Source organism: Hordeum vulgare, chromosome 5H (genome assembly GCF_904849725.1).
Source record: "Hordeum vulgare subsp. vulgare chromosome 5H, MorexV3_pseudomolecules_assembly, whole genome shotgun sequence".
NCBI classification, from domain to species: Eukaryota; Viridiplantae; Streptophyta; class Magnoliopsida; order Poales; family Poaceae; genus Hordeum; species Hordeum vulgare.
Genome location: NC_058522.1, coordinates 189,694,258 through 189,838,436, shown reverse-complemented (window position 1 = coordinate 189,838,436; position 144,179 = coordinate 189,694,258).

Below are 144,179 nucleotides of genomic sequence, written 5' to 3'. Positions count from 1 at the left end.
TATATTTCTTAGTTCATGATAATCGTTTATTATCCATGCTATAATTGTATTGATTGGAAACACAATACTTGTGTGGATACATAGACAAAACACTGTCTCTAGTAAGCCTCTAGTTGACTAGCTCGTTGATCAAAGATGGTCAAGGTTTCCTGGCCATAGGCAAGTGTTGTCACTTGATAACGGGATCACATCATTAGGAGAATCATGTGATGGACTAGACCCAAACTAATAGACGTAGCATGTTGATCGTGTCATTTTGTTGCTACTGTTTTCTGCGTGTCAAGTATTTGTTCCTATGACCATGAGATCATATAACTCACGGACACCGGAGGAATGCTTTGTGTGTATCAAACGTCGCAACGTAACTGGGTGACTATAAAGATGCTCTACAGGTATCTCCGAAGGTGTTCGTTGAGTTAGTATAGATCGAGACTGGGATTTGTCACTCCGTGTGACGGAGAGGTATCTCGGGGCCCACTCGGTAATACAACATCACACACAAGCCTTGCAAGCAATGTAACTTAATGTAAGTTGCGGGATCTTGTATTACGGAACGAGTAAAGAGACTTGCCGGTAAACGAGATTGAAATAGGTATGCGGATACTAACGATCGAATCTCGGGCAAGTAACATACCGAAGGACAAAGGGAATGACATACGGGATTATATGAATCCTTGGCACTGAGGTTCAAACGATAAGATCTTCGTAGAATATGTAGGATCCAATATGGGCATCCAGGTCCCGCTATTGGATATTGACCGAGGAGTCTCTCGGGTCATGTCTACATAGTTCTCGAACCCGCAGGGTCTGCACACTTAAGGTTCGACGTTGTTTTATGCGTATTTGAGTTATATGGTTGGTTACCGAATGTTGTTCGGAGTCCCGGATGAGATCACGGACGTCACGAGGGTTTCCGGAATGGTCCGGAAACGAAGATTGATATATAGGATGACCTCATTTGGTTACCGGAAGGTTTTCGTGCATTACCGGAAAAGTTTCGGGCTCATCGGTAGTGTACCGGGAGTGCTGGAAGGGGTGCCGGGGACCATCGGGAGGGGTGTCACGCCCCAAGGGGTCTCATGGGCTATGGGAAGAGATAAACCAGCCCCTAGTGGGCTGGAATAAGTTCCCACTAAGGCCCATAAGGTTTGAGAAGGAAAAAACACAAGGTGGAAAGAGTTTCCAAGTGGGAAGGTGGAATCCTACTCCAAGTAGGATTGGAGTAGGACTCCTCCACCTCCAATTTCGGCCAAACCTTTAGGTTTTGAGGCTGCCTCCTCCCCTCCCTCCCACCTATATATACGGAGGTTTTAGGGCTGATTTGAGACGACTTTCTCACGGCTTCCCGACCACATACCTCCATAGTTTTTCCTCTAGATCGTGTTTCTGCGGAGCTCGGGCGGAGCCCTGCTGAGACAAGATCATCACCAACCTCCGGAGCGCCGTCACGCTGCCGGAGAACTCTTCTACCTCTCCGTCTCTCTTGCTGGATCAAGAAGGCCGAGATCATCGTCGAGCTGTACGTGTGCTGAACGCGGAGGTGCCGTCCGTTCGGTACTAGATCGTGGGACTGATCGCGGGATTGTTCGCGGGGCGGATCGAGGGACGTGAGGACGTTCCACTACATCAACCGCGTTCACTAACGCTTCTGCTGTACGATCTACAAGGGTACGTAGATCACTCATCCCCTCTCGTAGATGGACATCACCATGATAGGTCTTCGTGCGCGTAGGAAAATTTTTGTTTCCCTTGCGACGTTCCCCAACAGTGGCATCATGAGCTAGGTTCATGCGTAGATGTCTTCTCGAGTAGAACACAAAAGTTTTTGTGGGCGGTGATGTGCATTTTGCTGCCCTCCTTAGTCTTTTCTTGATTCCGCGGTATTGTTGGATTGAAGCGGCTTGGACCGACATTACTCGTACGCTTACGAGAGACTGGTTTCATCGCTACGAGTAACCCCGTTGCTCAAAGATGACTGGCAAGTGTCGGTTTCTCCAACTTTAGTTGAATCGGATTTGACCGAGGAGGTCCTTGGATGAGGTTAAATAGCAACTCATATATCTCCGTTGTGGTGTTTGCGTAAGTAAGATGCGATCCTACTAGATACCCATGGTCACCACGTAATACATGCAACAACAAAATTAGAGGACGTCTAACTTGTTTTTGCAGGGTATGCTTGTGATGTGATATGGCCAACAATGTGATGTGATATATTGGATGTATGAGATGATCATGTTGTAATAGATAATATCGACTTGCACGTCGATGGTACGGCAACCGGCAGGAGCCATAGGGTTGTCTTTATAACTAACGTTTGTGCTTGCAGATGCGTTTACTATTTTTCTAGGACGTAGCTTTAGTAGTAATAGCATGAGTAGCACGACAACCCCAATGGCGACACGTTGATGGAGATCATGATGATGGAGATCATGGTGTGACGCCGGTGACAAGAAGATCGTGCCGGTGCTTTGGTGATGGAGATCAAGAAGCACGTGATGATGGCCATATCATGTCACTTATAAATTGCATGTGATGTTAATCCTTTTATGCACCTTATTTTGCTTAGAACGACGGTAGCATTATGAGGTGATCTCTCACTAAAATTTCAAGACGAAATTGTGTTCTCCCCGACTGTGCACCGTTGCTACAGTTCGTCGTTTCGAGACACCACGTGATGATCGGGTGTGATAGACTCAACGTTCACATACAACGGGTGCAAAACAGTTGCGCACGCGGAACACTCGGGTTAAGCTTGACGAGCCTAGCATGTGCAGACATGGCCTCGGAACACATGAGACCGAAAGGTCGAGCATGAATCGTATAGTTGATATGATTAGCATAGAGATGCTTACCACTGAAACTATTCTCGACTCACGTGATGATCGGACTTGAGATAGTGGATTTGGATCATGTACCACTCAAATGACTAGAGAGATGTACTTTTTGAGTGGGAGTTCTTAAGTAATATGATTAATTGAACTAATTGTCATGAACATAGTATAATGGTCTTTCCGAATTACGATGTAGCTTGCGCTATAGCTCTACTGTTTTATATGTTCCTAGAGAAAATTTAGTTGAAAGTTGATAGTAGAAAACTTTGCAGACTGAGTCTGTAAAACCGAGGATTGTCCTCGTTGCTGCATAGAAGGCTTATGTCCTTAATGCACCACTCGGTGTGCTGCACCTCGAGCGTCGTCTGTGGATGCTGTGAACATCCGACATACACGTTTCTGATGACTACACGATAGTTCAGTACAAAAATACTTAATGGCTTAGAAGCAAGGCGCCTAAAACGTTGTAAAACGTCACGGAACATAAGTGATGTTCTAAAGAGATGAAATTGTGATTTCATTCTTGTGCCCTTGTTAAGAGGTACGAGACCTCCGACAAGATTCTTTGTCCACAAAGCACAGGAGAAAAGGCTCAATCGTTGAGCATGTGCTCAGATTGTCTGAGTACGACAATCGCTTGAATCAAGTGGGAGTTAATCTTCCAGATGAGATAGTGATAGTTCTCCAAAGTCACTGCCACCAAGCTGTGAGAGCTCCGTGATGAACTATAACATATCAAGGATACATACAATGATCCTTGAGCGATTCGCGATGTTTGACACTGCGAAAGTAGAAATCAAGAAGGAGCATCAATAGTTGATGGTTTGTAAAACCACTAAGTTTCAAGAAAGGCAAGGGCTAGAAGGGATACTTCGTGAAACGGCAAAACAGTTGCTGCACTAATGAAGAGACCCAAGATTAAACCCAAACCCGAGACTAAGTGCTTCTGTAATGAGGGGAACAATCACTGAGGCGGAGCAACTCAAGATACTTGGTAGATAAGAAGGCTGGCAAAAGTCGAAAGAAGTGTATTTGATATACATGATGTTGATGTGTACTTTACTAGTACTCCTAGTAGCACGAGGGTATTGGATACCGGTTCGGTTGCTAAGTGATTAGTGACGCGAAATGAAAGCTACGACATAAACGGAGACTAGCTAAAGGCGAGGTGACGATACGTGTTGGAAGTGTTTCCAAGATTGATATGATCAAACGTCGCACGCTCCCTCTACCATCGGGATTGGTGTTAAACCTAAATAATTGTTATTTCGTGCTTGCGTTAAGCATGAACATGATTGGATCGTGTTTATTGCAATACGATTATTCATTTAAAGAGAATAATGGTTACTCTATTTTCTTGAATAATCACCTTCAATGGTTTATTGAATCTCGATCGTAGTGTTACACATGTTCATGATATTGGTGCCAAAAGATACGAGTTGATGATGATAGTACCACTTACTTGTGGCACTGCCGCTTGAGTCATGTTAGTATAAATTGCATGAAGAGGCTCCATGCTGATGGATCTTTGTACTCACCTGATTTCGAATCACTAGTGACATGCGAATCATACCACATGAGCAAGGCCTTGTTTTCATTGAGATGAAATAAGATAGTAACTTGTTGGAAGTGATACATTTTGATGTATGCAGTCCAATGGGTGCTGAGGCACGTAGTGGATATCATTATGTTCTTACTTCACTCATGATTTGAGTAGATACAGGAGTATTTACTTAATGAATCACAAGTCTAAAATGTTGAAAAGTTCAATTCCGTTTCAGAGTGAAGTTCGTCGTAACAAGAGGATAAACTGTCTACGATATGATCATGCAAATGAATATCTGAGTTACGAGTTTTGGTACACAGTTAAGACAATGTGGAAATTGTTTCGCAGTTCATGCCACCTGGAACATCATAGTGTGATGATGTGTCTGAACGTCATAGCCACGCACTATTTGGTATGGTGCATACTATGATGTCTCTTATCGAATTACCACTATCGTTTATGGGTTATGCATTAGAGACAACCACACTCACTTTAAATAGGGCACCGCGTATTTCCGTTGAGATGACACAATATAGACTGAGGTTTAGAGAAATTTAAACTGTCGTTTCTTGAAAGTTTGGGGTTTCGACACTTATGTGAAAAAGTTTCAGTCTGATAAGCTCGAACCCAAAGCGGATAAATGCATCTTCATAGGATATCCAAAACAGTTGGGTACATCTCCTATCTCAGATCCGAAAGCAAAGTGTTTGTTTCTAGAAACGGATCCTTTCTCGAGGAAAGGTTTCTCTCAAAAGAATTGAGTGGGAGGGTAGTAGAACTTCATGAGGTTATTGAACCATCACTTCAACCAGTGTGTAGCAGGGCGCAGGAAGTTGTTCATGTGGCGCCTACACCAATTGAAGTGGAAGCTGATGATGATGATCATTGAGCTTCGAATCAAGTTACTACAAACCTCGTAGGTCGACAAGGTCGCGTACTGCTGCAGAGTAGTATGGTAACCCTGTGTTGGAGGTCATGTTGTTGAGCAACAGTGAACCTACGAGTTATGGAGAAAGCGATGGTGGGCCCAGATTCCGACAAATGGCTGGAAGCCATGAAATCCGAGAGAGGATCCATGTGTGAAAACAAAGTGTAGACTTTGGTAGAACTACTTGATGGTCATAGGACTATTGAGTAAAAATGGATCTTTAAAAGAAGACAGACGATGATGGTGATAAGTCACTATTAAGAAAAGCTCGACTTGTCGCAAAGATGTTTTCGACAAGATCAAACAGTTGACTATGATGAGACTTTCTCACTCGTAGCGATGCTAAAAGTCTGTTAGAATTATGTTAGTTGTTGATGCATTATTTATGAAATATTGCACGTAGGATGTCAAAACATTGTTTTCTCGACGGTTTCCTTGAGAAAACATTGTATGTGATACAACCAGAAGGTTTTGTCGATCCTAAAGATACTAGCAAGTATGCAAGCTCCAGTGATCCTTCAATGGACTGGTGCAAGCATCTCGAAGTTGGAATATACACTTTGATGAGATGATCAAAGATTTTGGGTTTGTACAAGGTTTATGAGAAACTTGTATTTCCAAAGAAGTGAGTGGGAGCACTATAAAATTTCTGATAGGTATATGTGGTTGACATATTGTGGATCAGAAGTAATGTAGAATTTCTGTAAAGCATACAAGGTTGTTTGAAAGAAGTTTTCAAAGGAGTACCTGGATTACGCTACTTGAACGTTGAGCATCAAAGATCTATGGAGATAGATCGAAAGCGCTTAATAGAAGTTTCAACAAGATGCATGCCTTGACAAGTTTTTGAAAGAGTTCAAAATAGACCAGCAAAGACGGAGTTCTTGGTTGCGTTGTGAGGTGTGAATTTGAGTAAGACTCAAAACCCGACCACGGCAGAATAAAGAGAATAGACGAAGGTCGTCTTCTATGCCTTAGCCGTAGAATCTAAAGTATGCCATGCTGTGTACCGCACCTGAAGTGTGCCTTGACTCAAAGTATGTTGAGAGGTACAGAGAGTGATCCATGATTGAATCACTAGCAGTGGTCGAAATTTATCCTTAGTAACTAATGGACTAAGGATTTTTTTCTCTCGATTATGGAGGTGGTTAAAGAGTTTGTCGTAAAGGGTTACGTCAATGCAAGCTTTGACACTAATCCGGATAACTATGAGTAGTGAAACGGATTCGTATAGTAGAGTAGATATTTGGAGCATTTCCGAATAGCACGTAGTAGCAGCATCTATAAGATAACATAAAGATTTGTAAAGAACGCACGAATCTGAAAATTTCAGAACCGTTGACTAAAACCTCTCTCACGAGCAAGACGTGATCAGACCCCATAACTATATGGGTGTTGGATTCGTTGGAATCACATGGTGATGTGAACTAGATTATTGACTCTAGTGCAAGTGGGAGACTGTTGGAAATATGCCCTAGAGGCAATAATAAATTAGTTATTATTATATTTCTTAGTTCATGATAATCGTTTGTTATCCATGCTATAATTGTATTGATTGGAAACACAATACTTGTGTGGATACATAGACAAAACACTGTCCCTAGTAAGCCTCTAGTTGACTAGCTCGTTGATCAAAGATGGTCAAGGTTTCCTGGCCATAGGCAAGTGTTTTCACTTGATAACGGGATCACATCATTAGGAGAATCATGTGATGGACTAGACCCAAACTAATAGACGTAGCATGTTGATCGTGTCATTTTGTTGCTACTGTTTTCTGCGTGTCAAGTATTTGTTCCTATGACCATGAGATCATATAACTCACGGACACCGGAGGAATGCTTTGTGTGTATCAAACGTCGCAACGTAACTGGGTGACTATAAAGATGCTCTACAGGTATCTCCGAAGGTGTTCGTTGAGTTAGTATAGATCGAGACTGGGATTTGTCACTCCGTGTGACGGAGAGGTATCTCGGGGCCCACTCGGTAATACAACATCACACACAAGCCTTGCAAGCAATGTAACTTAATGTAAGTTGCGGGATCTTGTATTACGGAACGAGTAAAGAGACTTGCCGGTAAACGAGATTGAAATAGGTATGCGGATACTAACGATCGAATCTCGGGCAAGTAACATACCGAAGGACAAAGGGAATGACATACGGGATTATATGAATCCTTGGCACTGAGGTTCAAACGATAAGATCTTCGTAGAATATGTAGGATCCAATATGGGCATCTAGGTCCCGCTATTGGATATTGACCGAGGAGTCTCTCGGGTCATGTCTACATAGTTCTCGAACCCGCAGGGTCTGCACACTTAAGGTTCGACGTTGTTTTATGCGTATTTGAGTTATATGGTTGGTTACCGAATGTTGTTCGGAGTCCCGGATGAGATCACGGACGTCACGAGGGTTTCCGGAATGGTCCGGAAACGAAGATTGATATATAGGATGACCTCATTTGGTTACCGGAAGGTTTTCGTGCATTACCGGAAAAGTTTCGGGCTCATCGGTAGTGTACCGGGAGTGCCGGAAGGGGTGCCGGGGACCATCGGGAGGGGTGTCACGCCCCAAGGGGTCTCATGGGCTATGGGAAGAGATAAACCAGCCCCTAGTGGGCTGGAATAAGTTCCCACTAAGGCCCATAAGGTTTGAGAAGGAAAAAACACAAGGTGGAAAGAGTTTCCAAGTGGGAAGGTGGAATCCTACTCCAAGTAGGATTGGAGTAGGACTCCTCCACCTCCAATTTCGGCCAAACCTTTAGGTTTTGAGGCTGCCTCCTCCCCTCCCTCCCACCTATATATACGGAGGTTTTAGGGCTGATTTGAGACGACTTTCTCACGGCTGCCCGACCACATACCTCCATAGTTTTTCCTCTAGATCGTGTTTCTGCGGAGCTCGGGCGGAGCCCTGCTGAGACAAGATCATCACCAACCTCCGGAGCGCCGTCATGCTGCCGGAGAACTCTTCTACCTCTCCGTCTCTCTTGCTGGATCAAGAAGGCCGAGATCATCGTCGAGCTGTACGTGTGCTGAACGCGGAGGTGCCGTCCGTTCGGTACTAGATCGTGGGACTGATCGCGGGATTGTTCGCGGGGCGGATCGAGGGACGTGAGGACGTTCCACTACATCAACCGCGTTCACTAACGCTTCTGCTGTACGATCTACAAGGGTACGTAGATCACTCATCCCCTCTCGTAGATGGAGATCACCATGATAGGTCTTCGTGCGCGTAGGAAAATTTTTGTTTCCCTTGCGACGTTCCCCAACAAAGGGTCCCTTAGTGGAATCACGGCATCTTGCATTCTGCGAGGGCGTGAGGAGATTACGGTGGCCTTAGTGGCATCTTGGGGAGCATTGTGCCTCCACACCGCTCCAACGGAGATTAGCATCCGCAAGGGTGTGAACTTCGGGATACATCATCGTCTCCGCGTGCCTCGGTTATCTCTTACCTGAACCCTTTACTTGTGCACTTTACTTTGTGATAGGCATATTGTCTCTTGTCATATATCTTGCTATCACTTAGTTGTTTATCTTGATTAGCATAAGTTGTTCGTGCACATAGGTGAGCCGAGTTGTTTGAGGTTTTGTGCTTGACATATTAAACGTTAGTTTTATTCCGCATTTGTTCAAGCCTAAACCTTAATTATTATAAAGCTCCTATTCACCCCCCCCCCTCTAGGCGACATCCACGTCCTTTCAGATGGCAAAGAGTGTCTTTGCCATCAGCGGCCACAAAGAAGACGGCAAAGAACTGGCTGATGGCATAGAATGTCTTTGCCATCAGTCACTTGTTTGCCGTTAGCAGCGGACGGCAAAGATTACGACCAGCACACGACAAAGCTACAGGTGGGCCCACCTAGCCGAGGGGATGTTATGTCAAACTACAGTCCCTTCTTTGTCGTCTGCTAGCGGACGGCAAACGGTCCAGAGGCAGACGGCAAAGAGTCTAGACCCTTCGTCGTCCGCCAGCAGACGGCAAAGCTTTGGACTTCTGTAACGACCGTCCCGCCCCCACCCCGGCCCTCCCTCTCTCTCACTACTATGTAACGGCCACTCTCTTCCAATCCTCTCCTCGACGCCCACCGCCGCCACCACCATCGCGCTGCCGCCCCCGGCGCCCTCGGCGCCTCCCCGGTGCCCCATAGCCCCGCCGCCGCCGCCCCACCGCCCCCGGCGCCGCCCTGGTACCCCACGGCCCCCCGGTGCCGCCGCCCCACCGCCCCCGGCGCCGCCCCGCAGCCCCAACACCCCCAGCGCCGCCCCGCCGCCCCAACACCCCCGGCCCCGGCGCACACGACGCCACAGCTGCCCCTGTCGGTGAGCCCCCACACCCCCACCCCCCATGCGAAAATTAACTTGTTGTTATTTAGTTTTTTGGAATTAGATTATAACTACAAAGTTGATTTTTTATTGTTGTTGTGGTAGTTGTTGTTGTTATTGTAGTTGATGTAGTAGTTGTTCTTATTGGAGTTGTTGTAGTAGTTGCTGTAGTAGTGGTTGATGTTATTGTAGTTGTTATATAGTTCTTCTCTTTTCATATAAAGACCATCTTCCACTAGTTAGTTAGCTTAATAGAAAGAAGAGGAAGAAGAAGAGGAGGAGGAGGAGGACGAGGAGGAGGAGGAGAAGAAGAAGAAGAGGAGGAGAAGAAAAAATAAGAAGGGGAAGAAGAAGAAGAAGAAGAAGAAGAACAAGGGGAGAAGAAAAAATAAGAAGGAGAATAAGAAAATAAGAAGAGAAGAAGAAGAGAAGAAGAAGAAATAAGAAGGAGAAGAAGAGAAAAAAGATGAAAAGAAGAATAAGTAGAAGAAGAGGATAAAGAAAAATAGAAATAGAAATAAGAGGAAGAAGAAGAAGATCACGAGGAAGAAGAGGAGAGGAGGAGGAGGAGGAGGAGGAGGAGGAGAAGAAGAAGAACAAGAAGAGTAGAAGAGGAGAAGAAAGAGGAAAAGTGAAAAGAAGAAGAGAAGAAGAAGAGAAGAAGAAGAGAAGAAGAAGAGAAGGAGAAGGAGGAGGAGAAGGAGCCCTCCTTCTTCTCCTTCTTCTCTCCTCCTTCTTCTTGTCCTTCTTCTTCTCTTCTTCTTCTTCGCCTCCTCATTCTCATTCTCCTCCTCCTCCTTCTCCTTCTCCTCCTTCTCCTTCTTCTTCTCTTCTTGCTTCTTCTCTTTCTTCTTCTACATAGCTTATTTTTCCCAACAAAGACATACTTAGCTAACTATCCTCCAAAATGACATAATTAGCTTAGTTAGGGTAAAAACATCATAAGAACCTTGGTTTGCACCGGAGTTGTTGTGCAAGTTAGAGAAGATCTTTCCGCCGGGCTTCTTTAATCCAATGGAACATTTGATTTTACATCTATGGACCGAGGCAAGATTGGGTGGGCCGGTGCAAAATCGTTGGTGTTATGCAACTGACAGGATGCGGAAGACACTTCGAGCTAGATGTAAAAATTAGCGTAGAATTGAAGCATCGGTGGCTGAGGCATTCATTACTGAGGAGGTGGAAAACTTTGTGACAGCACACTACGAAGCCAAAAATCATCATTTGCATAATCCGAAGACTCGGCACAATGATGCAGACCCTAAAAAAGGTGGGTCCAACCTCAGCCTATTCAAAGGGAAGCTCGCACCAGCTGGTGCTTCGAAACCAATAATGCTAGATGTCAAAGAATGGCGGAACATTTCGTTGTATATCTTCAACAACCTAACTGAAGTGCGGCCTTACATCGAGTAAGTTCTCGGCACATTTTCCCGTAACTTCTAACTCCTTTGAACTGCTCTTATTCCCGGATATTTCATACAACCGTTACGTTGCCAAATTCTCGGATGGAGCGGTGATCGAAAATGATTCAGTCGAAGAGTATGAGATTCTGGCAAAGACAGGAGGCGACTATCCCGGTTTCATCTCTTGGTTCAAACAAACGGTCATTATCAATAATGGACTATTTCAATTCTTGGTCTAACTTGCGGCTAATGCAACGATCGTTTCGTATTAAACTTGTAGGCTAATTCAGAGTCTATGGACACCGAATTGATACAAGCCACTAATGGTTTTGACTATAAGGTCCGTTCACTTGTGAAATACAACATCGACGGGTATCTCTTTCGTACCTTTCGCAAAGATCTATCTATGCCTGATCAGAAATCTACAAATTGTGGTGTCTCTGCTATCGACGAAGGTGTTATCGAGTATTATGGAAGAGTTGAAGCATATTATGAACTTCAACTCTATGGTGAAAACCCACCGAACGTCATAGTCTTCAAATGTCATTGGTTCCAGTCGAAGGAGACTAGAAGGACTCATGAACATATAGGACTAGTCGAAATCAATCCAAACACCCATTTAGATGTTCCCGATGTCTATATTACGGCTCAACACACGACCCAAGTTTTCTATCTACAGTGGGCATGCCAAACTGATAAGAATCTGGAAGGTTGGTATGTTGTACTAATTTCTTATAATCTTTATCATGGCAGGTAAGTAGGTGTTAAAAGATGGTTGGCGCGGGTCCAGATCGCTTGACGGGTTCTTCTTCAGCGGCCCGCACGAGGGGTGGTACTTCCATTCCACCCCTATCTCTTCGTAGAACCTTGGAAGACAGTGTGACGACACCATCTGCGTGTGCTTCTTCATCGGCGACATTGCCCACTAGGAGAGGTGCTGGTCGGGTAGGGAAGAAGGGGAAGGTTACAGGGAGAGGTGGTGGTCGTGGAAGAGGTAGGCGGACTCTTGCACCGTCCACCCACCACCAGCAGCTCATTCACCCGAGCACAGGACTACTATGGTGAACCCGTTTGAGGAGGAGGCTACGGGGACTCCGGTCCAGGAGCCTCGGGTGGACGGGCCTTCGACCCATGTGACTCTGGTCCATGATTAGCCTCGGGTCGAGGTGCCTTCGACCCACAAGACTTCGGTTCCTAAGGCTACATCCTAGGAGACTCCTGCCACACACGCTTCAGCCGACGTGGAGAAGTCTGGATGGGGTGCCTGGCCGGATCGCACCGAAGTGCCGGATTGGACCGAGGGTCCGGGTGGTTGTTCTGTTGATGGAGGGTATGAGTTTACAAATAGTGAGGGCAACGTGCAGGTGGACGGGGCCACCGTGTACAAGCGTGGTAGTACACGTCTCCCGGTCGTGCTGGCTACCCGTGAGCAGAGGCCGGTGATTAAGCCTGAAGGGGATAGGTAAGTACATTTACTCTTTTTTAGCTTTTTCCTTCAAGTTTCTTCAAATATCTAATGTGTTGACCTTATCATATTGCAGGGATGGGCACAACCTCGTGGAGTCCGCAAGCCGAACAGCGCCCTTGGTGCTCTTTGCCGCACAAATTTTTGAGGGTTTGTCACGTAGCCTGGTGAGGGTCAGGTTCCTACACTAGGATTTTCCTTGGAGCACTACCAGGCTGCGTAGGCCCCGCTGGAGGAAATTATAGATGGTGTCTTGTGCCACACGAGGGCCGAGATAGTGATAAAGAGCTTTTGGGTAAATTATCCTTTTACACAATCTAAAATTAACAATATAGCTAATTATTGTACTAATCGGTGTTGTCTCGTTTGATTGTAGACCTTCTATAGGTGTGAGGAGGGATATGAGGAGGAGGCGGCCAAGGTTCTCGAGGCCGAGTGTAGGCGGTTATTATAGAACTTACGCCACGAGGCTCAGCCATAGGCTATTCGAGACTACTACGCCACACGTGGTATTAAGAAGCAGAAGAAGGAGTGTCGTGGAAAGTATATGAAGAAGGAGAAGTACATGAAGGTAATTACCTATTATTAAGGCCTTCTACGTAGTTTTCTTGATTTGATTCATAGGCTTAGTGCTCAAAATTCTTTCTAATAACTTATAGGTGCCCCCGAGACACTGTGCGGATAAGATGGATTGTTGGGAGGCGTTGGTGGATGAGTGGTGCACAGGGAACTAGCGAGCCATCCACGACAATGCGATGGATCGGCGTAGCCAAATGGTTGGTGTGCCACACCATCAAGGCAGCGCCAACTTACTTCAGTTCGGAGAAACTGGGTATGTGGTTTGCTTCATGATTCATGCAATTCATTATTCATGCTAGCTTGAGCCCCTTACTAATACTTTGTTCCTCTCTTTTAGGCGCATAACAATAAGACGGAGATGCCACACTTGTACGACCTTTATGGCAAGGCCCATAGTGCCTCCTACAAGAAGGCTAAGGCATTCTCTGAGTCTAACCTGGATGATCCAAATAACTTCACCAACATATCATCCCACAACAAGCTCGTGACATACATGGACACGGGGAAGGCTAGGAAAGGGGAGGACTTTAACCCGAGCCAAAAACCGTTGGATCCAAAGCTGGTGATGATATCTTGTGGCGGGAGGCCCCATGCCTTGATAGCCATTGGAGATGGAATAATATGTTGTCCACTCACTCTCCCGGAGATCAAAGCACGCTAGTCGAGCTCCTGTCCTGAGATAACGCCTCATCCACAGCCAGTCGATCTTGCCATCGAGGTTAGTTGTACGGACTCAGAAAACTTTCATCCATTTCATTATGTGTGTGACCATCGATCATTACTATGGTAACGAGGAATCGTGTTGAAGGCTGCTCTTCAGAAAGAGAGAGCGGCAAACCAGGCTGCTCTTGAGAAAGAGAGATTGGCAAGCCAGGCTGATCTTCAGGCTGCTCTTGAGGAGAGGGAACGGACCACGACACGATTGATTTAGGAGGAGAGGGCCCAGAATGATGCGGGTCAACGGACCCTGTACGAGCTTTTTTTGGTAATTTTTTTCACACTAGCCAAATCATGTGTGTAATGTCTGTTTCATTACTAACTAAACGACCAACTCTTCATAGTATGTGCGAGAAGAACGGCCGAGTCCCTTCGCCGATGCCCATCTTCTCTGCGAGTGGCACAGTGAGTTTCATTTAAATGGTCATTATAAACTAGCATTAACAATTGAGTGTCATCATGCTAATTGAGACATTGCAAAATAGCTTTTCGGCAGAATAACTCCCGAGCGGCATCGCACGACCCTTCTCTAGGGAAACCGTCTCCAAACGAAGCCGCCGCGAGCAACCCTGGTGTTTCTCCTCCTTGATGACCATGACGGTAAGTTTTCTCTAGTTCATTTTTGACATAACTAGATAATTTAGCTCCAAAAAGAGGAGAAGAGGATAAGAAATAGGAAAAATGAAAAGAAGGAAGAGGAAGAAGATAAGAAGAAGGATAAGGAGGAGGAGGAGATGAAGGAGAAGGAGGAGGAGGAGGAGAAGCAGAAGGAGGAGAAGGTGACCTTCTCCTCCTTCTCTTCCTTCTTCTTCTCCTTCTTCTTGATTTATTCATATTCTTATCCTCCTCCTCTTTATTCTCATCTTTCTTATTATCCTTACCTTATTTTCCCCAATAATGAGATAATTAGCCCATTTAGCTCCAAAAACACATAATTAGATAATTTAGCTCCAACAAGAGGAGAAGAGGAGAAGAAATAGGAAAAATGAAAAGAAGGAAGAAGAAGAAGAGAATAAGAAGGAGAAGGAGGAGGAGGAGAAGAAGGAGAAGAAGGAGAAGGAGGAGAAGGAAAACCTTCTCCTCCTTCTCCTCCTTCTCCTCGTTCTCCTTCTTCTTCTCCTTCTTCTTGATTTCTTCTTCTTCTTCTTGTTCTCCTATTTTTTCTCCTCTTCCATATTCTCCTTAACTTATTTTCCCCCAACAATGACATAATTAGCCCATTTAGCTCCAAAATGACATAATGAGCTCAACATGGCATAAGAACCTTGGTTAGCTCATGAATATTATATACTTAGCTTGTTTTCCTCTAAAATGACATAATTATCCCATATAGATCCAAAAAGACATAATTAGATAATTTAGCTCTAACAAGAGGAGAAGAAATAGGAAAAATGAAAAGAAGGAAGAATAAGAAGAACAATAGAATAAGAAGGAGAAAGAGGAGGAGGAGGAGTACAAGGAGAAGAAGGAGAAGGAGGAGAAGACCTTCTCCTCCTTCTCCTCCTTCTAATTCTCCTTCTTCTTCTCCTTCTACTTGATTTCTTCTTGTTCTCCCCTCCTCCTATTTATTCTCCTCTTTCATATTCTCCTTACCTTATTTTCCCTAACAATGACATAATTAGCGCATTTAGCTCCAAAATGACATAATAAGCTCAAAGTGGCATAAGAACCCTGGTTAGCTCATGAATATTATATACTTAGCTTGTTTTCCTCTAAAATGACATAATTAGCCCATATAGCTCCAAAAAGACATAATTAGATAATTTAGCTCCAACAAGAGGATAAGAAATAGGAAAAATGAAAAGAAGGAAGAAGAATAAGAAGAAGAGAAGAAGAAGGAGAAGGAGGAGGAGGAGAAGAAGGAGAAGAAGGAGAAGGAGGAGAAGACCTTCTCCTCCTTCTCCTCCTTCTAATTCTCCTTCTTCTTCTCCTTCATCTTGATTTCTTCTTCTTCTTATCCTCCTCCTCTTTCTTCTCGTCTTTCATATTCTCCTTACTTTATTCTCCCCAACATTGACATAATTAGCCCATTTATCTCCAAAATGACTTAATAAGCTCAAAATGGCGTAAGAACCTTCGTTAGCTCATGAATATTATATACTTAGCTTGTTTTCCTCTAAAATGACATAATTAGCCCATATAGTTCCAAAAATACATAATTAGATAATTTAGCTCCAACAAGACGAGAAGAAATAGGAAAAATGAAAAGAAGGAAGAAGAAGAAGAAGAAGAGAAGAAGAAGGAGAAGGAGGAGGAGGAGAAGAAGGAGAAGAAGGAGAAGGAGGAGAAGATCTTATCCTCCTTCTAATTCTCCTTCTTCTTCTCCTTCTTCTTGTTTTCTTCTTCTTCTTATCCTCCTCCTCTTTCTTCTCCTCTTTCATATTCTCCTTACCTTATTTTACCGAACAATGAAATAATTAGCCCATTTAGCTCCAAAATGACATAATAAGCTCGAAATGGCATAAGAACCTTGGTTAGCTCATGAATATTACATACTTAGCTTGTTTTCCTCTAAAATAACATAATTAGTCCATATAGCTCCAAAAATACATAATTAGATAATTTAGCTCCAACAAGAGGAGAAGAAACAGGAAAAATGAAAAGAAGGAAGAAGAAGAACAAGAAGAAGAAGAAGAAGAAGAGAAGAAGAAGGAGAAGGAGGCGGAGGAGAAGAAGGAGAAGAAGGAGAATGAGGAGAAGACCTTATCCTCCTTCTCCTCCTTCTGATTCTCCTTCTTCTTCTCCTTCTTCTTGATTTCTTCTTCTTATCCTCCTCCTCCTCTTTCTTCTCCTCTTCCATATTTTCCTTACCTTATTTTACCCAACAATGACATAATTAGACCCTTTAGCTCCAAAATGAAATAATAAGCTCAAAATGGCATAAGAACCTTGGTTAGCTCATGAATATTATATACTTAGCTAGTTTTCCTCTAAAATGACATAATTATGTCAAAAACATCATATGTTGTTCTTCTTCTGACTTTGTTATTCGCATTTTCACAGATTGGATGTACTACATGCATGGAAGCTGGCATTCATAGAGTGCCTTATTAGTTCTAGTTTTCATTTGAGTTGATGAACAATGTCGAACTATATGTGTATATGTATCTATGGATGAACTGTGTAAAACTTTGTATCTCGGGTCTTTCGACATATGGCATGTACATTGATGAATTATATATATATATCATATATGTGTGGTGAACTATATATATATGTATTGTGAAATTTATATCATACATGTGCTGTGAAATATATATATATATATATATATATATGTGTTGTGAAATAATAAAAAACAAACAAAAAAGAACTATATGGACTCTTTGTCGTGTGCTAGCTGATGGCAACGGGTTTTGCCATCAGTTGGCAGACGGCAAAGGTGCCACATGTCACCGAGTTGTGCACATTGGGGGGCAGCAGCAGCTGGCCATATAGCTTCTTTGTCGTCTGCTGCCCGGGGAAGCAGACGACAAAGGGGATGAGGGAGGCAGACGGCAAAGGGGATGAGGGAGGCTGATGACAAAGGGGATGAGGGAGGAAGACGGCAAAGGGGGTGATGGAGACAGACGACAAAGCCTCCGTTAGCCCTAACGGAGGCGTCGCCTGCAGTCTCATGTTATTTGTCGACTGCTCGGTGTCAGATACTGATGGCAAAGAGCTTTGTCGTCCGCTTAGGGTAGGCGGACGTCAAAGAAGCTACAATGCGGTCGTAAGCTGACGCAGAATGTTTGCCGACAGGTGTTCTCTTTGCCGTATGTGGATTAATTAATGCCGTCGATGGAGTCCTCTTTGTCGTCCGTTATGGAGGACAACAAAGAAGCTGATTCCTGTAGTGCAAGTATCTAGGGTAGTTCCTCTTCAATGACCGTTCCCCTCATTATAGAAGCACTTAGTTTTGGGTTTGGGTTCAACCTTGGGTCTCTTCACTAGAGCAGCAATTGGTTTACCATTTCATGAAGTATCCCTTCTTGCCCTTGCCCTTCTTGAAACTAGTGGTTTTACTAACCATTGACAATTGATGCTCCTTTTCGATTTGTACTTTCGCGGTGTCAAACATTGCGAATGGATCAAGGATCATCATATCCATCCCAGATATGTTATAGTTCATCACGTAGCTCCAGTCTCTTGGTGGTAGTGACTTTGGCGAGCCATCACTATCTTATGTGGAAGACTAACTCCCACTTGATTCAATTGACTGTAGTACTTAGACAATTTGAGCACATGCTCAACGATTGAGCTTTTCTCCCTTACTTTGTAGACAAAGAATCTTGTCGGGGGTATCATACCCCTCAACAAGAGAATGAGTATGAAATCCTAAATTCATCCCTTGGAACATCTCGTATGTCCCGCGACGTTCGAAACATCTTTAGCGCCTCAATTCTAAGCTGTTTAAGCATTATGCACTAAACTATTATGTAGTTATGAAAAACGTGTATGTCAGATGTTCACAACATCCAGAAACGATGCTTGGGGTTCAGCACACCGAGCGGTGCATTAAGGACATAAGCCTTCTGGGCAGCAATGAGGACAATCCTTAGTTTAACGAACCTAGTCCGCATAATTGCTACTATCATCTTTCAACTAAGCTTTCTCTAGGAACATATCAAAAACCACAGAGCTATGAGCGCAAGCTACAACATAATTTGCAAAGACCTTTTTGAATATGTTTATGATAATTAAGTTCATCTAATGAACTCCCACTTAGATAGACATCCCTCTCGTCATCCAAGTGATACATGATCCACGTCGACTAGCCCGTGTCCAATCATCACGTGAGACGGACTAATCATTAGTGGTGACCATCTCCATGCTGATCGTATCAACCATACGAATCATGTTCGACCTTTCGGTCTCCCCGTATTCGAGGCCACGCGTGTACATGCTAGGCTCGTCGAGTCAAACTCCATGTTGTGCATGTAAACTGGCTTACACCCGTTGTATGCGAACGTTAGAATCTATGACACCCGATCACCATGTGCTGCTTCGAGACAACGATCCTTTGCAATGGTGCATACATATCTCGAAATTTTAATGAGGGATCATCTTATCATTGTTACCGTCATTCTAAGCAATAAGATGAAAAACCATGATAAACATCACATGCAATCATATAGTGACATGATATGGCCAATATCATATTGCTCCTTTGATCTCCATCTTCGTGGCACCATGATCATCATTGTCACCGGCATGACACCATGATCTCCATCATTTTGTGTCCGTGAAGTCGTCACGCCAACTATTACTTCTACTACTATAGCTAACGTTTAGCAATAATGTAAATTAATCACATGGCGTTGCATCTCATACAAACAATTAAGACAACTCCTATGGCTCCGGACCATTCCGGAACTCCTCGTGAAATCCGGGATCTCATCCGGGACTCCGAACAACCTTCGGTAACCATGTACACTATTCCCCTATAACCCTAGCGTCATCGAACCTTAAGTGTGTAGACCCTACGGGTTAGGGAGACATTCAGACATAACCGAGACACCTCTCCGGTCAATAACCAATAGCGGGGTCTAGATATCCATGTTGGTTCCAACATGTTCCACGAGATCTCATCGGATGAACCACAATGTCAGGAATTCAATCAATCTCGTATGCAATTCCCTTTGTCTACCAGTATGATACTTGCCCGATATTTGATCACCGGTATCCCTATACCTTGTTCAATCTCGTTACCAGCAAGTCTCTTTACTCGTTCCATAACACATCATCTCGTGACTAACTCCTTAGTCACACTGAGCTCATTATGATGATGGATTACCAAGTGGGCCAGAGATACCTCTCCGTCACACGGAGTGACAAATCCCAGTCTTGATTCGTACAACCCAACATATACTTTCGGAGATACCTATAGTGCACATTTATAATCACTCAGTTATGTTGTGACGTTTGATACACCCAAAGCACTCCTACGGTATTTGGGAGTTGCACAATCTCATAGTCTAAGGAAATGATAATTGACATTAGAAAAGCTTTAGGAGACGAACAACACGATCTAGTGCTATGCTTAGGATCGTGTTTTGTCCATCACATCATTCCCGAACGATGTGATCCTGTTATCAATGACATCCAATGTCCATGATCAGGAAACCATGATCATCTGTTGATCAACGAGCTAGCCAACTAGAGGCTCACTAGGGACACATTGTGATATATATATATATTCACACATGTATTACGGTTTTCGGTTAATACAATTATAGCATGAATAATAGACAATTATCATGAACAAAGAAATATAAAAATAAACAATTTATTATTGCCTCTAGGGCATATTTCCAACTGCCCGCCCTCTGCCGTGGAGGGGGCTCCTCCGCCCTCAACTGGAGGGTGTGGGGGCCGCCGTCGGACAGAGCTAGCACACCAGGCTTGGTGTTGTCCCCATAGGGGCCAGGGTGCTTCCACCGCCGCCTTGCCCCCCGCTGACGCAAACAGGGGGTACGGGCCATGGATCACGGGGCTTCGGCCCAGACATGCATCGCGCGGCACGAACTCGGTCTGCAATGACGCCACGGCGCATCGGGGGCGGTGGGAGCTCGCGTGTATCCCGGGCGGAGCCCAAACACCAGTTGATGGCTGGCACACCAAGACGTCCTTCCATAGGGAAGGCACAGTTCTCAAGGGGCGACGGGGTGTGGGGCTCCTAGATGCCATTCTCGGGCACGCGGGCCCGTAGCATGAGATCACGTTCGACGCAGAGGATCGCCTTGGATCTTTCGTGGCCTCGGGCACCCTCCACATGGTGCGCACCCCCACCATCGGTGCAGTGGCTGTCACCAAGACCCTCATCGATGGGGGTGCCGGGCTCAACATCATCTCCATCGTAGTCTTTGAGGCGCGTCAGGTCCCTTATAGTCGGTTGCAGCCCTGTAACAGCCTGGATCCGACGCTCTAGAAGATTCCCTTTTTATTTCGTTGCCTCCTTGTGATTATTTGTATGTCGCATTCATCATCGTATCATTCGCATCATCCGCATTGCATCGGCACTCTGTTGCCGCCAGTTTTCAAAACTTGCATTCGTTAGTAGTTGTTGGTTCTCTCCGTTTTCGTCATTGACCGTTTCGATACCAACCACACACGCACGCGCCCGCAGCATCCTTTAAATCTTGTTTTTAAAAGTGTGTATCAAACTTTCTTGGATTCGGTTAAAACTTGGTGTGCAGTCTTATTTTAATGTAGGTAGGTCGCGTGCCAAATGTCGTCGCAATCAGAGTTCGTTTGATACCCGAACCATTAAACCTATAGCGACACTATAGCCCATCAATTGTCAAAAGTTATGGTATTTTAAACTCTATCGCCGGGTTGCCTATTTTCCCTCTTTTCTATGCCTATCCCCTCTTCACAGTGCATAGACCCTATGCGCAACCTAGCCCGGAATTCCCCCGGGCCCGAACCAGGAGGTTGTGACCGTTAGATCCGGATCAACCCTGTTTTACCGCAAACCTTCATCGGTTTGTCCATTGGACTCCCTAGCCTATTCATTATCGACCGTCCGAATTATATTGGAGGGTCCAGATGACCCTAGATATAACCTACATACTCTCTATACATAGATGAATCCCTATCCTAAACCTAAATTCTAGGCATCCTACCCTAGCGCCGCGAGCCACATCCTCTCGCAGCGTCGCCCCAACCAATAGTTCTCCTCCTCGGGTCGCGTGAGCCAGCCTCCACCCACTAAATCCCATGACCCAATCCATAGCCACCCCTATCCCCTTCCCTAGACGGTTGTATGTAAGATTAAATGGCCGGGAAAGCTCCCCTGCAGCCTCCCAGATCCACTGCTTCATTTAGAGAGGTGCTCGATCCCGAGCTTAACCCCGAGATCCTTCTGGAAGCCTCCGTCGCCAGCCACCTCTAGTGCCAGGGCCGACGCCAAAGAGCTCCATCCACGCCACTGACTGAGTCCATTTCCCGAGCTCCCGAGACCGAGACGCCCCGTGCCTGCTACACCCCCGCGCCAGCTGGAGGGATCTTCTACCCGATGGCCGGCGGCCACCCAAGCAGCAGCAGCCCGGTGCCGCCGGCGTCGACCACCCGGGTCGACCACATGCCCACTGCCTCCTCTTTCTCCTTCCCTCTTCTCTCCTCCCATCTCTCTTCTGTAATCCCCTTTATCTATGTCTCTTGGACCACGAGTAGGAACCCCGAGCTGAGCCGCTGCAATGGACCTCGTAGCAGCTCTGTTCCTGACGTTCGTCCGCGCCATTGTTGCCTGAATCCGACGCTGACTGAGCGGATCTGCCCGTTCGGAGCCCTGCTAGAGCCACGTGTCCCGTGGCCACCCGACCGGTCACCCCCAGCTCGCAACTGCCATGGATAGGAAGTCCGTGACAATAGATCCATGGAGCCACCGAGCGGAACTGTGACCGACGTTGTGCCGCACCGTGGGATACTTTGTCGTATTGACTCTCCTACCTCACGTCTCCTTCAACGTCCTGATGCCGCACCATGGACGGCTACAGCCCGAGCACCAAGTCCTCCAACGCGGCCTCCAGTTGCTCGCCCCGTCGGCCTAGATATGAGGGTCCCTTCAATCCCCAGCCTTGTCAAAGACCACCTCCCTGCCTGCAACTCCTGTCGCTCTGGTGTCTGCGTGCACCAGTGCCGGTGAGATCCCGTGCCTTTGTTTTGAATCAAGGATTTGCCTTTGATTCGGTTCAAAGAAACTAACACTCTTAGTTGTGCCACAAGTACCGCAACAGCGCAGTGGTTAGCGCCCTTAGCCTGCAGTCGAGGGTTTGGTATTTGAATCTTAGACGCCCCTGTTTTATTTTTGCCTGGTTGTTATGATTCTAGTTCGAGTGGACTCCTTACACAGATTCATATCATGCAAACCACCCTTGTCATAGTTGCTTCGTAACCCAGTTGGCTAGTGAGCAGCGCAAGTACCAGGGAGATCCTGGGTTTGAAACCCATGCACCCCAATGTTACCATGTTTATTTTTTTTTGCCCAGCGAGATCAACATTTTTGCATTCATGGCATATGTTCTCGTGTTGCTCGTATCTTTTCGACCGTAACTCCGTTGGAGATGAACTATATATGTAAATCGACTAGAATGACGTGTAGTTTCACGTGCACCACTTTGTTTTCCTGTTTAACAAACATAAAATATGCTTAGGTCAGATCTGGACAAATTTTTATTTAACATGTGGGGTCAGTTCGGAGATGCTATATGATGTTTCGGGCCTCATTTAAAATGCCTAGATAGATAGTTTATTTGTACTTCACATCTTGCCATGTTGAAACAACATTTAATATTGTTGTGTACCTAAACGGGAGTAAACTAAATGATTCGTATGTGGAGTTTTCTCAATATGCAACTCGTTGCATATTGAGCTTCACTTAATGTGTAGTGTTTGATGTTGTGAATTGCCATGCCATGCCTTGAGTAATTGAAATGGACACACATCATATTAGGCCGTGCATCATATTGTTTATGTGCCGTGGTGAATATCATGTGTTTATTCTTGTTTCCGGTTTGCTTCATCTCGATAGAGTTCTACAAGCATTTTGGAATATAAGGATCCGTTCGACTACGTATTTTTGTCTGCTTCCCGGATTCATTCTTCTTCCAAGCGGGATCTGAGGCAAGATGACCATTTCCCTAAATACCATTACTATCATTTCCATGCTAGTCGTTTTTTTTTCTATCGCTATGTCTTGATGCCTACCACTTGTTTAATAAGCGTCCCAACATTGCCATGAAAACTTTCAACCTTTCTACAACCTAGCAAACCACTGATTGTCTATGTTACCGCTTGCTTAACCATTGGATAGAGTTGCTAGTTGCAGGCGCAGTTGCTTCCATGTGATAACATGGGTTCCTTGTTATATCACCATATTAATGATATTTAAATTAATGCACCTATATACTTGGTAAAAGGTGGAAGGCTCGGCCTTTCTAGCCTGGTGTTTTATTCCACCTTTGCCGCCTTAGTTTCGGCTATCGGTGTTATATTCCATAATTTAGCACTCCTAACACTACCGGGGTTGTTATGGGGACCCCCTTGATAATTCGTCTTAGCTAAACCTTGTTTGGCAAGGCCCAACTTTGGTACTACATTTGCCTAATAACCTAAAAAAATTGCATAGGGACTTTCGGGACCGTGTGGATAATTAATCAACAACCCAGGCCAGTGCTCCTCATGAGTGTTGGTCCAACCTGAGCGATGTCCAGCGCCCCCTGTTCACCCGGGGTTTCAGCCAACCTGACATCTAGCTCATCCAGTCGTTCCCTGAGAACGAGATACGCGGGTCCTCTCCGGTCTGTCGGCATGGCGGGCGACCATGCTAGATTAGTTTTACCTTTTATGAAATACCTTGTGCATTGGGATTCCGGTGAGGCTTTGAGACTTTCTCAGAGTTGAGTTTTTCCACTAAGAAGTCCAACGAGATCAAGAGTTTCGTGATCGAGGATCTCTATGCGGCTTGTGGTAATTTGTAATGGACTAGTTGGAGCACCCCTGCAAGGTTAAATCCTTCGTAAAGCCGTGCCCCCAGTTTAACATCCGGTTCTAGGCGACCTGAAGTAAACTTAACTAAAACTTTCCAACTGTGTCCATAACTGTGACAGCCTCTTCTTGTGAGTTCTGTATCCAGAAGAGGACACGGTGGGGTTATGTTTGACTAAAGTAGGTGTTCAGGACCATTCATTTGATCATTATTAGTTCACGTCCGATTATGCGTAGATCACCCCCCTCTGATTCTTGTACTCGTAAGTTAGCCACTCAAATGAATGCTTAGTCGCTTAATGCAGCCTCACCACTTAACCATGCCTCACACATTAAGCTTTGCTAGTCTTGATACCTTTGGAAATGAGATTGTTGAGTCCTTGCGGTTTAGAGATTACTACAACACCAGTTGCAGGTACAGGTAAATAGATACTCTGACATGAGTGTGATGATTGTTCTATTTGGAGTTTCTTCTTGTTCTTTTTCATTGATCTAGGAAGTGTTCCAGGCCGGCAGCCTGGGATAGCACGGCTGGACGTCATTCTTTTATCATTTGATTTCATCCGTAGTCGGACCCTGCTCTTCTTCATGATGATTGATTATATTGTTGTACTGATGTGAACTTGATGTAGCGTGTGGCGAGTGTAAGCCAATTCCATATACTCATCTCTTTAGTACATGTACTTGTAACGATATCCATTCTTGCAAAACGATGAGATGCGCTTCTATCCCTCTCGAGGTCCTCGCGCCAAAATAAGGATAGGATCGCATCTTGGGTGTTATAAGTTGGTACCAGGGCAGTACCAACCTAGGAGCCCCCTTGATTGATCGAACTTGGCCGAGTTGAGTCTAGTGAAAAACTTCTTTGAGTCTAGTTATATATCGGAGAGTAGGATTCTTTTTTTCTCCTCTTTTATTCTCTCATGAGGAATCTTTATGTAATAATTTTAATGCTACCCCTCTTCTCACTCAAATGTTTATAGGATCACACGAATATTTTTGGAATCTATATGATGTCGATGTGACGGAGTTCTGACTTGGTGCCTCCTGTCTGACTTGATTTCTTCTAGGGAGTTGAGCGCCACGAGATTCTTGAGCACATCATTATCATTCAAATTACTTAGTATCTCAGGATGGAGGATGTTCAAAATTGATTGATTCAATACTAGTAGTGGTGAGAGGAGTCCAGCATCCCCAGTACTGGTGGAGAGAGTTCGGATGTACTCCCATACTTAGTATCGTTGTGTTTTCAAGGGTCTAAGATAGATGAGTTTCTGAGATCTCTGGTTATGTGCTGACCGATGTGATACACTGGACGGTTTAGTGTTATTGTTAGGAGTTGAATGATGGATTTTACTCCTTGTATCCGTGGACCCGATTGCATGACCAGATATTTCCGAAGTTCTTTGCTGGGAATTCAGGTAGTTACCTATAGGACAATCTTCCAACAAATGCATGATGTTAGGTTGGGGTTCGACATCTAGTGGATTCTTTTGTTCACGGTTGTTTTTACACAGGACAGTCTCGATACATGTCAATAGTATGCTTCAACAAGCCTTGTAGTTCGCTATGCCTTGGGAGCATATTCGAGCATCATTTCAATATGACAATCCAATGTACGATCGAGCCCGTGCGATCCTATCCATGAAAATATCGAGCGAAATCTCTGTCATATGTTTGTTCTGGCTAATTCGCAAGCCTCATCCTTTGTTTTGTTGAAATATGGTAATTCGAGTTGCTTCAAGGTCAAATGGTGATTTCATATCTTTCTAAGTGGTGTTCTCATATTTCTATTGGAATGCTAATTATGTTGCTCAATCAAGTTGTCTTATCAATTATTTTCAACCGGAGTTGTCATGTCAATTCTTTTCCAACCGGAGTCCTTCTCTTCAAGTCAATTCAATCTTCCCCAACATTTGTAAGACCAATCTTTCATTTATTTTCGGAGTTTGTCTCATCTGTCCCAAGTTGTCTTTCTTTTTCCCGCCCTCTCGCCCTTTTCTTCAATGATTCAGTTATCAACCAAGTGCGGTTCAATTCATGGATGATTCCTCTATCTTCTCTTCTGTGTTGTATTCGGTCATTCATTTTGAAGATTCTCGGGGGTTTTGAGTTCATCCTTTCTTCATTTTTTTACCCGGTGGATTCAATTAAAGCTTTTCGTGTTCATCATATCATTTTCATCCTTAAAATTCTTTCCCATGTTGAAAATTCTTATTCAAGCCTCTCTTGTTATTCATCCATCTCAATTCTAGCCGGAGTGTTGAAGATGTCTCAGAAGTTCTTGTTTTCAATCCTTTAAGGTCTTTCAAGGCTCTCATCTCATCAAGTTTTCATTTTACTGGTGCAATCTCTCTTGTCTAATCAATTGTGTCAATGGTGGTTTCTTTTGAGTGGACCCCAAACCCATAGGTTCTTCCCAGGATCTTTCCTGGGTCTTCTAATCTTTCTAGAGATCTCTAATTCTTTTGAAGTGTGAGTAAGTATGATTTTCATAGGTCATATTTTTTTCTCCAAGATCGTCTTCGAATTAATTTTCTTCGTTCGTTCAACTTTTCATTCTTCATTATTCCGGAGAGTTTCAGTGATTTTGGCGGGGTCCCTTCTCATCATTCTCAGCTTGGAAGCTGAAGGAGTATTTCTATCAAAATCTTGATCCATTCTTTTGAAGATTGTCATCTCAGCTTAGTGGTATTCTCTCATTTGTTTCCAATAATGAGAAATTCCTTCCATATCTATCTGGTGCTTTTAAGAATTGTTTTCTTTTATGATCCTTCGAAGGACATCACTTCAGAAGATTTCTTCATTCTTAGCTTTCAGCTTTCATTCTCAAATTCTTCTCAATTGTTGTCTCTTCATTCGTCTCTCAATTACTCTCGCGCCTCATCCAACTTTTCTGTTAGTCGGCTCAAGATCTCTTCGTTCTCATGTATAACATTCGTTTCTTCTCATGTATTCCATCCATTTCTAATATCCCCATATTTCTCAATTTTTAGGGTTATCATGATCTCTTCATTCTTATGTATACTCTTGGTGAAAGAAGTTTTGCATATCTTGTTGATCCCAATCAATTCTTGTTTTTGTAAGTGTCGGGTTGTGAACTCATTATTTGAGATGATTTCCATTAGCCCACAACAAACTTGTTCTTTTCGGTGTTGGTTTTTCCAACAACTCCATTCAAGTCTTCTTGTAGATGCTTCTCAATTCATTTGTGGTAGTAGTTGTCATTTTCTTCTTTATTATTTCTTCCCTATGATCTAGTTCCTATTCTCTTGTTCTGGAGTTGCTGTGATGTCGCTCTCTTTGAATGAATCACCTCGTTGTGTCAAGATTGTGTTATGTCCTTTGTTATTCATTTAACCGGAGGTTCTATCTTCTTTCATGTTCTTTCCTTGCTTATCAATTTAGTTGGCTTGTTGTGAATCTTGTCAAGATCTTTCCATCTTATCAAATTTTGTCCTCAATTTCCTACCGAAGTGTTGCCGAAATTTTGTGTGAATTCTTGCTTGTTTCTCATATCATTCTTCACCTCGTTGCAACTTTCAAGGATCGTTGGTTTCACTGGTTTGTCAAGAAGCAACATAGTTTACCTATTACCCTTCCTCTTCCTCTTCCCCTTTTCATTCTTAGATCTTGGGGCGAGATCTCTTGTTACTGTAGGAGAGTTGTAACAGCCCTTATCCGATACTCCAAAAGATTCCCCTTTTATTCTGTTGCCGCCCTATGTTTATTTGCTCGTCGCTCGTCATCGCATTATTCACATCATCTACATTGCATCAGCACTCTGTTGCCGCCAGTTTTCAAAACTTGCATCCGTTAGTAGTTGTCGGTTCTCTCCATTTTCATCCTTGACCGTTTCAAGACCAACCACACACGCACGCGCCCACGGCATCGTTGAAATATTGTTTTTAAAAGTGTGTATAAAACTTTCTCGGATTTGGTTGAAACTTACCGTGCGGTCTTATTTTAATGTAGGTAGGCTGCCAGCGAAATTTCGTCGCAATCAGAGTTTTTTTGATAGCCGAACCGTTAAACCTATAGCGACACTATAGTCGGTCAATTGTCGGAACTTTCGGTATTTGAAAATCTATTATCGGGTTGCCTGTTTTTCCTCTCTTCTATGCCAAGCCCCTCTACACAGTGCACAGACGCTACGCGCAACCTAGCCCAGAACTCACCTGGACCAGAACCCGACGGTCGTGACTGTTGGATCCGGATCAACCCCGTTTTACCGCAAACCATCATCGGTTTGTCCATTGGAATCCCTAGCTTATTCATTCTCGACCGTACAATATATATTGGAGGGTCCAGATGACCCTATCTCTAACCTACCTAATATATATATATATGTATAGATGACTCCCTAGCCTAAACCTAAATTCTAGGCATCCTACCCTAGCACCGCCAGCCACATCCCCTCGCAGCGCCGCCCCAACCAACAGTTCTCCTCCTCGGATCCTGAGCACGAGTCTCCACCCACTAAATCTGATGTACCAATCCACAGCCACCCCCATCCCCTTACCTGGAGCGTTGGATGTAAGATCCAATGGCCGGGAAGGCTCCCCACCAGCCTCCCAGATCCACCGCTCCAGTTAGAGAGGAGCTTGATCTCGAGTTTGACCCCGACTCCTCCTGGAAGCCTCGGTCGCCAGCCACCTCTAGCGCCATGGTCGACGCATAGGAGCTCCATCCGCACCACCTTCTGAGTCCATCTCCTAAGCTTCCGAGACCGAGCCGCCCTGTGCGTGCTACACCCATGTACGAGCCGGCGAGATCTTTTGCCTGATGGCCGGCGGCCACCGAAGCACCAGCAGCCCGTACCCGCTGCCGTTGACCACCCAGGTCGACCCCATGCCCAACACCTCCTCTTTATCCTTTCCTGTGCTCTCCTCCTCTCTCTCTCCCGTAATCCCCTTTCTCGATGTCTCTTGGTCCTCGAGCAGGAACCCCGAGTCAAGCCGCTGCCATGGACCTCATAGCAGCTCCGTTCCTGAGGTTTGTCCGCTCCATGGTTGCCCGGATCCGGCATTGACTGATCGGATCTTCCCGTTTCGGAGCCCTGTCGGAGCCGCGTCACCCCGTGGCCACTAGATCGCTCACCCCCAACTCGCCAGTGCCATGGACAGGAGGTCCGTGACACAGGAGCCATGGAGCCGCTGAGAGGAACTATGACCGTCGTTGCGCCGCGCAACGGGATGCTTTGTCGTGCTGAGATGCTTGTTGATCCTCCATTTTTCCTCTTCTTCTCGTGAGCCCCCTACGTCACGTTTCCCTCAACCTCCTGATGCAACACCATGGACGGATGCAGCCCGAGCACCAAATCCTCCAATGGGCCTCCACTTGCTCGCCCCGTCGGCGTGGATTCGAGGGTCCCTTCGATCCCCAGCCTCGTTGGAGACTGCCTCCCTGCCTGCACCTCCTTCCGCTCGCGTGTGTTCCTGCACCAACGCCGGTGAGATCCCGTGTGTTTGTTTTGAATCAAGGCTTTGTCTGTGATTCAGTTCAAAGAAACTAACGCTCGTAGTTGTGCCACAAGTACCACAAATACGCAGTGGTTAGCGCCCATAGCCTCCAGCCTATGGGTCGGGGTTCAAATCCTAGACGCCCCTAATTTTTTTTGCATGTTTTTTATGATTTTGGTTCAGGTTGACTCCATAGACCAGCTGGCTAGTGAGCAGCACTAGCACATAGATTCATATCGTGCAAACCACCCTTGTCATAGTTGCTCCATAGCCCATCTCGCTAGTGAGCAACACTAGCACCAGGGAGATGGTGTGTTCGAAACCCATGCACCCCAATTTTACCATGTTTATTTTTTTCTACCCAGCCACATCAACATTTTTGCATTCATGGCATATGATCTCGTGTTGCTCGTATCTTTTAGACTGTAACTCCGTTGGAGATGAGTTATATATGTAAATCGACTAGAACAACATGTAGTTTCACATGCATCACTTTATTTTTCCATTTAAAAAACATAAAACATGTTTAGGTTAGATCTGGATATATTTTTATTTAACACATGGGGTCAGTTCGAAGAGGCTATATGATGTTTCCGGCCTTATTTAAAATGCCTACATAGGTAGTTTATTTGTGCTTCACCTCTTGCCATTTTTAAACAACCTTTCATATTGCCATGTACCTAAACGGGAGTGAACTAAATAATTCATATGTGGAGTTTCATTGATATGCAACTCGTTGCATTTTGAGCTTCACTTAATGTGTAGTGTTTGATGTTGTGAATTGACATGCCATGCCTTGCATAATTTAAATGGACATACATCATAGTTGTGCATCATATGATGCATGTGCCATGGTGAATATCGTGTGTTGATTCTTATTTCCGGTTTGCTTCGTATCGATAGAGTTCTGCAAGCGTGTCGAAATGTAAGGATCCATTCGACTACGTCGGTTCGTGTGCTTCCTCGATTCATTCTTCTTCCAAGTGGGATCTCTAGCAAGATTACCATTACCCTAGATGCCATTACTATCATTGCAATGCTAGTTGTTTTCGTTTGTATCGCTTTGTCTTGATGCCTACCACCTGTTTAATAAGCCTCCCAACATTGCCATGAAAACCTTCAAACTTTCTACAACCTAGCAAACCATTGATTGTTTATATTACCGCTTTCTTAAACATTGGATAGAGTTGCTAGTTGTAGGTGTAGTTGCTTCCATGTGATAACCTGGGTGCCTTGCTATATCACCATATTAATGCTATTTAAATTAATGCACCTATATACTTGGTAAAAGGTGGAACGCTCGGCCTTTCTAGCCTGGTGTTTTGTTCCAACTTTGCCGCCTTAGTTTCGGCTACAAGTGTTATATTCCATTATTGATCGCTCCTAACATGATCGGGGTTGTTATGGGGACCCACTTGATAATTCGTCTTAGATAAAGAATGTCTGGAAAGGCCCAACTTTGGTACTACATTTGCCTAATAACCTAATAAAATTGCATAGGGACTTTCCGGACCCCGTGGATAATCAATCAACAACCTTAGCCAGTGCTCCTTATGAGTGTTGGTCCAACCTGAGCGATGTTCGGCGCCCCATGGTAACCCTTGGTATCAGACAACCCGACGTCTAGCTCATCCCGTTATGTCCTGAGAACGAGATACGTGTCTCCTATCGGATCTGTCAGCACGCTGGGCGACCTTACTAGATTAGTTTTACCATTTACGAAATATCTTGTGCATTGGGATTCCGGTGAGGCTTTGAGACTTTCTCAGAGTTGAGTTTTTCCACTAAGGACTCCGACGAGATCACGTGTTTCGTGATCGAGGATTTCTATGCGGCTTGTGGTAATTTGTGATGGATTAGTTGTAACACCCTTACAGGGTTAAATATTTCAGAAAGCCATGACCGCGGTTATGTGGCAATGTAATATCTTTGTTTAACATCTGGTTCTAGACGACCTGAAGTAAACTTTATTAAAACTTGCCAACTGTGTGCACAACCGTGACTGCCTCTTCTCGTGAATTCTGTATCCGGAAGAGGACAAAATGGGGTTATGTTTGACGTAAGTAGGTGTCCAGGATCATTAATTTCATCATTATTAGTTCACGTCCTATTATGGGTAGAGCACCCCCCTCTTATTCTTGTACTCGTAACTTAGCCACTCAAATAAATGCTTAGTCGCTTGTCGTAGCCTCACCAATTAACAAATCCTCACCCGTTAAGCTTTGCTAGTCTTGATACCTTTGGAAATGAGATTGTTGAGTCCCTGTGGCTCATAGATTATTACAACACGAGTTGCAGGTAGAGGTAAAATGATACTCTGACGTGAGCACGATGATTGTTCTATTTTGGAGTTTCTTCATCTTCTTCTTCTTCTTCGATCTAGCAAGGTTTCCACGATGTCGGGGAAACCGACACCTATGGGAATCTCGAGGAGTCTCTTGATCGTCTGGCTGGGAGAAAGAGGTACGGCATCGAGAGCGGAGCTAGCGATCAATTCCGGCAAGGTCCTTTTTACCCAGGTTCGGGCCGCTTGGCGCATAAAACCCTACTCCTGCTTAGTTTGTATTGTGTGCTTACTGTAGGGTGGTTTTGCTACAGTAACTTAGTAGGTGATTAGGGAGTCTCTGATCCCCAAAAAGTCCAACCCCTAAGAATGACCTTTGGGACTCCTTTTATAAGAAAAGGGGTCACCAACAGTGTGCTCATGGGATGTACAGTGAACAATGTTCACCGCTCTACTTCTTCGGTGGTCTCAGGGGCTGTAAATAGCTTGTTTGACCCCTTACCTGCCACAAGATGGCTGCGACACGTACCCAGGTAAATCGACATCTGGGCCTTGTGCTGGCACACAAGGGATATGCTGGAAAGGTCGGATTGTGGCAGAAACCGGGGGGACACCTAGCGAGCGAACAGGGGCTTGCTGGCCTGGAGTCCCTGTCGGGTGACTTGGTCACCTTCCCGGCAAGGAAGGCTTGCCGGGGGGGATCGAATACTTTCCCGTCAAGGAGGGCTTCCGGGGGCCTTGTCAGTCTGTGCGAGTCTTCCCTGCAAGCGAAACTTACCTGGGTCTTGCTATTCTTCGGGTAGTCTTCCCGGCGAAGCTGACTTGCCAAGGCCTTGGGAATCTTCCTGGCAAGGAGGGCTTGCTCGGGCATTGCGTCTAGAGCCTTTGTACTCCACTCCCCTGGAGAGGGGGAAGGGCGTGGTCTTGTCGGGTCCTCGACTGCCTTTCTGCTACTCTTCCTGGTACACTGCTGCGGGGGCGTTCCTGATGCTCGTGCACAAGTCTGGGGCACAAGGGACCCCACGCTCTAGTGCACTGACAGGAGCCCCCGAGCCTGGGCCACGCACGCGCGCGGGGCGTTGTTGGGCCAGGGCCAAAGTAGCGCACGGGATCCCTTGGTAGGGCACTCTGTAGCTTTGGGGTCATTGGAGGCGGCCCTTCCCCACGAAGCGCATCCGGTGCGCTGGGTGGAAAAGTGCGTGCATAGTAGCCTACCCACCTCCTGACGCGTTACTGCCATGCGTGAAGCATGCACAGTAATAGTCAGGCAAGTGGCGTTTGTGTCCATAAAGGTTGCAGTCGTGGCAGGACCCGCCCCCGCATGCATTGGTGCAGTAGGGCGGTTCCCTGTTCGCCCGTGATCATGGGTGATTGGGCGAGAGGGGCGGTGGTTTCTGGAGCAAGGGGAGCTAGCCCCCGAGCTTCACCCTATAAATTAGGAAGTTTGCGAGGGGGTTTTGCTCATTCATCAACTCCTGAACATCCACCATCCCTAGCTTGCATCTGCAGAATCTTTTCTAGCTCCATGTGACGCTCACCCCTAACCATGGCTAGGGGACCCGGGGCGGGAAGGGGATCCCACTCGAATCATGCCATAGCTTCAGGGGGTGCAGCTGAGGAGGGCGGCACGTGCGTCCGTGGTAGCGGAGGGGCGAGGAGCCGCGGTCATCGCGGAGGCCGTGGCCAGGGGAGGCGGAGTGCTACTCCAACACCCATCCTCTCCTCCGCTTGGAGGGCACTCGGAAGGGATGGCGCTGGAGTTCGTCGAGGAGCTGCACGGCGTCCCTCGGGGGGGGGGGACACCTGGCGAGTGAACAGGGGCTTCTGGACTGGAGTCCCAGTCGGATGACTTGGTCACCTTCCCGGCGAGGAAGGCTTGCCGGGGGGATCGAATACTTTGACGGAAAGGAGGGCTTGCTAGGGGCCTTGTCAGTCTGTGCGAGTCTTTTCGGCAAGGGAAACTTGCCAGGGTCTTGCTATTCTTCGGGTAGTCTTCCCAGCGAAGCTGGCTTGCCAGGGCCTTGGGAATTTTCCCGATAAGGAGGGCTTGCCAGGGCCTTGCGTCTGGAGCCTTTGTACTCCATTCCCCTAGAGAGGGGGAAAGGCGTGCTCTTGGCGGGTCCTGGACTGCCTTTCTACTACTCTTCCCGGTACACTGCTGTCAGGGGCATTGCTGATGCCCATGCAAAAGTCAGGGGCACAAGGGACCCCAGTCTCTGGTGCACCGACACAGGCCGACAGCCTGGGATAGCAAGGATGGACGTTGTTCTTTTATCGTTTGTTTTTGTTCGTAGTCGGACCCTGCTCTTCATCATAGTGATTGATTATGTTGTTGTACTTATGTGAACTTGATGTACCTTGTGGCGAGTGTAAGCCAATTCCATATAATCATCTCTTGAGTACATGTACTTGTAACGGTATCCATTCTTGCAAAATGACCAGATGCACTTCTATCAATGTCGAGGTCCTCGCGCCAAATTAAGGATAGGATCACATCTTGGGCGTTACAAGCCTACGGGGCCCCTCAATGGGGTGAACAACGAAGCATTGGCCTCTCTCAGCCAGATCCGCCTTCCCGTAACCTTCGGCAGCCGTCGCAACTACCGCACCAAACTCATCGACTTCTATGTAGCGTGCATCAACCTCCCGTACAATGTTTTCTTAGGGTACCCCGCGCTCGCCAAGTTCATGGCAGTGAATCATCAGGGGTATAACATCGTCAAGAATCCCGACAGTGACGCAGTCCTGACCATCATGTATGATGAGAGGGACACGATGAGTTGCCTCAAGGAAGCGGGCGAAGCCACGACCCCGGTGGTTGTGTGTGCGGCAAGCGGGGGCGAGACGGCGCCTCCCAAGAGCTTACTCAAGGCGGCCTCGACGAGGAAAAATCTGCAGTTTGCACAAGATCGTACCAAGATGAAGAAGGTGTCGTTGAATGACAGTGGCTCGGGCCCCACCGTCACCATTGGAGCTGGTCTCCCTCCCGAGCAAGAAAGCGCACTCAATACATTCCTTAGGTCCAACGCGGATGTGTTCGCATGGAAGGTGACCGACCTAAATGGGGTACCGAGGTACACGATTGAGCATCACTTGGAGGTGTGCCCCAATGCACGCCATGTTAAGCAGAAGGTACGGCGCCAAGCGCCGAAAAAACATCACTTCATGGTGCACTAAGTGCACAAGCTGCAAGAGGTTGGGGTCATTCACGAGGTGCGCCACCCAGTGTGGCTTGCTAACCCCATCGTCGTCCCCAAGAAGGGTGGCAAGGAATGGAGGTGCGTTGAATTCACCAACCTCAACAAATCATGCCCGCTAGACACTTTCCCGCTCCCGCGCATCAACCAGATCATGGACTCCAACGCCTGCTGCGATATGTTATGCTTCCTGGATGCCTTCTCAGGCTACCATCAGATCAAGATGGAGGATAAATATGTGGAGAAAATGACATTCGTCTCCCCTTGCGTGGTATACTCCTACGTGAGCAAGCCCTACGGCCTGAAGAGTGCGGGCGCCACCTTCCAATGACTGATGCAGATCGCATTGGGACCTCAGCTCACGAGGAACACCGAGGCTTATGTTGATGACATCATGGTCAAGACCCGTTAGGCCAGAACGCCTATCATGGAGTTAGAAGCGACCTTCGCCAACTTGTGAAGGGTCAACCTAAAGCTGAAACCCGACAAATGTGTCTTCACAGTCCCCTCCGACAAGCTCCTAAGCTTCCTTATGTCCCACTTGGGCATCGAGGCAAACCTAGAGAAGGTCAAATCGATCGAGCAAATGAGCCCTCCCCGAACCTTTAAGGAAATCCAGAAGCTAACTTGTCTCCCCTTTAAGGACGCCTCACATCGGTTGGTTGTTTCGCCGCTGGGGGGCTCCCTAGACCCAGGATTCCGCACCTTCGATGGTCCCTGTGACTTGACCCCAAGAGCCCTTCAATGAGTGTGACGATGACTCCACAATTGCTAGGCACGTGGAGCACCCCGTGTAATAGGTCAGAACAGTACTGAGGGATGCTCCTGAGCCTCCACAGCTACGGAGTGGATGGACCTGAGTGACGGGGATCCTGGAGAGGGTATGTCCGCCTTGCCTGGGGACGAAGCGCCTCATAGCTGGGTCATTTACGTCGACGGAGCCTTCTCCGTACAGGGCGCGTGGGCTGGCGTGGTGCTCACTTTACCAAAAGGCGACAAACTCTATTACGTGGTCCAGTTTTGCTTCAAGCACAACTTGAAGGTCTCCAACAACATTGCTAAGTACGAGGGCCTGATTGCCGGCCTGAAGGCCGCCTCGGACCTTGGCATCAAGCACCTCATGGTAAAGGGTGACTAGCAGCTCATGGACAACTTTTCCAACAAGAAGTACACGTCCAAGGACGAGCACATGGCGTTTTACCTGGAGAAGGTTGGTAAACTTGAGAAATTATTTCTCTGTTTAGAATTGCAACACATCCCTCGTGATTGCAAACAGGAGGCCAACAACATCGCCAAGCGAGCATCGCTCTGGGAGTCATGGCATCGGGTGTCTTCAAGGAGCGGCTCGGCAAGGCGTCGGCTTTGCTACACATTGATAGCACTGCGATGTTGCCTGAAGGGATGCTGCCAGCGCGAACGACGGGCATACCAGACTATGGGCCACCCTCAGGAGATCGGCTGCTATTGGCACTAGAGCCTCAAGAAGGTGATTGGACTGTTGAACTCAGGGCGTACCTGACCCGTGCTGACCTCCCCGCGGAGGATGAGGGTGCGGAGCGTGTCGTTCTACATGCCACCTCTTACTTCCTACAGGACAGGGAGCTATTCCGCGGGCGACCCAACGGCATCTTGTTGTGGTGCATCTGAGAGTAGCAGGGGCATGAGCTCCTTGCCGACATCCCCGGACGAGACTGCGGGTATCATTCGTCCTTGCTCATCCTTTTCGGCAAGGCATTCCCCAGCGTTTTCTGCAGGCCCACTGTGCTTCGCGACGCCGCTGAGCTGGTCCAGTTCTGCCTGGCATGCTAGTTCCACACCAAACAGATCCACCAACCTGTGCACGGGGTGCAAACCATTCCGCTCTCCTGGCCCTTCGCGGTGTGGGGGCTAGACATCCTAGGCCCCTTCCCCCGCGGTCGACAGATACCGCTACCTCTACATCGCCGTCGAAAAGTTCACCAAGTGGACCTCAAAGCTCTTCACACCATCCTGGATGGCTCGGCCGTCAAGTTTATCTAGTGTCTCGTGCACTGCTTCGGTGTCCCCAACCACATCATCGCCGACAACAGGTGCTAGCTCACAAGCGGTCTAAATCATATTGTGCTTACCTTGGCACGCAAATATGCTATGCCTCCGTGGCGCACCCGCGCAGCAATGGCCAAGCTGAGCGTGCTAACGAAGAAGTCCTCAAGGGCCTCAAGACCAAGAGTTTCAAGACGAAACTCGAAGCATCCGGGAAGGGATGGCTTGACGAGCTATAGTCTGTGTCGTGGTCTATCTGCACCACCATGACTAAGCCCATCGACGAGACCCCTTTCTTCCTCGTCTACAGGGAGGACGATGACCTCCCCGCGGATGTCAATTACGGTTCCCTCAGAGTGTTGGCGTTTGATGAGGCGTATCAAGCCGGCTCATGGAAAGCCAACATCCCGCTCCTCGAGGAGACCCCCCATCGGGTCGCCCTTCGTGCCACAAGATACCAGCAAGCCCTACGACGCTACCACAACCATCACGTCTTCCCCCGCACCCTTGAAGTTGGAGATCTTATCATGAGGCGGGTCCTCTCCAGGGAGGGCCTTCACAAGCTCTCCCCCATGTGGGAGGGCCCCTTCAGAATCTCTCATGTCTCCAGGCCTGGCACCACGTGCTTGGAAACTCAGTGTGGGAGCATGGTGGCCAACGCGTGCAACATTCAGCATCTCTAGAGGTTCTACCCGTGACCCTCTCATGGAATAACGACGGGGTTGTAAACGCACGGGTTTCCTATGCCTAACCCCACGACGAGCCACGTCATGGACATGGTGGAGGGCCCTCCCACGTCCAATTTTGGAAGTCCCTATGCTCCGTGCTCGAGGAATGACTGTCGAACCGTGACTATGCCCACAACATAGTGGAAGCCCTTCCATCGTGCGTGGGATCGATCGAAGTAGACGTCTCGCGAGCCGCAACTAACACTTCTTTTAGGTTGACCCATACTAAATACGTAAGCCACCCTTTCTTTCTATGTTGACCCATACTGAGTACGGTAACCGATTTTTCTGTTCTCCTTTATACTTGCAAGCAAGCTCACAAGGTTGGCTCGTGTAGGACATGACAACCATATCTCCCCTTTTTGGGCTTGCAAATGAGTTCGCCTCTATTTTTAATAGGGATCTGGATCTTCTCGTTTTCACGAAGTTTCATTGGTTTTCCCTTTTCTCTCCACATGCGCTCGCTACCTCTCCTTTGCAGGCCACGCGAGTGAGGGCTGGAGCACGGTGCCTACGCCCGGCACACGGGCTACTCTCACGGGCCTGTCAGGCTCCGTATACGAGCCCATTCCCGCGCGCCTCACCAAGGCCCTATCACCTAGCTTCCTTGCACGATGCACAAAAGCGAGCCGACAAGCTTATGTCGTGCGGCACCCGGTGAAGGATGACCTATCCGGCATACACTTCCTGAAGGCCCCAGTCTTCCTCGGGTACTCCCACTACTTGACCCCATGCCGGTGATCACAGCTCGACCGCCAGGTGGCACCAAGTCGCGCATACAATACACACGTCGAGCGACACAAGGTATGAAATGACAACAAAGGCACTAGAATTCATGCAAAACAAACATTCATGATAGGAACAGGAGGTTCAAGCAAAAGCTGCGGGCTTCACCCACGACAGAATTATAGGTTGGCAGAGCCATGAGGCTAGAGCGGCCTACAGAGACACAAAACTCTCGTCTCCATCGCCGTCGACCTCGTGCACTTCGGCCTCATCGTCGTCTTCATAAATCGCAACCTCGGCACCCCACTGGCCATCGAAGCCGTCGAGAGTGAGCTGCGCTCTCAACACCTCGACGTGATCTCCAACCGCCTGCCCTACGATGTCACGGCTCACCTTAGAAATATGATCCATCACGGCCTCAAAATTGAAGTGGGGATCAGTGTGGAAGAGATTGCTTAAGATGCGCATTAGCGCCTGGGACAAAAGGTCATGGTTGTCCTCCACGATCAAGGCCCCCACTTCCTCAGCGTGTGCTTCAAGCCGTTCCATGACCTAGGTAAAAAATCAAGGTACCCGGCTTTGTCAGGTACGAGGGGGATCGAGATGCTTCCCCTGGAGATGAAACCCAGGGCTCGACGCGCCCGTCGCTCGAGACATCAGAACATCTTCAAGCACTTAAGTTGAAGCCCTCGGGCCTCTTTTGCCTCATCGGTCTCCCGCTCCACGAGGGAAGAAGGAACGTTCACTTGCCCTTGGATGACGCCACCTCGGCCACGACGGTGTCCTGAACCTGAAGCGTGGTTTCCTCCCAGTCTCCTGCAAGGGTAAGGTCCTCCTCGAGGCCATCTATCTTGCACTGTAGCTCTATGCACCGAGTCGCGAAGCTATCCTCCTCCAGTTGGAGCTTGCTTCAGTAATCCTTGCGGGCATACTCGACCTGCGCGTCAGCATCCCCATGGATCTTTTTCACTTTTCGGTTGCAGCTTGCCTCAGTGCTGGCGTCGTCCTGATCCAGTGCCTCTAATCGCTCACGCTCCAAGGCCACATCCGATGATACCAAGGCGCGTTGTTGCTCGATGCCCCGGACGTCAGCCTCGCCAAAGGCGATCTCCTCTGCCTCGGACCTCCGACCGTGAAGCTGCCGTTCTAAGGCGGCATTCGAAGCCTGAACTTCTCGCTCATGCTCCTCGGCGGCCTCGCGGCGCTTGCCCACTTCATCACCGTCATAGAGGGTGCATTCACAGGCCTCCCTCACCACGTCGGCGGACGCGTCGAACTTCGCACGGGCCTCTTCGTGCTGATGGAAGCTTAGCTTGATAGACACGTCTAGTTGATGCTACCCAGTAGCCAAGTGCGGGCGTTCCTTGGCGTAGTGAAGGTCAACATCCTGAAACTCTGCCCCAAGCTTCTTCACCATGCTCAAAGTGCCGCTTAGGAGGTCACGGTGGACCGAGGTTCTGGAGGCCATGAGCTCCAGGACCCAGTCCGGCTCGGTCCTAACACTTTCGGTTCCTAGCAAGGCCGCCCCACTTCTTTAGGTTCGGACACCGTGGGCTGCGGGCTCGAGGCCCCACCTAGGGCGGCTAGCCATATCAAATCCTCCATGGCGTGTGGAGGGACATTGGGGCGACTTGGGGCTCCGGCTCCCTCGGCACATCCTCTCTCACGGGCCTCCCTGTGAGGGACGCTGGAAGCCTTGTCCCCCTTCGACTCGCGGCATCGGCAGGCGAGGACGGGGCCGCATCGCGACCAGATGTGTCACTCCGCACAGAGATCCGGCGTGCCAACTTTGTTTCCCCAGCCCTGGCCGACAACGAGAAACCGTGCATCGGGCCCGGGGGCTGGCAAGCCCTATTGCCCACTGGAAGCCTATGCGGAGAGAGCAAAGGAAATGGAGGGGTAGTGCTTACTCATCTTTTGTGGTCCACCTCCTCCTCTTCTTCAGCACCCTCGACAAAGCCCTAGTGCTCTCCTCGGGCTAGGCCTGAGGCACAGGCCCGCCACCTCCCGCTGCCGCGGCTGCGTGATCTACACCGACCAAGACCCCCGGCTCAGAGGCCACCAAGACAAACACGTCCTGAGGCCCCTCATAGCTTCCGGGAAGCGCCCCCATTGGTCGAAGCGGGCATCACCTGGGCAAAGTTTGTCACATTCTTGTACCTGTAGAGGGGCGACTATAACAGCCCGAGACTAACGCTCCAGAAGATTTCCCTTTTAGTCTATCACTGTTGTGGGATTATTTGTTTTTCGCATTCATCATCGCATCATCCGGGTCATCTGCATTGCATCGGCACTCCGTTTCCACTAGTTTTCAAAACTGCATCCGTTATTAGTTGTCGGTTCTCTCCATTTTTGTCGTTGACCGTTTTGAGACCAACTACACACGCACACACCAGCGACATCATTAAATATTGTTTTAAAAGGTGCGTATAAAACTTTCTCAGATTGGGTTCAAACTTGGTGTGCAGTCTTAATATAGTGTAGGTAGACCGCGTGTCAATTTTCGTCGCAATCGGAGTCCGTTTGATTGCCGAATGATCGACCATAGCGGCACCATCATAGGTTTATTTATCGGATGTTTTTCGGTTCTAAAACTCGTGTCACGGGCTGTTCATTTCCCTCTCATCTTATCCCCAAACGCCTCTACACAGCATAGCATAGCCCACCTAGTGCCTAGGCATCATGGGAGCCATCCGATCTCGATTGGAGGGTCGAAAATCAGACTAAAATCCCCTCAAACCCTAGCCCCTGTTATAAATAGAAAGCCCTTCCAAATTAGTCTCTCTCCCTCTACTCGTCCCCAGAATCTGTGCCTCGCCGCTCCTTCCACGCCACTTGGAGCTAGCCCCGCCGCCACCTGAGCCGTTGAAGCAGCTACCCTCGCCAACCCCACGACGCCACCTGTCCCTCCAACGCCAGCCACCCTTGTGGCCCGCGCGACCCAGATCAAGCCAACCAGGGCCCGAACTGCCCTGCACCCCTTGCTTGCTCGGGGAGAGGACCTCCAGAGTCGTAGCACCCTCGCTCGGGTAGAGGAGCTCCTCGACCTGCTCCATTCGGCAAGCCACCCACGCTGTCCGACGAGCCCCAACGCCGGAGACGCCGCTCCAGGACAGGTCACATCGCCTCTGTTCCTTCCTTCCTCTCCCTTCCCTCCCTCTCCTCGTTCATCTCCGCGTCTCTCTCTTCCCCACAGGACCCGAGCAGCCATGGATGCGTAGCTCATCGCCGGAACTCCATCGCGGGTGCCTGCATCCAGCCACGCGGGGCCAGATCCGTCCATCTTCGGCCCTGGCGCCCGTCCCCAAGCCCAACCTTGTGGCTCCCATCGCCGTGCTGCAGTCCCGAGCGATGTCCTCTGTTTCCCGCTGTGATCAGTTAATCCAGAGCTAAAAACTTTGTTCTTTTTCATAGATTCGTTCTGGCATGTTGAAGCTATCTAAAATCGCTGTTGTAGTTCACCATGAGCACGTGAGTAGCCGAGTTGGCTAGCGTAGTTATTTGCATGCAAGGGGTCTAGGGTTTGAATCCCAGATGACCCTATTTTCCATTTGTTTTGTTATTAGTTTAGGTTGGCTCCTTATATAGTTTCATAGTGAGCAAGACCCTATTTTTTGTTACGGTCTCCTTGGAGCCCAGCTGGTTAGAGCGTTTGGCCCCCATCTAAAAGGTCGCGAATTCGAGTCCCAAACAATCCAAGATTTTGCCTTCTTTTCATTTTATTGCACCCTGCCGTAGGGCTGTTCATCAATAGGAATACCCTCCTTGTTTGACCGCAAGTGATACAACAACACATTGGCAAGCGCCTTGCAAGTCCACCGCGAGGTCCTCGGTTCGAATTCAGTGCACGCTGCATTTTTTTGTTTCGCTTGTCTCGGTTGTCTCGGATAGTAATGGTTTATATAGGACATCCTGGAGGTCGAGGGATCAAATCCCCACGACCTCTTTTTTATTTTCACCTTGCGTATTTATTTTTCTTTTGCATGCATGTTGCATCCAAGTATTATAATCTTGTGTTGCTCATATCTCTTAAGCTGTAACTCCGTTGGAGATGAGCTATATATGTAAACCGACTAGAATGACGTGTGGAATCACATGCTTCACCTCTTTCCATTCTAAACAACTTTTAATATTGATGAGTACCTAAACAAGAGTGAACTAAATATGTTAACATGGAGTTTCATTAATATGCAACTCGTGGCATATTGAACTTCATTTAATATATAGTAATAAATTATTTTGCTTTGTCGTGTCGTGCATCATTAAATGGACATGCATCATATGTGTTGTACAACATGTCGTGCATGTGCGGTGGTGAATATCGTGTGTTGATTTTTGTTTCCGGTTTGCTTCTTCTCGATAGAGTTCCGCAAGCGTGTCGTAATTTGAGGATCGATTCGATTACGTTGGTTCGTCTGCTTCATGGAGTCGTTCTTCTTGCAAGCGGGATCACATGCAAGATTATCATTTCCCTTGATACCATTACTATCAATGCCAAGCTAGTTGTCTCATTTCTTTCGTTATGTCTTGTTGCCTACCACCTGTTCAATGCCAGCCTCTCATTATTGCCATAAAACCTTCAACCTTTCTAAAACCTGGCAAACCACTGATTGGCTATGTTACCGGTTGTTTAACCATGTGTTAGCGTTGCTAGTTTCAGGTGATGTTGCTTCCATGTGATAACTTGGGTTTCTTGTTATATCACCATATAATTGCCAAGTAATTTAATGGACCTATATACTTGGTAAAAGGTGGAAGGCTCGGCTTTCTAACCTGGTGTTTTGTTCCATCTTTGTCGCCCTAGTTTAGGCTACCGGTGTTATATTGCATAATTGAGCGCACCTAACACGATCGGGGTTGTTATGGGGACCCCCTTGATAATTCCTTTTAGATTAAGACTCGTCTTGCCAGGCCCAACTTTGGTACTACATTTGCCTAATAACCTAATAAAAATACATATGGACTTTCCGGACCCCGTGGATAATTAATCAATCCCTGAACTGGTGCTTCTCATGAGTGTTTGTCGAAACTAGAGCACCGTGCGGGGGCAACCCGGGGCAACTCGAGAGATGTCTATCAGGACACCTTTACGCTTTGCTTATCCGGCATGTCCCAAGAACGAGATACGCGGCTCCTATCGGGTTCATCAACATGTGGGGCAGCCTTGGTGGACTTGTTTTACCTTCTATGAAATATCTTCTACATCGGGATTCCAATGATGCTTTGGGTTATCTCGGAGTTGAGGTTTTCCACTAAGGAATCCGACGAGATCACGAGTTTTGTGATCTAGGCTTCCTATGCGGCTTGTGGTAATTTGTGATGGACTAGTTGGACCACCCTTGCAGGGTTAAATCTTTCAGAAAGCCATGCCCGCGGTTATGTGGAAAACTTGTAAACTTTGTTTAACATCTGGTTCTAGATAAGTTAAAGTCAACTTAACTGAAACTTGCCAACTGTGTGTGTAACCGTGACTGTCTCTTCTCGTGAGTTCTGTATACGGAAGAGAACACGTAGGAGTTATGTCTGACGCAAGTAGGTGTTCAGGATCATTCATTTGATCATCACTAGTTCATGTCCAATATGCGTAGTACATACCCATTTAATCTTATACTCGTAAGTTAGCCGCCTCATATAAATGCTTAGTCGCTTGCTGCAGCCTCACCACTTAACCATACCTCACCCTTTAAGCTTTGCTAGTCTTGATACCTTTGGGAACGAGACTACTGAGTTCCTGTGGCTCACATATTACTACAACAATAGTTGCAGGTACACGTAAAGCAATACATTGACATGAGTGCCATGATTGTTCTATTTGGAGTTTTTCTACTTCTTCTTATTCATTGATCTAGGATGGATTCCAGGCTGGCATCCTGGGATAGCAAGGATGGACGTCGTTCTTTTATCTTTTTTTCGTCTGTAACCGGACTCTGGTCTTCTACATGATGATTGATTATATTTTTGTACTGATGTGATCTTGATGTAGCTTGTGGCGAGTGTAAGCCAATTCCATATACTCATCTCTTCAGTACATGTACTTGTAACGATATCCACTCTTGAGAAACGACGAAATGCTCTTCTATCCTTGTCGAGGCCCTCGTGCGAAAATAAGGATAGGATCGCATCTTGGGTGTTACAAGTTGGTATCAAAGCAGTACCGACCAAGGAGCCTCCTTGATTGATCGAACTTGGCCAAGTCGAGTCTATTGAAAAACTAGTTTGAGTCTAGTTATATATCATAGAGTAGGATTCTTTTTTTCTCCTCTTCTATGGTCTGGTGAGGAATCTTGACGTAAGAATGTTAATTCTACTCCTCTTTTTACTCAAAAAAAATTAGGCTCACGTGGATATTTTTTGAATCTATATGATGTTGATGTGACGGTGTTCTGAGTTGGTGCCTCCTCTCTGACTTGATTTCTTCCGGGGAGTTGAGCTCTAGGGGATTCTCAAGCACATCGCTATCATTCAGGTTTCTTAGTATCTCAGGACGAAAGATATTCGAAATTGGTTCAATACAACTAGTGGCGAGAGGAGTCCGGCATCCCCAGTACTGGTGGAGAGCGTCCAGATGTACTGCCATACTTAGTATCGTTGTGTTTTTTAGGGTCTAAGATAGATGAGTTTCTGAGATTTCTGGTTATGTCTTGACGGATGTGATACACTGGACGGATAGTGTTATTGCTAGGAGTTGAGTGATGGATTTTACTCCTTGTATCCGTTGACCCGATTGCATGACCAGAAAATTTCAGGAGTTCTTGGGTGGGAATTCTTGTAGTTTCCTATATGATAATCTTTCAACAGATGCATGATGTGAGGTTGAGGTTCGACATCTAGTGGATTTGTTTGTTCATGCTCGTTTTTACAGAGGATAGTCTCGATATATGTCATCAGTACACTTCGACAACCCATGTAGTACGCTACGCCTAGGCAGCATATTCGAGCATCATTTCAATATGACAATCCAATGTACGATCGAGCCCGTGCGATCCTATCCACGAAAATATCAGACGGAATCTTTGTCATGAATTTGTCCTGGCTGTTTTGTAAGTAGCAACCTTTGTTTTGTTGGAGTATGGTAATTTGAGTTGCTTCGATGTCAAGTGGAGAATTCATATCTTTCCTAGCGGTGTTCTGATAGTTCTATGGGAATGCTAATTAATTCTTTTGCTCAATCAAATTGCCTTATCAATTCTTTTCACACCAGAGTTGTCATGTCAATTATTTTTCAATCAGTGTGCTTCTCTTCAAGGATAATTCAATCTTTTTTCAATATTTGCTAGATCAATATCTCATTTCTTTGCGGAGTTCGTCTCATATGTCCCAAGTTGTCTTTGTTTTTCCCTCCCTCCCACCCTTTTTCATCAATGATTTAATTATCATCCAAGTGCCTTTGTTTTCATTGTTGCTTCCACTATCTTCTCTTGTGTGTGGTATTCGGTGTTTCATGGTGAAGATTCTCAGGAGTTTTCTGTTCTTCACTGTTCTTTTTTTGTGTTCTTCTCTGGCAGATTCTATTCAAGCTTTCGGTGTTCATCATATCCTTTTCTTCTTCTAATGATTTCGGTGTTCCTCTCTTGTTATTCATCCATCTGTGTTCTATCCGTAGTGCTGAAGATATCTCAGAAGTTCATTGTTTTCAATCCTTTCAATTATTTCTAGGGTCTCAATCATGAAGTATTCATTTGTACCGGTGCAATCTCTCTTTTCTAATTAATTGTTTCAACGGTGTTTTCTTTTAGTGGACCCATAACCCATGGGGTTTTCCAGGATCTTTCCTGGCACTTGTAATCTTTTCCGGATATCTCTAAATCTTTTCAAAGGTGATGTAAGAATGATTTCCATCAATCATATTCCTTCTTCAAGATCGCTTCAATTCATTTTCATCGTTGGCTCAACCTTTTCCTTATTCTTAGTCGGAGTGTCTTACTTATTCTTGATGGTGTTCCTCCTCATCATTCTAAGCTTGAAGTTCGAAGGAGTGCGTCTCTCAATTCTTGTCCTTTAGTTTGAAGAATTGTCATCTGAGGTTGTGTGTCTCTCATATTGGTTTCGATCATGAGAATCACCAGAAAGCAAGATTAATTAATTTGCTTAATCTTGTCAAAACAATTGGCTATATTATTAGAGAAAGTTGATCCACAAACATAGTAGGTAATTGTCAAGCTTATGGTGGAATTTTTAGAAGAGTTTAGCAGGTACTTGCAGTTCAAAACTGGACCAAAAAACCAGTTTTGAATAATTGAGTTAGGAGGTAATATTAACAAAAGTTCTTTTCTGAAATAATCAATGAAGAGAAAGTATTTGAGTAAACCCACAAGTCACATAAGAATCCTCAAAAGCTTTACCTCATAGAGGAATTATCCCCAAAACCAAGAATAAGAGAAGTTTTGAAGTCAACAGAAAACCCAGAAATAATTTTTTTTGACCGGCTAGTGTAGGGAAAACCACCCACAACCTTTTTACTTTTATTCCCATATGCAAGAGCTATATGTACAAGAAGAGGTTAGAATGTACAAAGGGGTTGGGTAGCTATGGATACAAACCTCAAGGAGGCAAAAAGGAAATCCATTTAAGGAGGTCATCCCTGAAACTAGCCTTAATCCTATGAGCTAACAGGGAAATGTCATGGATGAAGCTGGATCTCCATTTTCTGAACCTTGGCTGCTCCTGGTGAAACACCTTGGCATTTCTCACAGTCCATATGTTCCAACATGCAGTGAAGACCACCTCGGCAAAAAAGGGGTTGTGGAAGTCTCTCTTAGCAGCTAAAGCACAGCTCCACATGGATTGACCCTGCCATGTGATCTGCAGGTAGGTCCAAACCCTGGTGCTGAAAAGACAGTTGAAAAATAAGTGATCTCTGTCTTCTTTAAATCTGGCATGGCATAGAACACAGAGATTAGAGTCTGAAACATTCCAGTGACGCCGTTCAAGCATGTCTTGGGTGTTAAGCCTATCCATGATGAGCATCGAGGCAAACATCTTGATCTTCATTGTACAACAGCTCTTCCAGATCCAGTTCAGCAAGGGGTTTGGGGTAATAGTGCTGTGAATATGAGTATAGTATCTCTTGGCTGTGTAGGCCTTAGCATCCTTACCCCATACCCATCTATCAGAGGCCCGGGGATTGATTTCCAGGTCTTGAAGCAGGGAGTTGACCGAAAGTAGCCCCTGGTAAGCTTGATCAGAGAGGGGCAAGTGGAACATGGAGAGCATACCTTCATCATGAAAAGCTTTAAAAACCTCCTCAGATGTGCAGAAAGGATCAGCAACAAAGGAGAATAGCCTTTGGAATCTAGCAGCCAGAGGCCTAGTAGAGTTTCCAACCAACCAGGAGTCAGACCAAAACAAGAAAGTGTCACCCTTGTTAGGCTGAACATATGTAACTGATCCGTACTTCTCAAGCCTTTTGCAGATATCCTTCCACCAAAATGAACCACAAAGAGCAGTTCCCTGAGGGACTGTGTTATGGTAGTAAGTGTTCCAGATTAAGTGAACCCATGGGATATCAGCTTGATTCAGGAATTTATCAACATTCTTGAGTAGCAGGGCTTCATTCTGGATTGCCAGATTCATAATGCCTAAACCCCCTTTATGTTTGGGTCTGCACAGCAGATTCCAGGCAGCAAGAGAAGGTGCATGATCTTGCCCATTTTTCCTCTAGAGGCATTGCCTCTAAATTCTTTCAAGTTGTTTCAGTATGCCTGGTGGGATATCCAAACTGCATAGAAAGAAAATAGGAACAGATGAGAGTGTTGAGTTTAAATATTGTAACCTTCCCCCTGGGCCAGGAAAGATGAACTAGCACTTAGTCTTCTTTCCATGTTGTCTACCAGTGGCATGAGATCAATGATTCTTGGTTTAGTTGTCCCAACTGGAAGTCCAAGGTATGTGAAGGGCAAAGATCATACTTTACAGCCAATGGAGTCAGCTAGGTCTTGGAGATGCTGTGGAGAAATGTTGACATGCAGAAGGGCAGATTTATGATAATTCACTTGTAGTCCAGTGGATTGGGAGAAGAGCAAGAGCATTTTCTTGAACTGCAACTGTTGAGTTTCATCAGCAGGGAGGATGATAAGGGTATTATCAGCATATTGGACTATAGGGAAATCCTTATCATGGCAAGGGATGGGCAGCTGAATCAGTCCCTCCACCAGAAGCTTGTTAACCAAGGTCTATAAAAAATCAGCAGCAATTGCAAAAAGCAGTGGGGGCATGGGATCTCCCTGCCTGACCCCTTTCTTGCACATAAATTTCTTTCCAGGCACACCATTGACCAGGACAGAAGAAGATCCAGAAGTTAGGAGCTGCTGTACCCAAAGTATCCATTTATCATTGAATCCTTTGTGTTTGAGAATCTGAAAGATGAACTCATGTTCCACAAAATCAAATGCCTTTTCAAAATCTAGCTTGAGAATAACTATAGGTTTCTTGGATTGTTGACATTGATGCAGGTATTCCAGAGTCCAGCCAACAAAATCTTCAATGGTTCTAGACTTGATAAAGCCATACTGATTCTTGTGAATACACTTCATGATCTGCAACTGCAACCTGTTGGCTATCATTTTAGACAGAACCTTGAGGCCCATCCCAGTGAGGGAGATGGGTCTGTAGTCTCCCACTTGCTCAGGTGATCTCTTTTTGGGAATCAGAGTAATATAAGATGAATTTATGTTCTCCAGTTTAGCAGTACCAGCATGATAGGCAGCAGCAAGTTGATAAAACTCAGGACAAATAATAGACCAGCATTTCTTAAAGAAAAGGCCATTGAAACCATCAGGTCCAGGAGCTTTGTCAATGGGCATTTCCTGAACAGTTTTGTCCATTTCAAACTTAGAAAAATGTTGTGTGAGAACATCAAGACCATCCACCTTCTGAATCAGAAATTGTAAATCAAAGGCCATGTTAATTCCAAGGGAATTTCCCATTCTATCCTTAAAGGATGCCCAAAAGCATGCAACAATTTGATCATGGTCAGATATGATGGATCCATCATTTAACTTGAGAGAGGCAATGGAGTTCCTCATATATCTCTCGGTTGCCATAGCATGGAAAAATTTGGTGTTTTCCTCACCAACTTTGACAAATCTGATAGTGGCTCTCTTTTTCCAGTACAGGAACTGAAGATGCAATAGGTGCTCTAGGTGCAACTTAATAATGCTCCTGAAGTTAGCTTCAGGTCTGAAAAGGGGCCTTAATTCCTCAAGTTCATCCAAACATAACACAGCTTGATTGCATCTAGAGATGAAAATCTTTAGCTGGGATAAGTTTGTGTGCCATCTCTTTAGAGCCTGCTCGAGATGTTTCATCTTATCCATAATGACAGCAGTAATATGGGCCTTCTTAGAAGGAATGACCCAGGACTGTTGGACACAGTCCATGAAGCCCTCCATGTCAACCCAATAGTTTTCAAAACGAAAGAGGTTGCACTTAGGGATGGAAGTGTTGACAATGACCACACATGGAACATGATCAGAAGCTGTATTTGCAAGGGGAGCACTTGTGTAAGAGAATATGAAGAGATCCAGTTGGCAGATGTGAAGAACCAGTCAAGTTGCTCAAGAAGAGGGGAATCTTGCATATTGGACCAAGTGAAAGATCTGCCCTTAATGGGTAGTTCCAGTAAGCCCAGATGACCAATAATTTCATTGAAGATGAACATATCATTTACATCAGCCCCAGGGAGGTTTCTGTTATCAGGTGATCTAATGAAATTAAAGTCTCCAAGAAGCAACCAGTTAGCCTCAGCAGGTATATGGAGATTATATAGCCAGCTAACAAAGAGATCTCTAGCTTCACCCTGACAAGGACCATAGACATTCATCAAAGTCCAGGATTTTCCAGTATGATTTGAGGTGAATGAGATGATTAATCCAAAAGGTGTGCATTCCAATAACAAACCAATAAGAATGGATGAGTTCCAGAGTGTGATAAGCCCCCAGATGCTCCCCTGGAGGGGGAGTAAGCAAATTGATCAAAACGTTTAGGACAGAAACACTTGACTATCCAGAAATCAATGGACTGCATTTTGGTTTCTTGCAAGCACACGACAATAGTCAGGCTCTCATCAATCTTGTTACAAACCGTACGTTGTCTATGGTCAAAATTTAGGCCACGCCCATTCCAACACAGCACACGCCAACTTCTCATAGAACGACTATCCATTGGACGATATATATAAAGCAAAAGCAGGGATATGTAATAGCCCTTGCAACCATGCTTCAGTTAACCAAAAAACAGAGCAAACAGTAGTCTGACGGTACATGGAGCTAGTACAGCAACAATTTAACATAAGAAGACTAAACATCTACAGATGATAGCTTGGAATCAGCTGGATCTTCCATAAGACGATCCACAGTCAGCTTCTCAGGGGCGATGCCAAGCGTCTGATCGACAACCTGAATCACTGGGATAGGAGTGGCAGGAGGAATTTGCTCTTGTGGATCAGCAGACTCCTGCACCGGAGAAGGCATTGGCTTGGCCTTGGGCTTCCGCTTCTTAGGGACATGCGCCGGCAGCTCCTGCAAAACCGGTTTAAAACCATCCCGCTTGATGGAGCCTCGAGTGCATCGTCGAACAGAGGAGTCGACGACAGGCGTGGCCTTCTTACGGGTCCCTTTCTTCGTCACAGCAGGAGATTGAAAGGAGAAAGAGTCCTCAGTAGATGAAGAGGGGCTGACTGGGATTACCTCGTCCAAAGAAAGTGGGGTGCATGCTCGCTCTGGTGGCGGCAGCTCTGGGGCAGCGCTGTCGAAAGCCACCGCCCAGGATCGCTTGGGGATCACAATGGGCGTCACAATTGGCATCTGCAGCTGGCGAGGGATGTGCATGGTGGTGGCAACTCCCATGAGAGCATCAAAAGATCGGGACCAGGAGAGTACCGGCGGCAGAGGAGGCCCATTAAAAACCCTGGCAGCCCCAACAAAAAGATTGTCAGACTGAATCTGCGGGGGCTTGTACGGGACGATCGCCAGAGGATTGTCGTCGTGCGCCTCATCCTCCCCCTGCACTTCTTCTTCCAACTCAACAGCGTGAGCCTGGACAACAGGTGCCACTTCAGCATCAGGGGCGGCAGGGTCAGCGACCACCATCGCATCTAAATTGGGAGCAGGAGGAGCAAGATCAGCTACGTCCTCCTCAATGTCACCCTGGGTCTGTGGGTCTAAATCCACAAGCTCATGAACCGAGTCTGAAGAAGAAGGACTCGGCTCATCAATCACCATGGACTCCTGGTCTTGAGCAGGAGCAGCAGGTGGTGCTTCTGGGGCCGCCTCAGGCTCCCATCCTCCTCCATCAGCAGCCGCCGCCGGTGGCCCCCAACCACCTTCATCAGCAGCAGCAGGTACCACTGGTTCAGGTTCAGGGGGTGGTCGCACTGCATTCCAGACCAAAGCAGGGTACGGGGGAAGAGCAAACATAAGATTGTCATTGACAAGGTGGCCAGGAAGCGGGTGAGGGTTGCCAATGAGGGGCATAGGATCCTCGTCGTTGGGCAGCAGCTCAGCAGGCGCCGCCCCCAGGATGTAGACCGGTGCAGACCAGGACACCTTCGCCCCACCCCAAGTAGCATATTCTGAGAAGTTGATGCTGGAGGTACTAGTCGATCATCCGGAAAAGATGCAAACACAATGGAGCGAAACAAGTAGGGATCATCGCTGACCCAATGATGGAACTCTCCGAAAGTGTTGACTGCAGCCCGCAGGTCTTCGGTATTGCGGAAATCCAGAGGGAATCCCAGGAGCATCAGACACCCCTGCCGAAAACCCTGTTGCCCTCGGAAGCCAACACCTTGATCGTGCCGCATGAAGCGAACCACAGTGTTGTGAGCTAGTTCCTGCGGAACCATCTGTACCGTAGCGATGCTTTCTGTCGCATCCCGAAGTTCAAACAGCCCCACGCCCTTGATCCATGGCTGGGCTAAACGAACATGAAGTCCTCTATGATGAAGAAGAGCGACCACTTCTTGCCGTACCTGGACCATGTTACTTGCCGGGGGTGTAGGGAGCACCTCAACGATGACGTAGCGCTCATGACGCCTGGTGATGGGGACGGAAGGCATGGTGTAAGTCCGAGGCAGCCGGTCGGGACCGGCGTCGATGATGTTGTGGCCCGGCGGGACGAAGAGTTCCGGATCAAGCTCAAAGTTCGCCATTGTGGGAGGAGGCGGCGGCGTGGTAGGCGGTGTCTCGGAGGGAGTTCGAAGATGCAACGGCGATGAGACAGGGAGGAACTGTGCTGCAGGCGTTGCGGTTTCTCCAAGAGTATCGACCGTTCCCGAGATATCAGCGACAGGGAGGTGGTGGGTCTCTTACAGTTCCAAGTAAGACAATTATTACGCATAAAAGAGACGCCTCTAGATCGTGCGTTGCCCACATCTCTGTCAGCGTATCCAGGCGAATCCGTGGAGTTGGCAGCTAGATGTCCCTGAGAGTAGCAAATAGAGCAAGAAAAGATTTCTTCAACCATGCCATTAATAAGTTCATCAAAGGCCAGATGGGCTTCCTGTGAGGACGGAATATCCATCCTAGTATTGGGTTCGGGCCGAGGTGAGGAAGTAACCTTAGAAGGCTCATTAATGAGCATTGAAATCGGCCCAGAATCTAAACTCTCCACCAAAATTTGATTCTCATAATTCAAAACCCCATGAATCTCGGCGAGATCAGCTGCTGCTCCGTGATGGACGAAAGAATTTTCGTTACACTTGGGAATTCGAAAATCAGGCCCGGGAGATCCGCAGGATGACTCTTGGGGAGAAACAGTACCGAACGTAATATGTGGTGTGGCCGTCGTCCACCGGAGTTCAGCCGGCGATGGCGTAGAAATGATGACACGTTCAGGAGAAGGCACTGTATAACCAACCTGTTCAAGCGTGAGAAGCTCCTCATGGGAAACAGGACATCTATAACCCTTGCAAACCTCATATTGCTGGAGGGATGCGAATGTGAGCTTCTTACGAAAGGATGATCCAGTTTTAAGAGAGGATTTTAGAGGTCTGGAATGCATCGCCATCTGACCTAGTGAGGCTCTCCTCTTGGATGGACTCACAATAATCCATTCAGCATCACATTGTTTCTTCCATAGAGATAATTCCCGACGCCAATTCGGACCACCATGACCCCATAGATGGAAGAAGCACTTAAAATTTGAGCATTTGTATGAACGTAAGTCCAGAATATGAAAGCCAACTTGCTTGCAGGACACTTTGAAGGAGAAAACCGAATCTGTAACTTGAGAGACGCGAAACTCAATGGCAGAGCCCCCAATCACAGATTCCAGAGTTGCAACGACCGTGTCCTCAGAGAGACGGAACACATGATGACCAAAGGAAACCACCATGATGAAAGGGCGGCGGTGCTTCATAGGATGCATCGTAACACTAGAATGACGATAAACCTCATCGGCGAAGGAAAAACCATGAGAAAAATCCAGATCCAACGTAGAACCACCCATGCAAGCCATGCACGATCACGTGAGGAGGGGTCGGGAGGGTTCACCTGAGCACATGAGCGGCGAGGAAGGAGTAAACATCGGCTAGAGCACCAGATCGCCTTGGAATCTCCGAGGTGGGAGGTGGGAGTCGCCATCCCTAGAAATAAAATTTAACAATATTCAAGCCAAGTTTATTAAATAGAAATCTTGGAAAAAATTTGGGATGTTACATAGTGTCGTGAGGGGAAAGGCATTGATCGGGTACTTACCTCTGGTATGTTATATACCACAGTCGTGGATGACACGAAAGTTTCCCGGATCTCGTGGGTACAGCGCGCAACCTCTACACAGTGTAAAACTATTCGAACAGTCATGTCCACGGTCAAGGACAGTTGGGTAATCCCGCTTATACTACGTCCAGTCGTTTTTGCATAAACCAAGTGTGAGTGTGTGTGTGGTTGAGAAAGATGATATGGTCAAGTTGGATGACTTGTCATAAAGGGTGAACTTGAGGTGTTCATCCCTCAGCAGATATGTTCATATCTGTAACCTATTCTTATGGTTACCATTTACCTGTGATGCATGACCATATAAACACTTGACCATGTTAGTGAATTTTATGAAAAATCCTCTTTCTGCAAAGGTTGCATACTAGTGATATCTCATGTTTCATTGTTGCCTTGTTCCACATCATGGGTTGCTTGCGAGTACACTCAAAGTACTCATTGGCTTCCCACTGGTTATTTCATTGACTAGGTAAGAGAGGACAGGAGATGGTTAAGAGTAGCTTGGTGATGTTCCTGCGATCTAGGACGCTTCCTAGTGAGAATGCCTATAGGTTAAGGCTGATGGCATGGGTTCACGCTTTTGACGAGTAATTCCGCTAATGGTCAAGTTTGGTGTGTTAGCCTTCAAGGACCTATCTATGTAAGACCTAACCTTCGAGGTCATTACTTGTATCAGACGGTATGTATGGATGTAAGACTCTTGTTATTCAGTTTATGTGTGTTCTGTGAGCATTGATCTTTGGATCGCTGAGCATGTACATTCGACGATCTCGACTTGTAAGTTAGCTTCCCCATAGAGTTGGTATCATAGCCATCCTGACTATAGGAAGCCCTTAGTTAGCATGGACATTAGTTAGTACAAAACTGTTTTCTACACCCTTCAAAAGCACTTACAAGACCTCTATATTTCCCACCTCTCCTAGAAATTCCAAAGGAAGCGATGGTTTTTGCTTTAGCACTTCCACTCTTGTTCTCTTGACTCTCCTCATCTGCTTCCCTTCAAACTTGCAAATGGTTGCTAGCACCCTTATGCCTCTGATCACCTGATTACTTAAAATCCTCGTGAGTAACTTGGAAGGAGGCAACCTTTCCGAGCGATCACCCACATACTTGGAAGACAAGAATGGCAACGCTACGACCAGACCACACCGATAGAAGCACCTCCATGGGGAATGAGGACATCGAGACCCAAAATATGGAGACACCTGATACGTCTCAAACATATCTATAATTTTTGATGGTTTAACGTTGTTATCTTGTCTTCTTTGGTTGTTTTATGAACCTTTTATATCTTTTTTGGGACTAACTTATTAATTTAGTGCCAAGTGCCAGTTCCTGTTTTTTTTCATGTTTTTGACTCTTTTCAGATCTGATTTTGGACCGGAGTCCAAACGCAAGAAAAACCCCGAAATGATTTTTTTCCCGAACGGAAGAAGATCAGGGGGCTTTTGGGCCAAGCCAGGTGGGCTCCAGGGAGCCCACAAGCCCCCACTCCGCCACCAGGGGGAGGCGGTGGTGGGCAGGCTTGTGGCCTCCTTGGCCACCCCCTCACCTAGGTCTTTGGCCTATAAATTCCCAAATATTCCGCAAAAAATCAGGGGAGCCTCAAAAATACTTTTCCGCCGCCGCAAGCTTCCGTTTCCGCGAGATCTCATCTGGAGACCCTTCCAGGCGCCCTACCGGAGGGGACTTTGGAGTTGGAGGGCTTGTTCAGCATCATCATCGGCCCTCCAATGACTCGTGAGTAGTTCACTTCAGACCTACGGGGTCCGTAGTTAGTAGCTAGATGGCTTCTTCTCTCTCTTGAATCTTCAATACAAAGTTCTCCATGATCTTCATGCAGATCTATCCGATGTAATCTTCTTTGGCGGTGTGTTTGTCGAGATCCGATGAATTGTGGATTTGTGATCAGATTATCTATGATATATATTTGAGTCTTTGCTGATTTCTTATATGCATGATTTGATATCCTTGTAAGTCTCTCCGAGTGTTAGGTTTTGTTTTGACAACTAGATCTATGATTCTTGCAATGGGAGAAGTGCTTGGTTTTGGGTTCTGCCATGTGGTGACCTTTCCCAGTGACAGTAGGGGCAGCAAGGCACACATCAAGTAGTTGCCATCAAGGGTAACAAGATGGGGTTTTTATCATTGGTTTGAGATTATCCCTCTACATCATGTCATCTTGCTTAAGGCGTTACTTTGTTCTTATGGACTTAATACACTAGATGCATGCTGGATAGCGGTCGACGTGTGGAGTAATAGTAGTAGATGCAGACAGTATCGGTCTACTTGTTTTGGACGTGATGCCTATAGAAATATTCATTGCATAGATATCGTCACGACTTTGCGCGGTTCTATGAATTGCTCGAAAGTAATGTGTTCACCCACCGTCTACTTGCTTTCATGAGAGAAGCCACAAGTAAACACTACGGCCCCCGGGTCTATTCACATCCATCGTTTACATCTCCGCTTTTACTTTGCTTTGTTACTTTGTTGCTTTCAGTTCTCACTTGGCAAACAATCTATAAGGGATTGACAACCCCTTCATAGCGTTGGGAGCAAGTTTTGTGTTTGTGCAGGATCTTGAGATACCCCTCCACTGGATTGATACCTTGGTTCTCAAACTGAGGGAAATACTTCCCACCGCTATGCTACATCACGCTTTCCGCTTCGAGGGAACACCAACGCAAGGCTCCAAGGCCACGGGGGAAATCTTTTGCATACTTGCCTAGGAAGTCCCTTAAGGCGTAGCCGCAGCAGAAAGATCAAGCCAAGTATTCTCCCGTCGACATGCCTATTTCTCGCGCCATTGGAAGGACTTTTGTTGCAGTAGCAGAAGTATTTCTGGCGCATTTGCCAGGGATACACAGCAAACATCAGAAGTATTTCTAGCGCCATTGTCGGGGAGGAGAAATCAAGATCTATCCAAGTAGGTCTCACAAAATCTTCTCTTGCATTTACTTTTGTTGCTAGTTGCCTCTTGTTTCCTTCTCCCACACTTCACATTTGCCGTTTTCATTCGCCTTTTGCCTTCGCCGTTTTCTTTTGCCTTTGCCGGTTTTCTTGCTTGCTTGTGTGCTTGTTTGGTTGTTGAAGCCATCATGTCTGAAAACACCAAACTTTGCGACTTCTCGAGCACTAATAATAATGATTTTATTAGTACTCTGATTGCTCCCGCCACTAGTGCGGAATCGTATGAAATCAACGCAGCTTTGCTGAATCTTGTTATGAAAGAGCAATTCTCTGGCCTTCCTAGTGGAGATGTCGCATCCCATCTCAATACCTTCATTGAGCTTTGTGATATGCAAAATAAAAGAGATGTGGATAATGACGTGATTAAGTTGAAACTTTTTCCTTTTCAGTTGCGAGATCGCGCAAAAACTTGGTTTTCTTCTTTGCCTAAAAATAGTATTGATTCTTGGGATAAGTGCAAAGATGCTTACATATCCAAGTATTTTCCGTCGGCTAAGATCATCTCCTTACGTAACGATATCATGAATTTCAAGCAACTTGATCATGAACACGTTGCACAATATTGGGAGAGGATGAAGCTTATGATTAGAAATTGTCCCGCTCATGGCTTGAGTTTGTGGATGATTATACAAATATTTTACACTGACTTGAATTTCGCTTCTCGCAATATCTTGGACTCCGCCTCAGGTGGAACGTTCATGGAAATCACGTTAGGAGACGCTACAAAACTCCTAGACAATATCATGACCAACTACTCTCAGTGGCACACTGAAAGGTCACCTACTAGCAAAAAGATGCACGCTATAGAAGAGATTAACTCGCTTAGTGCCAAGATGGACGAGTTGATGAATTTGGTTGCTAGTAGAAACGCTACCGTAGATCCTACTGACATGCCTCTATCCTCTTTGATTGAGATAGCAACGCTAGTTTGGACATGAATTTTGTTGGTAGGAACAATTTTGGCAACAACAATGCTTTTAGAGGAAACTATGTTCCTAGGCCTTTTCCTAGTAACTCCTCTAACAATTATGGCAATTCCTACGGCAACACTTATGGAAATCATAACAAATTACCCTCTAATTTAGAGAGTAATATCAAACAGTTCATCAACTCTCAAAAGATTTTCAATGCGTCCATAGAGGAAAAACTACTCAAAATAGACGATTTGGCTAACAGCGTTGATAGGATGTCTTGTGATATTGATGCTTTGAAAGTTAGATGCGCTCCTCCCAAGGTCAACTTGGATGAAACTTTGAAAGCTATGTGTATCCCCATGAATGAGAGCAAAGAAAGAACCGCCCAAAATCGCGCTAGACATGAATGGTTTAAAAGGGTGCGTTCTAGTGATGCAAATCACGAAGATCTTAAAGTGCTTGGTGTGTCTCCTCTTGCATCTTTGTTTTCGCGTGTCAAACCTACTTATGGAGGGGCTGGATATGAATCCACTTTGGTTGAAAAATGCCCCAATGATTCGCAGTCCACCTATCTTGATGATAAAGGTGTGGAGAGTGGAGTAGAAGAAGTCAAAATTTTGGGTAGTAATGAAACTCCCACTTTGGATTTCAAGGAATTCAATTATGATAATTTCTCCTTGTTTGAATGCATTTCTTTGATGCAATCCATTGCAAACTCTCCACATGCTTATAACCAATGCAAAGCCTTTACCGCGCATATCGTAGATGCTGTGATGAAATCTCTTGAAGAGAAGCTCGAACTAGAAGTCTCTATACCTAGAAAACTTCATGATGAGTGGGAACCTACTATCAAAATCAAGATCAAAAACTATGAGTGCAATGCTTTGTGTGATTTGGGTGCTAGTGTTTCAGCGATTCCAAAGTCTTTATGTGATATTCTTGGTTTTCATGAGATTGAAGAGTGTTCTCTTAATTTGCATCTTGCATATTCTACTGTCAAGAAAACCATGGGGAGGATCGATGATGTTAATATTGTTGCAAATAAGAACTATCTACCCGTGGTTCTCATTGTACTTGACATAGATTGCATTCCTTCATGTCCCATTATTCTTGGTAGACCTTTCCTAAGGACTATTGGTGCTATCATCGATATGAAGGAAGGGAATATTAGATTTCAATTTCCTTTGAAGAAGGGCATGGAGCACTTTCCTAGAAAGAAAATAAGATTGCCTTATGAATCTATGATGAGGGCTACCTATGGTTTGAGCACCAAAGATGACTATACGTGATTCCATCACTTTCGCCTAGCTAAGGGCGTTAAACAAAAGCGCTTCTTGGGAGGCAACCCAACGAAACTATCATTTTTCTTTCTTTTTTGTGTTTTCCACACTTTCATAATTCTGTTATGATTGTGTTTTTTGTGTTTTTTTTTGCGTTTGTGCCAAGCAAAACTGTTATGATTAGTCTTGGGGATGATCGTTTGGTCATGCTGGAAAAGACAGAAACTTTCTGCTCACGAAAAGAATTTTCATGTTTTTTCTGTATGAGATTTTGAGTTTATTCTTTTTGCTTCGGATTTCTATACAAATTATTCAGACTGTTGTAAGTTTTCAGAATTTATGAAGTCCTAGAGGTATACGAAATATACAGATTCCTACAGACTGGTCTGCTATTAACAGATTCTGTTTTTGTTGTGTTGGTTGCTTATTTTGATGAAACTATGGATAGTATCGGGGGGTATTATCCATGGAAGATTGAAAGTACAGTAACCCAACATCAGCACAAGTAGAATTTAAGTTTGCTACAGTACCTAAGGAAGTGGTGGTTTGCTTTCTTGTACTAATGTTATCATGAGTTTCTGTTTAAGTTTCGTGTTGTGAAGTTTTCAAGTTTTGGGTGAAGTTCTTATGGACAAAGAGATAAAGAGTGGCAAGAGGTCAAGCTTGGGGATTCCCAAGGCACCCCAAGAGATTCAAGGATGCCATAAAAGCCTAAGCTTGGGGATGCCCCGGGAAGGCATCCCCTCTCTCGTCTTCAATCCATCGGTAACGTTACTTGGGGCCATATTTTTATTCACCACATGTTATGTGTTTTTTTCTTGGAGCGTCTTGTATCGTCGGAGTCTTTTATTTTTGTTGTGTCACAATCATCCTTGCTGCACACCTGGAGAGAGAGACATGCACAAACCGTGATTTTGTCGAGCTTCACTTATATCTTTTGGTAGACAATTCAGCTCACATGTGCTTCACTTATATCTTTTGAGCTAGATACTTTTGCTCTATGTGCTTCACTTATATCTTTTAGAGCACAGCGGTGCGTGGCTTGGTAGTTGATCTATTCTTTGGAAGTAGTCTCAGAAGGGGTAGTTATCGAAAGGGATACGAAAACTTCCACCTTCATGTGCAGTGAATAGTTAGAGAAGTTTGATTCATCTCAATTAGTTTTGAGTTGTGGTTATGGTAATATCGAAGTCATGCTAGTAAGGTGTTGTGGATCTAGGAATACTAGTGTTGAAGTTAGTGATTCCCGTAGCATGCACGTATGGTGAACAACTATGTGATGCAATCTGAGCATGATTAGTATATTGATTGTCATCCTTTGCGTGGCGGTCGGGATCACGCGATGGTTTATACCTACCAACCCTTCCCCTAGGAGTATGCGTTGAATGCTTTGTTTCAATTACTAATAAAGATTTTGCAACAAGTATATGAGTTCTTCATGACTAATGTTGAGTCCATGGTTTATATGCACTTTCACCTTCCACCATCATTATCTTCTTCGTGCCGTGCAACTTTCGCCGGTGCACAGAACCCACCATTAGCCTCCCTCAAAACAGCCACCATACCTACCTACTATGGATTTTTCAAAGTCATTCCAAGATATATTGCCATGCAACTACCACCATGACATGTGCCACCACGTCTACTTTGCCTTTGCACGATCGTAGGATAGCTAGCATGATGTTTCCAATGATGTCTATGCCATGCTAGATCATTGCCACGGTACACTACCGAAGGCATTCCATATAGAGTCATCGTTACTCTAAGTTTTGAGTTGAAAGTGTGATGATCATCATTAATGGAGCATTGTCCCATGTGAGGAAATAAAAGAGGCCAAAGAAGCCCACAAAAAAAGAGGCCAAAGAGCCCACAAAAAAATGAGAGAAAAAGAGAGAAGGGACAATGCTACCACTTTTTCCACACTTGTGCATATTAAGCACCATGATCTTCATGATTGAGAGTCTCTCGTTTTGTCACCACCATATAGCTAGTGGGATATTTTCATTATATAACTTGGCTTGTATATTCCAATGATAGGCTTCCTCAAAATTGCCTTAGGTCTTCGTGAGCAAGCAAGTTGGATGCACACCCACTAGTTTTGTTTAAGAGCTTTCACATACTCATAGCTCTAGTGCATCAATTGTATGGCAATCCCTACTCATTCACATTGATATGTATTGATGAGCATCTCCACAGCTCATTGATATGCCTAGTTAATGTGACTATCTTCTCTTTTTTTGGCTTGCAACCTCCACTACATTCCACACCATCTATAGTGCTATAACCATGGCTCACGCTCATGTATTGCGTGAGAGTTGAAAAGGTTTGAGAAAGTAAAAGTGTGAAACAATTACTTGGCCAATACCGGGGTTGTGCATGATTTAAATTCATTATGCAATGATGATAGAGCATAGCCAGACTATATCCTTTTGTAGGGATAACTTTCTTTTGGCCTTGTTATTTTGAAAGTTCATGATTACTTTCCTAGTTTGCTTGAATTATTATTGTTTCCACGTCAATAGCAAACTATTGTTTTGAATCTAATGGATCTGAACAATCACGTCACATAAGAGGAATTACAAAGGACACCTATGCTAGGTAGCATGAAAGCATCAAAAATTCATTCTTTATCACTTCCCTACTCGAGGACGAGCAGGAGTTAAGCTTGGGGTTGCTTGATACGTCTCAAACGTATCTATAATTTTTGATGGTTTCACACTGTTATCTTGTATTCTTTGGTTGTTTTATGTACCTTTTATATCTTTTTTGGGACTAACTTATTAATTCAGTGCCAAGTGCCAGTTCCTGTTATAACCATCACGCGATCCCGACCGCCACACAAAGGATGACAATCAATAAATCAATTATGCTCTGACTTCCTAACATAGCGGTTCACCATACGTGCATGCTACGGGAATCACTAACTTCAACACAAGTATTTCTAGATTCACGACACCCTACTAACATAACTCTAATATCACCAAATCCATGTCTCAAAACTAATTGACAGGAATCAAACTTCGTTTACTAACCAATGCACATGAATATGGAAGTTTTTATTGTATCCTCTTTGGATTCCTATCAACTTTAGGACTACTTTCATAGCACAAGCCAACTACCAAGTTACTCAGAGAGAGCACTCACAAAAAGATATAAGTGAAGATCGAGAGTTCTTATTTCTCCAAAATATGACACCGCCGTGCTCTAAAAAGATCTAAGTGAAGCACTAGAGCAAAATTATCTAGCTCAAAAAATATAAGTGAAGCACATGCGAGCTAAATTGCCTAACTCAAAAGATATAAGTGAAGCTCAAAGAGTATTCTAGCAATTTCACGATGAGTGCGTGTCTCTCTCAAAAAGTTGTGTAGCAAGGATTATTGTGACACAACAAAAAGAAAAGACTCCTATAATAAACGACGCTCTAAGCAAAACACATATCATGTGGTGAATAAAAATATAGCTCCAAGTAATGTTACCGATGGATTGAAGACGAAAGAGGGGATGCCTTCCCCGGGCATCCCCAAGCTTAGGCTTTTGGTGTCCTTGAATTGGCTTGGGATGCCTTGGGCATACCCAAGCTTGAGCTATTTCCACTCTTTATCCCATTGTCCATGAGAATATCACCCAAAACTTGAAAACTTCACAACACAAAACTTAAACAGAAACTCGTGATATCATTAGAATAAGAAAACAAACCACCACCTCTTTAGGTATTGTAGAAAACTTGATTTCTATTTATATTGGTGTTATATTACTGTATTCTCACTTCTCCATGGCTAGTACCCCCCCCCCATACTATCCATAGTTTCATCAAAATAAGCAATCAACACAACAAAAACAGAATCTGTCAAAAATAGACCAGTTTGTAGCAATCTGTATACTTTGTATACTTCTGGTATCTCAAAACTTCTGAACAATTATGACAATTAGGGAAATTGTCATATAAACCATCAGCAAAAATAATCAACTCAAAATCTATTTCTGGATAGGAATTAAAAATAATTTCGTGAGCGCAAAGTTTCTGTCTTTTTCACCAAGATCAAACAACCATCACCAAAACTGGTCATAAAGGTTTACTTGGCACAAACACAAAAAGAAACACAAAAAACACAATCATAACAGAATTATGATGGTGTGGACACTACAAAACATAAAGAAATAGGAAAAGATAAATTCATTGGGTTGCCTCCCAACAAGCGCTATTGTTTAATGCCCTTAGCTAGGCATAAGGCGATAGCATCAAGTATCGTCGTCTTTGGTGCTCAAACCATAAGTAGCCCTCATCATGGATTCATAAGGCAATCTTATTTTCTTTCTAGGAAAATGTTCCATGCCCTTCTTTAATGGAAACTGAAATCTAATATTCCCTTCCTTAATATCGAGGACAACACCAATAGTCCTTAGGAAAGGTCTACCAAGAATGATAGGACATGTTGGATTGCAATCAATATCAAGCACAATGAAATCTACGGGTACATAGTTCCTATTTGCAATAATAAGAACATCATTGATCCTTACCATAGGTTTCTTAACAGTAGAATCCAGAAGATGCAAATTAAGAGAGCACTCATCAATCTCATTGAAGCCTAGAACATCACATAAAGACTTTGGAATAGCGGAAACACTAGCACCCAAATCACACAAAGCATTGCATTCATAGTTTTTGATCTTGATTTTTATAGTAGGTTCCCACTCATCATGAAGTTTTCTAGGAATAGAAACTTCCAACTCAAGTTTCTCTTCAAGAGATTTCATCATAGAATCGACGATATGATCGGTAAAGGCCTTGTTTTGGCTATAAGCGTGTGGAGAGTTTAGCATGGATTGCATCCAGGAAATACATTCAATCAAAGAGCAACTATCATAATTTAATTCCTTGAAATCCAAAGTAGTAATTTCATTACTACTCAAAGTTTTGATATACTCTACTCCACTTTCAATGCTTTTAGCATCAAGATGGATAGACTATGAATCATTGGGGCGTTTTTCAACCAAAGTGGATTCATATCCAGCCCCATCATCATTAGGTTTGACATTAGAAAACAAGGATTCAATGGGAGTCACACCAAGCACTTCAAGATCTTCCTGATTCTCATCACGAGAACACGCCTTTTTAAGCCATTCATGTCTAGCACGAATTTGGGCGGTTCTTTCCTTACTCTCATTCATGGAAACACACATAGCTTCCAAAGTTTCATCCATATTTATCTTGGGAGGAGCACATCTCAATTTCAAAGCATCAATATCAAGAGACATTCTATCAACGCTCCTAGCCAAGTCATCAATTTTGAGCAGTTTATCTTCTACGGACGCATTGAAAATCTTTTGCGAGTTGATAAACTCTTTCATATTACTCTCTAGATCAGAGAGTATTTTATTGTAATTTCCATGAGCATTGTTGTAGGAATTCCCAAAGTTATTAGAGGGACTACTAGGAAAAGGCCTAGGAATATTGTTTCCCCTAAAAGCATTGTTGTTGCCAAAATTATTCCCACCAACAAAATTAACATCCAAGCTCTCATTGCTACTCTCAATCAAGGAAGACAAGGTCATATCATTTGGATCTAAAGGAGAACCTTTACTAGCAAAAAATTTCATTAACTCATCCATCTTAGCACTCAGCGAGTTAATTTCTTCTATAGCATGCACTTTTTTGCTACTAGGTGACCTTTCTGTGTGCCATTGAGAATAGTTTGTCATGATATTGTCTAGGATTTTAGTAGCTTCTCCTAATGTGATTTCCATGAAAGTTCCACCGGCGGCGGAATCCAAGATATTTCTAGAAGCAAAATTCAAACCAGCATAGAAGATTTGCATGATCATCCAAAGACTTAAGCCATGAGCGGGACAATTTCTAATCATCAATTTCATTCTCTCCCAAGATTGTGCAACATGTTCATGATCTAGTTGCTTAAAATTCATGATATCATTACGTAGAGAGATAATCTTAGCCGGTGGAAAATACTTGGCTTTATAAGCATCTTTGCACTTGTTCTAAGAATCAATACTATTTTTGGGCAAAGATGAGAACCAAGTTTTTGATCGATCTCGAAGTGAGAACGGAAATAGCTTCAATTTAATCACATCATTATCCAAATATTTCTTCTCTTGCATATCGCATAACTCAATGAAGGTATTAAGATGGGATGTGGCATCTTCACTAGGAAGGCCGGAAAATTGCTCTTTCATAACAAGATTCAGCAAAGCAGCATTGATTTCATATGATTCCACACTAGTGGCGGGAGCAATCGGAGTACTAATAAAATCATTATTATTAGTATTCGAGAAGTCACAAAGTCTGGTGTTTTCATTCATGGTGACTTCAGCAAGCAGACAAGCACACAAGCGAAGAGAAAGCAAGCGAAAGAAAAGGGTGAACGAGAAAAGGCAAATATTTTTTGTATTTTTTGTTTTTCAGAAGTGGGGGAGAGGAAAACGGGAGGCAAAAAAGTCCCTCGTGCCGGAAATTGACACGTTGGAGGAAGACTATTCTTGACTTGATACTCCCCGGCAACGGCGCCAGAAATTGGCACGTTGATGGGAGACTATTTTTGACTTGATACTCCCCGGCAACGGCGCCGGAAATTCTTCTTGCTACCTCTTGAGCTCGCGTTGGTTTTTCCCTTGAAGAGGAAAGGGTGATGCAGCACAGTAGCAGTAAGTATTTCCCTCAGTTTGAGAACCAAGGTATCAATCCAGTAGGAGTATCAAGGCAAGTCTCCAAAGTACCTGCGCAAAAACAACAAACTTGCACCCAACTCTATAAAGGGGTTGTCAATCCCTTCACGATTGATTGCAAAGTGAGATCTGAAGGCGGAAAGTGCAAAAAGTGAAAGTGTAGAGCTGAAAATATGAAGTGAACTAGACCCGGGGGCCATAGTGTTCACTAGAGGCTTCTCTCAAGATAGCAAGTATTATGGTGGATGAACAAATTATTGTCGATCAATTGATAGAAACACGATGCGTGCCTCTCTACCCCTTCTGTCACTGGGTGAGGACACCGCATGATATGAACCCAAAACCAAGCACTTCTCCCATTGCAAGAATTATAGATCAAGTTGGCCAAACGAAACCCACAACTCGAAGAGAATTACAAGGATACTAAATCATGCATATAAGAGATCAGGGTAGACTCAAATAATAATCATAGATAATCTGATCATAAATCGACAATTCATCGGATCTCGACAAACACACCGCAAAAGAAGATTACATCAGATAGATCTTCATGAAGATCATGGAGAACTTTGTATTGAAGATCTAAGAGAGAGAAGAAGTCATCTAGCTACTAGCTATGGACCCGAAGGTCTGTGGTGAACTACTCACGCATCATCGGAGAGGCAATGGTGTTGATGAAGAAGCCCTCCGTGTCCGAATCCCCCTACGGTTGGGCACCAGAACGTGCCCCAGATGGGATCTTGCGGAGATAGAAGCTTGCGGCGGCAGAAAAGTATTTTCGTGGCTCTCTTCCGTGGTTGCAGATTTTTAGGGAATTTATAGGCAGAAGAGGTAGGTCAAAGGAGCCACGGGGGGCCCACAAGCCTACTAGGCGCGACCTTTCCCCAGACCACGGCTAGGGGGCTTGTTGCCTCCCTCGGGACCCTTTGCCTTGGTTCTCGAGCTCCCTGCGTATCTTCTGTTCCGGAAAATATTATTCCGAAGATATTTTTCCGTTTGGACTCTGATTAAAATTCATCTCTGAAAAGGGTCAAAAACACGGAAAAAACAGGAACTGGCACTTGGCACTGAGTTAATAGGTTAGTCCCAAAAAGATATAAAATGCATACAAAACATCCAAAGTTGACAAGATAATAGCATGGAACCATCAAAAATTATAAATACGTTGGAGACGTATCACAGGCCAGCAGGGCGGCGGTCGGGTCTGCCGGCAGCCGGCTGGCCAGCGCGGGAGGAGATAGCGGCGGGCTCCTCGGGCTGGAGAAGGGCTCGGGAGGAGCTGGCTCTCGCTCGGGCACGAGCACAGCCTACCGATCCGGCTAAGCTGGGCTAGTGGGCTGTGTAGAGTGGTGGTGAACGAGGATGAGAGGGAAATGAGCAGAGCGTGACACGAATTTAAAACAACGATAACCGTCCGACGATAAACCGAAGACGGTGCCGCTACGGTCGATCGTTCGGGTATCAAACGGACGCCGATTGCTATTAAGACCGCACACCAAGTTTCAACCAATCCGAGAAAGTTTTATACACACTTTTAAAAATAATATTATAATGATGTCGTGGGCACGTGCGAGTGTGGTTGGTCTCTAAACGGTCAACGACAAACAGGGAGAGAACCGGCAACTAATAACGGATGCAAGTTTTGAAAACTGTCGGCAACGGCGTGCCAATGCAATGTGGATGATGCGAATGATGCGATGATGAATGGGACACACAATTTAATTGCGTGTCGACAGCGGAATAGAAGGGTAATCTTCTGGAGCGTCGGTCTCGGGCTGTCACAACTCTCCTACACTACTAGAGGATCTCGACCCGAGATCCAAGAATGAAAGGGGAAGAGGAAGAGAAAGAGCAAGAGGTAAAATTTAGTCGCTTCTTTGACAAACGTGTGAAACCAACGATCCTTGAAGGTTCCAAAGAGATGAAGAATGATATGAGAAACAAGCAGGAATTCATACAAAATTTCAGCAGCACGTCGGTAGGAAAACGAGGACAATAATTTAATAAAATAGAAAGATCTTGAGAAGATTTACAAGAGACTAACTAAATTGATAAGCAAGGAAAGAGCATGATCTTGATAGAACAGGATGATAGATTGCACAGAGTAACATCACCACAACTCCGGAACAAGAAAATAGAAAGTAGATCTTGATAAGAATAGAATGAAGAAGAAAATGACAATTTCCATCACAATTAAGTTTGGTAAGAATCCTTGCAAAAATAATAGAACGGATTTGTTGGCAAACCAACAACAGAACGAACAACTTGTAGCGGACTTATGAAAATCATCTCAACAATTATGAGGTGACAACCATCCACTAACAGAACAAGGATTGATTGCTCGGGAGCAACAAGAAAGGCAAACTTCTTACACCAAGAGGATATATTGGGAACTTGGATCAATGGAAACACCATAATAGCAACAATCCTTAGACAAAGCTTTAGGTGAACTCTACACCAAGATGGCTCAATGAAGAAATCATGGGTTGAAAATATCTCACGATAAAAAAATCAATGAGTTTAAATATCTCATTCTTGAAACAAACTCTCTTCAAGACTCCTCCACTAACAAGAACAAATAACACCACCTCAAAGGATAAAGGAAAAGAAAAGATGGATAAGTTGGGAAAAGAATTGATATCATGAGCCACTCCGGAAGAAGAATTGAAATCACTTTGATGAAATAAGAATAAGAATTATGTTATGCTTAGCCTTCACCAAGTTCAATGATGATAAACAAGGGATTAGCATATCACTTATTCTCCATGAAAAGAATGAAGAGAGATATAGAGCACAAACTAGAAGAAATCCTGAAAGAAACACCAGTAAGAATTGGAATGTATGGGGATAACAAGAACGAATGGAGATACATGAGAATGAAAAGATCATGACCCACTTGAGAGAAAAACTTGAACAAGGCACCGGAACAATTGAGAGACGAACGAAGAGACAACAATTGAGAAGAATTTGAGGATTAAAGCTGAAAGCCGAGAACGAAGAAATCTTCTGAAATGATGGCCTTCGGAGATTCAAGAATGAAGCAAATCGAAATGCATCGGATATCAATAAAGGGATTACTCATTATCTAAAAGAACTGAGAGGATAACACGAAGCATAGATGACATTGTCAAGAGAATGGACCAAGATTTGAGAGAAACACTCCTTCGGTCTTCCAAGCTAAAAATGATTTGGAGAACACCATCAAGAATAACTGAGACACTTCGTAAGAATGAAGAATGAAAGGTTGAGCCAAAGATGAGAATTAATTTTGAGCAATCTTTGAGAAGGAATATGACCGATGGAAATCATACTTACGCCATAATTGAAAAGAATTAGAGATCTCTGGAAAATATTAGAAGATCCAGATAAGATCTAGGAAGAAAAATCTGTGGGTTATGGGCCCACTAAAAGAAAACACCATCGAAACTAATGATTAGAAAAGAAAGATTGCACCGGTATACTGAAAATTTGATGAGGTTGGGAACCTCGAATTATGTCACATCCCTAACCCTTAAGCAAGATAGCATTGCGCACATGTCTTCTTTGCATTTGCATCTAAGAAGTTTCAACAAAAACAATAAAGTGGCAAAGCAAATACTCAAAACCCTAGCCACCATTTCAATTAAAGGAAATCTCAAACTAGTTCAAAATCAATGAACCCAAAATGGCCTCAACAAATGTTCAAACTTTCTGATAAATCATGAAAGTAAATGAGCATTGGAGAAAACTATTTCCTTGACACCTTAAGCTTTTTAAATTAATATAAAAGCCACTGGTTTCAAATTTAAAATTGAAATCAGAAACTATAATTTTCCAAAAATGTTGAAAACCTTGGAAATGGTTGGGGATATTATAACAAATATTTCAGGAGGTCTAAAATAGTTTTTACTTTTTGTTTTGGAGCTGAAATAATTAGCAAAACAGAAAAACAAAAACAGAAAAAAATTGGAAAAACCTTACCTGTCGCCTAAGCCTGGCCCGGCCCATCTCCCCGCTCGTCCCTTCCCTCGCGCCAGTAGGCAGCAGGAGGTGGCCGCCGCCTCCTCCGGTGCGGCCACGCACCTGCGTGCCTGCCTGGCCGCCGCCTCGCGCTGGCGACGACGGGGATAAGCTCCCCAGAGCCTCCCCTATCCATTCCCCACCTCGGTTCTCCTCCTCCTCCCGGATCTCCTCCTCCTCCTTGCTGCCGCCATTAGAGCCAAGCTCAAGCTCGAGCTGCCCGTGCCCCTGGCCATAGGATCCCCTCCCAGAGCACGCCATTAGCTCTGCCCCGTCGCCCTAGTCATCTCTGCAGAAGCCGAAGCTTCCTCGAGCCCTGCAACGCCCGCAACGCCGTCGTCTTCCACCTCCGGCCACCGGACCTCTCCCGTCGATTCGGTTCCTCCGGCGCATCCCCGAGCCCCTCTTCAGCACCATCGGAACCGCCGTGAGCTCGTCGTCGTTTCCCCTCTCGCCCCACGCTCTCCCGTGCATCGTATCCTAGTTCCCCACCAAGGCCGAGAGCTTCTCGCCTCCGGCCATGTCGTTGCCGACGCTGTGATGGCTGATCCACCGCCCGAGCTAGGATTCGAGCTCCTGGAGCCTCCAGGAGCGTGTCGAGCCCTCCAGCTGCCTCCCCGTGCCCTAGAACCACCCCGTATAGAAGGCCGAGCTTCGGCCTCCGCTCCGGCTCGTCGCCGATGCCTCTTCCGGCGACCCTAGCCTCCCCAGATGGTCGTGCCATATCGGCCACTTCGCGAGCATGCTGTAGCTGCCAACCGCGTGCGTTTTGGTGCTGTGCAGCGCCGTCTAGGTCGCCTCCGACGAGCCCTCCGCCGCGGGTCTGGTCGCCGGCGACCACCCTCCGGTGGGCGTCGACGTGGCCGACCATTAGGGCGTAATCGCCCTCCCCTCAGTCGCTGCGAGAGGGCCCCACGCCTGGTCAAACCCCAATTAGGGGCTGGTCAGCGCGGGATTAGTCCCAGAGAGGCTGACCAGTGGGGCCCCCCTGTCAGGTTTGACCTGATCAGGTCGGCTGACCTGCTGACGTCAGCCTGAGGCAATAAATAGAATTTCCAGTTTAAAACTAATTCAGGAAATTGCTAAAAATTTTAAAAATCATAGAAATTAATCTGTAACTCCAATGAAAATAATTTATATATGAAAAAGCATCAGAAAAATTCAAGGATTCTGATTATGCTATTTTCAACCATGTTTGAAAAAGTTACAGAACCCTAAATTGTGAAATAAGGAATAATTCAATTCTTTTAATCACTTTATAAATGGAATTTGCAAAAATATTCAAATTTCATTATATATGCAATGATCACACACTGCCCTAAATACAAATCAGTATCATAACATGACATTTCATGCATGTTAACATCAAGTTGATCTGAGCATCAGGTCGAATCAATTAAACCGGTATCCGAGAATACCCCGTTTGAATTGCTATTCGAATGTGATTCAAATCAACTCTAAACCTAATACATGTTGAAAATAATAACTTATCAATTTGCATTCTCATGCTATGCTCATGCATCATTTTGAGTGCATATGATTGTTATTGAATGTTGCCATTCTTTTCGGTAGGCTCCGCACCCCAGGATTCCACCGAATATCCGTCTGACGGATATTGTTCCTCCTCTGAGCAACAAGGCAAGCAACCCTTTTGATCATCCCGATAAATCCCATGTTCTTGCTCCAGCACCTATTTATTGCATTTAAGATCAGATGCTTCAACTGCTTTTGCCACGATAGTTGAACCCACTTCCTTTGCATGACTTAACCTTGTCACAGTAAATAGCCAAACCTTGCAACCTAGCATACCTGGTAGTAGCTTGAGCTATGATGTGCCTTATCCTGCTATGCATGCTATGCTTAGAGTTGTGTATGGTCTGTCATCTGGGAGATGAACAGAATTGTGAAATGTGTTTGATGAGCAAAGGTTATGTGTTGAACTTGATTTGGTAAAGGTACCGGTGAAAGGTTGTGTAGGAGTACATGGCGGGTTGTTTCATTGGAACCGTCCTTAGGAACTGAGTTCCGTGTATGTAATCCAAGACTATATACTACCACATGCTGGGCCTTGAAATATGACCCCGCTCGGCCTATTAATCGCGTAGTACTCGGTCCAGGAGTTGCAAGTAGTTTCTGGTGTTTATAGTAATGCTGGAGGCCGTGCATGGTGCTGACCTGAGAGGTGGGCCGTGATGCGGTAGGCAGTGGCACGGTGTACCAAGTGGCACCCGGATGGTGGGCTTGGGAACCCTGCGCACATCGTTTGAGGCCGTGGCGGAAACCCCGGCCGGACTTCCATACGGGTTACTCTCAGATAGGCGATAAACCTGGACTAGGTACTAGTGTGGTTAACGGTCGTGGCCGACTCCCTCGCTGGGCTTCCGCTTGAAGGTTGCCGAGGTGCATGACGTGCACATGGCGATAAGTGGCGAGAGCGTGTGTGACGAAGTACACCCCTGCAGGGTTATGATCTATTCGAATAGCCGCGTCCGCGGATATGGACTACTTGGAGACATATGTTGTTCATAGATAACGTCAATGGTTACTCATAAAATTGTCAAGATAAGCGTGAGTGTCGTGGACGGCATTTCCGTATGGAGACGGAATGATTCCACGGTAGTGTATTGTTGTGGTGTTAGTAGACTCGTCTGCGAGAAATCAAGTTGTCAAAACTAATTTCAAAGTGCAAGTTGTCTAGCCACAAGTCAAATGCTGGCTTCCCGCATGAAACCCCACAATACCTTTTGATACCTTGCATGAGTAGTTAGTTCTCCTAAAGTCTTGCTGAGTACCTTCGTACTCATGTTTGCTTAATAAATGTTGCAGAGGTTGCTAATGACCCTAATGGAGGGTTCTTCGTAGACATTGACGACGACGAGTAGCTGGTGTCCCAGCTACAATCTGGCCCTACGTCGGCTCTGTAGTATAGTCAGGCCATGTGCCTTCTAGTTGCCCTGTCTGTACCCAGACAGTTTATAACTCTTCCGCTGGCTTGTATAGTATGACTACTACTATGGGTCGTGAGACCCTTAATGTGTAATATTATGTGTGTGGCTCTTCCGAGCCTCTTAAATAAAGCTTGTATGTTTATGGTTATGTTGTGATGCCATCGATGTATCTATACATATCGGTATGCCATGCGTACGTGTGTCTTACTTGGTATGTATGGGGTTTGAATACCTAGTCGTGAACTTTTGTAGCACTCCTTACAAGGAAATGCCCCTTTGTGATCCAACGAGCCTTGATAGTTCGCTACTCCTCCGGACACATTGGTTGACCGGCATGTGTCCTTCTTAGCTGCTGTGTCTGTCCCCTTTGGGGAAATGTCAGGCGATGTAATGGAGTCCTTGTAGCTTGCTACGACTCGTCTACATTCGCCGATGACCGACACCTGCTTTGTTGGGTCATGTATGCTTTTCCTTGTGCGGTACTGCCACTTTGGTTCATGACTAGACATGTCGATCCGGGTTCTTTGACATTGGATTGCTAGCGACACTATCGCATACGTGAGTCAAAAGACGCAAACGGTCCCGGCTAAGGTAAGGCTGCAGCCGTGGAGTTAACCGTGCGTGAGACCACAAAGGGATGCGATGTGTTACAAGCTAGATTCCTATGGCTTAGGATCGGGGTCCCGACAGCGTTGGTATCAGAGCCTGACTGACTGTAGGATTACTAAGCCAAACTGGTCGAAGTTGAGTCTAGAATTTCTTAGTTATATAGAAGGGAATTGTTTGTGGAAGGGAACGTAACACTCTTGTTCTCTTCTCAAGATATTCTATCCTGGTCATCCTCGTCTTTTCTGCGGGAATTAAGGACTAGATTTCTCATCTTCTCCTAGGCTCGTGTTTCTGATCGGTAGCTTATAGGACTACGGGTCGAGAGATATTGGGTTTCTTTTATCCCTAGGAAGCAGGAAGTAAGTTTGATGATCAGAGAGTTGAACTTGATAGTTGAGTGGTGACGCTATTTCATTTTGGGTTGTCTCAAAAAAATTTTTTTGAGCATTTACAGCCGTTATGCTGCCCAATTTTGCATTCGGAGCTCTAATGCTTTTGCATTACTCTCTATTTATAGATGCCTCACCGGCCTTCTCGTCAGGTGGTACGTCTGACCAGGTGCATTGATGTGCAGGTTCATACGGCCATGCTGGTCAGGGTGATGTCGGTGTGCGGTTACCGCGGGTACCCCGAGTACACGGTAGAGGAACAGTACCGAGACTTCAACCAGAGCCAGTACATCTGCACTGTTAGGGTATTCCCAGACTACCCTGGAGCGGAGAAGCCAATCCATTGGTCCTATGGGTTGGGGGTCACCGTTGACATGGCAGTACAGGATGCTGCCTATTCAATGCTGACTATTATGAGAGCGAGACATGCACTGCTGCAGAATTCAGAGTTCTGCTATGTTCCGGCCTCTCAGTCTGGTGAAGAGGGATACCTCAGTGGAGTCTATTTTGATTCTTCTATGGAGGATTCACTTCTGCAGTCCACTGTTGAGATGCTAGAGAACAGAGACAGGGATGCTCGTGCTCTCCGCATGGAGCTTTATGCTACCTGTGCCCGTCTGTGGACAGTTTTGACGCAGCTGGCACCGGTAGTCCAGACAGGGTATGGAGAGATGGAGATGTTGAACCCTGTTAGGACCCATCTTCCGGCTCACGTTGACTGGCCAGCTATAGGAGGAGTCACACCTCTTCGGGGACCCCTCTTACCACCAGTCAGGGGACCAAGGCCACATCCGTGTCCTTATGGATCCCAGGGATCTCAGGCTAGAGTGTTTCCTGATCCGCAGGTTGAGCTTCCAGGTCATGGAGGTAATCTCTATGAGATGTTCTATGCGGATGCCTGAGCTGTGAGCGGAAGGATAGTATGGTAGTAGCCGTACATTCACAGTCCTGCGTGACTTGTGAAGTATGGTAGTAATGTGAAACGAATTCCGGAGGCCTAGGTAAATAATGTATAGGAAGCTTGTAAGCCTCTCATGAGTAGTTCCACCATTTCAGTAGTTTGCTCTTCGAGTAAGTTTGTACTGAACTATGTAAGGGTGTGTATGAACCATGGTGTATATATAGCAGTTGCTTGTTACCATGTTGTTCGGTTATTCATTTCCGGATTCCGTGTGTTCAGTACATTCTTAATCCATAGCTAGTATTGATATGATATTGGTCTAAGCTATGAGTTTGTTTGTCAGGATGGTGTTCACCAGGTTGAACCGTGCCCCTGCTCATGAGCAAGGCGAGGGTAGTCAAGCGTCGCAGGAAGACCTGCCTCACCCACCTTCTCTGGTGGAAGTGATGCTTGAGGCAGAAAGAAACAAAAGGGAGACCAATCGACTACTAGAGCGTATTGAGCAGAATACGGCTCGACAGCCTAGGAACGCTGCAGTGTCCCTCAATGACTTTGTGAAGCTGAATCCTCCAAAGTTTCATCATTCCGTCGATCCCCTCGACGTTGATGACTGGCTGTGCAGCATCTCACGCAAGATTCGCTCGGCGAATGTGTCTGAGGCCGACAAGGTGACCTTCGCGACGTATTTCCTGGAGGGACCCGCCAATCTGTGGTGGGAGAATTTTGAAGCTATGCGTCCCGCTGAACCAGTGGCCACATGGGCAGACTTCAGCGCAACTTTTCGTCTGCACCATATTCCAGAGGGCCTGATGGACAGAAAGAGAGAGGAGTTATGTGCCTTCACTCAGGGCAAGTTGTCTGTGGATGCCTATAGCCGCGAGTTTGGTAACCTCGCCCGCTATGCAACAGAGGAGGTGTCTACTGACGCCAAGAAGCAAGCAAGATTCCGTAAGGGTCTGAGCCCTGAGCTCCGTCGAGACCTGCGCCTCCATGAGTGTGCAAGTTTTCAAGCCCTGGTCAACAAAGCGATCAGTGCGGAGACTGGTCATACTGACTTCGAAGCCACAAGGAAGCACTCCCGTGACTTTGGCTCATCTTCTGGTTCCGCGTTTCCAAAACGCAGACTGTGGGTTCCAAACAGTTCTCTGCCGCCAAGATACACTCTGAGGCCATCCTACGTGGCGCCTCAGACGAATCAGGCCAACCCTCCAGCAAAACTTATGGTGGTCCAGCTAGCAATGCTGCACCACGTGCCAACCAGGTGATATGCTATAAGTGTGGAGAACCAGGGCATTATTCCAGTGAGTGTCCTCAGAATGTGGGTGCCAAGCAACCCGGAAAGTCCGTCGGGCAGGCCAAGTCGGGCAAAGCTTATTATGTAAAGCCAACTCCTGCACGTGGCCGTGTGAACTATGTGTCAGCAGAAGAAGCCGCAAAGGATCCCGACGTCATGTTGGGTACGCTTCTTGTTAATCATCACCCAGCGTCCGTTCTCTTTGACACTGGGTCTTCTCATTCCTTCATTTCAGAAAGTTATGCACACTTGCATAACATGTCATTTTGTGATATGCCAATCCCATTGGTTGTCCAAACGCCTGGTAGTAAATGGCAAACCTCTAGGATAACCTATGACAATGAAATTCTAGTAGACAGGCTAGTTTTTCTAGCCTCATTGATAGCATTGAAATCTTCGTATATTAATATCATCTTGGGCATGGACTGGATGTCAGCTCACTATGCCAAGATTGATACTCATTCTAGAAATGTCCAGCTTACCCATCCCTCGGGTGAGATAGTAAATGTCTCTACTCGAGCTACCAAATGCCAACTCTATTCCCTAAATGCCAACCCCCTTCTAGAACTTGAAGACATTCCGGTAGTCCGTGACTTCCCGGATGTTTTTCCATAGGAACTGCCAGGAATTCCACCTGACAGAGATGTAGAGTTTGTGATAGATCTTGTTCCGGGAACTGTTCCAATAGCCAGAAGACCTTATAAGATGGCACCCCTGGAGCTAGCCGAACTTAAGAAGCAATTAGATGAGGCCTTGAACAAGGGTTTCATTCGTCCTAGCTCTTCTCCTTGGGCTTGCCCCGTCCTCTTCGTCAAGAAGAAAGACGGAACGGATCGGATGGTTGTAGACTACCGACCAGTTAATCTGGTCACCATTAAGAACAAGTATCCGCTCCCCAGGATCAACGACCTGTACGATCAGCTCGCTGGATCCTCAGTCTTCTCCAAAATGGATTTGAGGTTGGGATACCATCAAATCAAGATCAAGAACGGGGACATTCCAAAAACGGCTTTTGTTACTCGTTATGGCCAATATGAGTACACCGTTATGTCCTTCAGTTTAACCAATGCCCCAGCCACCTTCTCTCGGCTGATGAATTCAATCTTTATGGAGTATTTGGATAAATTCGTCGTAGTATACCTCGATGATATTCTCATCTACTCAAAGAATGAACAAGAACATGCCGAGCATCTAAGGCTGGTATTGATGAAACTTCGAGAGCATCGCCTTTATGCCAAATTTTCAAAGTGTGAATTCTGGTTACCAGAAGTGACCTATCTAGGCCACGTAATCTCTGGTAAGGGTATTGCTGTCAATCCCGAGAGAGTTCAAGCTGTCCTTGATTGGACTCAACCTGAATCGGTTAAGCAAGTTAGGAGTTTTCTTGGTCTAGCGAGCTATTGTCGCCGCTTCATCGAGAATTTCTCCAAGGTTGCAAAGCCTCTAACTGAACTCCTCAAGAAGGATAAAAAGTTCGAGTGGACACCACAGTGTGACCATAGTTTTGAGGAACTGAAAAGACGCCTGACTTCCGCACCTGTGTTGCTACCACCAGATTTTTCTAAGGACTTTGTTATCTATTGCGACGCCTCGCGACAAGGATTAGGTTGCATTCTCATGCAAGATCGTCATGTGATTGCATACGCATCTCGACAGTTGCGTCCACATGAGGATAATTATCCCACACATGACCTTGAGCTTGCAGCTGTGGTCCATGCACTAAAAACCTGGCGACATTACCTTTTGGGTAATCGTTGTGAAATATTCACTGATCACCAAAGTCTGAAATATATCTTCACCCAGCCGGATTTGAATCTCAGGCAAAGACGGTGGGTTGGGTTGATCTCGGATTACGACTTAGGGATAACTTACACCCCGGGGAAGGCCAATGTTATGGCCGATGCACTAAGTCGTAAATCTTATTGTAACAATTTGATGCTACAACAAGGTCAACCACATCTCCATGAGGACTTTCGGAAGTTGAATCTTCATATTGTTCCTCAAGGATTCCTTTCTACCCTGGTGGCGAAGCCTACTCTTAAGGATCAAATTATAACTGGCCAAAAGCGTGACAAGGGTATATCACGGATCAAGGAGAATATTTTTTGCGGAAACGCTAAAGAATTTTCCATGAATGATCAAGGTGTTGTGTTCTTCCAGAATCGTTTAGTGGTTCCTAAGAACCCACATCTAAGGCAGTTAATCCTTAAGGAGGCTCATGATTCTCCTCTCACCATTCATCCCGGTAGTACTAAGATGTATCAGGACCTACGCCAGAGGTTCTGGTGGACTAGGATGAAGAGAGAAATTGCTGAGTTCGTTGCTAACTGCGACGTTTGTCGCCGAGTTAAGGCAGAACATCAAAGGCCTGCTGTCACCCTTCAACCTTTAGCTATTCCTGAATGGAAATGGGATAAAGTTAGCATGGATTTCATTACCGGATTACCCAAGACCAAGAAAGGGAATAATGCTATCTTTGTGGTCATTGACCGTCTTTCCAAAGTGGCTCATTTTCTTCCTGTTCGTGAGAGTATAATAGCTAGCCAGCTAGCAGAGTTATATATCTCTCGAATAGTGTCTCTTCATGGTGTTCCCCTGGAAATTAACTCGGACCGTGGAAGTATCTTTACTTCTCGCTTCTGGGAAAGTTTTCAGAATGCCATGGGGACTCACTTATCTTTTAGCACTGCTTTCCATCCTCAGTCAAGTGGTCAAGTAGAAAGAGTGAATCAAATCTTAGAAGATATGCTCCGAGCCTGTGTTATTTCGTTCGGTATGAATTGGGAGAAGTGCCTTCCATTCGCCGAATTCGCTTATAACAATAGTTATCAATCAAGCTTGGGCAAAGCCCCTTTTGAAGTTCTCTATGGACGAAGATGTCGAACCCCTCTTAATTGGTCAGAAACCGGAGAGAGGCAACTCTTTGGCCCGGACATGATCCAGGATGCAGAAGAGCAGGTTCGCATTATTCGTGAAAAGTTGAAACCAGCCCAGTCTCGTCAAAAGAGCCAATATGATCGTCATCATAAGGCTGTGACCTTTGAAGTTGACGAGAAGGCTTACCTTCGGGTTACACCTTTGAAGGGTACCCATCGATTCGGTATCAAGCGCAAATTGGCTCCTCGTTACATTGGTCCTTTTCGCATTCTTGCCAAACGAGGAGAAGTTGCCTAACAGTTGGAACTTCCTCCGCATCTTTCCAAGGTTCATGATGTTTTCCACGTCTCGCAACTCAGGCGTTGATTTTCGGATCCTATCCGTGAAGTGGACCACGAAACGCTTGATCTACAAGATAACCTTTCTTACCGAGAATACCCCGTGCGTATTCTTGATCAAGCTGAGCGTACCACTCGACGTCGAAACCTTAAGTTTCTTAAAGTTCAATGGTCAAATCATTCTAAAAAGGAGGCAACTTGGGAAAGAGAGGATCGTCTCCGACTTGAGTATCCTGCGTTATTCCCGACGACTTCTAAATCTCGGGACGAGATTCTTTTGAGTGGGGGTGAGTTGTGTGACTTCCCGAATACTAATAACAATGATTTTATTAGTACTCCTATACCACTAACCACTAGTGTGGAGTTTTATGATATTAATGCTGCATCATCAAATCTTGTGATGAAAGAACAAATTTCCGGAAGTTCTAATGAGGATCCGGCTACACATCTCAATACTTATGTTAAATTATGTGATATGCATTTAAATAAATATAAGGATAATGATGTGGTCATATTAAAATAATTTAGTTTTTCACTATGAGATAAAGCTGAAGCTTGGTTTTCATATTTGCCACATAACACTATTGGAACCAGGGATAAATGTAAAGTAGCTTTCTTTACCAAGTATTTTCCTCCTCAAAAGATGATGTCCCATAGAAATAAAATTGTGAATTTTAAGAAATATGATCAATAACATGTTGCAAAATCATGGGAGAGGATGAAATGGATGATTAAAAGTTGCCCTACTCATGGTTTGAACTTATGGATGCTTATACAAAAAATTTATGTCGCACTAAAATTCTTGGCACCTTCATGGAGGTGTGATACGTCCATTTTGCGTCATGCTTTCATGTTGATATTTATTGCTTTTGGGGCTGTTATATTACTTGTGATACCATATTTATGCCTTTTCTCTCTTATTTTGCAAGGTCTATTTGAAGAGGGAGAATTCAGGCAGCTGGAATTCTGGACTGGAAAAGGAGCAATTCCTAGTCCACTATTCTGCACATCTCCAAATGCCCTGAAAAGTTACGTGGATTTTGTCTGGATTATATAAAAAATACTGGGCGAAGAACTACCAGAGGGGGCCACCAGGGCTCTACAAGCCCCCACTCCGCCACCACCCCTCTGCTGGCGCAGGGCAAGCTTGTGGGCTGCCTGACGGCCCACTAGCCCCCCTCTTTTGCTATATGAAGCGTCCTGGTCCAGAAAAAATCAATAGGGAGCTTTTTCATGGTTTCGCTGCCGCCACAAGGCGGAACTTGAGCAGATCCAATCTAGAGCTATGGCAGGATGATCCTGCCGGGGAAACTTCCCTCCCGGAGGGGGGAATCATCGCCATCGTCATCACCAACACTCCTCTCGTCGGAGGGGAGGCATCTACATCAACATCTTCATCAGCACCATCTCCTCTCCAATCCCTAGTTCATCTCTTGTAACCAATCTTCGTCTCGTGACTCCGATTGGTACTTGTAAGGTTGCTAGTACTATTGATTACTCTTTGTAGTTGATGCTAGTTGGATTACTTGGTGGAAGAGTTTCTGTTCAGATACTTGATGCTATTCATTACACCTCTGATCATGATTATGATTATGCTTTGTGAGTAGTTACTTTTGTTCCTGAGGACATGGGATAAGTCATGCTGATAATAGTCATGTGAATTTGATATTCGTTCGGTATTTTGATATGATGTATGTTGTGTCTCCTCTAGTGGTGTTATGTGAAGGTCGACTACATAACACTTCACCATATTTGGGCCTGTAGGAAGGCGTTGGGAAGTAGTAAGTAGATGATGGGTTGCTGGAGTGACAAAATCTTAAAACCCGGTCTATGCGTTGCTTAGTGAGGGGCTGATTTGGATCCACTAGTTTAATGCTATGGTTAGACTTTGTATTAATTCCTCTTTTGTAGTTGCGGATGCTTGCGAGAGAGATTAATCATAAGTGGGATGCTTGTCCAAGTAAGGGAAGTACCCAAGCACCGGTCCAGCCACATAGCAAACGATCAATGTAACGAACGCGAATCATATGAACATGATGAAACTAGCATGACAGAAATTCCTGTGTGTCCTCGGGAGCGTTTTTCCTCCTATAAGACTTTGTTCAGGCTTGTCCCTTGCTACAAAAGGGATTGGGCCACTTGCTGCACCGTTTCTACTACTTGTTACTTGTTCTCTTTGCTTGCTACGTTTCACCTCGCTACACAATCACTTCTTACCGCTACTTTCAGTGCTTGCAGTTTTTACCTTGCTGAAATCCGTTTATCAGAGCCTTCTGCTCCTCGTTGGGTTCGACACTCTTACTTATCGAAAGGACTATGATTGATCCCTTATACTTGTGGGTCATCAAGACTCTTTTCTGGCGCCGTTGCCGGGGAGTGAAGCGCCTTTCGTAAGTGGAAATTGGTAAGGAAACATTTATATACTGTGCTGAAAATTATTTGTCAGTTGTCACTATGGAAACTGTTCCTTTGAGGAGTTTGTTCGAGGTATCTTCACCACGAACGGAAGCATGAGGAGTTGCTCCTCAACCTGTACCTATTGAAAATATCTTTTATGAAATTCCTTCGGGTATGCTTGAGAAACTGCTGGCTAATCCTTTCACAGCAGATGGATCTTCACATCCAGACTTGCATCTAATCTATGTAGATGAAGTTTGTGGTTTATTTAAGCTTGTAGGTTTGCCCGAGGATGAGGTAAAGAAGAAAGTCTTTCCTTTATCTTTGAAGGATAAGGAGTTGACATGGTATAGGCTATGTGATGATACTGGATCATGGGGCTACAATCGGTTGAAATTGGAATTTCATCAAAAGTTCTATCCTATGCATTTAGTACATCGTGATCGGAACTTTATTTATAACTTTTGGCCTCGTGACAGGGAAAGCATAGCTCAAGCTTGGGGGAGGCTTAAATAAATGCTATATTCATGCTCCAATCATGAGCTCTCGAGAGAAATCATCACTCAAAACTTTTATGCTCGGCTTTCTCATGAAGATCATACCATGCTTGACACTTCTTGTGCGAGCTCTTTTATGAAGAAGGATATTGATCACAAGTGGAATTTATTGGAGAGAATCAAACACAACTCTGAAGATTGGGAGCTCGAGGAAGATAAGGAGTCACGTATGAATTTCCAGTTTGATTGCGTTAAATCTTTTGTTGAGAGAAACACTTCTAGAGATTTTAGCGCTAAGTATGGACTTGACTCTGAGATAGTAGCTTCTCTATGTGAATCTTTTGCTGCTCATGTTGATCTTCCCAAAGATAAGTGGTTTAAATATCATCCTCCTGTAGAAAGCAACATAGCCAAAACCAATCTAGTTGAGGAGAAAGTCATTGCTTTTAGTGAGCCTGTTGTTCCTTGTGCTTACACCGAGAAACCACCATACCCTGCTAGGATAAAGGATTATTCTAAAGCTCCAACTGTCATACGTAGGGGTTACATTAGATCACTTGCACCCCCTGAGGAGATTAGAGTTGAACCTAGTGTTGCTATTATCAAAGATCTCTTAGCCGAAGACATAGATGTGCATGTTATCAAATTCTGTGAGGACTCCGCTAGAATTGCTAAACCTCATGCGAAAGACAAACACAGACCTGTAGTTGGCCTGCCCGTTGTTTCTGTTAAGATAGGAGATCACTGTTACCATGGTTTATGTGATATGGGAGCTAGTGTTAGTGCAATACCCCGTTCTCTATATGATGAAATCAAAGATGAGATTGCACCTACTGAGTTAGAACCCATTGATGTCACTATTACGCTAGCTAATAGAGACACTATCTGCCCTCTGGGAATTCTGAGAGACTTAGAAGTCTTGTGTGGTAAGACGAAGTATCCTTCTGATTTCCTCGTCCTTGGTACTGCGCAAGGTAGCTTTTGTCCCATCATATTCGATAGACCCTTTCTCAACACTGTCAATGCTCACATTGATTGCATTAAGCAGACTGTCACAGTAAGTTTCGAGGGTTTGTCTCATGAATTTAATTCTCCAAGTTTGGAAGACAAACCGATGAAAGATAGTCGTCTGGTAGAGATGAAATCATTGCTCTTGCCCCTGTTGTCGTACCTCCTATGGATCCTTTAGAGCAATATCTGCTTGAGCACGAAAATGATATGCATATGGAGGAGAGAGATGAGATAGATAAAATTGTCTTAGATCAATATCCTATTCTCAAGAATAATCTGCATGTTGAACTGCTTGGGGATCCTCCCCCACCAAAGGGTGATCTTGTGTTCGAGATTAAACAGTTGGCTGATACTCTTAAGTATGCCTATATTTATGAGAAGGAGATATATCCTGTCATTATTAGTGCTCTCCTCTCAGAGCGCGAAGAGAAGAAGTTACTAAAAACTCTGAGGAAGCACCACGCTACTATTGGATATACTCTTGATGATCTTAAGGGTATTAGTCCTACTCTATATCACCACAAGATTAAAACCGATCCTGACTTTAAACCAGTTGCTGATCATCAAAGGAGATTAAATCCTAAGATGAAAGAGGTCGTTAGAAAAGAAATATTAAAGCTTCTGGAAGCAGGAATCATTTATCATGTCGCTCATAGTGATTGGGTAAGTCCAGTACATTGCGTACCTAATAAGGGAGGCATCATAGTCATTCCTAATGATAAGGATGAACTAATCCCACAAAGGATTATTACCAGCTATAGAATGGTGATAGACTTCCGGAAACTGAACAAGGCAACGAGGAAAGATCATTATCCTTTGCCGTTCATCGACCAAATGCTAGAAAAGCTATCAAAACACATACACTTCTGCTTTCTAGACGGTTATTCAGGTTTCTCGCAAATACCTGTTGCACAATCTGATCAAGAGAAAACCACTTTCACTTGCCCTTTTGGTACCTTTGCCTATAGACGTATGCCTTTTGGCTTATGTAATGCACCTGCCACCTTCGAAAGATGTATGATGGCTATATTGTCTGACTGTTGTGAAAAGATCGTCGAGGTTTTCATGGATGACTTCACCGTTTACGGGTCTTCCTTTGATGATTGCCTCAGCAATCTTGATCGAGTCTTATAGAGATTTGAAGAAACCAACCTCGTCTTGAATTGGGAGAAGTGCCACTTTATGGTTAATGAAGGCATCGTCTTAGGACACAAAATTTCTGAAAGAGGCATTGAAGTTGATAAGGCTAAGGTTGATGCAATTGAGAAAATGCCTTGCCCCACAGATATCAGAGGTATATGAAGTTTCCTAGGTCATGCTGGTTTCTATAGAAGGTTCATTAAAGATTTCTCTAAGATTTCTAGGCCTCTTACCAACCTCTTGCAGAAGGATGTTCCTTTTGTTTTTGATAAGGATTGTGAGGAAGCCTTTGAAATACTTAAGAAGGCTTTGATAACCGCACCTATTGTTCAACCACCTGATTGGAACTTGCCCTTTGAAATCATCTGCGACGCTAGTGATTACGCTGTTGGTGCTGTTCTAGGACAAAGAGTTGACAAGAAGTTGAATGTTATTCACTACGCTAGTAAAACTCTAGACTGTGCCCAAAGAAACTATGCCACTACGAAGAAGGAATTTTTAGCAGTCGTGTTTGCATGTGAAAAGTTTAGATCTTACATAGTTGACTCAAAATTCACCATTCACTCTGATCATGCTGCTATTAAGTACCTTATGGAGAAGAAGGACGCTACGCCTAGGCTGATCAGATGGGTTCTCCTGCTAGAGGAATTTGATTTGCACGTGGTTGACCGAAATGGTGCTGATAACCCTGTAGCAGATAACTTGTCTAGGCTAGGGAATGTTCTTGATGACCCACTACCTATTGATGACAGCTTTCCTGATGAGCAACTAAATGTCATCCGCACTTCACTTAGTGCATCGTGGTATGCCGATTATGCAAACTATATCGTAGCCAAATACATACCACCTACTTTCACCTATCAGCAAAAGAAGAAATCCTTCTTTGATTTGAGACACTGCTTTTTGGATGATCCTTACCTTTATAAGGAAGGAGTAGATGGTGTTATTAGACGTTGTGTGCCTGAACATGAACAGGGACAGATCCTGCAGAAGTGTCATTCTGAAGCCTACGGAGGACACCATGCTGGAGATAGAACTGCCCATAAGGTATTGCAATCAGGTTTCTATTGGCCCACTCTCTTCAAGGATTCCCGTAAGTTTGTCTCGTCTTGTGACGAATGCCAAAGGATAGGGAACGTCAGTAAGCATCAAGAGATGCCTATGAACTATTCACTTGTCATTGAACCATTTGATGTCTGGGGCTTTGATTATATGGGACCCTTCCCGAGTTCGAATGGGTACACTCACAGCTTAGTTGATGTGGATTACGTTACTAAGTGGGTAGAGGCTATCCCCACTAAAAATGCTGATCACCACACCTCTATTAAGATGCTTAAAGAAGTCATATTCCCAAGATTTGGAGTCCCTAGATACTTGATGACAGATGGCGGTTCACACTTCATTCATGGTATTTTCCGCAAGATGCTAGCTAAGTATGATGTCAACCATAGAGTTGCATCTCCTTATCATACTCAGTCTAGTGGTCAAGTGGAGTTGAGTAATAGGGAGATCAAGTTGATCCTACAAAAGACCGTCCATATATCTCGAAAGAACTGGTCTCGCAAACTTGACGATGCACGCTGGGCTTATAGGACTGCTTATAAGAATCCCATGGGCATGTCACCGTATAAAATGGTTTACGGTAAGGCATGTCATTTAGCTCTTGAGCTGGAACACAAAGCTTATTGGGCAATCAAAGAGCTCAACTTTGATTTCAAACTTGCCGGTGAGAAGCGGTTGTTTGATATCAGCTCGTTAGATGAATGGAGAGCCCAGGGATATGAGAATACCAGGTTGTTCAAGGAAAAGGTTAAGAGATGGCACGACAAACGAATACAGAAATGAGAGTTCAATGTAGGTGATTATGTCTTGCTATACATTTCTCGTTTGAGATTCTTTGCAGGCAAGCTTCTCTCTAAATGGGAAGGTCCCTATGTTGTCAAGGAAGTATATCATTCCGCTGCCATCAAAATCAATAACACGGAAGGAAATTTCCCTAGAGTGGTAAATGGGCAAAGAACCAAGCATTACATTTCTGGTACTCCCAAATGTTGAGACCAATATCATCAATGTCATAACTCCAGAGTAGTACATAAGGGATGTTTATCAGCGTGTTTCAGACCTTGAAAACGACGATGTATCTGTTTCGGCAAGAAATTGGACGCCGATACTTTTCCAATAGGAAATTTCTTCCGTTTTGGAATTTTTGGAAAATTAGAAAAATAAAAAGCAGTCCGGAGAGCGAACGAGGCAGCCACAAGCCCTGCCACCGCCCCCTACCCCTGGTGGCGGAGGGCAAGCTTGTGGGCACCTCGTGTGCCTCCCGAACTCCGTTTTCTTGTGGAGGACTCCTTCTGGCCCAGAAAAAATCAATATATAGTCCCCCGAAGGTTTTGATCTCCGTATCGCGCAGTTTTCCTCTATTTTCATTTCGAGCTTGTTCTGCCGCAGATCTAGGTCAAGATGTCTTCTCAAGATTCAGAGGGAGAGAGCTATGTGGATGACTACCTTGTTAACCCCAAGGTGTATGGGGACTTGGAACCATATGGATGGACCACTCATGAGGAAGAGGACTATGAGCCCAAAGGGAAGGATCAAACGAGTTCCGATGAAGAGGAGGCTCCTCTACCTCAACCTGCAAACACCCATGTGGAGTTCAAGAAGTCAAGCCTCCCCGACCATAGGAAAAATCCTAAGACCTTGTTTATCCCTTCTCGTTTCTTGCAGGAGAGTAAGCAGGAACTTTGCCATAGAGTGTTGAAACTTAAGGAGGAAAATGACGATCTAAGGGAGCAGAACTTTTTGCTCAAGTGGAAATTAGACATGCTCAAGACTGCTCCAACAACACCACCATCACCACCAAAGGAAGACAACTAAGCATTGGTATGGGCAATCCCCTTGGCTTCTGCCAAGCTTGGGGGAGTTGCCCTGGTATCGTATCACCTTTATATCTTTTGCTTTTACCTTTGTTTTAGTTCTTTCCTTTTCAGTTTTTATTTCTTCTTTTAGAGGAATAAGTCTTTAGTTTTTAGTTTCAGTCCTTTTCTTTTGTCTCTCCCCCGGTGTATTCGATCTTACGAGCTATATAATAAAGAGTGTCTTAGTTAAGGGCTTTGCTATGTGCCATGATCAAAAAGTATGAAAAGAACGATAGCATGAAAGATCATGAGACGATCTTATGGAAAGTGATAACTTCACTTATGACACGTATGATGATTGAAACTTGTTGAGAATAAATAACCATAGACATTAGTCATTGTTGCAATTAATAAGAAGTAATAAGGAAAGAGAGGTTCACATATAAATATATAATCTTAGACACTTTTTACAATTGTGATCACTCACCAAACTATTACATGCCTAGGAGTAGATGTTGGACAAGGAAGACAACATAATGAATTGTGTTTGCTTGGCTCCAAACAATGTTATATGATTAGAGATCCGTTAGCATGTGACGATTACTTCCACCTCATATTAGCCAAAACTCCCACACCAAGTAGAGATACTACTTGTGCATCCATAAACCTCCAACCAGTTTTGCCATGAGAGTCCACCATACCTACCTATGGATTGAATAAGATCCTTCAAGTAACTTGTCATCGGTGCAAGCAACAAAAGTTGCTCTCTAATATGTATGATCTATTAGTGTGTGGAAACTAAACTTTGTACGAACCTGTTATGAGGAAGACATAAAAGCGACAGACTGCATAATAAATTTCTTTATCACAAGAGGCAATATAAAGTGACGTTCCTCCGCACTAAGAAGACATGCATTCAAACCTCAAAAGCGCATGACAACCTCTACTTCCCTCTGCGAAGGGCCTATCTTGTACCTTTACTTTTTACCCTTGTAAGAGTGAGGGTGATCTTCACCAATTCCCTTTTTGCCTTTGTCTTGGCTACCTTCACATGCTTGGGAAAGATCTATATTCATATATCAACTTGGAGTTGAGTACCCATGCTTTATTGTTGTTGGCTTTATCCTTGAGGTAAACCGTTGGGAGGCAAAACTATAAGCCCCTATCTTCCTCTGTGTCCAGCTGAAACTTTGACTCCATGAGTACCACGTGAGTTGTAACAATTGTGGAAAACAAAAGAGATGATTGAGTATGTGGGTTTGCCTTACAAGCTCTTATTTGACTCTTTCTGATGTTGTGATAAATTGCAATTGCTTCAATGACTATGCACTATTGTCGGTTACTTCTCGGTAAGGTTTTTGCTTCATGCTTTGCTTTGTGAAGGAATTGTTACTTTCCCATAAGAATCTTTATGATGTATTGCTGTTCTATGTGTGATCATGATGCCCTCATGTCCGTATTATGTTTTATTGACACGTTCGTCCCTCAACATGTGGACATGTTTATGGAACTTGGCTTTCGCTTGAGGACAAGCGAGGTCTAAGCTTGGGGGAGTTGATCCGCCCATTTTGCGTCATGCTTTCATGTTTATATTTATTGCTTTTTGGGCTGTTATATTACTTGTGATACCATATTTATGCCTTTTCTCTCTAATTTTGCAAGGTTTATTTGAAGAGGGAGAATTCACGCAGCTGGAATTCTGGACTGGAAAAGGAGCAAATCCTAGTCCACTATTCTGCACATCTCCAAATGCCGTGAAAAGTTACGTGGATTTTTTCTGGATTATATAAAAAATACTGGGCGAAAGAACTACCGGAGGGGGGGGCACCAGGGCTCCACATGCCACCACTCCGCCACGACCCCGCCGGTGGCGCAGGGCAAGCTTGTGGGTTGCCTGACAGCCCACTAGCCCCCCTCTTTTGATATATGAAGCGTCCTGGTCCAGAAAAAAAAATCAATAGGGAGATTTTTCGTGTTTTCGCCGCCGCCACGAGGCGGAACTTGAGCAGATCCAATCTAGAGCTCCGACAGGACGATCCTGCCGGGGAAACTTCCCTCCCGGAGGGGGGAATCGTCACCATCGTCATCACCAACACTCCTCTCGTCGGAGGGGAGGCATCTTCATCAACATCTTCATCAGCACCATCTCCTCTCCAATCCCTAGTTCATCTCTTGTAACCAATCTTCATCTCGCGACTCCGATTGGTAATTGTAAGGTTGCTAGTAGTGTTGATTACTCTTTGTAGTTGGTGCTAGTTGGATTACTTGGTGGAAGAGTTTATGTTCAGATACTTGATGCTATTCATTACACCTCTGATCATGATTATGATTATGCTTTGTGAGTAGTTACTTTTGTTCCTGAGGACATGGGATAAGTCATGCTGATAATAGTCATGTGAATTTGATATTCATCCGGTATTTTGATATGTTGTATGTTCTTTTTCTTCTAGTGGTGTTATGTGAACGTCGACTACATAACACTTCACCATATTTGGGCCTAGAGGAAGGAATTGGGAAGTAGTAAGTAGATGATGGGTTCCTCGAGTGACAGAAGCTTAAACCCCAGTCTATGCGTTGCTTCGTGAGGGGCTGATTTGGATCCACTAGTTTAATGCTATGGTTAGACTTTGTCTTAATTCTTCTTTTGTAGTTGCGGATGCTTGCGAGAGAGGTTAATCATAAGTGGGATGCTTATCCAAGTAAGGGCAGTACCCAAGTGCCGGTCCACCCACATATCGAACTATCAAAGTAACGAACGCGAATCATATGAACATGATGAAACTAGCATGACAGAAATTCCCGTGTCTCCTCGAGAGCGTTTTCCTCCTATAAGACTTTGTTCAGGCTTGTCCCTTGCTACAAAAGGGATTGGGCCACTTGCTGCACCGTTGCCACTACTTGTTACTTGTTACTCTTTGCTTCCTACATTTCACCTCGCTACACAATCACTTGTTGCCGCTACTTTCAGTGCTTGCAGTTATTACCTTGCTGAAATCCGTTTATCAGAGCCTTCTGCTCCTCGTTGGGTTCGACACTCTTACTTATCGAAAGGACTACGATTGATCCCCTATACCTGTGGGTCCTCAAGGTGACGTTTGGAGAGGCTACCAAACTTGTGGACAATATCATGAAAAATTATTCTCAATGGCGTATCGGAAGAGCTCCAGCTGGTAAGAAGGTAAATTATGTTGAGGAAATCGCTACTTTGAGTGAGAAAATGGATGCTCTGATGAATATGGTTGCTAGTAAACATGCTCATGTTGGTCCCAATGATATGTCGTTGTCTACCTTTATTGATAAAAATGATGATGCTCTTGATGAGAACTTTATCTCACGAAACAATTTCAAGAACAATGCTTATAGAGGAAATTTGAATGCTAGACTGTATCCGAGTAATTCCTCTAATAATTATGGTAATTATGATGGGAATTCTTCTACAAATAATTATAGGTTATCATCTTATCTTGAGAAAACCATTAAATAATTGATTTGTTCCCGAAATATTTTTAATAATATGGTAGAAGAAAATTTGCATAAAGTAGATGATATGGCTATGAACATGCACTACTGGAATCTGCTAGTTTGCCGACAGCTTTAAGTTTTGCCGTCAGCAATTTCACGGGGCTGACGGCAAAGAGACTTTGCCCTCAGCCAAAATAAATGCTGACGGCATAGGAGGGGCTCACGGCAAATAAAATCTATGTCGTCCGCTTTATCTAAGCCGGTAGCCAGCTAACGGCAAAGGACAAAAAAGCTGTCGGCATAGGAAGGCTGATGGCATAGGGGCTAACCCAGTCGCCGCCTCGACCAGAAAAAAAAACGGGGGCCTTCTTTGCCGACAGCCAGCTGAGGGCAAAGACTAACGGCTGTCTTTGTCGACAGCTGGCTGAGGGCAAAGACAGCTGCCTTATCCCCAGCCACGACCTCCTCTCTCTCAACCGTCCCACGCCCTATTATCAAAAAAAAGAAAAAAAACCGTCCCACGCCCTGCTCTCCCACGCCCCGCCCTACGCCAACCCGCCCTGCGCCGCCCCGCCCTGCGCCGCCCCTCGCCCGTCCCGCCCTGCCCCGCCCCGCGCCGCCCTGCGCCGCCCCCTCCGGCTCGGGCCCTCGCCGCTCCGCCCGGACGCGTGCCCGCCGCCAGCCTCCGGACGATGAGGTGCCGCCCGCCCCGGCCCCCGCCGCCCCCCGCCCGACGCCGCCGGAGTCCCCGCCTCCTCCCCTCCTCCGCGGAGGAAGCGCGGGGCCTCTCCCTCCCGCTGGTCCGTCCGCGCCAGGTCCGTCCGCGCCAGGTACGAAGCTCTAACCCTTCTAACTGTTAATTGTTGATAAACCCAGCTGCTGTTTTAATTTCCTGAATTTCAGTGTTAGGTGTCCTTTTTCTTTAGGTTCGTCAGGTTTAGACTTAGTCGTTTTCTGTTAGAAGTTGCTCCGGTTCTTTAGCCACGAACTGGAGCGAGTCGTGCGTGATCCGTTCTGTTCGTGGGATGGCACGAGCGCTAGGAACGTGGTCACGTTTTCCCTTTGTAATTTTGCTTATAAGAAGGAGAATAGAACAAACAGAAAAGCTGCGGAAGTTTGAGAAGCACAAAACACTGCCTTCGTGTTCTTGTTCGTCTAGTTTCAGATGTCGAGCGACATTAATTGCCTTTCCTGTAAAAAAATGTTAGTTTCCTTAAGCATTAGATGCCATTTGTTTACACATTAAACTGTAGGGAACATAGAAATTAGAACTTAACAAAATTAAAGGAACACAAAAGTGGTAAGATTATTAAATTCGTAGACTGGAAAGAAAAGAGTATGAAAATTTGACCAGCTCTTTGTTTTCATGTAGTATATAAGAAATATGAACCACATAATATAAGAATGTCAGTAAAAAGGCCGTAAAGAAAATCGCTAGAAAATATATCCATGAATCTTAAAGCGAGAACATGCTGATCGTAACACAACGTGACTATGCTCCGTACGACACCACACGGCAACACTCATATTGCATGAACGTGCTCTACTCATATTGTATGAACGTGCTCTAGTGATTATAACCGGTGACATCACACGTGCGTGGCAGTCGGTTCCGGTGTTGCGTGCTGTAGGCGGTAGCACTGTAGTGCAGTCCAACAAAATTGTGTGAGAAGAAGCTTTGCTAACCTGCATTGACCACAGATGATGAGAACCGACAGGAGGCTCTTTGATGGACTGGAATAGCTTAGAAATTAAGTTGTTTTTATAGATACCATGTCTAATATAAACTCACCTGATGGAATTGGTTGTGCTCCAACCCGATCTATGTAAGGTTTCCAAATATTGTACGTGTGAAAATTCAGTACCCAATCCAAATCGAACCAAGGGAACCTAATTAGAATGCTTTCGAGCACACCTTTATGAAATTAAATTTGAAGTACAAACCAAATTTTTGGTAAACTTGAAAACATTAGCATGAAACACCGTTGATCTGCCATCTGTTTGAAATTAGATTCTGCTAGTGATGAGGGGAAAGAACAATGATATACGGCCATTTTTCATAATTATGCATGTAGTGGTGTGCAAAACATTAGCATTTACACGTTGTGTTAACTAACTAAAGGATGAGCTGGTCGTTCCATATTATACTCGTCTGCACTACTATACATTGATGTAGAACGTGGTGCAGTTGTAAAAAACTTGGACTATATGTTAAGAGAGAGAGATACATTAGAGATATTATTTTTTGAGATAGAGATACGTGAGGGATGCGTAACTGACAAAAACGGATATGTGAGAGATTGAATTGGAAATATCTGGTATTTCCATAGTATAAAAATAACATAATATATATTGCAAACTTCATATTATATACAGTAATCTACACCGTAATAACTTGGTCCCACCAGATTAACGGCTCCTAATTTCTAATTAATGTAGGAATTTCTTGGGAGCCCCTAATTAGTATAAGTACAGATTACTCGAAGAACTTTATTAATCTACAAAATAGGGGAAGTAATATTAGCTCTACACAACAAACCTGAATGCATCACACTCAAAGTAGTTTTGGAGAACAATTGCACAAATTAGAGTACATAGCAATGGTATGTGTCTATATATCATGACACAAAAACATGTGTGGTTTGCCTTATCTCCATATTTGTGGCTGCAAAAAAGAGTTCTTGCAACAAAACAAACCCAAATCCTTCCTGAAATTTATATTCTGAACATCAAGAATAGTGACAAACTCGCAAAGCATTCATTAGTGGTATTGCAAAAACATGAAATAAATCAGTAAAGTAAGTCCATAATCGAGTAATCACATAGAATTGAGTTCTATCTATGAATTATGCCCCCGAAGATCACAATTTAGCAGTGAAATTTAAGTATTTCGCATGTAAAGATATGGAGATTCAGACTTTAGAAAAATGCATTTAAATGATAGATGTTAGTATTAGTTAGCTTAATTACCGCGAGTGCGTATTTGTGTTGATTGAGTGCATTTAAATGTGCAGTAGCTTCTCCGCGAGGGATTGGTTTTCGACGACCTCCCCTGCATTCGAAAGTGAGCACATTTGTTAACTCGTCCTCCACCCCCTTTATTTTGCTCTGTTCCAGCCTTCGTGCTGATGACACTATCTAGCTAGGTATTTTTAGTATTAAAATGCAAAGGTGTTGCGTAACCAATATGCGTCTCCCTTTCGAAAGGGTTCCTGTCATAAATATGCATGCATTTGCATATTTATAACGGTGATTCTTTCGAATTGTCCAACGTTATCCATGGACAGCCCGGGTATGTGTAGATTGGGTCGTTTCCCACGCTTTGCTACGGATCCCATGCAGAGTTTCGACAGCTCCTCCTTGTTGTTCTCCGGGTACACATCCTCTCGGTTAGTTGCCAAGACGTGTATCAGGAGAACAGCAGGGAGGTGCTGCCAAAATTTTGCGTTGGGTCGGGAGCAGAGCAGTGGGAAATGACCCAATCTACACATACTTGGGTGGGATTAGGACCCATCTTTACCTAGTAGCTGGTAGGTGTGCATGCCGTGCATCCCAATGTATTAACCATGATTAAAAAATGGCCATAATTAATTTAACATACTTGATGAATTGATATTTTGTATTGTTTTATATGTGGATACTATGTAGCTAGCTTGCCAGAATGACTGATCGTGAATGGATGTACACCGGTCACCATAGTCAGAGAGATATGACCGATGAATGGTTGAGCAAAACCTATGAATTCGTGGAAACGGCGTTTTCTAAAGGCCAGCCAAAAACATGGTGCCCCTGCACTAAGTGCAAGAATTATTCGCGATAGACAAAGGATGTAATGGGTAAACACCTGCAGATGCGTGGTTTTACTCCCGGCTATACCTTGTGGACATTTCATGGTGAGTCGGCCCAACGTAACAGAGACGAGGTGTTGCGTCGGCGCACCGATGATCATGGTACAGGGATTGAAGACATGGTGAATGACTTTGATGATGCTCGGAACAAGGACGAAGAGATGGAGGAATCCGCGAAAGCCTTCCATGCCATGTTGGAGTCTTCAAAACGTCCTCTTCACGAGCACACTAAGATTTCTCAGCTAGATGCCATCGCACAAGTAATGGCTCTGAAAGCCTAGTTCAACATTGGAAGAGATCTGTTTGACTCAGTGATGACCCTATATGGGCGCTTTCTACCAGAAGGTCATATTATGCCTTCAAACCTATATGAGTCAAACAAAATCCTTAGTGCACTCAAGATGCCGTATGAGCAGATACATGGTTGTGAGAAGGGATGTGCCTTATTTAGGAAAGAGTATGCAGAGGAAACATATTGTCCATTTTGCAAGTCCTCCAGATATGTTGAGGTAGAAAACGGTGAAGGTGAGAAGAAGCAGAGCAAAATCCCCGTGAGTGTCCTACGGTATCTGCCGATCCTACCAAGACTTCAACGACTTTACATGCTCGAAGAAACAGCAAAACAGATGACATGGCACAAACATGGAATTAGGAAAGAATTAGATGAACACGGAGTTCCGATGTTGGTACACCCTTCAGATGGTGACGCATGGAAGGCATTCGATAGTATACATAAGGAAAAAGCTAAAGAAGCAAGGAATTGTCGAATCGCCATAAGCCTCGATGGGTTCAATCCTTTTGGTATGACGGCTACCCAATATAGTTGCTGGCCTGTATTTGTCATTCCTCTCAATCTTCCACCATCATCCATTATGCAAAGAAAGCACATATTTCTGACGTTGATAGTTCCAGGGCCAAAATACCCGGGGAAGAATATGAGTGTGTACATGCAACCGCTGATGGATGACTTGAAAGAAGCTTGGGTGAATGGGGTCAACACATACGACGCAGCTAAGAAAGAAAACTTTCAAATGTATGTTTGGTACCAATACTCGTTGCATTATCTGCCAGCATTTGCGCTTTTCATTGCCTGGTGTGTGCATGGAAGGTTCCCATGCCCACAATGCAAGGCAGCTCTTAAGTTTCATTGGTTGCCGGCCGGTGGGAAGTATTCCTGCTTTGACTTGCATAGACAGTTCTTGCCTATGGACCATCCATTCAGAAAAGACAAGAAGAATTTCATGAAAGGTAAAGTTGTCAAACACTCTGCACCACCTGCGTTGACGGGGGAACAAATTAATGAACAGTTAAAATCTATGGAGCCTGATCCAAACCGTCGAGGGTATTTCTTGGGTTATAATGAGGAACACGCCTAGACCCACAAGCTATGCATCTGGGATCTCCCCTACTTCGAAGACCTCTTACTTCCACACAACATTGACATGATGCACACTGAAAAGAATATCGCCGAGGCCCTTCTTGGCACATTTTTTGGCACTGATAAGGGAAAAGATAATACAAAGGCTAGAGTTGACCAGGAGACTCTGTGTGATAGGACATCACTAAACATGCGAGAACCGAAAGGAAGAAAAAATTGGTCCAAACCACCTGCCTGGTACAATCTTGAGAAGGGAGCAATAAGGGAAATCCTCTTGTGGGTGCAAAAAAAGTTTTTGTTCCCCGATGGGTATGCTATGAATCTAGCGAGGGGAGCGAGCATTGAAAAATAGAAAAATTTTGGGCTCAAGAGTCATGATTGGCACATATGGCTTGAGCGGATAATGCCGGTTATGTTGCGTGGCTATATCCCCGAGGCTGAATGGCTAGTATTGGCCGAGTTGGGCTATTTCTTCCGTGTTCTTTGTGCTAAAGAGTTGTCGCGTGCCTTGATAGATGACATGGAAGAGTTGGCGCCTGAGTTGCTCTGCAAGTTAGAGAAGATTTTTCCACCGGGCTTCTTTAATCCGATGCAACACATGATTTTGCATCTCCCAACCGAGGCAAGATTGGGTGGCCCTGTGCAAATTTGTTGGTGCTACGCAACTGAAAGAATGCAGAAGACATTTCGAGGAAAATGTAAAAATAAATGTAGAATTGAAGCATCGATGGCCGAGGCGTTCATTACCGAGGAGGCGGCAAATTTCGTAACAGCACACTATGATGCCACTATGCACAGCTTGCATAATCCAAAGCCTCGGTACAATCTGGGCGACCCCAAACGACGTGAATCCAATCTCAGCCTTTTCAAACGGAAGCTCGCACCTTCTGGTGTGGGAAAACCAAAGTTGCTGTGCGTCGAGGAGTGGCGCACACTAACGATGTATATATTGAACAATTTAACAGAAGTTCGGCCATACATCGAGTATGTGCTCTGTACATTGTTTCGCAACTTTTAACAAGTTTTGTGTCTAACAACTATTATTAATTGGTACAGTCGATACGTCGAACAATTCTCGAATGGTGTTGCAATCGAGAAAGAATCCATTCTCGAGTGTGAACTTCTTGAAAAGACAGGAGGCGGCTATCCCGGTTTCATCTCTTGGTTCAAAAAAAAACGGTACCTCCCTTATATATAATAAGTGATTTCCTTTGTTGCTATTACTCATGAGTAACACACCAAACTCTATCTTTTCTTAACTTCTAGGCTAATTCAGATGAGCAAGTCGACGATGAATTGAGACAAATAGCTAATGGTTTGGACTTTAAGGTCCGTACATTTCAGAAGTACGACATCAACGGGTATCGCTTTCGTACTGCTAGCAAAGAGCTTTCAATGCCCGGTTGAAAAACAAACAATTCCGGTGTCTCTGCTATAGGTGAGGGAGGTGTCGAGTATTATGGAAGACTTGAAGAAGTCTACGAACTTCATTATTATGGTGAAAATCCTCCGAACGTTGTTGTGTTCAAATGTCATTGGTTCGATCCTACTAAGACAAGACGGACTCATGAACATCTTGGGATTGTCGAAATTCGACAAGACAGGCAGTTAAGCGGTGCCGATGTCTATATTGTGGCTCAACAGGCCACCCAAGTTTTCTATCTGCCATACTGTCGTCAAAGTGTTAAGAACCTAGAAGGTTGGTATGTCGTGTTCGATGTGCCGCCACATCTTAGACCACCTCCCCCAAATGAAGACGATTATGAACCTCAAATTGACCCAATGACATATGATGGAGAATTTTTCCAAGAATCACGTGGTGTCAGACGTCGTACCCGAAACTGCTCTATGTCCACCCTGAACACGGAGGAACAAGACTCACGTGATGATGAGGAAGAAGTGGAAGTAGAAGAAGTTACCAATGCCGATGGGCTATCAATGCTTGATCGGTTACAAAAAGGCCTTCCACATGATGTCCTTGAACCCGATGACGATATCAGTCATGACGACACGTGTGATACTGATGATGATTTTGCTTCAATTGACCATGGAGAAGAGACAGATGATCCAGACTATTAGTACTTTGTATGCATCCAAACATTGTTGTTTAATTATTCAATTATTAGTTGAATTATTCATGTATTTATTATTGTTCATTTAATTATTGTCGTTGAATTTCTACTAATTATTTAACTATTTATCGTTACAGGTGGTGAGACATGGCAGGCGGGGATAAGTTGAGGATAGCACCTGGGCAGCTACGGAGAACTTTGTTGCAGAGCTTTGCCGAGGAGCCCCGTGGGAGAGGCGTAGGAAAGAAGAGAGGCAGAGGACGTGGTCGTGGGAGAGGGAGGCTACATGATAGGAGCTAGTCGCCACCACCCTCCGCTACTTCTGTCTCAGCCACTTCACCGTTGCAGACGAGGGTGTCGCCGGTGCGGGATCCTACCGTCCAGGAGGAGACACCGATGCAGGGGGCTGAGGCGGAGGGTGCTGAGGCAGAGGGTGCTGAGGCAGAGGGTGTTGAGTCGGAGGCTGAGGCGGAGGGTGCTGAGGCGGAGGCTGAGGGGGCTGCCAGCAAGTCGGTCTACCAACGTGGTATGACACGAGTTCCAGACCGATTGGACTTGCAGCACAGGACGTTAATTAAGACAGAAGGCGAGAAGTAAGTTGATATATATTGTGTACCTTATATCATTATATTTCACCAAGTAGCTAATGTCTTTGCCTTATCATTATGTAGGGGGTGGGATTACCCGCAGAATACCCGGGATCCAAACTGCCTCCTTGTGCTTTACTCATATGCCCGGTGAGGGTATGGTTCCCGAGCCAGGACTCAAGTGGGAGCACTACCAAGCCGCTCTTCTCCCGGAAAACACACATGTCAATGGTGTTGTTTGCGTGAGCGTGGCCGACAAGGTGTTGGCTGATTTTTGGGTAACTATTATTTTACCCAATAAAAAGTATACAATGTTATATATTGTTATTTCCTTCCAAATCATTTCACTATTCATCTGTGCATCTATTTGGCATAATTGCAGAGTTACTTTAGGGTCGAGGAGGGGACGGAGGAGGCGGCCAAGAAGAACCTCGTGAAAGAGTGCAAGAGTTTATTGAATAACACGAGGCACGAGCTGCGTGTTCAGGCTGTTCGAGATTGGTACGCAAAGCAAGGGGAGCCGAAGACAAAGACTGAATGTCGAAAGATTTTCCTTGATAAGACCGAGTACATGGAGGTATGTACATTTCAAAGATCAATTCTTAGGGCTAGTTAGGTCTATTTAGTTATAATACTTAGTTTCATTCTTCATTAACTTACATTCATAGGTGCCCCCGAGATGGTTGGCCGATAAGATGGATTGTTGGGAGATGATAGCGGACAGGTGGTGCACAGAGGCTTGGTTGAGCACCCACACTATGGCCAAGGACCGTCGTGCCCAATTGGTTGGTGTGCCACACCACCAAGGCAATGCCAACATCAAGCAATACGCCAAAAAATGGGTATGTGTGCCTTGTTTTGTTTCATCAATAATTCGTTCGTTCATGATTTTTGTTGTACTAATTCTTTCTCTTTTCGTGTAGGCCAAACACAATAACCAGCCCGAGCCCGAGGGATACGCCGCGTTTAGCATGGCCCATAAGGGCTCGTACAAGACGACGAAGGCATATTCTGAGGGGGACGGGCCGTCGGCGTACATAAGCCTGTCCGCCTACAGCAAGATGACATCTTATGTTGAGGTGGTCAAACAGCTGCGCGGGCCTGACTTTGACCCGAGCCAGAATCCTATCGATCCAGAGGCGTTAATGATCTCTGGTGGCGGTAAGAGTCATGGCACGCTGGCCATGTGTGATGGCTTCGTCCCTATCACTGATACTCTATCTCAGATCAAGTCGAGGCAAAGGAGCTCCGCTCCTGCAATACGACAACGCGCGAGGCCAATTGATCTTGCCATCGAGGTTAGTTTTCTTCATTATTTCTTTCGTTCTTTTGTCCCTGGATGGATGATGAAAATTCCTTTTGAGGAGTGGTTGCAGGCCGCACTTATGAAGGAGAGGGAGGCCACCAGGCTCTTGTTGGAGGAGAGGGACCGGAATACGTAGATGTTGCTTGACGAGGAGAGGGCACGCAATAATGCCCATGCGAAGGCCATGCACGACTTCGTTGCGGTAAGTCAGTTGTGTGAGAAGCAAGGCTATGTGTGAGACGCAACAAGGCTATTTATTTGACTCCTCGAAAACTAATTTGCAGGCTATGTGTGAGAAGCAAGGTTTGTCGCCCCCTCCGCCGATGCCTTCTCCGATGGGAACGGTGAGTTCCCTTTCAATGACCAACCTTGCACGGTCTTATACCATTGTCTGTTGCCGTGCTAACCACATATTTTAACTCTTGCCTTGTTGCAGCATCATTCAAGAGTTGAATCCCACGATCCCTTTACTTCTCCTGGTGAGAGCCCTAGCAACCCAGTGACCAACGGAGATACAGCTTCTCCTTCGTTTCCTGGCATTTGGTAAGTTATTCCTCTCCTTCTTATTCTTCTTATTGTTTAGATCAACTTAGATTATGCCAGGCTTTAGTTAGCTTAGTAAATTCTAGTTGATATTAGCCATGGTTTAGTTAGCTTAGTAAATTCTAGTTGATATTAGAGCTCAAAAATGACATAATTAGTTTAAAAAGTTTTAAAAAACAAGAAGAGAAGAACAAACAAGAGATGAAGAAATAAGAGAAGAAGAAAGAGGAGAAAAAGATAACTTCTCTTCTTTCTTTTTCTCTATCTTCTTCTTCTTCTTCCACTTCTTCCACTTCTTCTTCTTGTTCTTCTTCTTCTTCTTCCACTTCTTCTTCTAATTTCTAAGCTTAGTTTAGATAACTTCTTTCTTATTGTATTCTTCTTCTAAATTCTTTCTCATTATGCAGATTTTGATAAAGTAGCATGGCATATGGATGGATGCTCGAGACTTTGTAATGCACTTGTGTAGTCCTAGATGAACTTTGTAATGCAATTGTATTTGTGGATGCACTTGTGATGCTTTGTAATACTTTGTGATCTTGTTTGCACTTTAATGACATATATTCGTGTTGTTTGCACTTGTGTTGTGCTGTTTGCACTTTGTGATGCACTTGTGGTGCTCTTTAGGGGCAGATTCAATATATATATGTTGCTGTTTGTATCTATGTTTTGCAAATGCAGGGAATTAACAGAAAACAAATATGAAAAAAAAGCAGAGAGGGTCTTTGCCTACAGCTCACTGACGGCAAAGGCTTTGCCATCGGTGGACTGACGGCAAAGAAGACACGTGGCGGCAGCCTGTGTATCCTGGCAATACCAAATTCTCGGCTTCGCCATCAGCTAGGCTCCAGCTGTCGGCAAAGAGGCGGCCAAGGCCCAGGGGTTTCGGCTTTGCCGTCAGCTCTGCTATGGCTGTGGGCAAAGAGGGGACCTAGGGGGCCTAGGGGTTTCGGCTTTGCCTTCAGCTTTGTTACGGCTGTGGGCAAAGAGGAGAGGCTTTGCCGTCAGCTTTGCTACGGCTGTGGGCAAAGCCTGCCGTTAACCTTCTAACGGAGCTCGGCCTGCGCCGTTGCCGCCACACCTCTTTGCCGTCAGCCCATGCCATAAAGCTGATGGCAAAGTCTTTGCCGTCGGTGGAGCTCCGACTGTCGGCAAAGAAGGTGATTGCCGATAAAATCTTGGCCGGTACCTTTGCCGACAGCACACTGACGGCAAAGCCTTTGCCATCAGTTAAACTGTCCTTTGCCGTCAGCTCTGGCTGTCGGCAAACAAGTAGATTCCAGTAGTGATGGATAGAATTGCTCTTGATGTGGAAATTCATAAAATAAAAATTTGACACCAAATCATGTTATCAATGAGTCCATTAAATCCATCAAAATATCTGTTAATTCAAGTAAGGAGGGGACTGCTAGGTTGAGAGCTAAGGGAGAATTCTTAGAAAAGGCTCTTCCACCTAGTTTTTACCATAATCATGATGAAGATCTTAAAATAATTGGTACTTATCCCATAGAATCTTTGTAAATAATCTGAAAGTTGAAGATAAAGTGACTAGAGATGATTCAACTTTAGCTAGAAGGCGCCCTATTTGTTTGGAGGGTGATGATTCTAGTGATTAAAATGAAAAGGTGGGTTTGGAGAAGTCAAAACTTTAACTAGTGACATGCCCGCTATCTTTGATTACAAGGAGTTTAATTATGATAGTTTCTCTTTAGTAGAATGTATTTCCTTGTTACAATCCATTATTATCTCACCCAATGCCTATGAACAAAATAAAGCTTTTACTAAGCATATACTGGAAGCAATGATAAAAGCTTACGATGATAAACTTGAGTTAGAAGTTTCTATACCTAGAATTGCATGATGAATGGGAACCTACTATAAATGCTTTGTATGACCTTGGTGCTAGTGTTTTAACTATAGCTAAATCCCTTTGTGATGTGCTTGGTCTCACTGATATACTAGATTGTTCCTTAACTTGCATCTTGCGGATTCTACCATTAAGAAGCCTTTGAGTAGAAGAAATGATGTGCTTATTCTTTCTAATGGAAATTACGTTCCTATAGATTTCATTGTGCTTGAAATCCTAGTGTTGTTTAGGTCGGCGACGCGCCCTCATGTCTTGTATGCTCTTGTGATTCACTTATATCCTAGATTAAATTGTGATTGAATGAAATATCATAAATATTAAATTATGAATGCTTTAAATTCTTAGAGGTAATTTAACATTTGGTTCTAGAAATTAAAATCTATTGAAGTATGACAATCATAATATTGGCCTTACAAGCAATTCATGAATGACTAGTATAAGAAAGAGAACTTACACATACAAATTTATTATCTTGGACATTTTTTATGATTGTGAATACCCATCAATTATTTTCAGCCTTGATCAAATAGTTGAAATTGTACAAGGAAGATAAAGTAATTGTTATGTTTGGATATATTTTCATAGAAGTTATATTGTTATGGATCCTCCAACATGTGGTGCTTGTGTAGAACCTTTTTCTAGCCAAAACTTCATACTAATTAAAGATACTACTTGTGAATCCAAATCCTAATCCAAGTTTCTTCCATGAGAGTCCATCAAACCTATATATATGGTATTTCATTGCCATTCCAAGTAAATTTGCATGTGCCACCTCTAAAACCTTCAAATGAGCATTCGTTATGTGTTCTCGTACCACTCATGGAGCGACGTGATGGTATCTTCCATGCTAAGAGAGTTATTTTCATGATCAGTGTTTATTCACTTGTCATTGCACGAGAGAGTCTGGTAAAAAGGATTACAAGTCCTACATAACACAAAAATAAATAAACAAGACCCCCCTAGAAAGTTGATTGTTTGGAAGGAACCCAAGGATACGACTAGCCATGGAATGGGATTGAATGGTTGAGGGGGAGTAAAATTTCAATTCTCCTTGGGAACCACCGATAATGTGATTAGCATGGAAGATATTGAAAACTCTGTTGTGACGCTGAGAGGAAAGGAACACCACTCAAAAATATATTCATCTCTATTTTAAACAATGAGCTCTGGTACCAATGAAAATCCCTACTTCCCTCTATGGAAGGACAATCTATTTACTTTCATGTTATTCATTTTTCATGTTGAGTCCACTTACTATTCCAATCTCAATCTATGAGTTTGCAAGCACCATGTGGTGGGGGAAAGATCCAAACATATATCGACTCAAATATATTTGATCATGATTCATTATAGTTAACAATTATCTTTAGGATAAATATGCTGGGAGGCAGAACAATAAGCCCATATCTTTCTATGTGTTTGATGGATGTTATTTGTTATAAAAATATTCTTTGGGTATTAGGAATCATAGAAGACTACATGATAATTGAGTATGTGAAGCTCTTACTTAGATTTATGATGCATTGAAATTATTTGATGACTAAGTACATATGATGTTGAGTTTCAAGAGAATGCATTGCTTGAACCATGACATGTGAATTCATTACTACTCAACCATGCTGATGTTTATGAAAAAGTTTTTGGTTATGATGCTAGAAAAAGTGATTGGAATTATCTTTGATCAAACTTATATAATATGCTAGTATTCACACTTCATAATTTATGAATTATCATTTACCTACTCGAGGACGAGTAGGCATTAAGTTTGGGTATGCTGATAGGTCTCCAACGTATCGATAATTTATGAAATATTCATGCCATATTCAAATGTGCTCACAATACTTTTATATGGTTTTGATGCACTTTATAAGATTTATTTAGAACTAACCCGGACTAACATTGTTTTCAGCAGAATTACCAAGGTATTGTTTTTGTGAAGAAAATGAAAGTTCTCGGAATCGCCAGAAACTTTTTTATATTTTTTGTGTGAAGGAAATAAGCAACATTGGAGTGAAGAGCCACCATAGGGGTGCCACTAGTGGGCCGCAAGCCAACAGGGCACGCCCTAGGCTGCACCCTAATAGCTTTTGGGGCCCACGTGGCTCCATTTATCGTGACTCCAACGCTAAAAAATCCCATATATACCAGAAACCCTAGAAGTAAAAAAGAGTACTTCCGCTCCGCCACCGCAACTCTATGTATTGACAAAAAACCCGTTTGTAGCCTTTCTAGTGTCCTATCGGAGAGGGGAAATCATCATTGCTAGCCATCTTCATCATCCCGGCGGAGGCCATGACAAGGAGGGAGTAGTTCACCCTCGAGGCTAATGTTTAATACCAGTCGCTATGTGTTTATTCTCTACCATGTTCTTGAGATGTCACGATCTTGATGTATCACTGTCTTTGTTAATATAGTTGGATCATATGGTGTTTGTTCCTTGGTATTATTGTGATGAATTGAATCTTTCCATTTAAAATGTCTTTATTGGATTGAATATTTTGGTTCGAGAACACTTGATGTATGTCTTGCATGTGGATACCAGTTGTAACATTGGAGTATTCAAATGTTCCACTTGATATATAGGTTATGGCATCAACTTGTCGATTCTGGTGACTTTGGAAATCTAGGCAAAGGGTTGATTGCACGTTTTCATACTATGTTCTCCGATATAAATCTTGGCGTGCTCCTTGAAGTTATTTGTGTTCGATTGAATATGATAGATCTGAAATTGTTTGATGCATGTCGCATAATTTACTAATGGATACTTGAGGCGATATGTGTGACAGCCCGAGACCGACGTTCCAGAAGATTCCTCACTCTTTCCGTTTTCGTCGTGTGTCTATTTTTATTTTTCGCATCATCATCGCATCATCTGCATTGCATCGGCATCTCCGTTGCCGCCCGTTTTCAAAAGTTGCATCCGTTATTAGTTGCCGGTTCTCGTCGTTGTCTGTTCTGAGTCCGACCGCACATGCACGCGCCCGCGGCATCGTTCGAAACCCTATTTTCAAAGTGTGCGTAAAACTTTCTCTGATTGGGTTGAGATTTGTCGTGCGGTATTATTTATACATAGCCAGGCCGCCTGTCGAATTTCGTCGCGACCGGAGTCCGTCTGGTACCTGAACGGTCGACCGTAGCGGCACTGTATTCGGTCTACCGTCGGACGTGTGTCGGTGTTTAAAATTCGTTGCCGCGCCGCACCGTTTCCCTCTCTTCCCCGGCTAGCCTACTCTACGCGGTCATTTAGCCGACCCCACGTTCGAGTTCGTTCGTTTACGATCGCGTGGGCGAAAACGGGGCCGGATTCAGATAAACCTAGCCCCTACGTCTATAAATAGGCAGCGACTCCTCTCTCCTCCTCAAAACATGCACCACCCCTCAAACCCTAGCCGCAACTCAGCTCCCTCCACCTCCTGCCAGCCGCCAGGGCCCGCCGGGCCCGTAGTTCGCCCGTCCTGGGCCCAGATCCGCCGCCCCCGCGAGCTCCCCCGAGCTCCCGTGCCATGCCTTTGCTCCGCCGCCAGCCTGCTCCGGCATGCCGCCGCACCAGCCGTGTGCATATCCGCAGTCCGCGCCGCCGGTTCCCCGTCAGCCGCCCAGGACCCTCCGCATCCCGCCGCCGGCTGTGGCCGTCCCGTGCTCGCCACCCCCGCCGGCCGATATCCTCGCCCCGGCGCCGCCTCGATCCGCCACCGCCGGGAACGGAACCCCGGTGGCCGGATCCATCCGCCACCGCCGGTTCCTCGCCGGACCCCCTCGCCTCCGTCCGTCGCCGGCAGCTCCGCCGCCGCCGCCATGTGCTCCTGCGGGGAGGAGACGAGGCCAGCGCTCGGCCTCTCCCCGTTGACCGCCTCGCTCCTGGCGCCTGGGCCTCCATCGCCCCCCAGCGGCCTGCCTCTGCAGCGCCGGGCTGGGCCGGCCTCCCTTCGAGGCCCAGCTGGCCCGAGCCAGCCCGAGGCCACTCCACCTACGGTGCACCAGGCCGGCCCAAGTGGCCAGGGTGAGCCATTCCCCCCGCCTGTGCCTTTTTTTATCTTGCGCCCCCTGTCCAACCCGTTATATAATTAGGTTGATTTTCGGAATTATATATAAATTCCAGGAATTAGACGAATAATAAAACGTCCGTATCTTTTTAACCGTAAGTCGGATCGCGATGAGTAGTATATGGTTTTGGCGTTGGTTTTCGCGTAGAATCCGTTTTAGCCACTTGCATAATTATTTGACGTTGTTTCATGTGTCGAATGCATAGATTAACGTGCTGTTTTAATAGGGTAGACGCCGTATTTATTTTTCGCGCTAGACCGTATTGCCCGAATGCCATTTTAGAAATGCCCATGTTTTAGGGACCATTTTTCCATGCATTTTAGAGCGGTCATTTGTATTTTTGCGTGTAGGGAATTGCCTCTAGTTTATTTTCCCGTATATAGGTTATTTGCCCGCATTAATGTGTGGCTTTATTTTGTTTTGCAACCCCACGTATTTTATATGTTTCCAGGGTAGAAAAATCCCATGGATTTTTCTATGCAATTAGTTTTAGCTTTTGAGCAAGTTAGTTCGTGCGATATTTTGCTATGTTGCCCTTTTGTTCATCCTTGCTATCCCAGGCTGCCGGCCTGGAACCCATCCTAGATTGATGTAGAAGAAGAAGAAGAAGCAACTCCAAATGAACAATCAACGCGCTCTCGTGAAGTAACCTTTACATCTACCTGCAACTGGGGTTGTAGTAATCTGTGAGCCACACGGGACTCAGCAATCTCATTTCCAAATGTATCAAGACTACCAAAGCTTAATGGGTAAGGTATGGTTAACTGGTGAGGTTGCAGCAGCGGCTAAGCATATATTTGGTGGCTAAACTTACGAGTACGAGAAATAAGAGGGGGAAAATCTACGCATCACGGACGTAACTATTGATGATCCAAAGAATGATCTTGAACACCTAACTACGTCAGACATAACCCCACCGTGTCCTCGATCGGGGAAGGAACTCACGAAAGAGACAGTCACGGTTACGCACACAGTTGGCATATTTCAATTAAGTTAACTTCAAGTTATCTAGAACCAGTGTTAAACAAAGTTTCCACGTTGCCACATAACCGCGGGCACGGCTTTCCGAAAGATTTAACCCTGCAGGGGTGCTCCAACTAGTCCATCACAAATTACCACAAGCCGCATAGAAATCCTCAATCACGAAGCTCGCGATCTCGTCGGATTCCCTAGTGGAAAACCTCAACTCTGAGATTACCCAAAGCATCACCGGAATCCCGATGCACAAGATATCTCACCAAAGGTAAAACTAATCCAGCAAGGCCACCCGGTGTCTCCACGAACCCAATAGGAGCCGCGTATCTCGTTCTCACGACACACCGCCTATGCAAAGTGGACGGGAACCAAACCTCGAGTTGCCCCGTGGTGGCACCGCTGACTGCTAGGTGGGTGGACCAACACTCATGAGGAGCACTGGCCCGGGGGGTTGATTAAATTAGTTCGCGGGTGCCGGCGGGTCCCTATGCATTATTATTAGGTTGTTAGGCAAATGTAGTACCAATGTTGGGCCTTGCCAGACCATCTTTAATCTAAAACGAATTATCAAGGGGGTCCCCATAACAACCCCGATCGTGTTAGGAGCGCTCATTTATGGAACATAACACCGGTAGCCGAAACTAAGGGGGCAAAGGTGGAACCAAACACTAGGCTAGAAAGGCCGAGCCTTCCACCTTTTACCAAGTATATAGGTCCATTAAATTGAATATAATTTAAATATGGTGATATAACAAGGAACCCATGTTATCACATGGAAGCATCTGCACCTGCAACTAGCAACGCTAACACAGGGTTAAGCAAGCGGTAACATAGCCAATCAGTGGTTTGCTAGGTCGAACAGGTTGAAGGTTATCATGGCATTGTTGAGAGGCTGATATTTAACAGGTGGTAGGCAACGAGACATAATCGATAGAAGTGATAAAACTAGCTTGGCAATGATAGTAATGGTATCTAGGGAAATGATCGTCTTTCCCGAGATCCCGATTGGAAGAAGAATGCCTCCGTGAAGCAGACGAACCGACGTAGTTGAACGGGTCCTCACAATCCGGCACGCTGCGGAACTCTATCGAGACGAAGCAAACCGGAAACACAAATCAACACACGATATACACCACACGACGCACAACACATATGATGCATGAGCAGTTGAAAACATGCACGTCACGGCATGAAAATCCACACAATCAAGCACTACACATTAAGTGAAGTTCAATATGCAACGAGTTGCATATTGACGAAACTCCACGTTAATTTATTTAGTTCTATCCCGATTAGATACACGGCAATATTAAATGTGGTTAAACATGGCAAGAGGTGAAGCGCAATTAAACTACCTATCTAGGCATTTTAAATGAGGTCAGAAATGTCATATAGCACCTCCGAAACGACCTCACATGTTAATTTACAATTCTGTCCAGATCTGAACTAATGCATTTAATTAGTTGTTAAACAGCAAACCAAATAGGTTCACGTGATTCTACACGTCATTTCAAGCAAACTACACATAGAGAACATCTCCAACGGAGCTACGGATCAAAAGATACGAACACCGCAAGATATGATGGCATGAATGCAAAATGTGTGCAATGACGGTCACGAGCACTTCAAGACATACAAACAGCAAGAGAAAATGAATCTACACGAGATTCTAAGCAAGTTTCATGTAGGATACGATCAAATCGGAGCTACGGTTCAACAACTACGAGCAAAACAAGAAATCACTACAATCTGCCAAAATCAGCTACATAGCATTTCCTACGCCCCACAACTACGGGCTACACAACTCCAATATGCTCAAGCAAGGCATGGAACAGAAGAGGGCAAGAAGCACCACTACGAACAACTAACAAGAACTAGCATGGCAGCAAGGAACACTAGGGAAAGAAGTCACAAAATGGCTTCCCACACACTATTTCAGACTTAGTGAAAATAACACCTCATGAAAGTGCAGTTTTCGATCTGAAGCAATACTGACAGCAGCAAAACCTATAGCTACAGGACTCCAAATGGCATGAAACTTTACAGCATGTTAGAGAAGCACAAGGGGTACAACTAACTCCATTGGACCAACCTCAAAAGAGCTACAGATCTAAAGATGCAAGCAAGGCAAGACAACAACAAAATAATAACAGATCCCAGACTTAGAAATATTTCAGCACGTCCAAAACAGCACTATTTCTAGCAACTTGAGAGCAATCAAAACACACCTAAACATGCATTTCTATTGCAACTAAAAAACCATGGGCTATTCAAAACAACCAAGATCAACTCTCTAGTTGACAACTTCGTCAAACGACGCACGGAATAAATCCTACGAATTAAACAAAAGGGCAACATAGCAAAATATCGCGCGAACTAACTTGCTCAAAAGCTAAAACTAATTTCACAGAAAAATCCATGGGATTTTTCTACCCCGGAAACATATAAAATACGTGGGGTTGCAACACAAAATAAAGCCACACATTAATGCGGGAAAATAACCTATATACGGGAAAATAAACTAGAGGCAATTCCCTACATGCAAAAATACAAATGACCGCTCTAAAATGCATGGAAAATGGTCCCTAAAACATGGGCATTTCTAAAGCGGCATTCGGGCAATACGGTCTAGCGCGAAAAATAAATACGGCGTCTACCCTATTAAAACAACACGTTAATCTATGCATTCGACACGTGAAACAACGTCAAATAATTATGCAAGTGGCTAAAACGGATTCTACGCGAAAACCTACGCCAAAACCATATACTACTCATCGTGATCCGACTTACGGTTAAAAAGATACGGACGTTTTATTATTCGTCTAATTCCTGGAATTTATATATAATTCCGAAAATCAACCTAATTATATAATAGGCTGGACAGGGGGCGCAAGATAAAAAAAGGCACAGGCGGGGGGATGGCTCACCCTGGCCACTTGGGCCGGCCTGGTGCACCGCAGGTGGAGTGGCCTCGGGCTGGCTCCGGCCAGCTGGGCCTCGAAGGGAGGCCGGCCCAGCCCGACGCTCGAGAGGCAGGCCGCTGGGGAGCGATGGAGGCCCAGGCACCAGGAGCGAGGCAGTCAATGGGGAGAGGCCGAGCGCTGGCCTCGTCTCCTCCCTGCAGGAGCACATGGCGGCGGCGGCGGAGCTGCCGGCGACGAACGGAGGCGAGGGGGTCCGGCGAGGAACCGGCGGTGGCGGATGGATCCGGCCACCGGGGTTCCGTTCCCGGCAGTGGCGGATCGAGGCGGCGGCGGGGCGAGGAGATCGGCCGGCGGGGCGACAAGCACGGGACGGCCACAGCCGGCGGCGGGGTGCGGAGGTTCCTGGGCGGCCGACGTGGAACCGGCGGCGCGGACTGCGGATATGCACACGGCTGGTGTGGCGGCATGCCGGAGCAGGCTGGCGGCGGAGCAAAGGCAGGGCACGGGAGCTCGGTGCCATGGGCAAGAGCTCGGGGGAGCTCGCGGGGGCGGCGGATCTAGGCCCAGGACGGGCCAACTACGGGCCCGGCGGGCCCTGGCGGCTGGCAGGAGGTGGGGGGAGGTGAGTTGCGGCTAGGGTTTGAGGGGTGGTGCGGATTTTGAGGAGGAGAGAGGAGTCGCTGCCTATTTATAGACGTAGGGGCTAGGTTTATCCGAATCCGGCCCCGTTTTCGCACGCGATCGTAAACGAACGAACTCGAACGCGGGGTCGGCTAAATGACCGCGTAGAGTAGGCTAGTCGGGGAAGAGAGGGAAACGGTGCGGTGCGGCAACGAATTTTAAACACCGACAGACGTCCGATGGTAGATCGAATAAAGTGCCGCTACGGTCGACTGTTCACGTACCAGACGGACTCCGGTCGCGACGAAATTCGACCGGCGGCCTGGCTATATATAAATAATACCGCACGACAAATCTCAACCCAATCAGAGAAATTTTTACGCACACTTTTAAAATAGGGTTTCGAACGATGCCGTGGGCGCGTGCGTGTGCGGTCGGACTCAGAACGGACAACGACGAGAACCGGCAACTAATAACGGATGCAACTTTTGAAAACAGGCGGCAACAGAGATGCCGATGCAATGCAGATGATGCGAATGATGCGATGATGATGCGAAAAATAAAAATAGACACACGACGAAACGGAAAGAGAGGGGAATCTTCTGGAACGTCGGTCTCAGGCTGTCACAACTCTCCTACACTAGAAGAGGATCTCGCCACGAGATCCAAGAATGAAAGGGGGAGAGGATGAGAAAACAAGAGGTAAAAATTTAGTCGCTTGACAAATGAGTGAAATCAACGATCCTTGAAAGTTGCAAAGAGATGAGGAATGATATGAGAAAGAGGCAAGAATTCACGGAAAATTTCGGCAGCACTTCGGTAGGAAAATGGGACAAATTTTTTGAAAAGGTAGGAGAAATAGACACAACAAACAACTAAATAGAACAATGGAACACCATGATCTTGGTAGAACAAGATGATAGACCCAAAAGAGCAACATCACAAGGCCTCTGGAACAAGAGAGTATGAACTAGCTCAAGTGGAAGAAGAGAATGAAGAAAGAATGACAACTATCATCAGAATAGAATTGAAGGGCCTCCGGACAGAGAATTGACGTAGTAGATGGAAAATCTACAACGAAAAGAACAAGATAGTAGTGGGCTTATGAAAATCATCTCAACAAATATGAGGTGATTGTCAACCACTAAAACAAACAAGGATTGATTGGGAGAAACAAAATGTGAACAATTTCTTACACCAAGAGGATACATTGAGAACTTGGATTAAAGACAAGCACCCTGATTGCAACAAACCATAGGAAAAGCTTTAGGTGACATCCAAACCAAGATAGCTCAATGAAGAAATCATGGGTGGAAAATACCTCATGACCATAGGATTGGTGGATTTAATTCTCATACTTGAAAGGAAATCTCTTCGAGGCTCCTACACTAACAAGAAGGCTATAATACCACCTGAAAAGACAAAGGAAGAACAATTGCACATAGAAATGCAAGAGAAGGGATACTTGAGGTTCTCCAACAAAATCTTGAAGAACACATGAGAATGAATCACATCCTTGAAGAACCACCGTGACGAGCCTCCGTATACAAAAGGATGATGCAAAGATAAGAAGGTATAAAAGAATAAGATTATGACCTTGCCAGGATTTAGATGAAACATCACAAAGAGATACTTGATAAAACTTAGAACTCTGGAAAAGAAAAGATAAGAACACTTGGGAAAAGAATTGATATTGTGAGCCACTCCGGAAGAAGAAGGATGCAAGGTTGAGCCAAATAAGAGAATTAATTCAAATTGACCTTGGAGAAGGGATATGACTGATGAAATTCATACTTACATCATAGTTAAAAAGAATTAAGGATCTCCGGGAAAAAAATTAAAAGAGCCAGGAAAGATCCTGGGAAGAACCTGTGGGTTATGGGCCCACTCAAAGAAACCACCGTTGAAACAGTTGCTAGAACGAGAGATATTGCACCTGAATAAGAAAACTTTTTCCCCAACAATGAGATAATTAGCCCATTTAGCTACAAAATGGCATAAAACCTTGGTTAGCTCATGAATATTATATTCTTAACTTGTTTTCCTCTAAAATGACATAATTAGAATATTTGTGTTGATCGGGTGGATTTACATGTGATAGTTGTCTCGTCGCTGTGAGGTCTGCTGTGCGAAGATTTGCCCGTGCGTTGTACAAGATCCGCCCCTGCATTCGTGGGTCAGTACAAATTCCATCACCTCCCCGCCCCTTCATTTAGTGTGGCTCGGTTTCCGGATGAAACTTTCTAGATTTAGGTAATTAAATTAATTTATCAGTATGCGTGACCAGTATGCGTCTCCCGTTCGAAAGGGCAACATCTATAAATATGCATGTCTTTGCATATTTATAACCGCCATCCTTTCGAATTGTCCAACATTATCCATGGAAAGCCCGAGTATGTGTAGATTGGGTTCGTTTTCCCGTATGCTGTGCTCTGGATCCGATGCGGAATTTCGTCAGGGCCTCCCTGTTGTTCTCCGGATGCACATCCTTTCTATTTATTGCGGAGACGTGTATCAGGAGAACAGCGGGGAGGTGCTGCCGAATTTTGTGTTGGATCCGGAGTAGAGCATGGGAAAACAAACCCAATCTACACATAATCGTGTGGGATTAGGACCTATCTTTACCTATTAGCGTGTAGGTTGCCTGGACGTAATAAAAATGGCGCACCTGATTAACCGATGAATATAAATGCTAAATTATATATAAATATATTTCTTCTGTCTTTAGTAGCTACACAAGATGAGTGATCGTGCGTGGATGTATACCGGTCACCATAGTCAGGAAGAGATGACGAAAGAATGGTTTGTAAAAACAAAGGAATTTGTGAAAGCCGCATTCGCAAATGGCCAGGAAAGAAACTATTGCCCCTGTCCTGGATGCGACAACTATAAAAAGATGACATAGGCTGTAATTATTAAACACCTACAGAGGAGGGGTTTTAAGCCTAATTAGACGGTGTGGACATTTCATGGTTAGTCTATACAACGCACGAGCTGAGGTGGTCCGTCGTCGCACGGACGAGCATGGTACCGGGATCGAAGACATGGTGCAAGACTTTGATGATGCTTGGGATTCGGAAGATGAGATGGAGGAATCTGCAAAGGCCTTTTATGAAATGTTGGAGTCTTCAAAACGTCCTCTCCATGAGCACACTGAGCTCTGTCAGCTGGATGCAATTGCACAAGTAATGGCTCGGAAGGCTCAGTTCAACTTGGGAAGAGAATGCTACGACGCGATGATGACAGTATTTGGACGCTTCCTACCCAAAGGCCATGTCATGCCTGCAAACCTGTACCAGTCGACCAAAATACTTCGTGTACTTAAGATGCCCTATGAGAAGATAGATGCATGTGAGAAAGGATGTGTCTTATTTAGGAAGGAGTATGCACACTTGTACTATTGTCCGAATTGCGAGTCTTGCAGGTATCTTGTGGTAGACAACGGTATGGGTGAGAAGAGGCAGACCAAAATCAGAGTTAGTGTTCTTCGGTATATGCCATTCATACCAAGACTTCAACGTCTTTTCATGGTCGAAGAGACAGCCAGACAGATGATATGGCACAAATTGGGCAAAAGAACCGAACTAGATGCGGATGGGAATAAGATGATGGTACACACATCGGATGGGGAAGCATGGAAACATTTCGATGGATTGCATCAGGATAAAGTGGCAGATCCAAGGAATCCTCGAGTCTGCGCCGCCATGGATGGTTTTAATCCCTTCGGCATGACGGCAGCCCAATAGAGTTGTTGGCATGTATTTGTCATTCCACTCAATCTCGCCCCGGGCAGATTATCCAAAGAAAGAACATATTTCTGACGTTGATAATTCCAGGGCCCAATTATCTAGGGAATAATATGAATGTGTACCTCCAACCGCTTAAGGATGAATTGGAAGAAGCTTGGGATAATGCGGTCAAGACATACGATGCCGCTAGAAAAGAAAATGTCAAAATCCATGTGTGGTACATGTACTCTATGCATGACTTGCCAGCGTATGCTCTATTCTCCGGATGGTGTGTGCATGGAAGGTTCCCGTGCCCCCAATGCAAGGCAGCTCATCAGTTTCATTGGTTGCAGGAGGGTCGGAAGTATTCTTGCTTTGACTTGCATAGACAGTTCCTGGATCCTGACCATCAGTTCAGAAAAGACAAGAAGAACTTTACCAAAGGTAAAGTTGTCAAAAACTTGGCACCACCTGCGTTCACAGGCCAACAGATCCTGGATCAGTTAAACGCCCTCGAGCCTGATCCAGAGCGTCCAGGGTATTTCAAGGGGTATAATTCAAAACACGCCTGGACTCACAAGCCATGCTTTTGGGATCTGCCTTACTTCAAGGACCTCCTTCTTCCACACAATATCAACATGATGCACACTGAAAAGAATATCGGAGAGGCTATTTTTGGTACATTGTTCGACATAGATGGAAAGACAAAGAATAATATTAAGGCTAGAGTCGATCAAGAGACACTATGTCATAGACCGTTACAAAACATGCGAGAAGGCAAAGGAAAGCAGAAGTTGTCAAAGCCAAAGGCCTGGTTCAATCTTGGAAGGCCAGCTATGAGGGAAATTATGTTGTGGGTCAAAATGCACTTGATGTTCCCCGATGGGTATGTAGGGAATCTAAAGAGGGGAGCAAGTCTTGAAAAATTAAAAATCTTTGGTCTCAAGAGTCATGATTGGCACATATGGCTAGAGCGGGTAATGCCGGTGATGTTACATGGCTTTATTCCTGAGGATGAATGGCTAGTACTGCCGGAGCTGAGCTATTTCTTCCGTGTTCTTTGTGCAAAAGAATTATCGCCTGGCGTGGTAGAAGACATGGAGGAGTTTACACCGGAGTTGTTGTGCAAGTTAGAGAAGATCTTTCCACCGGGCTTCTTTAATCCAATGCAGCATTTGATTTTATATCTACCGACCGAGGCAAGATTGGGTGGGCCCGTGCAAGATCGTTGGTGCTATGCAACTGAGAGGATGCAGAAGACCCGTCGAGCTAAATGTAAAAATAAGTGTAGAATTGAAGCATCGATGGCTGAGGCATTCATTACTGAGGAGGTGGCAAACTTTGTGACAGCACACTACGAAGCCAAAAATCATCATTTGCATAATCCGAAGCCTCGGCACAATGATGCAGACCCTAAAAAAGGTGGATCTAACCTCAGCCTATTCAAGGGGAAGCTCACACCAGCCGGTGCTTCGAAACCAATAACGTTGGATGTCGAAGAATGGCAGAACATTTCATTGTATATCTTCAACAACCTAACAGAAGTGCGGCCGTACATCGAGTGAGTTCTCGGCACATTTTTCCGTAACTTCTAATTCATTTGAACTGCTCTTATTCCCGGATATTTCAAACAGCCGTTACGTCGCCAAATTCTCGGATGGAGCGGTGATCGAAAATGATTCCGTCGAAGAGTATGAGCTTCTGTCAAACACAGGAGGCGGCTATCCTGGTTTCATGTCTTGGTTCAAACAAACGGTAATTATCAATAATGGGCCATTTCATCCTTGGTCTAACTTGCGACTAATGCAACAATCATTTCGTATTAAACTTGTAGGCTATTTCAGAGTCTATGGACGCCGAATTGAGAGAAGTCGCTAATGGTTTTGACTATAAGGTCCGTTCATTTGAGAAATACAACATCAACGGGTATCTCTTTCGTACCTTTGGCAAAGAGCTATCTATGCCCGACCGGAAATCTACAAATTGTGGTGTCTCTGCTATCGGCGAAGGTGTTATCGAGTATTATGGAAGAGTTGAAGCAATTTATGAACTTCAGTTCTATGGTGAAAACCCACCGAACGTCGTAGTCTTCAAATGTTATTGGTTCTAGCCAAAGAAGACTAGAAGGACTCATGAACATATAGGACTAGTCGAAATCAATCCAAACACCCACTTAGATGTTCCCGATGTCTATATTACGGGTCAACACGCGACCCAAGTTTTCTATCTCCCGTGGGCATGCCAAACGGATAAGAATCTAGAAGGTTGGTATGTTGTTTATGAAGTGCCGCCACATGTCCAAACACATCTCCCAAATGAACAGGATTATGAACCTCACATTAACCCAGACACATATGATGGAGAATTCTTCCAAGAAACACGTCTTTCCAAGAAACGTTTCAAGAACCGCCGTGCTTCACCCAAGAGCATGGAAGTAGACAGCGACAATGAATCCGACTCGAGCCCTGAGCCGGAACCAGAAGACCTGGAACTCGTGGAGGTTACTGATGCGGATGACCTGTCAATGCTTCAACGATTAAAGGAAGGCCTTTCACAACTTCATGCCGTTGAACCCGACGAGCACGTCATTCATGAAGACATGCGTGATAGTGATGATGATGCATTTATTGATGATGATTATTAGTTTGTAAGATTCACAACTTCAATTATATATATTTTAATATTTATTATTCATGTACATATTATTGTTCATGTCAGTCATTCAATTTTTTTATGTTGTATTAATTTATTTTAATCTTTATCATGGCAGGTCACCAGGTGTGGAAAGATGGTGGGCGCTGGTCCAGATCGATCGACGGGTTCTTCCCATGCGCCCCGCACGAGGGGTGGTACTTCCCTTCCACCCCTATCTCTCCGTAGAGCCTTGGCAGACAGTCTGTCGACACCACCCGTGGGTTCTTCTTTGTCGGCGGCATTGCCCACTGGGAGAGGTGCTGGTCGGGTAGGGAAGAAGGGGAAGGGTACAGGGAGAGGTGGTGGCCACGGAAGATCCAGGAGGACTGTTGAGCCGTCCTCGCCACCACCACCAACTCATTCACCCGAGCATAGGACTACTATGGTCGACCCGTTTGCGGAGGAGGCTACGGGGACTCCATTCGAGGAGCCTGTTGTTGACGGGCATTCGTCCCATGAGACTCCGATCCAGGAGCAGCCTCGGGTCGAGGTGCATTCGGCCCACGAGACTACGGTTCCGGAGGCTTCACCCGACGTGGAGAGGCCCGGATGGGAGACCTGGACGGATCGTACCGAGTTGCCGGATTGGACCGAGGGTCCGGGTGGCTCAGGGGGCGGGGATGGCAGGGATGAGCTTACGGATAACGAGGGCGATGTGCAGGTGGACGAGGCCACCATGTACAAGCGTGGTAGTACACGTCTCCCGGTCGCGCTGGCTACCCGCGAGCAGAGGCCGGTGATTAAACCTGAAGGAGATAGGTAAGTACATTTACTCTTTTTTTAGCTTTTGCCTTCAAGTTTGTTCAAATATCTAATGCATTGACCTTATCATACTGCAGTGGATGGGTACACCCTCTTGGAGTCCGCAGTCTGAACTCCGTCCTTGGTGTGCTTTGCCGGACAAATTTCCCGGGGTTCGTCACGTTGCGTGGTAAGGGTCAGGTTCCTACACTAGGATTTTCCTAGGAGCACTACCAGGCTGCGCAGGCCCCGCCAAAGGAGATTATAGATGGTGTATTGTGCCACACGAGGGCCGAGATGGTGATCAAGAGCTTTTGGGTAAATTATCCTTTTACAGAATCTAAAATTAACAATATAGCTAATTATTTCACTAATCGGTGTTTTCACGTTTGATTGCAGACCTTCTATAGGTGTGAGGATGGATATGAGGAGGAGGCGGCCAGGGTTCTCGAGGCTGAGTGTAGGCGGTTACTACAGAACTTGCGCCACGAGGCTCGGCCGCAGGATATTCGAGATTACTACGCCACGCGTGGTATTAAGAAGGAGAAGAAGGATTGACGCGGAAAGTTTCTGAAGAAGGAGCAATACATGAAGGTAATTACCTATTCTTAAGTCCTTCTACATAGTTTTCTTGATTTCATTCATAGGCGTAGCACTGAAAATTCTTTCTAATAACTTACAGGTGCCCCCGAGATGGTGTGCGGATAAGATGGATTGGTGGGAGGCGTTGGTTGATGAGTGGTGCACAGGCAGCTGGCGAGCCGTCCACGAGAATGCGAAGGATCGGCGTAACCAAATGGTTGGTGTGGCACACCATCAAGGCAGCGCCAACTTAGTTCAGTTTGGACGAAACTGGGTATGTGATTTGCTTCATGATTCATGCAATTCATTCTTGATGCTAATATTTTGTTCCTCTCTTTTAGGCGCATCACAATAAGACGGAGATGCCACACTTGTACGACCTTTATGGCATGGCCCATACTGCCTCGTACAATAAGGCGAAGGCATTCTATGAGTCTGACCTGGATGATCCCAATAACTTCACCAACATATCATCCCACCAGAAGCTCGTGGCATACAGGGACGCGGGGATGGCTATGAAAGGGGATGACTTTAACCCTAGCCAGGAACCTTTGGATCCAGGGCTGGTGATGATATCTGGTGGCGGGAGGCACCATGGCTCGATAGCCATTGGAGATGGGATAATACGTTGTCCACTCACTCTCCCGGAGATCAAGGCGCGCCAGTCGAGCAGCTGTCCTGAGATAATGCGTCGTCCACGACCAGTCGAACTTGCCATCGAGGTTAGTTGTGCGGACTAAGAACACTTTCATCCATTTCATTATGTGTGTCACCATAGATCATTACTGTGGTAACGAGGAATGGTGTTTCAGGCTGCTCTTCAGAAAGAGAGATTGGCAAACCAGGCTGCTCTTGAGAAAGAGAGATTGGCAAGCCAGGCTGCTCTTGAGGCTGGTCTTGAGAAAGAGAGATTGGCAAGTCAGGCTGCTCTTGATGAGAGGGACGAGACCACGACACGATTGATTGAGGAGGAGAGGTCCCGGAATGAGACGGGTCAACGGGACCTGTACGAGCTTTTTGTGGTAAGTTTTTTTTCACATTAGTCAAATCATGTGTGTAATGTATGTTTTATTACTAACTAATACGACCCACTCTTCAGGGTCTCTGCGAGAAGAGGGTCAAGTCTGTGCGAGAAGAGGGTCAAGTCTCTCCGCCGATGCCCGTCTTCTCTTCGATTGGCACGGTGAGTTTCATTATAAACTAGTATTAATAATTGAGTGCCATCATGCTAACTGAGACATTGCAAAATATCTATTCTGCAGAATAACTCCCGAGCGGCATCGCACGACCCTTCTCCAGGTGTTTCTCCTCCTTGATGACCACTACGGTAAGTTTCTCTTCTCCTCTTTCATATTCTCCTTGCCTTAATTTCCCCAACAATGACATAGTTAGCCCATTTAGCTCCAAAAAGACATAATTAGCCCATTTAGCTCCAAAATGCCATAATAACCTCAAAATGGCATAAGAACCTTGGTTAGCTCATTAATATTATATACTTAGCTTGTTTTCCTCTAAAATGAGATAATTAGCCCATTTAGCTCCAAAAAGACATAGTTAGCGAATTTAGCTCCAAGAAGAGGAGAAGAGGAGAAGAAATAGGAAAAATTAAAAGAACGAAGAAGAAGAAGAAGAGAAGAAGGAGAAGGAGGAGGAGGAGAAGGAGGAGAAGGCCAAGGACGTTCTAGTCCTTCTCCTCCTCCTTCTCCTCCTTCTCCTCCTTCTTCTTGATTTCTTGTTCTTCTCCTCCTCCTCCTCTTTCTTCTCCTCTTTCATATTATCCTTGCTTTAATTTCCCCAAAAATACATAATTGGCTCATTTAGCTCCAAAATGCCATAATAACCTCAAAATGGCATCAGAACCTTGGTTAGCTCATTAATATTATATACTTAGCTTGTTTTCTTCCAAAATGAGATAATTAGTCCATTTAGCTCCAAAAAGACATAGTTAGCTAATTTATCTCCAAGAAGAGGAGAAGAGGAGAAGAAATAAGAAAATGAAAAGAAAGAAGAAGAAGAAGAAGAAGAGAAGGAGGAGGAGGAGGAGGAGGAGGAGAAGGCCAAGGACCTTCTAGTCCTTCTCCTCCTCCTCCTTCTCCTCCTTCTCCTCCTTCTTCTTGATTTCTTCTTCTTCTCCTACTCCTCCTCTTTCTTGTCCTCTTTCATATTGTCCTTTCTTTAATTTCCCCAACAATGACATAATTAGCCCATTTAGCTCCAAAATTCCATAATAACCTCAAAATGGCATGAGAACCTTGGTTAGCTCATTAATATTATATACTTAGCTTTTCCCCCCTAAAATGGGATAATTAGCCCATTTAGCTCCAAGAAGACATAATTAGGTAATTTAGCTCCACCAAGAGGAGAAGAGGATAAGAAATAGGAAAAATGAAAAGAAAGAAGAAGAAGAAGAAGAAGAAGAAGAGAAGAAGGAGAAGGAGGAGGAGGACAAGGCCAAGGACCTTCTAGTCCTTCTCCTCCTCCTTCTCCTTCTCCTCCTTCTTCTTTATTTCTTCTTCTTATCCTCTTCCTCCTATTTCTTCTCTTCTTTCATATTATCCTTGCTTTAATTTCCCCAACAATGAAATAATTAGCCCATTTAGCTCAAAAATACCATAATAACCTCAAAATGGCATAAGAACCTTGGCTAGCTCATGAATATTATATACTTAGCTTGTTTTCCTCTAAAATGGGATAATTAACCCATTTAGCTCCAAAAAGACATAGTTAGCTAATTTAGCTCCAAGAAGAGGAAAGAAATAGGAAAAATGAAAAGAAAGAAGAAGAAGAAAAAGAGAAGGAGAAGGAGGAGGAGGAGGAGTTGGAGGAGGAGGAGAAGGAGGAGAAGGCCAAGGACCTTCTAGTCCTTCTCCTCCTCCTCCTTCTCCTCCTTCTCCTCCTTCTTCTTGATTTCTTATTCTTCTCCTCCTCCTCCTCTTTATTCTCCTCTTTCATATTATCCTTGCTTTAATTTCCCCAACAATGACATAATTAGCCCATTTAGCTCCAAAATACCATACTAAGCTCAAAATGTCATAAGAACCTTGGTTAGCTCATGAATATTATATACTTAGGTTGTTTTCCTCTAAAATGGGATAATTAGCCCATTTAGCTCCAAAAAGACATAATTAGGTAATTTAGCTCCAACAAGAGGAGAAGAGGAGAAGAAATAGGAAAAATGAAAACAAAGAAGAACAAGAAGAAGAAGAAGAAGAAGAAGAAGAAAAGAAGAGAAGAAGGAGAAGGAGGAGGAGGAGGAGGAGGAGAAGGCCAAGGACCTTCTACTCCTTCTCATCCTCCTTCTCCTCCTTCTCGTCCTTCTTCTTGATTTCTTCTTCTTCTCCTCCTCCTCCTCTTTTTTCTCCTCTTTCATATTATCCTTGCTTTAATTTGCCCAACAATGACATAATTAGCCCATTTAGCTCCAAAATGCCATAATAAGCTCAAAATGGCATAAGAACCTTGGTTAGCTCATGAATATTATATACTTAGCTTGTTTTCCTCTAAAATGGGATAATTCGCCCATTTAGCTCCAAAAAGACATAATTAGGTAATTTAGCTCCAACAAGAGGAGAAGAGGAGAAGAAATAGGAAAAATGAAAATAAAGAAGAAGAAGAAGAAGAAGAAGAAGAAGAGAAGGAGGAGGAGGAGAAGGCCAAGGAACTTCTAGTCCTTCTCCTCCTCCTCCTTCTCCTCCTTCTCCTCCTTCTTCTTGATTTCATCTTCTTCTCCTCCTCCTCCTCTTTCTTATCCTCTTTCATATTATCCTTGCTTTAATTTCCCCAACAATGACATAATTAGCCCATTTAGCTCCAAACTACCATAATAACATCAAAATGGCATAAGAACCTTGGTTAGCTCATGAATATTATATACTTAGTTTGTTTGCTCTAAAATGGGATTATTAGCCCATTTAGCTCCAAAAAGACATAATTAGGTAATTTAGCTCCAACAAGTGGAGAAGAGGAGAAGAAATAGGAAAAATGAAAAGAAAGAAGAAGAAGAAGAAGAAGAAGAGAAGAAGGAGAAGGAGGAGGAGGAGGAGGAGAAGGAGAAGGCCAAGGACCTTCTAGTCCTTCTCCTCCTCCTCCTTCTCCTCCTTCTCCTCCTTCTTCTTGATTTCTTCTTCTTCTCCTCCTCCTCCTCTTTCTTCTCCTCTTTCATATTATCCTTGCTTTAATTTCCCCAACAATGACATAATTAGCCCATTTAGCTCCAAAATACCATAATAAGCTCAAAATGGCATAAGAACCTTGGTTAGCTCATGAATATTATATACTTAGCTTGCTTTCCTCTAAAATGGGATAATTAGCCCATTTAGCTCCAAAAAGACATAATTAGGTAATTTAGCTCCAACAAGAGGAGAAGAGGAGAAGAAATAGGAAAAATGAAAAGAAAGAAGAAGAGAAGAAGGAGAAGGAGGAGGAGGAGGAGGAGAAGGCCAAGGACCTTCTAGTCCTTCTCCTCCTCCTCCTTCTCCTCCTTCTCCTCCATTGATATATATACATATATGTTGTGAAATAATATAAAACAAAAAAAGGTACTATATGGGCTCTTTGCCGTCTGTCAGCTGATGGCAAAGATCTGTGCCATCAGCTGGCAGATGGCAAAGGTGCCACATGGCACCCAGCTGTGCATCCTGGGGTGTCTATATAGGCTCTTTGCTGTATGCCTCCAGGGTGGGCAGACGGCAAAGAAGAGGGCACAGAGGAGAGGGGAGGAGGAGGCAGACGACAAAGATTGGAGGGGGGAGGAGGGGGGGCCGATGACAAAGAATAAGGGGGAGGCAGACGACAAAGAAGAGGGGGGGGGGGAGGCAGATGTCAAAGAAGAGGGGGAGGCAGACGGCAAAGCCTCCGTTAACCCCTAACGGAGGCAACGCCTGTCGGCTGCCGTCTCGAGCACTTTGTCGACTGCTCCTATGGAAAGCTGACGACAAAGAGCTTTGCCGTCCGCTTTGGGGAGACAGACGGCAAGGAAGGTACGATGCCGTCGTAGGCTGACGCAGAAATTTTGCCGGTCGTGAGATTCTTTGCCGTCTGTGGTATTCTCTTTGCCGTCCGGGATTTAGTCTTTGCCGTCTGTGATGGCAAACGACAAAGAAGTTGATTCAGTCTTTCCATAGCTTATATTGAGTCATATAAATTATGGGAATGATATAATACAGTATTTATTATGTGAGAAGAAATATGAATCTTGTGTTGGCATTACCTAAATGAATGATCTAAATTTATCATACTAACCCATCTCACAAAATTCCGGTAAGTTTTGTGTGATTGAAGTTTTCAAGTTTTGGGTGAGATACCAATATGTGGAGAATAAGGATCAGAATGAACCTAAGATTGGGGATGACAAACGCACCCCCAAAGTAATATCAAAGCAAGACTCATGCGTCTAAGCTTGGGAATGCCCTGGAAGGCATCCCTTCTTTCATCTCCAACATTCTCGGTATATCTTACTAGGAGCTAAATTTTTATTCGTCACATGATATGTGTTTTGCTTGGAGCTGCATTTTATTTTGTTCTCGTATGTTATATGTTCTTTGTAATCTTGTTTTTCTATAAAGATTTCTAAGAATAGCCTTTAGAATGCTTGAATTGTATGTGTGATGTGTGCTGTACAAAAAAGAAACTTTTGGTCTAGTTTTTGAATTATAAGATTTTACTGAAACATGTAAAGTTGCTGAAATTTATGCACAATTCTGTAATAAAAATGCTTTTTAATTTACTAAAGTTTGAAATTTTTTGGAGATACCGGCGTACACGTTTTCAATAGATTGCTACAGACTGTCTTGTTTCTTCAGATTGTTGTCATAGTTTTGTAATCTACTTATCCTATAACTTCCATAGCCTATATTGGTAGATATAAATTGTGGAAATGGTAGTAGACAATAATTAATGTTTTAAAATTATTATGAAACTTTTCCTGGCAGTACATAAAGAGTTGATTTATTCTTATGTGCACTAACCTGTCTCACGAGTTCTTTTCAAGTTTTGTGTGGATGAAGTTTTTGAGACTAAGGTGAAACCAGGATATGAGAGGATTGAATGAGATACAAAAGCTCAAGGTTTGGGATGCCCAAGGCACTCCAAGTAAATATTTCAAGAACTCTCAAGTATCTAATCTTGGGGATGCTATGCATCCCACCTCTCTTCATCAAACAAATATCGGTTAGCCGACGTTGAACCCAAATATTTTATTTGTTCACTTGATATGTGCTATTCTTGGAGTGGGTTTTTCGTTTTAGTTTTTTTTTGAATAAAATACTCAGATCTGAAAATATTTATTGAGAGAGAGTCCTCACATAGCTACTTAATTGTTTAACTACTGATTAATCTTAAGTTATATCTTTCGAAAGTAGTTTGATTGTTTGCTCTTGTGCTTCACTTATATCCTAAGAGTAAATTGTGATTGAATCAAATATAATAAATATGAAATTATCAATGCTCTATATTCTTAGCAGTAATTTAACATTTTCTTATAGAAAGTAAAATCTATTGAAGTTTACCAATCATAGTATTGGTCATACAAGCAATTCATGAATGAGTCGTATAAGAAACGTAAATTTCACATACAAATATATTATCTTGGACATCTCTTATGATTGTCAATACTCATGAGTTATTTTAAATCTTGATCAAATATTTGAAATTGGAAAAGGAAGACAACATAACTGTTATGTTTGGATATATTTTCATAGAAGTTATATTGTTATGGATCCTCCAACGTGTGGTGCTTGTTTAGAACCTTTTGCTATCCAGAACTTCGTACTAAGTAGAGATACCACTTGTGGGGCCCACGTGGCTCCGTTCGTTGTGCTTCCAACGCTGAAAAATACCATATATACGAGAAACCCTAGAAGTAAAAAAGAGAACTTCCTCTCTCCCAACACAACTCTATATATCAATGAAAAACCTATCTCGAGCCTTGACAGTACCCTACCGAAGAGGGGAAATCATCTCGGGTGGCCATCTTCCTCATCCCGGCGGAGGCCATGACGAGGAGGGAGTAGTTCACCCTCACGGATGAGATTTTGTACTAGTGGCTATGTGTTTAATCTTTATCTCTCGTGATCTTGAGATGTCACGATCTTGAGTGTCACGAGCTTTGTTAATATAGTTATATCATATGGTGTTTGTCCCTTGCTATTTTTGTGATGAATTGAATCTCTCCCTTTAAGATCTTGTTATGTTGGATTGAATATTTTGGTTTGAGAACAGTTTATGTATGTCTTGCTTGCGTATTCCCATAGTTAGATTGCGGTCTTCAAGTGACTCACTTGATATATGTTATGCCATCAACTTGACGATTCCTGTGACCTTGGAAATCTGTGCATAAGGGTTGATTGCACGTTTTCATACTATGTTCTCCGATAGAAATCTTGGGGTCCTCCTTGATGTTCTTCGTGTTGGATTGAATACGATAGATCTGAATTTGTTTGATGCATGTCGCCTAATTTACCCATGGATACTTGAGGTCGCATTGGAGTATCTAGGTGACATTAGGGTTGATTGATAAGTATCATATTAACTCTAGGGCTCTTTGTCACACTTATAGGAATAGCTCAAAATATTGATTAGAAATAATAACTTTGAGGTGGTTCTACTACCTACACCAATTTCATCTTATTGTTCTCTCCTACACAGGAACATTGGAGTGATTCTTTCTTGCACGTTGAGGGATGATCATATGATTCTATTATGTTATCAATGTTGAGAGATTGCACTAGTGAAAGTATGTAACCTAGGCCTTATTACCAAGCATTTATACAATGTTTTGCTCGCTGTTTTAGACTTGCAACCTTGTTGTTTTATTTTTTCAGATTACAAAAACCTATATATATTATCCATACTACACTTGTATAACCATATCTTCGCCGAGCTAGTGCAACTATAAATTTTTCCATTGTATTGGATCTGTTGGGGACACAAGAGACTGTTTTTTATTTGATTGTAGGGTTGCTTGAGAGAGACCATATTCTTCCTACACCTCCCACAGATTGATAAACCTTAGGTCATCCACTTGAGGGTAAATTGTTGCTGTCCTACAAAACTATTCGCTTGGAGGCCCAACATATTCGACAAGAATAAAGCTGCATAGTAGACATCAGCCACCTCCCAGCCCTCTAGTCCTCATTATCTAGTCTATAAATTTTTTAATGTCCCAAAAACCCTAGGGAGCCTCCCGAAACAACGTTTCCGCCACCAGAAGTCTCTATTCCGCCGTCTGTGCATCTGGAGCCTTGTTACGGTGCCCTGTCGGGGGCGGGAGGGGGGGATCATGGAGAGCCTCTACATCAACCTTGCTGCTGCTGTGGTGATGTGTGAGTAGTTCACCATAGACACACGGGTTCGTAGTTAGTACCTAGATAGCTATATCTCCTTATGTTCTTCGTTGCTATGATCACCGCGATTCCTGCGGTGATCTATCTTATGTAATCAATTTTGTGAGGTGCATTTGTTGGGATCCATTTAATTGTCCGTTTATGTTTAGATTATACATGAGATTATATTGAGTTCATTGCTGGCCTTTCATATATTTGCATGATTATGATAGCTTCGTAACTCTCTCCAGTCAATTGATTTGGTAAATCCAAGTAGATTGATTTATCATCAGCTCGAGAGGTGTGTTGTAGTGGGTTCAATATTGTGGTGCGCAATCCCACTGACAGAAAGGGACATGACACGTGTTGTATTGCTACCGCTACGGGTAAAATGTTGGGGTTCATTCGTATTAATTGGATTTACTTTGTCTACATCATGTCATTATCCTCCAAGCATTACTATGTTTTCACTTAATTCTCTAGATGCATAATGGATAGCGGTCGGTGCATGGAGTAATAGTGGTAGATGCAGGCAAGAGTCGATCTACTGGCTTACAAATGTAATGCCTATATGTAATGATTATTGACATGAATAAATATTTTATAACTATGCGCTCTTCTATCAATTGCTCAAAAATAATTTGTTCACCCACTGTATGCTTTCTACGAGAGAGAAGCCTCTAGCAAAAACTATGGCCCCGGGGTCTATTCACAAATATAATTAAAAAACTCATAATAAATTGTTGCCGTTATTTAATTTTTGTTTATTTTATATTTTATATTTATCAAACTATCTATCTACACTACTTATTGCTTGCAAGTAAATAGTTCAAGGGGATCGACAACCCTCTTACCCGTGTTGTTTGCAAGTGTGTGCTCTTTTGTGTGTTGGCACTAAATATGGGAAATTGCTAGTCCCCCTATAGGTTCTATAACCTTGGTTCTTACTCATAGAATTACTTATCTATATTGTGCTGCATCATCCCCTCCTCTTTGGGGAAAAATCCAACGCATATCACAAGTATCACCATCAAAGAAGAAGATAAGAGGGACGCCAAGCACCCTCGATGGACTGCTGGATAGATGTCACACCCTGTATTTGCACCACTTTGTCACTATTGTTCCTTTTCAAAAATTGGAGTCAATTAAAACTTCCAATGTGAATGCTATGGGTGTCTTGATTGTCATTGCTTGTGAGAGTTCTTGTGAATAGCTCAATAAAAAACTTTTTCTCAACCAAACTTGCACCTTCACTCCAAACCCCTACCCATAGGTCATGCCTTGGGTATAGCACCAGGAACCAATTTTTTTTATAAAATATAATTTCAGCAAAATCCTTTTTATTTATTTTTGTAGCCTCAAACCCTTGTTTGGGGTTTGCACTACAAGTGCCTAATTTAAGGAGAGTGATTTTACCCAAAGTCTTTATTCTAATTCCATTATTAAAATAACTCCTCAAAACCATAAAATAATTAAGTGATGAGTTATTTTCCTATTTTACTTATATGTCCTTTTCTAAGGAGACAAATAGTATTTCATGATGAATAATTATTTTTCTACCTTAGAAAAATCTGAGAAAATTTAGGAAAACTTAGAGAACATATATTTTCCATATATCAGAGTATCACCCTTTGGTCATGTTTAAAATATTGCAATAAACCCTTAAAGACCATTTCTGCATGTTCTCATCTTTTGAAATATTTCCAAAGGAAATATTCTCAAATTATTCAAACAAAATTTCAGCATGTCCCACATCCTATATGTGATGATCATGCCAAGTTTCATCCCCATCCATGATGGTTTGATTCACCAAGTAAACCACAAAACCTTTCTGTCCAAAACCAAGTTGGAACAACTCTACATTGCCATGTTTGTCCATTTGGTCTCAAACTTTGCAGGGGTGTCCAAAACCTCAAATGAGGAGGGCATGCCAACTTTTGCATTTGTGAGAATTGATTTAATCACATTTGCCAACAGGATTGTAGATATGTCCATTTCTTGGTTTTCCAAGTCCACATTGTCAAACTAGATCAGTTGAGTTCAAACTTGGTAAACCTTGTTATTTTGGCCTATAACCAATATATGTTAAGTTTGATTGCGTTTGGAGAAGATTAACTTCTCCAAACCAGCATCAAACACCTTTAGCTGAAAAGGTAAATCAGCCAAAAACACCCCTTCACTTCACTCCTTCACTCCAAACTGTGGTCATAGGTTGCCTATGTCTCCCCACAGTTGCAGCCTAGAGATCCAGCTCCAGTTCAATGAGAGTGAGCCAAAATCATCAATCTACCGCGTGAAACCATACTCATAGAACTTGTTCACCACTCCCCCTTTTGACCAGCAATATTCCCCTCGGCCCCAAGCATCCAGATAGCATCTACTCCACCCCACACTCCCCCATACATGGTCGGGACGCGCGAGAACGTGCCAGCATGCCGTGGCATGCCAAAGCTTCACTCTAGACGTGCCACAGTGCGCACCCGAGCCGAGGGAGGCCAGCCCCGGCCAGATCCTTGTCCCTCCCATTTCCCCTCTTTGACTACGTCTCCGACCAAGGCTAGAGCCACGTTCGGATCTCTATTCTCCCTCTCCTGTGCACCTGGCGACGTGTGCCCGCGCTCACCCGAGCCTGTCAGAAGGACCTCACCACCGCGGTGCGCCAAGAGACCACCCCCCGCTCCTCTTAAGATTCCCCTCGGTACAAAATTGTGTCCGCAATACCATGGGCTCGCTCCCGAGCCCTCCATTCCTCTCTTGCCACTATTGAAGCGTCCCCGACGCACCCCAAATCGATGGGCTGTGGACCTACTATAAATCATCCTCCCCCCACTCTCCTCTAACCCTCTTCGACCTCACTGCACATCCAATCAGCCTCCCCGCACCCCCCAACCGAGCCCTTCAAGCACAAGTGCTCGAGATCGATCGAGGCACCACCGCGTCGGAGCTCAGTCGATCTCGGGAGACGGGCCTGCTCCAGTGCTCCTTGGGCCCCCATCCTAATCACAGCCGTCTACTGCTTCATCTCCGTCGCTTCCCCGACCATTTCCCCTCTCCAAACACCGTCGCCGACCACCTCCAAAAAACCACCGCCACGGACACCTCGTCACCGGTAGATGTGTACACGTCAGCCTGTACACCCACCACCTTCCGAGAGGCGGGAGTGCATGGACCCATTCCCACACTCTCCCTTCATCTCCATCGCCTGAGCCACCGCAGGTGAGCCTCTCCCTCTTTCTATCCCAAGGAAGAAGACGACCTGACGAGGGCCCCCCATTCCTCAACGCCTCCCTCTCTCTCCTCACCCTTCGCAAACACTGGCCGATGGGACCCGCGCGACATGTTTAAACCTGACGGCGCGCGCGCGCCTTGGCTGGCTGGTTGGTTGGCCAGTTGGGCTAGCCCAGTGGCTAGTTGACTCAGGCCTGGCCATTTTGCCCTTTCTTTTTTATAAAATTCCCAGGTTTATAAAATTATCCTGTTCAAATAATTTTTCCACCTAAATTCTTGTTTAAATGTGTAGAATTTAATAAAACTATTTTTGTAGTTTGTATAGGAAATTTTGTGTATATGTGTATTTTAAAACCTGGAATAAAACTATTTGAACCTCTCTTAATAAGATTTCTAAAATCTTTTGCACCCCAAAAATTAAAACAAATATTTTTATGAATAATATAAGTATTTTATAGAATAGGGTAACATTTTAAAAATAGATTGTGGGTCTTGCTTTTGTTGTGATTTTTATTAATTTACAATATTATCGCAACGATGGATCACGCGTTTAACGAATGACTTGGACCCGAAGACCTCGAAGACCTAGGAGACTTTGTCGAGAAAGTTAAGTTGCCCTTCGACCATGTCCGAGAAAATATTTTATGCATGCCATGTTTAATATTCCATTCCGATGTGTATAATGATGATGCATTTAGTAAACCCCTCGGTAGGGTGTTTCCGATGGCTTTCAGTAATACTTGCAGGAGAAGCATGACCCTACCATCTATGAGGGTCACGCTGATAAAAAGTTGATTAGTAGATAGTAATACTACACATACGATGAGCATATGCATGATGATAGTAACACAGAGGTGATTTTCAAGACTTTTCGAAAACCTCGTCGGGTGCCACTAATGCCCGACGGTGATGGTGTTGAGAAGGTGGCCACTTAAGGAAGAAGTGGTGTACCGGGAGAAGGTTTTTGCGTGTGTGTGTGGTTTCGAAAACAAGGGGAGATTTAAGACGTGACGGCCGTCCCAACCTTACATGTGCGACCACGATACCCTAATATGGGAACGGGGCTTTGTTTATTAGCTTGGTCGGTGCTAACGAAGAGCCTGCATTACTAATGACGGGAGTGACATAGTCACTCTCGGGATGGGGTCCTGCCAGGAAGGGCGACTATGCTATTTTTACAGGTTCCGGGAATAGCGTTGGTCCCTGCATGGATGATACGATCTAGAGTTGGTGCTCGGAAGATGTACATCATGTCGGCTGGGTACCAATCGAGTGGACTCTTTGTATAGTGTCACGAGGGTAAGGCATTGATCGGGTACTTACCTTGGGTATGAGAAATACCGCGAGTCACGGATGACACGGAAGTTTCTCGAATCTCGTGGGTACAACGCGCAACCTCTGCACAGTGTAAAACTATTTGAATAGCTGTGTCCATGGTCAAGGATAGTTGGGTAATCCCGCTTAAACTACATCAAGACATTTTTGTATAAACCAAGCGTGCGGGTGTATTAAAGATGTTATATGAGAAAGAGGATGATGGAGTCAAGTCCGGTGACTTGGTAAGGAGGGTGAATCTGAGGTGTTCAAATCTCGGAATAAATGTTGATATCTATAACCTGTTCATGTGGTCACCATTTATGCATAACGATACAAGTACTTGATCATGTTACGACACTAAGGAAAAACTTTCTTTCCGCGAAGGTTGTATTCAATAATTATATCATGCTTCAATGTGCATTGTCCGCATCATGGGTTGCTTGCGAGTACATTCAATGTACTCATGGGGTTGCCACTGATTATTTGATTGGCCAGGCATGGAAGAACCAGAGTACGGAGAAGAGTTTGTTGTCGGAGACGGACACGCGATCTAGGACGCTTCCCAGTCAGAATTCCTGTAGGTTAAGGCAGATGGCATTGGGTCACATTATCTACCAAGTTATCCGCACCTAGTAGTATGTCGGTGTGTCGACTCGTAACAAGTATTTATGTAATGACTTACCCATAATGACCCTATCTATATCATAAGTTATTCATGGATGTAAGACTCTTGTTATTCAGTATCTGTGTGTTCAGTGAGCATTGATCTCTAGGATCACTATACACGTGCATTCGGCGATCTCGACCTACAAGTCGGGGTCCCCACAATAGACCATGTCACATACATGCAACACCACTCAAACCCAACCCAACTCACAGTCTTCACGCTTGCTAGGTAGTGAGAAAGGTAGCCAACCATGGTGAATCCCTCCTCACAGGTAATGGCACTAGTAGCCACATAAACAACATGTCGACAAAATAAAGTAATGATGATCTACCAGACATACAGATAAGGCAATCAATTAAAATGGTCTCTACAGGAATTATGCCTACCCAAAGCGAAAACACTATCGACCAGATGGCTAGACATGTCGATCATCTTCAAACAAACCGATCTGCTGAAGGGTGACCTAAGTTGATGCCTGGCCACCTTGGTTTTGGACCCCAATAATAGATGGATGTCGCCTACATATAATTTTAATGGATGGTGGTAGCAGCCTAAGCCTCATCTACGAGGGCATACTTGAGAAAATGGAACTGGATACAACTCGCATTAGGCAAAGTTCCACCACGTTCCGAGGAATTCTCCCTTGCAAGGAAGCATGCTTCTTGGGTGAAGTCACCCTCGATGTTGTCTTTGCCACTATCGAGAACTATTATTTTGAGGAGCCAAAATTCCACATCGTACCCTTCTGAAGTGGTTATCATGCCCTCCTCGGTCGGAAAGCATTTGCAAAGTTTCACGGTGTACCACACTATGGCTACATGGAACTTAAGATGCCAGGCCCTGATGGAATAATCACCAAGACGAGTAACCTAAAACTGGCACTTAGGGTTGAAAACAAGACAACCTCCCAAGCTTTAGAATCTCTAAGTGAGGCCTTTGCAACCGAAGAGTTAATGGAACATTGGGCCTCAGTCGACAAAGATAACGTCATTCTCGACAAACATTCCAAATCAATCTCATTCATGCCAGCGGACAAGATTGTAAAATTTAAAGTACACACGACTGGCGCAAATAAAACGACATCCATTAGTGTTGTCGGGGCTCCAATCCTAAGCCATAAGAATCTAACATGTAACATATCACATTACTTCGTAGCCTCATGCACGGTAGTCCCCACGGTTGCCTCCTTACCTTGGCCGGGACCATTTGCATATTTTGGTTCACGTATATGAATATGTCGTGCAGGGGGATGCCACCGGGATAGGCTAATTTGAGGGCTTCTCCCCTCCTCCTTCAAAAAATAACACAGGGCGACCTCACCTCTCCGGATGGGCGGTTTCCCCTGGCCGGCTGCGTAGTCGAGTCAGCCCGGGGAAGAGCCGTTCTCCATCCGGCTCGACTATGTCCCGCCAGCCGGATAAGTCAGCCCTAGTCACATCGCCGTGACAAGTGCGTGAGGGGCACATCATCAAAGGCATAGCTCTAGCGGCTCGGGTATCACTGACCTGACCGCGCGTGGCTATAGTGGAGGCGATTGTACCACTGCCCCTTGCTGACTACGACCGGTCGATGTGGCACAGTGGCAGTACACCCTCCATCCACTCCATTACCTGTCAGGATGTCGCTAAAGTGTAGTCGGTCGTACCGGTGACTGCAGCTGGCTGCAATGAGACGATGCTGCATAGTGTGGCTCATGCTGCTTCATAACAAGCATGCACCAATAGCAGCAGCTGGCCGGCAGGTCCCAGCTCCTGATGGGACCCTGCAGTCAGTGGGCCCCAATGCACGACAAGACTCCGTAACCGTTGGCCCCCCTGGCCGGCTATAGAGGCTGCCATCCAGGTCCCCCCGGTACCCTTTATTCTAATTGTAAGATAGGGGTTGGCCTATAAAGCCCCCTCGTACCTCCCCATGCAAGGGGTCACCCGAGCATTCGCTCACACACCCATACAGGTGAGGTAGAGAAGGCTACGAGCTTCTTCTTCCTCCCCCGTCGTACAGCTCAAGGAGCACCATTGTAATCCCATCCAGGTTCGTCAACCAAACCAGCAGGACTAGGGGTGTTAACTCCCACGGAGGGCCCCGAACCTGGGTACATTGTGTGTCTCGCACCTCTTGTCACCAATCCTATTTCCAAAGCCTGCCATGGGTCCGTCTATGTCGCAGGGCGGAGGCACGCTCCGGGCGGGACCCTTCGGCAACTCCGTCAGGTGTATCGTGTGTGGACTAATCAGCACGCCCATGGAGCTCGGCCTCGCACAAGCTTTCACGACACCGAACCTGGTCCACATGCTCCGCAGGCCTCGCCACTGATCCCCCCGACGAGCCATGCGAAAGCCATGCCTCGTTCGACGTCGACGACCTCTGTATGCTCTTCAGCAAGCTGCAACTCAACGATGCACCACCGTTTGATGAGTACCCCAATAAGTTGCTCGACTGCTCTGATCCTCCGTTCTTTGCAGGGGCAACCGTGTCGAGCAGGGGAGCGACGTCCGCGTCCTCGCGGAGGTAATCGCCATCGACTCCTCCACGAGTTCCAGTCACATTAGGGCTCAAGCGGACACAGCTTCCACTGCGTCTCGTGCTACGGGCGATGCGCACGCGTCCGCCACCGAGGCTTGTCCTTGTCCCTCCAATCCTCTCTGCTCCATCCGTCAGGGGTTGCGCACCCCCATCGCGTCAACGACCAATCCGGACGCAACGACCGCCGAGCTGGAGACTGCCCGCAAGCAGCTGCTCACGAAGGCCACCTCCCTCGCGACCACCCAAAGCCGGATGGAGTCCATGCAGCGCGAGTACAACTCCACCTATGATCTCCCCTAGGCTAGCGAGGAGCCCAACCGGCGCAGTGAGCTCCGTAGCCGTGGCCGCATAGTCACCGAGATCCGAGGAGGCAGGCTGTCCACGTACGACACTCCCGCGGCCAACATGAGGGCCGCCCAGGTGGCCTACGAGGATTTGTCCACCCTGGAGGGCAAGGAGCGTGAGCTGTAGGAAAAGCACATCCAAGACCTCATCGCCATTGCCAACTTGGAGCCGGCTCACCTATACCCGGCCCACGCCGGCTCCGAGTCCCCTCACCTCGAGGACGAGGACCCACGGACCGGCAGCGGCCGCCGCTAGGCCCGACACTCTTCCTCCCCCCGCGGCTCTGGTCAGCGCGCCAACGAGAGCCGCTGCGGGCGCTCCTAACGTGGTCTCGAGCAGCCGACAATCTCTAGTCGGCACAATGACACCCACGATGGAGGCAGTCGGCCAGCTCGTGCCTACACCCCACCTCCGCGGTATGAGCCGGCATGCTCGCCGGCTCCGTCTGTCCGGGCCGAGCTCATGGCCCGGATAGGACCGCCCATCCCTCGAAGCGAGAATAATGCCTGCCTTTGTCCCGATAGGCTGGCCCAATCCGCCCTCCTCGAGGAGGAGGACCTGATCGGTCCGGGGTGCGTCGGCCCTCGAATCCGCGAAGAGCCATTTCCCACCGGCTACACGCTTCCCCGAGACACTCCAAAGTACAATGGCACATAGCCAAGCCCGAAGATTGGCTGATTGACTACACCACTGCATTCGGCATCCCCAGGGGAAACAACCGCGTCGCAGGATGCCACGTCCCCCTCATTTTCACAGGCTTGGCTCGGACATGGCTTAACAGCCTGCCGGACGACAGCATCAATTCTTGGGTAGACTTCGAGGAAGCATTCGTCCGCAACTTCACTGGCACCTACATGGGCCCAGTCGTCCTCGTGAGCTGGTCATGTGCATCCACGCGGCAGATGAGCCCCTCCGCGACTAACTCACGCACTTGACCAAGCTGCACAACACCTGTGAGGGGGTGCACGAGGCCTCTCCTCAAGCACAAGCTCAGGTGCTCGAAGTCGGCTACCCTGGCGGAGCTCATGGACAAGGCGGACAAATACGCCACGTCCGACTACGCGATGTAGATCAAGGTCACCGCAACCTGCAAGGCCGCCCCGCCGCCGACTGCCCCACGGCCGACTACCGACGTCCGGTGACAGCAGAACAACAAGAGGCAGACCTACCAGTTGGATCCCCAGTACAGAAGCAAGCAAGTCGCCATCACCGAGGAAGAGCAGGCGGCTTGAAAGCACAATTTCCCCCTAAGTTGGTTTTGCTAATTAATCACAACATATCCATCATTAGACTAGTGAGTTTTTCCAAGTATATTTCAGAAAAGTTCATAGATTCTTTGGCTATAGGATTGAGTGGAGACGCCCTTTGATGAAGGAAGGAATAAGATTGGCTAAAGCTTTAAGCAAGAAGACTCTTCATTTTACATTTTGTGAGAAATCACATTTGAGTCCATAGGAAAGCCAATACTATCAAAAGCAGATGAGGTGTTATGATGAATTGGTTGCTCAAGTGCTTAGAGATAGCCACCAAAAATACTTGGCCACTCTTCCACAAGATATATCTCTCCCAAGCCAAATATCCAAAATCAATGCCACCAACATTTATCACTCGACGATATAGATTTTAGACTTAGACAGATCCCAGCCAAACCCTACCTTTTCGGTGCAACCGAATCTGCATTAGTTTTACCGAGTTTACGTCACCAACCTTCTGTTGCCTTGATACACAAAATTGTAATTTCCGAGTTTTTGTGTCGGTGTCACCGAGTTGTGTCATCTAACCGTTAGTCACTGTATCGGTTCTACAAAGTTGTGTATATTGGTTCCACAGAGAGTCAAAGTTTCTACCTTTTGAGAAACTCGGTACCACCAAGTTTGTAACTTTGGTGTCACCGAGTTTGTCAATTGCGGTGTAAAGTTGGATTTTGGAGGTTGCCTATATAGACCCCTCCACATAGCTCTCACTCGCAGACGAACCACTGAGAATACACACTTCATTATCAAATCCAATTTTATGAGAGAGAACCACCTACTCATATGTTGTGACCAAGAGATTCCATTCCAACCATTTGAACCTTGATTTCTAGCCTCCCCAAGTTGCTTCCCACAAGATCAATCTTTCCTACCGAGAGAGAGTGATTAAGGAATTCATCGTTCTACCAGATCTATTACCTTTTGGAGGGTGGTTTCTCCTTGGTTGGTTAGGTGTCGCTTGGGAACCTCCTACTTATTGTTGTGGATTTTAACCAAGATGTTTCTAATGGCAAGGAGATCTCCTTCTTCGTGAAGATCTGCCATGAGTGAGGCTAGTCCTGTGTGGACGAGCGCTATGGTGGAATAGACAAGGTCACTTCTTCGTGGACCCCTCGGGGTGGAGCCCTCCATCGACTCTCGCAGTCGTTACCCTCTGTTGGTTGATGTATCCACTAACACGGACATACGATAGCGTAGCCTATTGGAACCATGCCAAAAATCTCCGTGTCAATCTCTTGCTTTTGATCTATCTACCCTACCTTACTTTACACTTGCATGTCTTTACTTTCCTCTGTTATACTCTTAGATGTGCATGTGTAGGGTGTACTTGACTAGTCATAGTTGCTAAAACTAGCCGACACTAAAAATTGGGAAAGGCTAAGTTTTTATCTTGTCAAGTAGTCTAATCACCCACCTCTAGACATACTTTCGATCCTACAAGTATTAGCAGAGCTTTTGTCTCCATTGCATTGGTTTCACGACACCGTAGAGGACCATACTTCGATGGCACTAATTTTGCTATTTGGAAGCATAAATTGAAAATACATATTCTTGGTTATAATCCTTCCACTTGGGCTGTTGTTCGAGTTGGTGTGCAAGGTGATTTCTTCGGAGAAGGGAGAGAACCGGATCGTGACGCGATAGCAGAAGAGTTGAAGATGTTGCAATACAATGCACAAGCCTGTGACATCATATTCAACTGCCTATGCCTCAAACAATTCAAGTAAATCAGTCGCCTTGAGAATGCAAAGGAAATTTGGGATACTTTTATTGATATGCACGAAGGTACCGATTCTGTCAGAGAATCTAATGTGGATGTGCTTAAAAGTCAGGTTGACAAGTTCAAGATGAAGGATAGTGAAGGAGTCGTTGAAATGTACTCTAGGCTAGCTCTCATCACAAATGAGATTGCCGGCTTAGGAAGCGAAGATATGACCAACAAATTCATCACCAAGAAGATACTTAGAGTTTTGGATGGAAGATATGACACCGAGTGCGCATTAATCCAAATGATGCCCAACTACAGAGATCTCAAGCCTACTGAAGTCATTGGAAGGATTGCTGCTCATGAAATGTCTCTCAAAGACAAAGATGAGTTGTACAACAAGTCAAGTGGTGCTTACAAACCTTTAGATGATGCTCCCGCTACTTCAAGTGACAACCTTGTTACCAATGAAGAGATAAGTCTCATGGTCATAAAATTAAACAAGTTCTACAAGAGTAGAGGCAAAGGGAGAAGCTCAAGCTTAAGACATGATGAGAAGCGTTCGCCCAGTCGTGATCAAAACTGCTACAACTTTGGAAAGCCCGGACATTACTCCCATGAGTGCTCCGCTCCTTACAAACGAAGAGAAGCGTCGCCTCGAAGACGAAGCTCAAGCGATGAGTCACCTCGTAGAGAGATAAGGAGTAGAGAAGATGATTATGAATGAAGACACTCCCGGAGAGGCAAGGAATCGAAGAAGGACAAATACACCAAGAGCAGCTCTAGAAGAAGACATCAAACTTATGTTGGTGAATCTGTTTCTGGTTCCGAGTCTGAAAACCAATCTGAGAGAAGCTATCACTCCAATTCTGACTATAGTCAAGACGAAGGTGTTGCCAACATTGCACTTGTTTCCTCCAACTCCTACAACATATTTGATTCACCAAATGAAGGTATTGGAAACTTCTTCATGGCAAAAGGCCCCAAGGTATCAGACCCCGAGTATTTTGACTTTGATAGTGATGAGGATGACTTGTTAGGAGAAGATGACTTGATCCTTGATAAGACTAGTGATAATGTTGAAAATGAACTTGCCAATTTTCATGCTAGTCAAGAGAAATCGAATGATGGTGATAAGAGTGAGATTGAACGAATTACTAAATAATTAAACAAAGTTAGCTCATGAAACTACTCTAGAAGATCATAGAGAGCTTGCAAGAACTCAAGAGAAGCTACACTTCGAGAAGCTAAATTTAGAGCAAGAACATGATTTCCTAAAAGCAATCATTGATGATCTTCGAGACAAGAACTCCTCTTATCTAACCAAACGATTACTTTTGTCTACTTTCATTCCACAAGTTAAACCAAAGAACACTAGTAACAAAGGAAAGAAAGTTTCTTGATCTAGTAAAAACAATGCTAAAGCTAAATCAAATGATATTGTTGCTAGTAGCTCTCTTGATTCCACTAATGATTATCTTAACCAAGTTACACTTGAGCAAGAAAATGATTTATTAAAAGGGATTACAGAGATTGGTGTCTTCAAGAGTCTTGCTGGAACTAAGCAATTTGAGGAAATTGTGCGCAAGCAAGCAGGACATCGGAAGGAGCAGGGTGTTTTCTACCTCAAGGTCAATGGAGATGTTTGGGAAGAAGGTCCATATCCAATTCCCAAGTTTGTTCCTCAAGAGGAGAAGTATGATCCTACTCCTCTCAACAAAACAAGCTCACAAGATGGCCTACTACCACAAGACCACAAGGGCAAGGTAAAGCTTCAAGAGGACATTGAATCATTTGAAGAAGAACCCCAAGCCAAGGTTGTGTGCGTTCGCAAGGACACTTCTAGTACTACCTCATATAGTGCTACCACAACTCCAAGGATTCCCGTCAAAGTGATGTGGGTCCCCAAGAGGAAGAACTAGAATGTTCTTGAGGGGTGACTCCTCCAATGAATTTCACTCCCATTCATTTTGGCAAGAACTATATGCAATCAACCTCAACCATATGCATTGGTTCAAGGCGTCACACATTCCCTCAAAGCTGAGTAAGGGAGAAGGTAATTATAGCATCTTTGGACATCACCTCCCATGTACTTAACTCCATGTCCATAGATATGTTTGTATTTGTTCTTTTTGCTTTGGGACTAACCTATGTAGGTGAGAAGAGTAAGAAACAACAAGGATTGCTCCCAACTCAAGATGATCTTCATCAACATTGAGCATCCACCACTGCTTCACCTACTTGAAGCCTTCTATGACAAAACCAAAGGGTAGTTTGTCCCTCTTAGGGGGGGGTCATATCAAGGGGGAGCTTCACTCTAAATCTTGAGTATAAGAATCTCCTAAAGATATGAACACATTAATGCTTTATGTAAAAATGGTAACCCCACTTGTGCTTAAATGATGAATATGACCTATGATCAAGTATTATTACTTGACTCCTAAGTCAATATAATCATACATAGATGACTTTTTCATGGCCAATGTGCTTGATAGATGCTATGATGTTTGTGCATGTTCATCATGATTTCATTTGACATCTTATTGCGTGAGCATGTTGGTCTGCATATCTTTTCTCATTCGAGGATATCTAATTGTTGCTATTTGGTTTTTGATTTATCTCTTGACAATTGGATAGACAAGAATGCCAAGGACCCTTCTCTAGCTATCTATGCTTTCTCATCTCAAGTTCTATTCATTCTTCATCACAAAACTTGAACAAGCACTTCCCGATCCCTCTCTCTCAAGGAGCACTCGGAGTTCCTTATCGACAAAGGCTGCATTCCAAAACCTCTTTGTCAATCTCGGTGCAGCCAACCCCACAATCCCGGTTCCACCCAATTCCCAAAGCTAATCCAGGTTTTCAATCTTGGTACCACCGATACAACCATCTCGGCTTCACCGAGTTTCCAGGTCAACTGACAGCAGCGAAACTCAGTGGCAATGAAATCTTAGTATCAGCGACACCAATAGTGACGGGTATATATCGTGGTGGATCCGACGTTTCGAAATTTGATCCTCAAACGTTTTGTCCCCAACCCAAAGTTATCGTACAAAGACCCTTGGTCATCGCCTCTGCATCCCCGAGTGCCTCCACCATTGGGATTCGGCGCCGACGATGGAATCCTCACTGCCGTTGTCGCCTAGTGGGTTGATCACCAAATTAGGGTACGAATCCAAACCCTCATGCGCTCCTTTACCTGATTCACGCATTAGGCCCCCCTCCACAATCCAGAATTCAAAATCTTCTTATTCCACAATAAATCTCCATAGATTAGAGAATGAAGGAATTCTGGGTCGGATCTCCCGCAGCATGCATGTTGGTGACAACGAGTGGGTAAAAATGGTTCCACCGATTTTTGTTTTAGGGTCTCCGAGAACCGATTTGGTGGGACCGAGTAGCTCTTTTCGGTTACACTAAAAAGACTACCTAGTTTCTATTATTCAATTGGTCAGTCTTCGTGACTCCAAAAAAGCCAACCCGGTGCTACCGATATTAATTATGCAGTAGATCATACCCAAAGTTTTTGAATTCAAATTTTGAAAAATTCTGTATTTTGTGATGCTCAACCCTTATGCTCTTCTATATCTATTTCATAGGGTTGCTTGTCTGCTGATTTGCTGGTATGCTAGTCTGCTTGGTTTGGAAGAATTCAGGATGTGATGATCGCGAGAACAACTTCACCGAGGATAGTGTTGAGATGGATTTTGGAATTAGTCCGGAGAGGTCCCATTGTGATCAAGGCACCCCGAGCTCTTATGGCTTGCCCAAGGCTGCCAGAAGCACCAGAAGGAAACTGAATTCTGATGAAGAAGATTCAGACTTTGTTCATGTTGAGCCTACTCAACTAGAGTAGAAAGAGAAGCCTGCCGTCAAGAAAATTGTCAAGAAGTACTCTAAACCTGCTGGCATGAGAGCTCCAAAGGTTGCAAGGTAAGGGATGACAGTTACCCTTGAGAAACCTCCTAAGAATACATGCGTGAAGAGAGTCAGGAAAAGGACCATTCTTGTCATTGGTAGACAAACTTCCATCTATGAAGACCCAGCAGAAACTGCTCCTCCCGTGGAAGAGGAAGTACCAACTAAAGCCCCTCCCGCAGAGAAGAAAAAGAAGCTTATGGCAGATGCTATGAAGCCTATTGCTCCAAAGGCTTCAGCTCCAAAGAAACATGTAGCTCCCAAGACGATTACAAAGGATATACCTGCAGCTGCTAAAGAGAAAGGCACTGCTTCAAGAGACTTTGTTGTAGAGGAACATGTTGAGAATGCACCTATTCTCATGAAGTTAAGGCCTCATTTTCCACTTCACAATGAGGCTCATCCAATAGCTGAAGATATGAAAAAGAGAAGAGATGTCTGGATGAGCTCCGTGTCCACGGCAAGCTCTAGCCACATATATATAAGAGGCCCCCGGACCCCTCTCTCTCCCCTACTACTTCCTCACCTTTCCAATCAACCGCTCGCGTAATCGTTCCTCCTCGGAATATCACTACACCCGGGATCAAGGACAGCCTCACCGCATCGGGTCATCTACGTCCGCTCAGTACCGACCTGCCCAGCACCGATTTTCCCTCGATCTAGAGCCCCTGCGTGTCATTGATGGTTCCCCACCTCTTTTCCCTTCCTTTTCACCTCTCGGTGATCGGGGAAACCCTCTCCGGAAGCCTCTCTGCCCTGCTCGCTCGTCGCAGGTGAAGCACAGCTCCACGACGCACCTCTGAACCACCCTTCAACAAGAAACGATGCCATGCATACGATGGTGCCACCCCCGCCTTGATTCCCTGCCGGAATCATCGCGGCGAGGCCCTCTCCTCCCTGTCCCAAGGAAGGTCTTGACAGGTGGGACCCACGTATTATCCCCTCACCTCCGTTTCTTCCACTGTCGGCTGGGGTTCTGTCGTTAGGTTTAAACCCCCCCCAGCCACGTGCGGGTCGAGTGGGTTGAAAGCATAAACAGGCTTTACGCCTTCGACGTGGCCACGCTGCACTGCGAGCGCGTCTGGGCCGGCCCGGTTCGTCCGTTCTGGCCTAGGACACAAAGTGCCATTTTTCTTTTCCTTCTTCTATAAATTTGAACAAAATCATCAAAAAATAAATATTTATCCAAATGGCATGATTAACCTGTCAAATTCTTCAAATTTTCCAATCTATTTATTGGTGCCACTTCCGTATTTTCCCATAACATTTTTTACTATTTAATTTCAAATTCAAATTTATACTATTAGGGGTCACTTCGAAAAATTCCTAAAGGATCCAAATCAACTCCAAATGGAGTGATTCCAATTTTAGATGCTCTAACATCATGCCCTATTTATTTAGACATGGTTAACATTTTTCCTAGGCTTTATTCTGGTTGGGGCATATAAATAGCTCCCTTAACCATTTATTACATATTAGAAAACCCCTAGAATATTCATACCAACTGTAAATCCATTGAAACCACTTCCTAAATGTTTCTAAAATCATGGCCTATTTAATAGGTGCACCTTCTCCTTTTTAGGAAAACATTTTCAATAGACTAGTTGTGGGGCTAGTAATGCCTCTGTTTCCACAGTCCAAAAATCTATGGTGATCCAAATCCATTAGAGCAACTTTAGGTTTTTTTTCTTGTGACCAGAGGTGTCGAAGAAAAATAGAACCCTTATTTTAGAAGACTTTTATTTCTCTTCTTTTTGTGTTGCTTATTACGGGTGTTTCCGACCATAGTTGACAAAGTAGACGAAGTGCTTGGAGTTGGACTAGAAGCTCGTGAAGACCCCGAAGACTTTGCTGAAGCAGGAAATCAGCCCCTTGACCATGTTTCGAAACCCTTTTTATGCATGTCATAAACACTTCAATTCGTTGCATTTGACTTATGATTGAATCGGTGACCATCTTGGTGGGTCATATCCGATAACTCCTCGTTGATACTTATGCTAAGCATGACCCTAACTTCCTATGAGGGTTGTGTGGA